This window comes from Lissotriton helveticus, chromosome 5_1 (genome assembly GCF_964261635.1).
Source record: "Lissotriton helveticus chromosome 5_1, aLisHel1.1, whole genome shotgun sequence".
NCBI classification, from domain to species: Eukaryota; Metazoa; Chordata; class Amphibia; order Caudata; family Salamandridae; genus Lissotriton; species Lissotriton helveticus.
The window spans coordinates 2,058,990,790-2,059,134,968 of record NC_136065.1 but is presented as its reverse complement, the minus strand read 5'-3'; the positions used below and the strand labels follow the sequence as shown (position 1 = coordinate 2,059,134,968).

Genomic DNA, 144,179 nt, shown 5'->3' with positions numbered 1-144,179 from the left:
ATCGCAAATTGAGAATGTCTTCCCATTCATTCCTATGGGCCTACTGGCCCATAGGAATGAATGGGGAGGTATTCCTTAATTGCAATTCGCAATTTGCGAATCGCAATTAAGGAATGTTTAGAAATCGCTATTTTTAAGCGATTTCTACATGCATAGGCTTTTGCGATTCCTTAATTGCGATTCCTTAAAAATCGCTATTAAGGAATCGCAAAAGCCAACATTGATGCATGTGCCTGCTGGAATACAGTAATAACACCTACATACGCTAGGATATGCTATGGTTTAGGTTACAGCTAACCGCATGACCTCCCCTATAAGGCCCTAGTACATAATAGGGCAGGGGGATTATAACTACCTTTAAGACCCTAGCATTTAATAGGACATGGCAGTTTAAAGTCCAGCCGCTTTTCAGAACTTGCATATTTGCACCGCTGAAGCCTGAAGTCAGTTTAAAAGCAGCCCTGTGTTGCAGGACTGCTTTTAAAAAGCAAATTGTGCCCAAACATGACTTTGGTATTTGGGGCACTTACTAATTGATAAAAAACAATGTCTGGGCAATTTAGGTACTCCCAGGGTCTCCCCTAGGTATCCCTAGGGTGGGGGGGTCAGATTCTTATGAGGAGGACCCTTATAAAATGAGTTTTATATGCCCTGAATTTAGCGAAATTGCACATTTCACTCCCCAAGTTGTGATAAAGCGCTTCACAAAATCGACTTTTGTGCTAGGAGCACTGTGGAGTGAGGATCTGCAATATTTTTACATATTCATAACCCCTCAAGTCTTCCCCAGGTGTTCCAGGGTTGGGCGTCTGTAGATATAGGCGGGGTACTTATAAAAGATGTTTTTATAAGACCTGTTGTTGGAAAAATGTCCCACGTCTTCTCTAGGTCTCGCCTAGGCAGCGCATTTGGCGATGCAGCGCGTGCAACAGAATTTGTTTTATTGATTTAATTGTCAACTTACCTGCATTCATCCATGTTCCAGTGTTTACCACCCCCCACCCTGCCCCTCCCCTGCCCCACTTCACCACCTGGTTGCAGTCTCACCAGTAGCCGCTACTGGCCCATGGGGAAACATCCTTTACAACGCAACTTTTACCACGCAGTGCCATTACGACGCAACTTTTACAACACAAACCATTACAACGCATTGCGCTGGGGATAGGGAATAGGTTTAATTTACTATCCAACACCTTCCCTACTATCCACAGGGACTGGAGTTGGAATAGTAAATTAAACTATTCACTATCCAGCGCCCCAAAGCACTATGCGTTGTAAAGGCATGCGTTGTAAAAACAGCGTTGTAAAGGCATGCGATCTAAAAGCATGCGTTGTAATGTCATACATCCGGTCCATGGTGAAAAGATTCACGTACCAGGGGCAGTCTCCAGGGCAGAACAAAACGAGGGACTACTAAGTGTATTTACCAATCAAAACAAGTATTCCTAAAGGACAATAAGAGGAACCAAAATCGAAAGATGGGTGTTTTTTGAAGTCCATATCAAGATTCAACATGTCTCTTTGAGAGCCACTACTGCAATGGGCCATATATTTCACTTCAGTGCACTAATTTTTCTTTCGCTCTGTCCTTGCTTCTGCTCCTAGTTTACCTAATCTCCTCTGCCTCAAAGAACATCACCTCGGACCCCTTGCAGCTTGTTTGTATTCAGAATTCTGTTTGTGTATTAGTTTAATGGAAACAACAACCTCAGACTACAACACCCAGCATACATTGGGTTATCTCGGGTACGTCCAGACAGAAAGCAGAGTATGTAATGAATGACCTGGACGGAGGTAATCACACGATCATAAAGACACGCACGTCAAAGTTGTTTTTCTTCTCCAAAGACATGGTGCTTATCTTTGGTATGTATTTAGTTATGCTGGAAATTGACTGTGAATCTTGTTGCGTTAAGCATTCGGCAAATTCCTCATGTTTTCGTTCACACTCCATCTGTCCTCCATGCCTTTCCCCCCATCAACCCCAGCCAGATCGCCCCAATCAGCCAGAGCACCCTCATATACAAACTTGCTTTATGTAATCACTGTAGAGAGTGCATCTTTTCACTCCCCCACATCCAAAACCTGCAGGCACTTCTCCTTTCATTTCCTTTTATCTTAAGCATTTTTATATAGCGCAAATAATGGTATCAAAGCGCTTTAATCAATTAGCTTGGCACTTTCAATTTTCGGCACCAATACTGGGTCAGCACTCTTTCTTAGTTAAAGGAACTGCTTATAATATTAATATGTACACTGCAAAAATGTGTGTACCAAAAATGGAGCAGTGAAGCACTCTGTTTATGACTACCTTGAATTCTCAGAAAAAGCTACTTGAAAAGGGCACAGTAGGTCTTGTCCTTGAGGCATTTTGCTTTTATACGTTAAAACCTTTTTTCTCAAATAAATTAAAAACAAGTGCTGCAAGTCTATATACGTATAACGTATAGGTATACTTATAGCTGCTTCTCTGGTCTCATATGTAATTCCTTATTATAAGTCCTATAGACAATGCTGCTAGTTGCTTCTGTGGTCCTGGCAGTAATTTCTCATTTTAAGTCCTCTACACAGTGCTGCCACCAGCTTCTCTGGTCTCATGGGTAATTCTTCATTCTAAGTCCTCTAGACAGTTCTGCAGCTGTGTCTCTGTTCATACATCTACTACACTCCAAACCAAAACACATAGGTAAAAGACATTGGGGCATATGTAGGAAGGCGTTTGCGAATCCCAAACGGCCTTTTGGTATGTAGGTGCCACTTAGCAAAATAAGGAATCGCAAAAATTGCGATTCCTTATTTTGCTCAAGCATTTAAGGAATCGCAATTTTGCGATTCCTTAAATGCTATGTAGGGGTGCCTTTAAAATTGCGATTTTGGCTTAAGGAATCGCAAAATACCACCTACTTCAAGTAGATGGTATTTTGCGATTTCCTGTCAAAATGCATTTTTAAAAAAAATTCAAACTGCCATGTGCCCTTAGGGCATGTATGTGCGCCGCAAGTACTTACAGGCACATTCCAGGGGTGCAACAGGTGTCCTTTGGACACCCTGGCACCCTTGGAATTGCGATTCTCAAATTGTGATTTTCTCATAGAAAATTGCAATTTGAGAATGTATCCCCATTCATTCTTGGCCCATAGGAATGATTGGGACACTCATTCCTTAATTGCGATTCGCAATTTGCTAATCGCAATTAAGGAATTTTAGAGATTTGCAAAAATATTGCGAATTTTTACCACATTCCATTTTGCAATTCTCAAATAGCGATTCCTTAAAAATCGCTATTTGAGAATCGCAAAATGTGAATTACCTACATATGCCCCATAGTAATTTACAATGCCAAAAGCTCTAACTCTAACTCTGAAAAATGTGAGACCTCTTACATTGAAAATGTTCGCACCCATTGCAAATCCCCTGCCACATATGTTAACATGGCAAGAAGTTATTAACTAATGCTACCTAATAGGAGAATCATACAAATCACACTCAATGACTTCCTAAAACGGTATTGATAAATCCAATAATATGGTATTGTTGAATTTTTCCTAAAGTGTACAGAGTCAGACAAGAAGTTATAAGACTTTCTTGTCTTTAAGCCAAAATTCAGCCTTCCGGTGCCCTGTATTGATTGGTCAGAGTTAAGTGGATTATCCAAGCTCCTTTGATGGGGTGATAAATAACCCCTGGGGTTAAAAATCTATTCTGGGAGGGCAGGGCTCTGCTACATAGGAATGTCAGAGCATGGGAAGGGGTCGTAAACAATATTCTTCAAAGGAAGGAGAGGACAGGCAGGAGAAATCGGTTTCATTTACACCTCTACTCTTTGAACCCAGCCAGAAGGTAGGTTTAAGGAAGGCATGAGCAGATGCAAGGGGGAGAGACTATTGAGATTAAACATCCTAGGGGTGTGTTCATCTCTCAGCTAAATCAGCCATGATGAATTTTAAGAATTAGTTTCGTCTGGGAGACCATTGTGCTACACTTTGGGGGTTTTGCCCTGCACCTCATTGGACAGGAGTGCCCTCTGGTATGACTCCAGAGAACACTGAATAAGCCTACCTAATTAGGCACAGGTGCCACACCATATTTTAATAAGGGTTCAAGCACTCAAGAATAAAATACTTGAAGTGAGTAGTGTTGGCCCTTTTTAATACACTTTTTGATAGTTATGCACATATAAAAGAAAAATACTAACCAGCTCCACTGTAGTCAGGTGTCGCAGCACACCCTATAGGCACTCAGCCTATGGGGTGGGACCCCGATGATGAAGCATGTCACCAACTAGGCTGGTGAGTGAGGGGTCTTCTATAAGGATATGCATTATCCAGTAGCAGGTTGGGGCATATTGTGCTGACTAGAGCACTCAAGCCTAGATTCAGAGAATCATTTCTCTACCTACGAGGGGATACTCCTCTATTGTTTATGTAACACTGAATAAGTATCTGAGAGGGGCAGTGCCTTTCGGATCTGCTGTTTGAAGCTCAAGAAAAAAGAAGTATCCCTGCAGAGAGGTTTGATTTGCACCAACCAGGCCCTGCACTCTGAGGACTGCGCCTACGGCAAATCTAGAACTACAGCCATGTGGAACACCTTGTTTCAAAAGGTCTAAAGTGTGGACTCCCTGCAAGCTACAGGTTAACAGAGCTCATCTGGAACATCACTACCAAGAATCCTCAGCCTGGAGTACTACCAGTGGATTTGTAAGGGTTTTATCCAAGTGGATTTTGGTAACTGAAGTCCCAAACTTTCAAGGACCATTTTGGAGTTTCCAGACCCTTGGATTAAGTTTTGGACACTTTGAGGCCCTTTGAGGAACTTCAGGTAGAAGTTCTAGAAGTTTTGAGAAGTGTAGAGCAACTTTGGAAAAAAGCTCCATAAGTGGACTGACTCGACCTGGCAAGCCAAAACCGCCAACCCTCAACCGCGAGCCGGCCTGCCGCCCAGGTTTGTCCTGCTGAAAAGCTCCAGAGATCCAACTTCCAGAGTTTGACTGGGAGTAAGCTGCAACCCAAGTCGACGAACCCTCACCGAATCCTGCCTGGTGAAGATCATCGGGGGACCCCTGCAAGTAAAACCTCTGTAAAAGTTTCTAAGTCCGAACGTAGAAAATGAGCCAAGGCGCCCACCTTCAACCTTGAGCCAGCCTGGATCCCTGGTTCGTCCCTCTGGAAAGTTCCAGAGGTCTGACTTCCATAAGTTTGACTGTCACACGGCAAGCTGGCGAACCCTCACAGAATCCAGACTGGCCGAGAGCTTCGAGGGACCCCAGGAACAAAAGCTCCAGAAAAGTTTCTCAGTTTGAAGGTAAAAACTTTGACCAAGACCTACCATGAGGGGTAGCTGTGCAGGGCTTCATCGCGGTTGGCCTGAAACTTTGACTTTGTCCCGGTCTAGTGCGACCAGATATCCCAAAAGATGCTATATATAGGTTTCTATCCACCATATAGGTCTAAACCTTTACAAATTCATATCTCCTTTTCCCTACATTGGATTTGTTTTGTTTTGTTGTCACTTTAAAGTTAAAAATATTTCCTATTTTTATAAATTAGTTTTGACATTTTATTGTGTGTTGTGTCTTAAATATTTACTGAATTGGTGTTTTTAAATGCTTTACATACCTGTCTTTGAAGTTAAGCCTGCCTGCTGGCAGCCACGCTACCAGGGGTTGAGCATGGGAATAATTTTCAGAGACCTGTACTGAGCCCTATATTAGAGTGTAGTAGTTGCCTTATTGACAGTGGCAGATAAATATTTACATCGACAAATAACCCACTTTCCAACAGAGGTAGTAAATTGTGTATGCAAACTTGATGAAACAAACTTAGAATTGGAGTGGCGATCAATGAATGGATCCCGAACCATGTTGCAATCACCTCCAAAAATCTAATAATTATCAGTTAGATTATTTAATTTAGATAGCATTTCAGGACAAAAAAAATCTATCTAACTGTGTGGGAGCATATACATTAATGATTGTAATAGGAATTGAGTTGATAATAATTGAAGCAACAATCAACCTACCCACAGAGAATGAATCTTGGAATATAACCTGTATATCTAAGGATTATTACAGAGTATAGCCATTCCATTGTGGTTGCCTGTTGGTGGGGAAGAGAAAATATTGCCGACCCACTGCCTTTTAAGTTCAACAACCTCTGTTTCTACCACATGAGTTTCTTGTAACAGAACAATATCGCCTCTTAACTTTGAGAGGTGTGTTACTATTCTTTGTGTTTTCACAGGAGAGCAGAAGCCCTTAATATTCCATGAAATAACTCTTAACGCCAATTAAAATTTGGGAAACTATCTATAACATATTAGTTATAATAATAATAATGATATATTATTAACAATTTTGAAATAATGGGAGAATTGAAGAAGTAAGCAATGAATAAAAAGTGTAAAGGGAAATTATAATAGAAAATCTGGGTAGTCAGAAGAATAGAGAATAAGAGAAAAAGAGTCATGAAAATAAGAAAAAAGACGAAAAGAGTAGCAGGATGATAACAAATAGGATACAAAAAAAGCACACAAATACGTACCTATATAACAAATAGTTGATGGTGTTCAAACCACATAAGGAGGATGACACATCTGAAACTTGAAGCAGTTGATGGAAGGGAAAGGACCAGACCACATAACAGACTTCAGTGAATTCTTCCGGAAACCTGAACATGTCTAGGAAAAGGAAGGGTAAAATATGTAAATAACAAGTTGGAAAACCTGTAATTAAAACAAACAATTATCAAATTACTCGACCAGCAGGAACTAGAAAAATAACAATTTGAAGTTTCACATAAATACTCTAAGAAAAATATTGAACTAGAAACATTAGAATACAATAGAATTGGAAGCATCCATTGTTACGCCTTTTCAGCTATGAATACATTTCTGGAGTAGAGAGGGGTTCTCATAAGTAGGAGTCTTATTGGTATAAGTTACTTCGAATAAACAAGGGTAAAAAAGACCAACGGCCATATGTAGGTGGGGCAATACCTGTCGGTAACAGTGAAATTCGGTAAATTTCACTGTTACAGACCGGTATTTAGGGAATTGAGATGTAGGAGGCAGGTTTCAAGGATTCGGTAATTTACCGAATCGGTAATTTAAGGAATCTGTAAATTACCGAATTCTTAAAATACCAAATCGGTAAATTACCGAATCCATGAATCCTATGTAGGAGGCACTCAAGTAAGTGCATTTTAGCATTCAGAATTCGTTATTTAACACCAACTATAAGTTGGTGGTAAATACCGAATACCTTGGAAAAGCAATTTTTTGCTTTTTTTCCAGTGCCATGTGGCAGACATACATGCCCTTAGGGCATGTATGTGCGTCACATATGCACACATGCACGATTCAGGGGTGCAACAAGGTGTCAATGTGACACCCTGCCACCCTTGAATATGTTCCCCCTATTACTGAATCGGTATTTACCGAATCAGTAATAGTGAATGGCTTCCTATTCATTTACCGAATTATTACCTACATTTAATTTACCGATTCCTAAATACCGAATCGCTAAAATTCGGTATTTAGGAATCGGTAAAATTAGATTACCTACTTATGGCCCCAAATCTGGCAATTAGCGAGCGGAGAGCTGGATGCATATCCAGAAATTTCTTCCATCTGTCAGCCGTAATTATGGGAAAGTCTTGCACAAACAACAAAGTAGATCCAGACCACAAAATGCAACCCTTAGTTTTGGTTGCCTTGATGACTCTAAGAAGATCTTGATATTCTAGGAAGTAAATGATCAAGGTTTCTGAGAAGTGGATGCAATGCCAGAGGGATGAATGTCCAAGTCTATGCGCACGTTGTATATTTAAAGAAGATGAATCAGGAAGATTTAGGATATGGGGATGAAATTATTTGAAGAATAAAGTAGGGTCCAAACCTTCCACTCCTTCAACCGGACTGTAAATACAAAAATTATTCCTTCCGTTACAGTTCTCTATGTCCTTATCATGCTTTTTTAAAGCAATACTTTGACAATCTGCACTGAATCCTCAAGAATCTCAACCCTCAATTCCATCTGACTTACTCTGTTCTCTACGTGAAACTATTTGTCATCTAATTTCTTAGTGTCTTCCTTATAAGGCTTAAGTGCCCTAATCTCTTCAAGAAGTAGTTCCACTGATATTTTCGTGGTAGAATTGATGGGAGGGAGGATAATTTTTATCTCTTTTGGTGGCAGCAACATTAGACGTTGAAGGAAGTTTAGAAGACATCTTAGCAGTAGATGAGGATGCAGCTCCGGACATGCTAGAGGGAGATGCTGATAAATCATGAATGTTATCCACATTCTCCTCCATATCTAGCACAGAAAAGAAGTTAGAGGTAACAACTTTAGTAGCTAACTTGGCCACTGATGAAGTAGGAGCATACAATTTGAGATTCCTGGTCCTTCCCATACTTGAAGTTGTTGGTATCTATACTAATATAATAAAGAGAGAGCCCAAACCTTTGAGGCGGGTAAACTCCAGAACCACAGCGCCAATCGGAACACCCAATACAGCATTGCAAACGACAGTATCAGCAGATGGACATAGGCTATACAGCAGCCCAAAATATGCATTAGAAGGGGAAAAGAACGTTTTGTGCAAAGTAGTCCGTTGTGGGCGTGTGTGTTGTGCTGTGGGCAAAAGACTGCGGGATTATACCGCTTGCGAGAAGCGTTCTGTGTGGGACTAGCATTCCAATATGAGTGGGTGTGTCCTTCAGCATTGTTGTGGGCGTTGGACGTTGACGCGATGTTGTGCGTCTAAGTGGCGTAGGCTGGAGCGGACAAACACGTTCGGGGATGGAGCGAACACACACGCGTCGGCTGGAGCGGAAAAAAACATTCGCGGCTGGAGCAGACACAGTTCGCATATTGCAGTGGCGTCGACTACAGCGGACAAACGCGGTCGCGGCTGGAGCGTGTTAAGGTACATATTGCAGTGGCGTCTGCTACAGCGGACAAACACGTTCGCGGCTGGAGCATGTTAAGGTTTTGAAAAACAGTATTATTACCTACCCGAACCATTGAAGACATTCTGCTTTCGTGCCTGGACAACGTCGGAACGGACTGCTAGTGTATAAATAAAGTGAACACCACAGTAGCACACTGAACACTGCCAAATTATGATAGACCAACAGTGAATGAACTTGGCAGAGTTAAAGCAGAGAACGTCTGGCAGACTACCAAACCTGCTAATTAAAATTTGTTAGAAATTATATTAGGAAGAAATTTTAGCTGCCATCACAGTTTTCAAATGCAGAGGCCGGGGTGACAACGCAATGAGTAGAGAGAAGCAAAAACGTCACCACTGATGAATAACAGGCAAAAGGAAATGGCAGCTTGAATTCCTGTCAGTACTCCATCTCATTTCATCAATATTACCATGTAAGAACATTGATGAAAAGAATGTATCCGCCCGACATCTTCTCCAGAAAACCAATCCTTTGCATTGCTTTCCTTTTCCAATCTAACTTCTGACCATGAGCAATACAGTTTGATTTTGCTAGATGTGTTGATATGTGAAATGAAATGAAATGAAATGAAAAAGAAACTTATAAAGCGCTCTGTGGCCAAGCGGCTTCCTGGCGCTGAGGAACACATCAGTAACTGCCTAACAGGTGCGGAAGAGTTTTAGCCCGGGAAAGCCTGAAGAAAAAGAAAAGTTTTGAGGGCTTTCCGAAAGTGAGAAAAGATGGGAATGGAGCGGATAGGGAGGGGAAGAGAGTTCCAGATCTGCGGAGCACGCACAGAGAAGCGGGTGCCCCCTGTGCGGGACTTACGGAAGCGGGGAACGTGAAGGAGAGAAAGGGAGGAAGATCGGAGGGAGCGGGGAGGGGCGTGGGAAGAGATCAGAGAGTTGATGAAGAGAGGGGCGGACCGGGCCTGTGCCCGAAAGGCCAGGCAGGCAAGTTTGAACTGGGACCTGAACTGAACGGGAAGCCAGTGAAGGGTTTTTAGGGCGGGAGTGATGTGGGAGAACTTCGGGAGACGAAGTACAAGACGGGCCGCCTGGTTCTGGATGGCCTGGAGACGACGAGTCTCGTAGGCAGGAATGCCTACATACAGGCCATTACCATAATCCAGGCGAGATGTAATAAGGGCAGTGATGATAACTTTAAGGGCATCAACAGAAAAAAAACGGGAAATCTTACGGATGAGGCGGAGGGAAAGAAAGCAAGAGGATACAACAGAACTAATGTGCGCGTGCATCGAGAGATCATTGCTGACCTTGATGCCCAAGGTCCGAACAGAGGGAACCGGGGAAGGTGGAGGACCAAAAGAAAGGGGCCAGTGAACAGAGGACCAAGGATTGGACGGGCCACCATTGAGGACAAGCTCTGTCTTATCAGGGTTGAGCTTCAAATGATTGGAGCTCATCCACTGAGAGATAAAGACAAGAGTCGACCTGAGCTTGGGAAGAGAGTGAGTGGGGTAAGATAGATCGAAAACGAGCTGGAGGTCGTCAGCGTAATTATACACTGAGACCCCCAGCTCAAGAAGCGAGGAGATAAGAGGGCGGATATAGAGGTTAAAGAGAAGGGGGGAAAGAGAGGAGCCTTGGGGTACCCCAAACGTGACCGGGAGGGGAGGGGCAGAGAAGGAGGAGAGGTGGACCGCCTGTGAACGTCCCTGCAAAAAGGATGTGATCCAAGAGAGGGCAACGCCCTGGATGCCCGCTGCGCTGACACGGTCAAGAAGAATAGCATGATCGACCGTGTCAAACGCAGCGGACAGATCCAAAAGGACTAAGGCCTGAGGGCGGTTACCATCGGCCTTGCCCTTTAGTTCGTCCAGGACCGCAAGGACCACGCCCTCAGTGGAGTGGCCCGGTCGAAAGCCGGCCTGGCGAGAGGCCAAGATGTTGTTCTGCTCAATGTAGGAAGAGAGACAAGATGTTACATGACTCTCAAGAATCTTCCCTAAGTAGGGGAGGAGGGAGATCGGCCTAAAATTCGATGGAAGGGAGGGGTCCAGGCCAGCTTTCTTCAGGATGGGAAGCACAATGGCAGACTTAAAGAAAGAGGGGACAGAACCCAGAGCCAGACAGGAGTTAAGAAAGGTTAGGGGGGGGGTAGGACAGCTAGTGAATAGAGTTCTGAGGATACGAGCAGGTCCGCAGTCCGCCGGGGAGCCGGACTTGACCTTAACAAGGAGGTCGAAAAAAAGCGCAGGTGAGATGGGTGTGAAGTGATCAAAAACGGGGGAAGAGAGAGGGGGAAGGTCCGGTAGATCGAGGTGAGGAACAGTCGGGATGTTGGCCTTAATGGTGGTTATCTTGTCAATGAAATAGGTGTTCAACAAGTAGCAGAGGGATTGCGAAGGAGCGGGGGAAAGACCAGCGCGGTCAGATGTAGCAAGGCTACGGACCAGAGAAAAGATCTCACGAGTTTTGTTAGCCGAAAGGGCAACGCGGTCCGAGAAGTATTTGGATTTAGCTGCCAAGATGGCCGATTTGTAATTATTGAGAAGGGCCCTATATTTCAGACGGAGGGTGGGGCAATAGGTGCGACGCCAGCGACGTTCCGACCGTCTAAGCTCGAGCTTCAGGGATCTAAGATCATCGGAGAACCACCTGTGGGCGTCGTGAAGACGGGCCGATCGAATCTTTTTAAGAGGAGCGGCCTGATCACAAGCCAAGGAAAGCCAAGTGTGAATGGCAACCGCCTGATTTTCCACAGAGAGGTCGGTCAGAGCGGGGGCCGATAGAGAGAGAGAGGAGGAGAGATCATTGAGATCAACCTTGTTCCAGCACCGAGCCCAGATGTTCTTGGGCAAAGTAGCTTTCTCGGGCTGACCTAAGGGGATGGAGAAGGAGATCAAAAAATGATCGGACCAACCACAGGGGGAGATAGATGACACCAGGGGATTGCAGCGGAGAGACCAGATCTGGTCAAGAATATGACCATGGGTGTGGGTGGGGGTCGAAACGTGGGATGAGAAGTTGAGACAGCAGAGGGTAGCGGAAAAGTCCTTCGAGAGAGGGTCCTCCTGCGGGTCGCCCGGCCAGAAATTAAAATCCCCCAGCAGGATTAGCGACGAGTTATCTACAGCCAGGGTGGCCAAGAGATCCTGCAAAGAGGACACAAAAGAGGACATGTACTGAGGGGGGCGGTACAGGAGAATCACCGTGAGGGGAACCGGGAGGTTGAGAGAGCGGGCCACCAGAAAATCTACATTGGTGATGCCAGGATGCGATAGAAGCTGGAATTGCAGGGATCGGCGGACTATCATCGCCACGCCACCCCCAGTTCTACCATCTGGGCGGTCGGCACGGAGGGCGTAGTGAGTTGCAGGGAGAATAGCAAGAAGGTCGGGAAGTGAATGGGAGGAAAACCAAGTCTCAGTGAGGAAAAGAAGGTCCGGGGGATCCGTATCCAGTAAGTTGAAGAGGGCGGTTTGATTTTTTACGGCAGAGCGTGTGTTCAAGAGAATAGCAGAGGCATCAAGGGAGCCGGGGGAAACACGAGGAGGGGGGGGGCGGAGAAGAGATTGGAGAGGAAGAAGAAGGCAAGACGACTCCGGGGAGGGGGGGGGGCGTAGATGCCATGCGAGGATAAGTGTAAAGCTACAGATGGGGAAAGAGGGATTGAGGCAGGAAAAGATGAGAGTTGGGCCGAAGAATACGCCAGACGAGGGGCAGAGTCTGTGGCCCCTGGTCCCGGTCGGTCGCGGACGGGCGCAGACGGGCTTGCCTAACGGCGCGCCCGCTGCGCCCGTCCGCTGCGCGAACGGTAGAGGCACATGTTAAGTAGTAAGGGTGGGAGGCGAGATCAGGGGGGCGTGGCCGAGAAGTGGGCGTGGCCGGGAGGGCGCCCGCTGAAGGCGGGAAGCGAGTGGGAGAGCTACCGCTGCAACGTCCAACTCGGCTGCGCGGAAGGGAGGGAACAGGGGCAAGGACCCAGAGCAGGTAAGGAGAGGGTGGGTTTAAAAAGCGCACTCAAGCGCTAAAAAACAAAATAATCAGGGCTGAATTAGATTTGCAACTAAAAGCTCCCGCGGAAGGCAGGGAGTGATCCTGTAGCAAGCCAGCTCGTAATCAGCTGCTAAATAGCGTCCCGGAGGGCGTGGCCGAGAAGTGGGCGTGGCCGGGAGGGCGCCCGCTGAAGGCGGGAAGCGAGTGGGAGAGCTACCGCTGCAGCGTCCAACTCGGCTGCGCGGAAGGGAGGGAACAAGGGCAAGGACCCAGAGCAGGTAAGGAGAGGGTGGGTTTAAAAAGCGCACTCAAGCGCTAAAAAACAAAATAATCAGGGCTGAATTAGATTTGCAACTAAAAGCTCCCGCGGAAGGCAGGGAGTGATCCTGTAGCAAGCCAGCTCGTAATCAGCTGCTAAATAGCGTCCCGGAGGGCGTGGCCGAGAAGTGGGCGTGGCCGGGAGGGCGCCCGCTGAAGGCGGGAAGCGAGTGGGAGAGCTACCGCTGCAGCGTCCAACTCGGCTGCGCGGAAGGGAGGGAACAAGGGCAAGGACCCAGAGCAGGTAAGGAGAGGGTGGGTTTAAAAAGCGCACTCAAGCGCTAAAAAACAAAATAATCAGGGCTGAATTAGATTTGCAACTAAAAGCTCCCGCGGAAGGCAGGGAGTGATCCTGTAGCAAGCCAGCTCGTAATCAGCTGCTAAATAGCGTCCCGGAGGGCGTGGGCGAGAAGTGGGCGTGGCCGGGAGGGCGCCCGCTGAAGGCGGGAAGCGAGTGGGAGAGCTACCGCTGCAGCGTCCAACTCGGCTGCGCGGAAGGGAGGGAACAAGGGCAAGGACCCAGAGCAGGTAAGGAGAGGGTGGGTTTAAAAAGCGCACTCAAGCGCTAAAAAACAAAATAATCAGGGCTGAATTAGATTTGCAACTAAAAGCTCCCGCGGAAGGCAGGGAGTGATCCTGTAGCAAGCCAGCTCGTAATCAGCTGCTAAATAGCGTCCCGGAGGGCGTGGCCGAGAAGTGGGCGTGGCCGGGAGGGCGCCCGCTGAAGGCGGGAAGCGAGTGGGAGAGCTACCGCTGCAGCGTCCAACTCGGCTGCGCGGAAGGGAGGGAACAAGGGCAAGGACCCAGAGCAGGTAAGGAGAGGGTGGGTTTAAAAAGCGCACTCAAGCGCTAAAAAACAAAATAATCAGGGCTGAATTAGATTTGCAACTAAAAGCTCCCGCGGAAGGCAGGGAGTGATCCTGTAGCAAGCCAGCTCGTAATCAGCTGCTAAATAGCGTCCCGGAGGGCGTGGCCGAGAAGTGGGCGTGGCCGGGAGGGCGCCCGCTGAAGGCGGGAAGCGAGTGGGAGAGCTACCGCTGCAGCGTCCAACTCGGCTGCGCGGAAGGGAGGGAACAAGGGCAAGGACCCAGAGCAGGTAAGGAGAGGGTGGGTTTAAAAAGCGCACTCAAGCGCTAAAAAACAAAATAATCAGGGCTGAATTAGATTTGCAACTAAAAGCTCCCGCGGAAGGCAGGGAGTGATCCTGTAAATCAGATATGTAAATCAGATTTAAATTATTGTTGTGGTATTTCACTTAATAAATGTTAAACCTAAACTATAATTCATGCAGATCCTCACCTGTAATATGTTATGCTAAAGTTTCTTCTTTTATAAAACACTGAATCGCCACAAGTGGCTTCCTGGCGCTGGATGGACAGATAGCATGACATTGCCCTAGTCGCTGTAGACCCTGCAAGATATATCTGGCTAGATAACAATCACAAGGTATATAGACATAGAGGGAATAGAGGGAGCTGTCCCCAGTGCCTTTCATTTTGTACAGATGCTAAACAAGGTATCTTAAGAACATTGCATGCAAGATGGCGGAGACAATCACCTTAATGTCTTTGTTCTGGACAAATCGGCCTGCAAGCGTCTGGATCTAGACAGTATCCCGGTGCTCCGCGGGAGCCCAATGCCACCCTCTCAAGGCTCTTGTATTATGCTATCTGTGATAATACCCATCTAACCGCTGCTGACATATTTGGAATTTGTTACAAAATGGAATGGTGAGCAACTGAGACCCTACAGAGATTATCCATTTATGGGAGGGAAGGTGAGAAGAGACCATGGGAAGTCGTTATGGGACCCTGGATTCATAGGGAAATCTTGCTCCCTTTTCAAAATTCTGCAATTAACATGACATAGTTTGGCAATGACTCCGCCCATATTTTTCATTGGCTTGTGTCATTGTCCTCCATAAATGCTGGCTTCTGATTTGTTAATATGCTTGTTAGTCCATCCTTAGTACCACCTTGTCTTCATTTGTAACCTCCCATGAGGACTGGTCCTTTAACCTCTGTTGTTACAGGGTATGTCTTATTTAGTCTGCAAGCACTATTTTCTTTAATCAGTTTCTCTTACTGCAGGCACAACATGCTTTCCTGCAACATTCAGCGCCCAATGCACACTTTCACTTTCAAAGCAGCCCGGGACAATGGCGGCCGCTTCTTTGAAATGAAATATGCCTCACATTTACAAGAGTTTGAGCTATTGGCATTGTAAATTACAATGCCTTTTATTTATCTGTTTTAAAAACAACACATTAGTAAAAGGCATTGTCATTTACAATGCTAATAGGATAAACTGTTGCAAATGCGAGACCTATTGCATTGCAAATGCTTGTTTTCTTCTGCCACCTCTCAGGCTCCACCCTTCCACTTTTTTTGCTTTCTCTCATTTTCCATCCTTCTCGTTCACCCCCCTCTCTCCCATTGCATCTTTTTCCTCCTTCTGCCCTCCTGCGGCTTCATCCTTCCCACTTGCAACTCCCATTGCCCCTTCCCTGCCCGCCGCCCAGGAGCCTCGCCCTCACCCTCTCACTCTCTCCTGCAAGGAAGAGCGGTTTTAGGAAGTTCACTGCACTCTCTCTTGCATATTTCCTCATTTCCACCCTCTGTGCAACATTCCTTGTATCCTCCCTCCACGTTTGGCGCATGGATGCCGTGGGTGATATACAGCGCTATACCAGAAGCCAATATAACCTTTAATCTGACATACAAGTAATAGCACATAACCACCAGTTATTAAATATAGCGTGATCTACCAGGTGTCGGGTCCCTAGGCGCTATGATACAGGCCTTAATGATTACTCGAGCAATGGTACTTTAGCGGTCTTAGAAGGAAGACAGGCTGAGAATCAAACCTGATCCAGTAATGGGGTCACCCCTACAAGGGTTAGGCGCTGATTGGGTTCTCCACAGTGCTTGGCTCGTCATGCGGGCAGGGCAGCATAGGTTGGTTACAGCTGCCCACCCTTGGATCGCCCATAAGATAACCCACTATATTGCATACTTTTGTATGGAATAAACAGCAATATTTTCTCGAAACAAAAGTTGTGTTGTTTATTTATTCCTGCATGCCTACTCTGTTGTGGTATGGGTGGGGTGTTATGCCTATAATGGGACTATGTCCATAATGTATGTGTGCGTGAATCCACTGCCCTGTGGTGCATGGGTACGTGAGCCCACTAGCTGTGGTGCGTGCGTGAGCCCACTACTGTGGAAAATGACAAAAATGTATATGTACATAAGCGGCGTTCATTTGTGTTCACCCTCGCCACTGTTGAAGGTAAAGAAAGTCACGAAACAGTGGCCCCGCCATCTTGTTCCCTTTTAGGCTCCATCACGAACATAGATAGTAGCCATCTTTGTGTCATGACCTCTCTGCCCATTGCCGATAGCCATCATCTCTCTCTCTCTCTCTCGCTCTCTCTCTCTCTCTCTCTCCCCAGCCCCGCAAGCACCCCGCACCCCGACAGCCCCCGGTCTCTCCTGTTTGGGCCATAAACGCACCGCTAAACACGACCTTGTCACCACTCTGGACCCCTGCCCCCTCGCTCTTTCATTCTACTCATAGAACGGGCCCTTTTGGTAACCTCTTCCTCCCTGCCCGATTGCCCGGCCTGATCCCAGGCCATCACCTAGCCCAACAGATGCAGTTTATTGCTTCCTACAGTAGGACCTCGCCTCACATCAGAGGAGCGGTGATTAATCAAGGCTTTCACACCCCTAGACCTGACCGACACCCCCGCATCCCTCCCAGGAACACCCTTCCTCTCTTCTGATGCCCCCCCCCGGCTACACCTGGCCTATCGACCCAGTCCCACATCATAAAACTAGGTCTCGTGGATGTACCCCTCCGGCCCCGCATAGCGAAACATGATCTTATCGCCCGCCCAACCTTAGATCTGACCACCCCCTCCTGCCCTCGTGCCCTGTTGGAATGTCCGGCTGCAGATTACAATCACATGTCACATATGGGAGGGGAAAACAACATCAGAGCGGTCAGTATGGGAATGGGCCTGGAGCTGGGGTCCCAAACATGCCCTTTTTGTACTTCAAAGTGTCTTTATTGCAATAAGGAATGTTTGTACATCATAAACCTGTGTATAAAAGACGGAGCCGGAGAGAAACTTGTTAGAGCACCTCGAGAAGATACCCTGTTGTCTGATTTGACGTGTTCTGTTCCGTCGGAAATAAACTCCTGTTTCCTGCCTTCCAGTCTCCAGCACCTGCCTCTTTATTTGGGTAATCGTGAGTTGGGTGAGAAGCGGCTAACGCCGGGCAAACCTAGAAAAGGGGTAAACGACCTGATCTGCCTGAACCCTTTTTCATCAATTGGCGTCCCAAGCGTGGGGCCCATCAGCGACACGTGGATCCAGTGAGAGAGGTCCCAACGACAGAGTGAACGACTGCAACGATCTGGAAGAGCTCCTGCCCGATAGACCCTTGTCTGGCAGCCGATCATCCGAACTTCACCGGTTCCGAACAGACCTCTCTCGAGTGATCTACGGTCCTGACTGGGAACCATCAGGAGTGCCACAGCAATTACGGAGAATAGAGGACGATCGGGCGCTGGAAACGGAAGACGAGAAACCGTCCATACGGTCCGGGTAAGGTCGTGGAAACACGACAAATTGCGAATTGATTGTTTGATTGTCATTGGAAAATACTAGTATTACGCATTTTGATTGTTTTGTCCTGAGAGATTCTCTGTCTACAAACGGGGAAGGATAGGAGTATTCTCCCTTTGCAGATAGTGAAGGGTGGGTAGCGCAGGATTTTGCCCCCGTTGTAACCTGTCGCGCCTACTTCCCTCTCCATTTGATTGATTGCTATCCAAGCATTTATTGTTTTGGAATTGGTTCTTTTTGGATCATTCTCTATTTGCAAACAAGCACAGGGCCGCCATACTCTGTTTAGTCTTTGCAGATAGTGAAGGGTAGGTAACGCAGGCTTTTGCCCCCGTTGTAATCCGTCGTGCCTATTTTTATCCCCCACTGATTGATTGTTTGACCGGACCTTGATCGTTCGGAATTGGTTCTTGGAAAGGATCTTCTCTGCCTACAAACAGAGAGGAACAGGAAGATCTCTCTCTTTGCAGATAGTGAAGGGTAGGTAGCGCAGGCTTTTGCCCCCGTTGTAACCCGTCGCGCCTATTTTATTCCTCATTTAATTGATTGATTGTTTGTCCGAACTTGACTGTTTGGAATTGGTTCTCTCTTTGGGTATTCCCTATTTGCGAATACTGTAGAATAGAAATATTCTACCTAGTCTCCGCAAAGTAGTGAAGGATAGGTAGTGCTGACTTTTGTCCCCGTTGTAACCCGTCATGCCTATCTCCCCCCCATTGCTCAGTAGTTGGTTCAGCCCGGACCATTTATTATAGGTAGACCATCTGGCTCCACCGGAGGACACCCCTAATAAAAAGGACATATATAAAGAAAATGCGGATTAGCCGCGGTATCGTGCTAGCAAATAAAAGAACATAAGAATCATTAGGAAAAACAAAAGGAATCGAGTAAAGTCAGTAGGCCACTGATGAGATCTCTTTTCAACCTCACTGAAATGGAAGCATTAGGAAAAACCCCTCAGGAAATATGAAACTAGTGAGGAAAGCCGAACTCAACGCCATGATGACTGCGAGACAGCTCGGCTCCACAGACCACCCCGCCCAATTACCGGCAAACCCTAGGCAAATATTAGAAATATACAACACTATAGCAAAGTAACAGGTTAAAACGTTTTTATTTTGATCAAAAATATATTAAACAACTATTTACACGGCAAACGGCTGCAACAACAAACCCACAATGCATTTCGCCGTCTGCTTGACGCCGTTCCTGTCCCTCCTTCCCCAAAGTAGCAATGTCGGGCTACTTTGGGCTACTTTCTAGTAGGGTTTTGGGCGTCAGAAAGTCTACAAAAGCCGTCGGCGGCGGCCTGGGGTGGAGAACCATTACGCGAATAGTCCGGAGGCGACACCACGCGCCAAGGCCTGTCCCCGGGATGAACCAAGGGACCCGTTCCTGGGGCCGTGGCAAAGAACGGCCGGCCGCCGAAGGCATGGGCCCGACCCGGAATGAACTGGTCCTCCCATTCCCTTCTTCTCCCGGCTCCTTGCAGGCCACGGGGGGGGGGATGTCTTGCATATGCCTCCGACCCCCCCCTCTTCTTCATCGCCTGGTCCGGCCATAACAAATGTCAGCGAGACTCCGTGGGGTGCACTGGGAGGGAGAGGCGGCGCGGACGAGCCTCTCCCGCCTCCCCAGGTGGAGGCCCCTCAGCTGCACCCCCAACGCTCCACGCACCCGGCAAAGGGTTCGTCCACTCTTGCGGTGCAGGGACGCTCCACGCACCCGGCAAAGGGTTCGTACACTCTTGCAGTATAGGGACGCTCCACACACCCAGCAGGGTCTCGTCCACTGTGGCGGTGCTACGACGCCTCACCCAACAGGCTGGAGTCCGTCTGTTCATTTGACCCAGTGACTGACGGTAGCTGCAGAACTCCTAAAAATGGTGGTCGACCTTGCAGGAACGAACCTGACGTGCAAGGATGGCCTCCGTTCAGAAACGTTCTCCTCAGCTTTGAATATTCTACGAGAGTTGCGGAGGGCCCTCGACCTCCGCGGGCCCCGACCGCCCCCCGATGGGAAATGACTGCCATGATTGCCCGCAGAACGACCAAGACGAAGCCACGGGACGTCGGCGCCCTCATGCTGGCGCCAGCCTCAGTTTTGAATGACCCAAGATACTGCAGACTACCGATTTGATCAGTTCCGGTGGAACATCAGTATGACCCGGTAGGAAAGATTGTTGCCCCTCCCTTTTCTTTGATTGATGGTTCATGTCACCGGTCCCTTCTGTTGCCCCTTAACGCAACTTCTGGACTGCCGAAAAGAAGTTCTGGTCCAACCACGAGTTGGTAAAAACAGTTTGACTATACTTGAACCCGCCTGACCCCACCCAAAATGGCGCCGGTACAAACGAAACTCACAATTCCCCGTTGTGTTCCGGATGCTCAGACTTGATATCGTGAGATATGTATGCAGTTTTGAAGCACATGGCGGGAGGGGATGAGTATTGCTCGAACATTCTAACAGTGAATTTGATATTAAGTTCTGACGCATCATTGATTACAGTATTATTGAAAGTTCGAATCTTTTTGACACTGATGGTACTTACCCACAATGAATTTTCGATATGATTTTATTGCACTTATCGTACCTTGATGAACTAAAACAACCACCGACTCGGTTATGTTTTCCGCAGATAAATATGCCCTCATGTACAGTTCCAGTCTGCTCCGTGGCTGGCCCACGTGGTTGTAGGCCTGCATTTGTACGTCAACATTTTTTAAATAAAGATTTTGTGACAACAAATACAGTCGTAGCTTTTGGATTGGTAAGTTTTGAATACATAGCCCTTGTTTCCAATCTACATAAAATATAGGCGAAATAAAGCAAGTCGATTACTGAAAGGTTAAAAAGCAAAGTACCTAGGAATATTGAAAATGTGAACGATCCAAGTTGTTGCGTGTGTTTTTTTTACTTTTGTGCAACCTAAGGCAATCGATAAAGGTCCCGATGTACTGTTTTACTTTGTATGCCACATATCTCAGGGAAATTGTTTCAGATGCCCCTAAACCAGACCCGGTACCACTGTAGACCACCCCGACTCCTCGAAGAAGAACGCGAGTTCACCCACTTTACCCTGATTGCCCTTTTGTTTTGACCCCCCCACACAAGATCCGCAATACCACACGTGGGCGATCTATGCAATGTGCAGTCCATAAATGATTATGCCTCCCGCACCACCAGTACCACGGGGCTTAAAACGCCGAAATGGAAGGGACTGCACCCCGCGGAGATAGGTCGAGATACGTAGTAAGTAAAAAGCCTTTTGGGTTTATGCGCGCGAATGTGTCTTTAAACGCCGCCCCCACCCCTTCTTCTTCCCCTTCTTTCTGCAGGTCGCATCAGAACATCGACTAAAGTGTGGAGAAGACCTAAGCAACGCGGATTTGGGTGATATGAATGCATGTGTGTATGACCGAATGTGTGTAACTCGACTGGATATACGTTGCATGCGTTGACCTGATAAGAGAGATGTCTTTGTACGACTTGAGTGATGATTGGATGGCCGATGGAATGGGGAAAAAGGGGGTCTGAACATAGCACCTATACACGATGAACAGACATAGATATAACGCACCCTTACTTAGAAACGACCAACCCTCTAATAATGCAACCAAGAATGACGTGCACCTACGAGTAGATTCTTTCGCCATGAAACTCGAAGTTGCCCATTGTTCCCCCAACTAACACCCTCCGTTGCCTTGGCCTGGATACCCGTCCGCTAAAAATGATTCAAAGATCCCACCGTAAGTACTGGCCCGACCAGGATAGTTCCCGAACAATTGACGAAAGTATAAGTATTTGCAACAGAGACGAACAGCAAAAGACAGCCAGGCGAATTAAATAGGAAACTAAGGATGCGCAGCATGCAGGAGGAAATGTCTTTGGCCAAGTACTGTTCTATGTTTTGTCTTGAATTCTGTATGTAAATGCATGTACCCCCCCCTCGCCTGAATTCATGTGTACGTGGTATATGGATTTACGTTGTCCCTCAGTCTGTGTTTCTATATAATATGACCCCTACTGTTTTGTGTTTTGTGCGCATCAAAATGGCCTATTATTGTACACGTTTCTCTCTCTCGTCCTTTCCCTTCATGTTGTACGTGTACCGAATAGTTCATTTAAAATGTGAACGGCCCCTGCTCCCTCTTCCTCTGTGTGGTAATGTTGTGCCCCGCCGGCACGAGCCTAATTGGTTTTTCGAACACAAAGGTGATCGACAAAATTGCCAGAAACTAAAACAATTGTAATTTGCCATGTTACTACCTCTCCTTTTCTGGAAAAATGACAGAACTCGAATTGGCTATAAGGAAAGGACAGGTAAGACGACTGATGTCCCCCTAATCTGGCCCTTTTTATAGGAGGACTATACGTCAGTGGCCTTCTGCTCTCAGCTCGTTAGAAACACAATCTCCTAAGCCCAGATTGCCCCACCCCTCCGCACCCAAGTACGGATGTCCAAAACGTCCCCGTTCCTCCCGCTTGACCCCAGCTCCGTAAACTCGAGGTATAACTGATGACCCTGCTTAACTGTTGCTCCCCGAGAAAAGAGTGTTTAGCCTCTACCCCTCTCTCATGATGATAAAAGACTGCCAGGGCTAGGGTCAGAAAGCCACATGCGACATGAATGAACGCCAAATAGACCTAGTTCAAAATCAGTAGACACGCCTGTATACATACTCCACAGTGATAACTTCTGACCGTGACCGATGAAACGTACCCCCAGCTACCTAGATCTGGGACGGAATTGAAATGTATAAATGCCTTCTCTTGCCAGTTCGCTAAAACCTGTTTTGTACCCATTCAAGGATACACAGCCACCGGAGGAGAGGGGCTGGACGTGACGCACAGCCTGGCCACAGATCGTGAGGCGCGTGTGACCTCGACCTGTGGTAAATAAATAAATAATACCCTATTTTTGACTAGGCATATATCATAACAGATAGCTCAATAAATAAGAGTCAAGATTCGAGGTAGTAGGAGTTTCTGCAGGTTTATTACAGCATAAGGACAGGAACAGGACAACCTGCATAGGAACAGGGGCCCAGCAGCTGCTGGGGCTGGGTCTGGGATGAGCGCGCTAACTTCTAATAACAATGCATGAACTTATATACATAACGCAAACACATAGCATTACATTGCAGTAGGCGTAGCAGTGGGTGGAGCAGAAGGCGTGACGCGTAGCAGTCGCGAAAGATAAGAGTAAAAGTAGGTGTAACTGGGCGTATACATAGACATGTGGTGCAGACGTAACAGAATATGTCATGAATGGGGCGGAAACATTGGAGGGGGCTACCTAAAGAGCCGGGACCTCTAACCTGGTGGTGCTCGCAAACTGGCAATGACGTATTACTAGGAGAAGCTGGGGGCTATGAACTCTGTGCTAGGAGCAGAGACTAAAGTCTGGAGGGTCGGAGCGACATGTACCTAAACCCTATCTAGTATCTGATGTTTAGGGAACATGTTGATATAAACTAGAAGTCAAGAGGGGAAAGGCTAACTTGATTCTAAGACTGGACCATGCATTAATCTACATGTAGTGCGTGATGAAGAATATTAAATGACCATTAAATACAGTATTTCTCTTAACATGGAGACGTGAAGGCTAGACAATGACGGAAACTATTGATGCAGTTCAGTAGCTTAGGAATGCAAAGAAGGAGGACTGAACTGATAACTGGAACTATAACATACTTTTGGCAGACTCAGAGGCAGAGCCAAGCTGCACCGGGCACTGCGAGGCAGGAAGTAAGTGAAAGGTCGAGGATACAGGTGGGGTCTGTATCGTTCCTCAGCGAGGCTTCAGGAGACAGGAGCTGAATCTGATGTCCAGGCCCTTTTGAGGCCTAGAAACGGGGACTTTATAATGGAATAACGTGCACACTGAGAAACGTGGCAACATTACTTTACATAGGCCTGATATTCGTAGTATTCACGAGGACTGGAAACTGGCATACTAGAGGTGGACACAACTGTAATTGCGTCATTAATCGGACATGGGGAATAACATATGCATATTGGTCATGCACACATAACATATGATGGATGAGGCGTAGGGACACAGAACATGGCAAAATTTACTTTTCCACATTCCCTCCTTGTCACTACGTTTCCATCAGGAAACATCAATATTCATGATACCATCTATCACTTCATATAGTATCATTTGCTCGTCTCGAATTGTCTTGGAACGGGATTTAGAACGGGGCTTGGGACTAGGAATACAAGAGGTAGCACAAATGCCGCAAATCGCAGGGCCACATTGTATACAGAGGCAGCAGCTAAATATGATCGCTACTGCAATACCTAGAAAGGACAGGACTTTCCATCCCCATGCGGAAATTATATTCCAGAACCAACCGGACCATGTCCAGGTGCCTGGATTTTGGTGTAACAGATGGGCAATTTTATGAAGTCTGGTTATAGCTGAATAAACAGACGGCGCGTTATTTGGAATGAAAATGCAACAACTGGATCCGAGGACTCTACAGGCCCCGCCCCTATCGGCCAGTATGACGTCAAGGACAAGACGATTCTGGAGCACAACAATTCTCATAAAGGATTGCTCTTCGGTTAAGTTACCTAGAGCGGAGGCAGTCTCATCTACTACTGCTTCAAGGGTTCTTGTTAACCTACGGATTAGCTTACTATTTACAACTGTACCTAAATAAGGGAACACACCTTTATCTATATCAATGAATTGCTCTGCGGCAGTTTCAGTATAATCGACAATCGGGAGGCTTCTCTTGTGTCTAGTATGTACTAGGAAGGAATTCCTATGGTAGTCAGGTGGGGCTAGAAAAACAGGTGGCAGTAGGAAGGCAATGTAACAGGTTCCCTCCCAATCGAGGGGCAGATGAACATATGCAGTTTGACCACAAACAAAATAAGAATGACGTGAAGCTTTAAAATTAGATTTCCCACTGTCACTATACTGGATAATAGTAGCACAATCACTATGTCCTACGTGTACAGAACCATGACTACGGACACATAATTCGCCTTTGACTGGTAGTACTGAAATAGCAGGTGAGTCTGGAGTAGTATCAGACTGAACATTCAGGACCATAAAATTCGACGAATAATTACCTAAATTATACACTTCATTTTCTAGATCTAAACCTGTTCTGTGGGGGAAACCTTGCTTGTCTGGGAAACATGTACTGTTAAGAAAAGACATATCTGTTGAGGAGGACGTTAACGTGGACCATGCTCCACACGAACCATTATGTGAAAATGGATAAGGAAAGAGTGGCAGAACTCCCTTCGGTGTCTGGAAAGGGGGGAGTCGACCACACACCCAACAATTAGTGGCATTGCTGGTCTGGTGTGAGTAATGTAACATACGGATAAATGAATTGTTACGCATAGCGAGGCGGTATGAATATTCGTGAGGAGGCAGATCACTAAACGTGTGCTCTCCTGTAACATTAGCAGACTTATTTACATGGGGAACTGAAAAATACAGGAAAAATGCATAGCTGATGCAAGAAATCATAATGCTGATGAATAATATGAAACTTAGAAAAACGATACATTGAATTGAGTTTTGACTAACTCTCTCACTATGGGGGTCTTTTTTATACATGTCAGAAACAGTCTAACCGTTTCACCTAGGGGAGGACTTATACAATCAAACTGACTGACTTACTAGACCGTAGCTTTTGCTTATACTCCTGCTGCGGAGTTTTCTCTACCAAGGGAGGGGTTGTGTCAATGTCTTTTGCGGGACAGTCCTTAGGAACAATATTCTGGCAGTCCTTCGAATCCTGGGAAATGTTCTTTAAGGCGGGTTTCAGTCCTTTAAAAAGTTTAACGTGAGAAAGGTGTATCCATCCTTTTCGGCCTTCCAACTTCACGGCTGTACGGGTGGTGAGGAGGACCTGACGGGGCTCTTTCCATCGAGGCTCCAGCGGACTTGATCTGTCAAAGTTTCGGATCATTACCATGGAACCTGGAACGATTTCATGCGGTGCCACCTCGGTATTGTCTGGAAATGCGGCAGCAACCTGTGAACGACATGAGTTGAGGGCAGACATCAAGGAAGCTAGGTAATCTGTCAGCATATTACATGAAACATCAGTAATACTTCGGGGTCTAGGAGTACCCCACATGTTAGGGGGGCGGCCGAATACGACCTCATACGGGGACAGACCTGATCTGGAATGTGCGACCATGCGCATATAAAATAAAGCGACTGGCAGAGCTACTAGCCAGTCCACACCCTTATCTTTACATACTTTGGCGATTCGAATTTTCAGAGTCTGATTATGTCTCTCGACTAGACCGGCTGCTTCAGGATGGCGTACACAATGGAACTTCCACTGGTACCCTAACAACAGGGAAACGTGCTTCATGAGTTCAGATGAGAATGGCTGACCGTTATCAGAATATACGACTCTAGGGAGTCCATATCTGGGGAAGAATTCACGAACCAACTGCTTGGCAGTGGTCGCGGCTGTGTAATCTGGGACTGGATATGCTTCTGTCCACCTGGACAAAGCGCATACAACTACAAGGACATACTTGAAACCTCGACATCGCTCCATCTGAATATAATCCATCTGGAGGACTTCAAAAGGGTGGTCAGGAGGCTGGAAACCACCTTGTCCCACCGGGACACTTTTACCTGGGTTAAACTGACAACATATCATACAGGTACGGACTTTCTGCTTGGCTGCAGCTCGTAAATGCTTGTTGAACCAAATGTTCTGGATACTGTCTAACATAGCTTTTTCTCCTAAATGTGCTGGACTATGTGCGGTATTAACAATGACTTGAACCATAGAGTCGGGGAGAAACCATGTGGCTCTACCCTTCGTTAACCATCCTTGATCTGTCTGGACCCCTCCTTGTTCGGACCATTTCTTGATTTCATCGGGAGTAGCATGTAACTGGATATCTATGACATCTTGTGTAGGGTCCTTAACTGTCATACATGTAATCGGATCTGGAGTATGTGTCTGTGTCGGATTAGCTTGAATGTCTGGAGTCTGAGCTGTAAGCTTGGCTGTGCGATCTGCTAGATCATTACCTTGGGAAATAATGTCAGTAACTTTCGTATGTGCTTTGCACTTCATAATAGCGATAGATGTCGGTAAATGTATTGCATCTAACAGAGCTTGGATAAGGAAACCATGCTGAATCTTTGTTCCATGAGAAGTCATGAAACCTCTCTCTTGCCAGAGCACTCCGAAGTCGTGTACAACTCCAAATGCGTAACGTGAATCTGTGTAAACATTGACTTTCAGATTCTTGGCGTGTATACAGGCTTGTGTCAGAGCAACTAGCTCTGCTGCTTGAGCGGACAGGGTATCAATGCGGTGTGTTTCAATAACTTCAGTGTCAGTAGTCACTGCATACGCGGCGACTAGTTCTCCTGTACTAGTTCTCATACATGAACCATCCACATAAAGTGTCAGGTCAGGATCTGGTAACGGAATGTCTGTCAGGTCTTGTCTTGGCTTTGTCGTAATGTTAACTACTTCCACGCAGTCATGTGTGTCAGGATTTGAATTAACTGATGGTAACAGTGTAGCAGGATTCAGGACGTTGCAGCGTCTAATATCTATGTGTGGCTGGAACAGTGTCAATTCATAACCTGTTAAACGTGCAATTGTCAAGTGCTGAGTTTGTGTTCGGTTTAAAAGAACTTCCACGGAATGTGGGACTTGTACTGTCAGGGAGTGTCCTAAAACTATGGAATCACTTTGTCTGATAGCTAGTGCTGTGGCTGCAACTGACTTGAGGCACGCAGGCAACGCCTGGGCGACTGGATCTAATGTGCTCGAAAAATAAGCACAGGGCTTGTATTGACCTGCTTGATCTTGTGTGAGAACAGATAATGCTGTACCTTCACGTTCTGTGACGAAAAGTGTAAAAGGCTTACTGTAGTTCGGTGTAGCTAGAACTGGAGCTTGGCATAAAGCTGTCTTTAACTCATTGAAACTAAGTGTATGTTCAGATGTCCAAGGGAGGACAGTCGATACGGCTGCCTCCTGTGTCGTTAACTGTATCAGTGGCTTGGCTAAAAATGCATACTGGGGAATCCATTGTCTACAATAAGAAGTAAGGCCGATAAAGGCACGTACCTCCTTCTGGGTTCTGGGCTGGGGAAGACTCGCTATTAACTGGATACGGTCTGGTGTCAACTGCCTACCCCTCTTGGACAGCAAGTGTCCTAAGTAGACCACTTGCTGGACACAGAATTGAAGCTTCGAAGGGGACACCTTGTGCCCCATCTCGGCTAGAAAATACAAAACTGTAAGGGATGCTCGCTCGCAATCACGTTCAGAACGGGCTGTGATCAGTAGATTATCGACATACTGGAGCAGGGCAGTGTCAGTTGGCATGTGAATATTATCTAGTTGTCTCTTAAGTGCTTGACTGTAAATACTAGGGCTTTCTGTGAAACCTTGAGGAGCGCGTGTGAACATATAGCTCCTTCCATTTAAACAGAATCCAAAAAGAAACTGGCTGTCTGGATGAATGGGAACACTAAAAAATGCGTTCTTGAGGTCTATGACAGTGAAGAACATGGCTTCGGGATCAATGGCAGTTAACAGGGAGGAAATATCTGGGACAACTGGGTACTGAGGAATAATACATTTGTTAAGTTCTCGTAAATCAATCACTAATCGATATACTGGAGGTGCATTTGGATCAGTACGTTTCATGACTGGAATGATCGGAGAGTTACATACATTGGAGTCAGTTTCTACAACTACTCCTTGTGCCATGAGCTCGTCAATAATTCTGGACAAGGCTGCTACAGCCTCGGGTGGCAATCTGTACTGTCTGATTCGTGGTAACACTACACCTGGCTTGAGAGTCACACGATGGGGTGTGATTTGCATGTAACCTACATCAGTTGGACCTTGCGCCCATAAATGCTGCGGAACATTAGACAGTCTTGAATCAAAATCTCGTAATACATAGTGACCCTTAAAGTCACGTAGGAACAATCGTATTCCCTCTGGGGAACAACATATAACGGCACCTAACTCTTTCAGTGTCTTAATGCCTAACAGATTTTCTGGACATGACTTAGTAAGTAACAGATCAGTAGTGCGGGACAATGGACCTACTTCTAGAGTGACTGGCTTTGAAATCTCGTTTACGATAGGCTTTCCGGAAAATCCAAGGGAAACATTTCTTGAGCCTGAGAGCGGAGCCCCTGGAACTTCGGCGTGACTAATTGTGGTCCTACTTGCCCCTGTATCAATCAGAAACTTTCTGTCTTTCCCTAATACTTGACTGTGAACATAGGGACCTTCTTGATCTACAGGTATCTCGATGAGAGGCAAGCCTACCTCCCTCTCTAGGCTGTTTCATGAATATGGCTGGTACTCTGGATACTCAGACTGTGCATACTGGTACATCTGTGATGTGACATGCTGTGTTGCAGCGATAGGCTGCGGTACTGTAACTGTCTGTGGTGCATTCTGTGACTGAGGAGTCTGTGAAACTTGTTCTTGTCTAGGCGGACGTGGTCTTTCTTTAGTCTTACCAGTAGCTATGTTGTGTTTCAGAACTGCACACTCATTTATAAAATGACCTGGCTGTTTACAATAATTGCAGTTCCCTTTAACGGGAGCTGCAGGATGGCTGGCTTGATTCGGACCCCTCTTCTGACTGTCTTGAGGAACAGATTGTGCAACTAACACTTTCATTTTCGTATCTTTCATACGTTTTCTCTCGTGTTCTTGCTCTTCCCTGATTCTATTCTGGTGATACTGGAGCATCTGGAGCATCTGGGACGGAGTATTAGCTTGCCAGGTGCTTTCGACTTTCAAAACTCGATTTTTAATTTGTGGGCTTGAATTCTCGACTAATTTAGTAACAAAAAGGTGAGGGTATGACTCACTACTTGTCTTGAGACCACTGTTGATACTAAAGCATTTTTCAAACCTAGAATAAAAATCACTAATATCTTCATCTTGTTTCTGTTTACAGGCTGAGATTGCATCCCAGTCTTCTTTTCTCGTTGTCAATAATCTAGGTAAAACTTGTATCAATAATTCTGGTAATTCTTTACATTTATCTCCAAGACCGGTACCTGGTACTCGTGCCTTATCTTCTGCTTCTAGAGCTGTCCAATCGATCTTTTTCTCTCCCACCTCCCATTCTTTTTCCTTTAGCTTTTCATACACCCCTGCGGGCAACAGGACTTTTAACATTTTAATGATATCTGGGTAAGTGTATTCTCCCATACGGAGCATGTCTTTTAATTCTCGATGGAACCCTGCTGGATCTTTGTCATGACAGGGAATTAATTTCTTCATCTCGAGAAGTTCCATCTTTGTAATCGGAGTGTATACAAACACTCGCTGCATTTCGCCACCCGTTCCTCTGACTGGGTGGACTTCTCGTAACGGATTCTGTCTGTCTATGTAGAATGATTTACTTTCTGGGGGTGAGACATGAACAAAATGCGGATTCAAGAACGTTCTATATTTGTGACGTTGTTCTAGAATGACACTAATTAAATCGGTACTTAGACCTCTCCATTTATACTGGAGTAACTCGTTCAGGACATCATGTAACGGACCTGGATCAGAATGTTGACCCTCATACAGAGTAATGAGGTGCTGGATCATATACATACCCACCAGTCGCTGCTCGGCTGGGGGCAATTTCAGAAACATTTGTGCCACTATTTCGTCTGGAAAAGTGGTAGAATCAGTAATCCATCGGACTGCTGATCGGGCTATTTCTTGTTCATGCATGGTACTTAACTCACTATAACCGATTCGTGATTTCAGAATGTGATCGGTAGCTTGAAATACTTGTTCTAGAGAACCTTGTTCTGGTGCTGAATGATGGAAAATAGACTTGTGTTCTAGACGTAAATGGCGATCTGGAAATCTGGGTTTTCCTACGTACGCTATTCTGGCGGTATTCTCGTCGTCTTCCTCTTCAGGATCGGAGATACTTTCTTTCTCGCTTACTTGTGCTGCTTTACGCTGTTCGTGTATCTTTATTATTTCTTTACGGATTTTCTTGTACATACTTTCCATGGCACCGACGGTCTTGTGCTTACCCTCGGCTATATTATCACTCCACCTTGTCAGGATTCTCATTTCGGCAGAATCTTTAGACGGGTAATCTTGTTCTCTTATTAGACAATTAATCAGAAACTTTAATATCATGAGCTGGATCTCGGCTTTCCTTTGAGACATGGCTTCGTGAATACTTTCTGGATCATCCCCTGTACGGATGAAACGATATATTCTGTCTAGATCTTCTTTCATATTCGGTAAGGTGACTAGATACTCGGCCACCTTTCTTACGCGGAACGAATATAAAACCATATTATCCTCGCCTGGGACTGGATCATAGACACATTCGGCAAGGGATTTTCTTATTTCTGCTACAGTCTGATGTCTAGGCGTACGCTGTGACGCTTGTGCATGTAATTCGGCTAACGTTAAACGCTTGTGTGGCGGCGGGGTTTGAGGAGGACCTCCTCCTGCGGCCCCTAAACTAGAATCATCGACGGACATTCTTCGTGGCGGAGCGGGAAGTTGAAATGCTGGCTGGACCGGGGGTACCGTAGCAGGTACTCCGGTGTCTGGAAGAGCGGGAAGTGCCTGATTTACAGGGACTGGCGGAGCGCGAACAGGATTTGCATATTCTGGGACTGTGTCGTCCAAATAGGACGAAATAAAAATATCAGCTGCGGTCTGTTTGTGACGTAGCTTGGTCGGAACTAATGGTGGCGGGAAATTACTGGATGCCTCTGGGGTCGCTTTTGGCGAGCCCTCGGCAAGAAGAGGATACATACCCTTAATAAGGGCATGCCTCTGTCTGTCTGACTGTTCGGCTTTGACTTGTTCACCTATCTCGATTAATTCTCTTTCTTGGGCTCGTTCTTGGGATTCTCTACTTAACTCTGACTTTCTGACTTCCTTTTCGGTTCTTCTATGCGCTTCTTTACGCCATAACTCGATGGCATCTTTCTGTGACTGTCTGGCTTTCTTTTTCCATAATGCTTCTTCTACTCGCATGATACATTCGGCATCCCATGTACCCGATACAGGCCATCTATACTTTTCTTCTAACTGTTTGGTATACTCTACCCATAAATCTAGATACAATATGGCACTTATGCCATGTTTCTGATACATAAAATGACCTGGACTGTCCCTCGGCGGAACAGGAACTGCTTCTTCTAATAAACCCTTTCTAGTTTTTAACTGACGTAACTTGGAAAAGAGCGGCATTGTAAACTTGAATCGGAACACAATACAATACACAAAGAACAATAACAATTGGGAAAACAATTCAGGCATACCACGACATTGAAAATACATTAAACAATATCATAACATAACAGTTCGAACAGAATATTACCTGGAATACTGAGAACAGAAATACAAGAATTTTCTCGAGAACGGAACAGACTAGAGTTACTGGATGCACTGCTGTAACAGTACGGAACATACCGGTCCCATAAAGGAACGCATCAAGACCCGTATCCACCTAGGTGAACACTTCGTTTGTGAGTCTGGGTACCACCAACCCACGGACCAGGAGTCAATTTAGATTGGTCCTGTCTAGATACTACCCCAGCAATGGTACTCACCGGGCAGCACGGAACGGAAGGCCTCGGGCTGGACTGGACTGATGACGACGACGGACGACGAACTTCGGACTTCAGTTACGGGTGGGCCTCCGGATACCTCGGACCTTGGACTCTTGGCTTGGGCTCTGGTCGGGACTCGCCGCGTTCCTCCACCGTCTCGTTTGGATGCTGGACCGCCTCCTCCGTCTCCTCCGTGGGCCTGAGGGATACTTGAAGCAGAAATATCTGCACTTGGCCAGTATGGTTCCGTCACGACTGCAGAGGGTCAGGGGGTCGGCGTGGCTTCACCGACGCGTGGGGAAAGGGCAAGTCCCTATTCGGGCGCCATTATGTGGTAAATAAATAAATAATACCCTATTTTTGACTAGGCATATATCATAACAGATAGCTCAATAAATAAGAGTCAAGATTCGAGGTAGTAGGAGTTTCTGCAGGTTTATTACAGCATAAGGACAGGAACAGGACAACCTGCATAGGAACAGGGGCCCAGCAGCTGCTGGGGCTGGGTCTGGGATGAGCGCGCTAACTTCTAATAACAATGCATGAACTTATATACATAACGCAAACACATAGCATTACATTGCAGTAGGCGTAGCAGTGGGTGGAGCAGAAGGCGTGACGCGTAGCAGTCGCGAAAGATAAGAGTAAAAGTAGGTGTAACTGGGCGTATACATAGACATGTGGTGCAGACGTAACAGAATATGTCATGAATGGGGCGGAAACATTGGAGGGGGCTACCTAAAGAGCCGGGACCTCTAACCTGGTGGTGCGCGCAAACTGGCAATGACGTATTACTAGGAGAAGCTGGGGGCTATGAACTCTGTGCTAGGAGCAGAGACTAAAGTCTGGAGGGTCGGAGCGACATGTACCTAAACCCTATCTAGTATCTGATGTTTAGGGAACATGTTGATATAAACTAGAAGTCAAGAGGGGAAAGGCTAACTTGATTCTAAGACTGGACCATGCATTATTCTACATGTAGTGCGTGATGAAGAATATTAAATGACCATTAAATACAGTATTTCTCTTAACATGGAGACGTGAAGGCTAGACAATGACGGAAACTATTGATGCAGTTCAGTAGCTTAGGAATGCAAAGAAGGAGGACTGAACTGATAACTGGAACTATAACATACTTTTGGCAGACTCAGAGGCAGAGCCAAGCTGCACCGGGCACTGCGAGGCAGGAAGTAAGTGAAAGGTCGAGGATACAGGTGGGGGCTGTATCGTTCCTCAGCGAGGCTTCAGGAGACAGGAGCTGAATCTGATGTCCAGGCCCTTTTGAGGCCTAGAAACGGGGACTTTATAATGGAATAACGTGCACACTGAGAAACGTGGCAACATTACTTTACATAGGCCTGATATTCGTAGTATTCACGAGGACTGGAAACTGGCATACTAGAGGTGGACACAACTGTAATTGCGTCATTAATCGGACATGGGGAATAACATATGCATATTGGTCATGCACACATAACATATGATGGATGAGGCGTAGGGACACAGAACATGGCAAAATTTACTTTTCCACAGACCTAAGATGGAGCCGCAGAGCAACGGGACGCGGGACGATGCACCACTCTCAAATGCAGAAAACGAAGGAATGGAAGGCTGCCTTGAAGCCCTCTGCTTGTTGACCCACGCGTGCCAGAAGTCCCCGCCCCTTTGAGCCCGATTGATGGACCTGCCTGCGCATCACCCTTTTGCTCCCCTGGTCCGTCACAAAGATCCGGTCCCACTCCGCCCTCTCCTCCCCCGAGTATCCGACAAAACCCCTTCTATCCTTTCCACGTGGATTTTGACTCCGAGACAGAAATGCAGGTGCCCAGCATAAGGCACCCTTAAGAGAGATTAGCTAGGAAACAGGACTGTGGCCTAACGGCAAAGGACAGATCACACCCTGCGACGTGTAAAGAAGGACCCGAGCTGGACCTATAGCTCCACCGCCGGTGCTCAACAGCGCCAACGGAAGAAAACGAACTACCAGAACCTACCAGTGATGACTCGCTACTAAAAAGACACTGTGGCGAAGACCCCCCCCCCTTTTTCGGAACTTTCTACACCCCTTGACTAATTGCTTGTATTGGACTAAATTCCTCCCTCAATCACTTTTGCCTGTAAAATGTTTCATCGGTCACTTTTAAGTACGACAAATGTAAATTTATATGTATTCCACCTCGTATGTTGCATCAACTACACACGGTTATATGTAAGTCTACCAATATTGACAAACGCTATTTCATTGACTACACACGACTATATGTAAGATAAACACGGAAATGATCTATCTTATGTAAAAAGCGGCGACTGTGGAAAATGACAAAAATGTATATGTACATAAGCGGCGTTCATTTGTGTTCACCCTCGCCACTGTTGAAGGTAAAGAAAGTCACGAAACAGTGGCCCCGCCATCTTGTTCCCTTTTAGGCTCCATCACGAACATAGATAGTAGCCAACTTTGTGTCATGACCTCTCTGCCCATTGCCGATAGCCATCATCTCTCTCTCTCTCTCGCTCTCTCTCTCTCTCTCTCCAGCCCCGCAAGCACCCCGCGCCCCAACAGCCCCCGGTCTCTCCTGTTCGGGCCATAAACGCACCGCTAAACACGACCTTGTCACCACTCTGGACCCCTGCCCCCTCGCTCTTTCATTCTACTCATAGAACGGGCCCTTTTGGTAACCTCTTCCTCCCTGCCCGATTGCCCGGCCTGATCCCAGGCCATCACCTAGCCCAACAGATGCAGTTTATTGCTTCCTACAGTAGGACCTCGCCTCACATCAGAGGAGCGGTGATTAATCAAGGCTTTCACACCCCTAGACCTGACCGACACCCCCGCATCCCTCCCAGGAACACCCTTCCTCTCTTCTGATGCCCCCCCCCCCGGCTACACCTAGCCTCTCGACCCAGTCCCACATCATAAAACTAGGTCTCGTGGATGTACCCCTCCGGCCCCGCATAGCGAAACATGATCTTATCGCCTGCCCAACCTTAGATCTGACCACCCCCCTCCTGCCCTCGTGCCCTGTTGGAATGTCCGGCTGCAGATTACAATCACATGTCACATTTGGGAGGGGAAAACAACATCAGAGCGGTCAGTATGGGAATGGGCCTGGAGCTGGGGTCCCAAACATGCCCTTTTTTGTACTTCAAAGTGTCTTTATTGCAATAAGGAATGTTTGTACATCATAAACCTGTGTATAAAAGACGGAGCCGGAGAGAAACTTGTTAGAGCACCTCGAGAAGATACCCTGTTGTCTGATTTGACGTGTTCTGTTCCGTCGGAAATAAACTCCTGTTTCCTGCCTTCCAGTCTCCAGCGCCTGCCTCTTTATTTGGGTAATCGTGAGTTGGGTGAGAAGCGGCTAACGCCGGGCAAACCTAGAAAAGGGGTAAACGACCTGATCTGCCTGAACCCTTTTTCATCACTGCGTTGTGGTACGTGCCTGAGGCGACTGTGAGCTGCGGTGCCACCTTACCTTACACTTTTCCTATATGGGGAGTTAGGTCCTGGGACATGCAGTTGGATGGACCATTGTTAAATATTTTTTACACAAAAATACCATCTGCACATTTCTTTTGTGTCTCAAATTTGAGCACTACAAACCAATATCCATTAAGTTTGTAAGGTACACTTTATTCATACCAATTTTATTTCATTAGTTTTCATTATTTAGTTTTCTTTAAATCTGAGAAAAGCACTGTACATATTTACACACTAGTATACAAATCAACATATATATTCAACAATTCGACAATACATAGAGAAAATTTCATCAACAGACATCAATTTCTAAGATGTGTTCTATAATCACACCTAGTAACAAAGCTACGTCACGTTACACTAGATATTTCATCCATTACAAACTAATGTAGGAGAAAAGTGAGATAGTATTCAAAGCATAATCATTCTGGAAGACCACACATTAATTAGTTAGTCTACTAGACTTCCAAGTCAATTGCTTGTAAATGTGCACATTACACATTAATTAGTTAGTCTACTAGACTTCCAAGTCAATTGCTTGTAAATACCCTGTAAATACCCTACCTTACACAGCACGACATACCGCACACAGCCTCCTCCGTGCTGCCCACCCAGGCCCCACGCCCCACGGGCTGTGGGACACCGAGCAGGCAGGAAGCCGCCGAGGCCCTTTGAAACCGAGGCGGTGTGGCGAGGCGGGGGCGGGGGGGTCTGATCTGGGTACATGAGAATTTCCCTCCTGCACCTAAAAGCGAGGTGCAGCGCAGTGACTGGCACTGCCCAGGGACAGAGTTCAGGACACCAGCGCAGATGAGTGCCACGAAGACAGAGAGGCGCTGCGGCGCCAGCCTGGCCCTGGTGGCCTGCGCCGTGCTGGGCACCCTGGCACTCTCGGTGCCCGCCACAGCCTTTCTCATGCATTACTTCGGCCAGGAGGGCGAGCAGGGCAATGCCACGGAGCAGGTGAGTGGGGCAGATAGGCCCGGGGGTAGAAACTAGTGGGTCAGGAGAGAGGAGCGCCTGTACCGCTCCTGCTCAATAGGCACAAGATCACACAGTACATGCAAGGGTCAGAGATGTCGAGAAGTGCCTATGGAAGTAGGGAGCGCAAGGTGAGGGGAGCGTCGCGTACTTTCCTACTCACAGCGCACAAGATCACTCAGTGCGCAGTACCTTGGGGCATCAGCGGTTCAACTGAAGCAGTGAACGCAGGTAGATCTCTGCCCCCTCCCCCTGTTCTCCAGTTATGCACCTGCAGCCCTCGGGCTTATTTGCTAACTGGGTGCTGGGACGTACGGCACTATCCAGAGAGCGCTGGTGCAACCTGCATGCCAGCCAAAGGCGCTATATTTTTATTATAGCGCCCTTACCAACTAATTGTGTCAGCGAGCTGTGAAAGAACAAAAATGTAACTGGTAGAACAGAGCACTTTTCATACCGCTCAGTCTGTGAGCTACATCTCCTCTAGGCGCTAGAGTTTACCGCGGAAGAGAGTAGAGTGCTCTGGGATACGGCGACTCCATCTCACGTGCCCAGACTCAGGCAAGTGAACAAGAAAGAGCTCTGTGCCTTGTGACGTTTGGTTTGCTGCGCTAAGGCGCGATGCATGTATATATTCCATCCGCTCTGCTAAGCATGTAGATCGTCATGGCACGGGCGTAACACAGGCCCCCCGCAGCCCCCGCGTTGCGGGGGGGCCCTCGTGCTCCAGGGGCCCCGGACCCCTCACAAGTGCAGGAGCAAGCATTAGCAAGCCTCCTGGTTCCAGAATTAAATGGTGCGCTCAGCGCATGGCCTGCTCCTTAATTAAACAGTGCGTGCAAGCCCCCGGGTTGCGTTGTGGCTGGTGCGTGCTCCAGGCAGGGGCCCCCTCACTCAGCCAGCAAGCCTCTGACTTCATTAATTCAGTGGTGCGCACGTCCGCCAGGCCCCGGGCGGGCCTCCGAGACAGTGAGACTCTTTAATAATTATTGTACGGGTTGTGCAAATGTCTCCGCCTTCCTAGTCCCCACCTGGCTAGCCTTGTCCTTGCCCTCTTCTGCTTCCTGCCACCGAAGGAGCTGCATGCTGGGCCTCTCAGGTGAGTCGAGGCAGGAGTGGTGCGAGGGTTTGTGAAATAAAAGCTCCGCTTGTAGCATTTTGCGTTAAATCTTCATTTGTCTTGAAAAGCAAGTGAAATCCGGAGCTACACAGAATGGGTCACGTGGTTGGTCTGTTTTCACAAGGTTCCCTATTTAGGGCTCATTAAACCCTGTCCATACCTTGTCATATTGAGAGTCTCAGTCTGTGAAAGTCAAAACCAAAGTTGTCTATTACTACACTGAAAAAATAAAGTAATTGACCTTGTGCCACGCGGAGATTTGCTTTTTGTTTATTTTGTGCCTTTATTTCGTACACTAACGCTGTTAAATATTAATGTGTGGTGGGCTTGGTAATGAACTCTTGGCCACACTCCGGATGCAGGCTGAGTGTGTTAGGAGTGCACATGTGATAAAAATATCGAAGAGCGACACTTGCTAGAGTTACAAGACTTTTTTTACAGTCATAATAAAGCTGCATTTTCGGCTCTTTTTGCTATCAATAAGACCGTAAGACTCCTTTTCGCATGTTCCTCCACTGACAATGGCAAGGACAACATAATATAACATAATGTAACAATGATACATTGCCAGATTTCATCAGAAGCAAACCAAGTTTGTGGGCAAGATGTGTGTCTGCCTACATTATGATTGCCCAGCCCTGCCCCTATGGTGTAATGGACCCTAATGTAAGAAAGGGACATGGGCCTGCGCACCATTTGGGTGGTAATATTAAGCCATAAAGGCAGCAGAGAGGCCTGCCTGTCTGCACCCTGTGGCCTGGTACCATTGTAGTAGCTCAGGCGAACCATGTCTATGTTCAGTGCCACCCAGTATTCATTTGATGGAGCGGGGTGATTTTGTGGAGCAGGAACTACTGGAAATATTCACTTCCATCGTTCAATGACTTGTAGGTAGAAGGTGAGTCCTTAGCATGTAGTGCCTTGATGTTTAAATTTCTCGTGAGTTGTCTGCAACACAAGATTGGCAATGCCAGAAGGTCTGATCTGCCAGGTCAGTGTTGAGTAGTTTCTATGGTCTGGTTTGACAGCACAGCTGTCGCCAGGCAATTGTGAGTATCACTAGAAAGGGGCGTAGGCTATTCCCACATCTTGGGAGTGAGGAGTACATTATTTGATTGAGCAGAAGTTGTATGCTTCCACAAAAAAGTGCTTGCCCTCCACGCAGCTATGATCATTATGTTCATTTATCCAGTTGCCTTAGCTTGAACTTTTACGGGCACACATGTGACATTGTAATGCTATTAAAATGTATTTGATAACTAGATAATGTATGTAGTTTTTCTCTGGCAGCAGCACAGATGTGAGGAGGGAAGTCATTAACCTACACAGGTTTTTAGATCTGGTTTCACTGTGCAACTGTCACTTGATGTTTTAACCTACTCCGATATTATTCCACGTTTTTTTATTCCGCACAATTATATCACTATTCCAGTAGCGTAATAAAGGCCCCCGCAGTGCAGTACCATGGCTGTGAACTTCCGAGTAAGTGCAGAAGTGGGGCTCTCCATGCACTTTCCAGGGGGAGGCCTTAAGTTTCGTTCTGCTACTGGCTCTGTACTGTGTACACATCGTGAGTTTTTACCATATTTCTTGTTTTAGGCATCATGAAAACAAACGTCGTTTTTAATTTCAGGAGACTGCATGTCCTATGTTTACAAATTAACGATCAGCCCCAGACAGCTCAGTGGAGGAACACACACAAAGCATGGTTTACCAGTGTGTGGAGCTTATGTTCAGGTTTCTACCTTGTGACCTGTTGTGTTAATTTGAAGTGGGCGTCTTCACATCAATGTAATATTTAAGTGTTAACATAGCCTGCACTAGTTTAATTCTCTCTTGTGTAATATTTGTTAGTCATTGCTTCATCTGCCTCTTGTGATGGAAGAAAGAGCCCTTTAGGACACCCTATTTCCTGCAAATTTCACAGCGATCTTTGCTGTGGGTGTTCAACCAGCTGAGTTATCCTACTAACATGGGTTTGAATATTTTTCTCACGGGCTGTATAAGGGACCTTCTTCTTACATCTTGGTGTGGTGGTGGGCATAAAATAAGGTCTTCAGTAAATGGACCACGAAATCCGAAAAGGCAAGCACTGGCATTATCGGCTAAATAGATGACACAAGAGGAAACAAAATGAAAACAAAACTGATAGGAGCCCTTCTACAGGGGAGGATTGCGGTGCTAATATGTACAGATGCACATTTATTTAAAAAGTTCTTTCACGGGGATAGTCATATTTCTGGGACCTAGACCCAATGGGCAGTGTAGCACTTGAGACAGAACACAGGATTCTGGACATCACATGTTTGTTACAGATGCAGGGCGGACATTCACAATGCTTGAACACCAGAGCCTAAAGCCTCTGCACTACAGCACTGTACAACTGTCTGTGTCATCAGCAGAGTAACCCTACAGTTCTAACAATTGTGAAGAACGGTTGCAGGAGATGTGTGAAAGGGTTGATGAGCAATTGACCTGTTTTGTCTGGATATTTGGCTTGCCCTTTCCCCTCGTGACAAGTCACGCGCCCAATGCACCACCAGTAAAGGCGTGGAGCACTTCAAAACAGTGGGGTATCAATAACACCCACAGCCCCCTCGGTGCGGGGGGCCCTGGGATCCTGGATGCCCCCTCTGACACTGTACAGGTCGCCCTGAGAGTTCCTGACTGGGCCCGAATCGTGGGGGGCCCTTCCATACACTTTGCAGGGGGGCCCCCTCAAGTTTCGTTACGCCACTGCGTCATGGTATGTCATGTTTACACTACATCTGTTTTTTTGCAGGCTGAATACGATCTACTTGAACTGGCAGTTTCTACTTCAGATGGGATATGTTATGTTGTTACATATTTTTACCTAGTGCTGTACATGCTGGTTCTGCTGCTTCTTGGCGCTATTCTGTGGAGGCGCTTTATCTCTGTTCACAGGTGCCGACCCACAGAGGCATATAAGAGTAGGTACTGGAGAACTCCTGAAGTACTGTTCACCTACTCCACATGCATTCGTGATCTGGACTCAATCGTCCCAAATTGGTTTAAAATTGGAATATTCTTGATATATTCACTAAGAACCTGCACAAATAGAAAGGACTGTGCCCTCTCTGCACTTATACTAATAGGGAGTTGGAAGTTTTGGCTCTGATTTACAAAGAGGTGTAAGAGTACGTAAAATAACACTGCTGCAGTACTACTCCCTGTACTCATGAATGCTCCCACGTGTTCTCTTGGGCACTTTTTCGTGTCTTCAATGCAGCCTTACATTTATTCTCCATGCGACGCTGTCGTTTGGCTGTTATTTGAGGGAAGGGTGGTGAATTATCTGCATGGGGGTCTCCACCGGTGTCTATGGGTGGGTGGTATTTGAGTGTCCATGCCGCTTGGTCTATGGGTGGATGGTGGGTCCTTGATTGTCAGCACCGCTACACCTATGGGTGCGCAGTAAATGAAGAGCGCGACTGTCTCAGAGGACTGTGGGTGGGAGTTTCTTTGCCGCGCTGGGTCTATGGGTGAGTGCTGGATTGAATGACTGTCCATGTCACTGGATCTATGCCTGAGGATAAATTGTGTGAGTGTCGTCCACGCGATAGGACTGTGGGTGTATGGTGAGTCCATGAGTATGAGCACCGCTGGACTTGTGAGTGGGTGGTAGATTGAGAACCGTCTACACTAGGGGTGGGTGGAATGTTTTGTTCCACCTGCGGAATTGGTGGAATTTTTTGGTCACTCCGAGTAATTCTATAATGCGGAATGCTGGCCAAATTCCGCCATATGTGGCATGGCAGAATTTTTTTCACGCGAGGCTCCAGAAAATGCAAGCTGGTGAACACAAGTTAGAATTGAAGTTCCCTGGTGCGGTTGTTCTAACGAGGACGGTCGCGTGCGGTTGTGAGTGGTTGCGCTCAGAGGGCTGTAGTTCGAGTAGATTTGCTGCCACTCAAGGAGATTTTCTACTCGAGACGTAGCTAAATCAACTCAAATGGCCACCCCCTCGTGTACAAAGCATGGTGCCATTCATGTTGATTTTCAGCCCTGCTCGCGCTATCATCGCTAAATCGCAGCGTGAGCTGCATATTTTCTGCCCATTGGCTGAACTTTGTGGAATCTCGCTGAGGTTTTATGTAATTTCGCAGAATTCCGTGGAGTTAAAATCCACGAGTTCTGCCCACCCCTGGTCTGCGCTGCTGGTGTGTGGATGGGTGGTGGGTCTATGTGTGTTGGGCCACTGGTCTGGTTCGATGTCTGGGTGGTAGAATGAGTGTCCGCTCTGCTGGATCTATGTGTGGGTGGTAGATTGAATGAGTGTCTGTGCTGTAAGGCCCACAGGGGGGTGGTAGATCGAAAGAGCTCCGCATCGCTAAGGGAAATGTTTGGGTAGCAGTCTCAGAGTGCCCTTTTTTCCTCCAGGCATTTCCCCGGTGGGCTGGTGTCTTTGGGGGGCGTGTTTAAGGGCAGGGTGCCATTGCTGTTTCTTCTGCCAGTCTCTCTAGCTTTCCCAGGAAATCACAGTAGGCAGGTGGGACTGGGAGGTGTCGGGGGCGTCAGGTGAGAGAGGGTAAATAAAGAAAGAGAGGAGAAACAGAGAAAGAAAGAGAAATGAGAGAGCGAAGAGGTGTGGAGCAAGGCTGGGTTGAATATTTTTAGCAGAGCTGTTTTTGGTTACCAGTCCAGCCCTTTTAGGCGGTATGGGTGCGCGCATGCGTCTTTGGTGTTAGCATCAATTGATGGCACCCTGTGGCCCAGCGAGATGATCCCCTCAGATTGGCTTCTGTCGTCTTGACTTTCCAGGCCTCCTTCGACACTGGCTCCTGTCCCAGAGTGTTCCCCTAGACACGTCGTCCTACCCAGCACTCTCTCTGTCCCAATATGTGCTGTCACAGCCTCCTCTTCCACATTCTCTCTGTCCCAGTTTTTGAGCTGGGATGCCACTGCCCTAGAGACAGTGATGTCCCAGCCCTCCTCTTCTGTTCTTCACTTTGTGTAGAGGTGTGTCCTGTCCTCCTGTGCCCCTGTTCCTGCCTGTGCCCCCCTAGGGCAAGGCACCCTAGTCTGTCCCACTTTCTTCATCGTCTCAGCTCCACTACACAAGGTCTTCATGTATTCAGGCTCTGAGTGTTCGGTTTAGTTTCAGAAATGTGTAACCTTGGTCCAGAAATGGAGCATTTTTGTCCGGATGTATGCCGTTACAACGCATACTTTTACCACGCATACCATTACAACTCGGTTTTTACATCGCATACCATTACAACGCATAGCGCTTAGAGGTGCTGGATAGTGGTAAGTATAATTTTCTATTCCAACTCCAGTCCCCGTGGACACTAGGGAAGGTGTTGGATAGAAAATTAAACGTATTCCCTATCCTAGAGCGCCCCCCAGCACAATGCGTTGTAATGGTATGCGTGGTAATGCCTGCGTTGTAATGGTAGTGGTTGTAAAAATTTAATTGTAAACGTTACATACCTTTTTGTCCTGATGTCATTGGTCTCATCACTAAACCTCAGTGTGGGGAGGTGAGTTTTGTTGTGTGTGTATGCTTCAATTACTTACCGGTAATTGCATTACTCCGAGTACGCCACGCCTCAGACACACCCACATTCTAAATGTAGAAAAGCCCCTCCCACCCTCAGCAACTTCTGTTTTAGTTGGCACAAGCCCCCACCAAATATGTTTGGCCTGCTCATAACCGTGCAGGAGGGAGGGGTTGATTGAGTATGATGAACACATACTCAGTGTAATGCAAATACCTGGTAAGTGATTGAAACATTACCTCCTCGTATGTTTTCCCCCACACCTAATTACTTAATGAGGAACAGCAGAATTAACACAGACCAGGACGACTGACTGTGATGCAGCGCTCAGTTTATTTTATTTTGGAATCAAACCCTCCCCTAATACTTCATAGAAATGAGCACTTTTGCCCCCCAAACCTTCTCCAGGTCAATTTCCTGCATCACTCTAATTCTGCACAAAAGTAGAGGGCACAGCCCATGTTGCAGCCCTAGAGTGTTCCACCAAAAATACTGCCTGTGCTTCCGCAAGGGAAGCAGGCATGGCTCCGGTGGGTCTGCCCTCCACCCCAGTCCGACCCTGTCTTGTTCAGTAGGGGTGTCAAAGCCTCTCCTTACAATAAACTCTCCAAAGCAATGTCCAAACAGGGCCAATAGGAAGGATGAAACCATAAATCAAAAGCTGTAGCCTCAACTAAGGCCTTATTATGACTTTGGCGGTCTCGGAGCAGGACCACCATGCAGCTGACCCGCTCTGAGACCACCAAAGCCATAATAAACTGCCCGCCAGAGTGTGACTTTTGAAGTCTGTGGTGGGCAGTTCTTTGGCAGACCACGGCGGTACCTTTGAAAAAGACAGCACAACAGTAGCTTCAAAGGCAGTTCCTGCAGGGCATGTACTGTCAAGTCCATACTATTCAGGAACTGGGGTGCATTCAGACAGGGGAGCTCAACACGTTCACCCTGCATGCACTCCATAGTGCAGAGGCACAAGGGGGTCCTAGAGGGCTACCTTTGTTTTCTCACTGCCACACTTTCCATGGCTGTCACATCGCCATGAAAAGTGCAGCGGTGAGGAAACTCGTCAAATGCTTGTCAGGGCTGCAGCGGCCCAACAAGCATATTGCAGCCTCAAGACCTCTGCAACACCACCAGGGATCTCTGATCCCTGGCAGGTGCGGCAGTGCTAATGCTCTCCGACTGCTCACGTTGTACCGGGGTGCTCGTACTGCCGGTCCGGCGGTGCCCGCACCGCCACCGTGACTACCGCGGTCCAATGGCTCGTAGTAGTCATAATAAAGCCCCACGTCTCGAACTCCTGGGTGTGTGCAAGCCACAACTAAAACAGGACAGGGTGAGGGTGGGAGGGGCTTTTCTACATTTTTAATCTGGAGATGTCTGTGAGGTCGCTGGATCTATGTCTCATTATGTAATTAAGGATGGGGGAAATGTACAAGGAGGTAATGTGTGTGTGTGTGTCCAGGGTCCCAAATGCACAAATGTGTCTCTTCCTGTCTCATTGTACATCTGTGTGTCAGAGTGGAATGTATTTTAAGGTTCTCCCCTTACCAGCGTAATATTCCTTGACCCGACAGACCAAGGTGACAAGTACTGGTCGGTCCGAGCTTCTGTTTCCACCACACACATCGTCCTACAATGCTCACTTATGGCCAGAACCAAAGGACTGATAGGTACTGTTGGGTGCTGTGCGTGTCGGGGACCAGATTCACTAACCCCCTCATTGCCGTACACTCACAGAAACGTGCTGACCACCTTCATTTGAAGAGCCACAGAAGACTCAGTTGTTAATCTTACTTCTGGAAGATTTGAATAAAAATCATTTTTGTCTAGCCTTATGTTTATGTTTTTGTAAAGCGCACAGCTGCCCACGGGTTTCCCAGCGTTGATTGAGAGTGTTGACAACAGGGATGATTGGCTCAGCGGCTAGTGGGGGAACAGCCATGCCTTGAGCTTTTTTTTTATAAAGCTGAGCTCCTCTTCCAGCAGTCTCAGCCCCAGGCCCATAGCATTCCAGAGGTTCAGGACCAGATATGAAAATTATCTGGCTCCCCATCTTGATCTCTTAAATTTTGACGTTCTTATGAGGCGTTCTTGTGTTGATCTTATAGTCAGAACATAAGGGGAGATAAGACCTCTAATTTTCAGAGGTGCCTGCCGTTCATTCCTTAATGTGCCAGGCAAAGTGATTTAAACTTGATCCTTGCATCAATAGGCAGCCATTGAAGCAGTTTCAGGAACGCCTTCACTGATTCACGTCTTGGGATTTTGGGAAGTAGCCTGGCCGTCTATTTGTAGTGAATTACCATAATCCAGATGGGACATCACCAGGGATTGAATCACAATTCTTCTTAGGTATTCCGCGATAATCTCTCAAATCTTCCGGATCATTCGGAGTAAGTCAACACAACGATCAAGCTTTTTTGCTTGATCGTCCATCGTTAGCAGTTTACCCATCCGCATATCCAAATTCTTTGTGGGGGAGTTGGGCACAGGAGGATTTCCCATGCCGCCCGGCCAGATAATCACAGGCCTGGTACACGGGTTGTTCCCCAGAATCCTCAGCTCTATCTTGTCGCTGTTTAATTTCAAACAGCAGCTGGCCATCGATTTCCATAGGCTATTTTAATTATATTTTGATCTCTTGTGCTCCTAGGGACATAGCGCTATAGCCGTCGCTTATCCTCTCTTCATTAGAGTAGAGAAGGTTTAAGCCACTGGATAATCCGAAGAGTTCCCAGTCAGACTAGGAGCTCTCGCGAATCCCCCATGCATACCTAATAACAGCATTGATGATGAAGCATGCCATCTGGTGGGTGAGGTTCCGCATCCATTAATATGGTAATATTTGTTCTCCCTATAGCCTCCTTCATAGGCAAAAGAAGTTCCAAGACCGATGAGTAATGTTTAGGTGTGGTCTAGACACAGTTTTAGCAGTCTCTCCAACTTCATGATTTCAAAAAATATCATAAAAGTATGCAAATATACCCATATGAAGATTTTAAGCCAACCCTCTTCATATATTGATTTCTTCTAGTGTCGTTCACATTTTGCTTCAGCTCACTTGAGCAGGCAGCATGTGTCAGTGGGTCAGCCCACTTCATCTATTGGCTATCTTACCTGTGACTGACAACATTTTGCCTGATCGCATATGAACAGCTTCTTGAAAAGGAATGGAATGCTATCAGTGCATTTTTTGTTTTGCTGTTTGTTCTGCATATTGCTTTTGTTTGAATTTTTTTTAAACAATAACACTATTGTACAGTTGCCATGGCCAGACCTATTGGCTTTTTCCGATGCTTGTTTATAATAGCAATAAAAGTGCTTTCAGTCTACTATTCTTGTTTTTTAGTGATTCATATTATGGAGGCTGTGTAGTAGTCCATATTTACTTCCACTTCTCCTTTGTTAGTAGAACCAACTCTGTTTTTGGCGAACTTAAAGAGGACTGGGCGAGCAGTGAAAATGCTCTATATATAAGTGCATGAACAAGAATGAAAAAATCAAGTCAACATTCACACGAGATGTAATGACTGGGTGGAACACAGAGACAGAAACACCTTGTGCCACAGTACAGTTGAGGTAGCACAACAGGGCCCCAAGTACATGCTAGAGCGGTCTTGTGGAGTTCCCATTTATTGGCCTATCTGTAGCTTGCGGACTTCCTGCATTTCCTACTCCTCCACATGTGTGGTTTTTCTCTCTCAAGCTTGAGTTGGTTGCTGGAAACTCATTAGCCTTGCTTTACCTTTTCTTTCAAGTACTTTGCAACCATGTAGTACAGTAACTCTTGAGTATTTTGTATGTGAGTGCATACCTTGCTTAGCTGTTTCGCGTGTGTAATTTGAAACTGTGTTGCACTGGTAGCTTGTGATTATTTTTAATGCCATCGGTTATCATGTTTAGTTTTTTTTGTGTAGGTTTTGTACGAAATATGTGTTTTCATGTGGAAAAAATTATGCAGCGTTGCACACCCACTTCAGATGTTTTAGTGCAAAATCACAATATTTGCCACTATCGTAAATTCTGAAATAGACATCTCAGGAGACTTAGTATCATGGCTGGAATTGGAGAGGATCACCTCTCATCCCTAGCGCGTATCAGCCTGAAACCTTGATCCAGCATCATTTATCATCAGCACATGTTACAATCAACCTTGAGATCTTGAGGCCACCTGGAGGAATGGGCTGGAGCCATCATCCCAGCCTTCCTCAGGAACAGTGACAGAACCACCACATTATCACTGCTACAGGCTCCACCACAAACGTCTACAGTGGAAGCTCCACACATCTCTTCCACTGTGGCTACTCTCCATCCATATACGGCCACAGGCAGACGTGACCACTCGGAATCATCTGCAATTGCCTATGTGTGGTGATGATAAGTAGAACAACTGAAAGCATCAGAAAGAAAAACTGTGCACAAAAGCATGTCTTCTGGATGAAGGAGAATTCGACAAGCCGGTGACAGGACCTACAAGAGATGCAACCAGGCCCTTCCAATGAGCATCTAAAATAAACACCTTCTAGAGGAAGAAGAGGCAGCAGAAGCAATCAGACCCTTCAAACAACCATCTGATCTACACACCTTCTGGGTAAGGAGAGTTACTCAAACCTTGTGATGAGGCCCACAAGAGATGCAGTCAGACCATTTGAATGAACATCTGAACTGAACAGCTGGAAGAAGGAGACCTTCTCAAAACTAGTAACAGAGCCTATAAGAGACACAACAACACCCTTCAAATGGCCATCTCAACTAATCCTCTGGATGAAGAAGACTTACCCAAGACTGATGACAGAGACTACAAGAGATGCAATCAGACCCTTTGAATGATCATCTGTACTAAACACTTTCTGGATGAAGGGGGGTTACCAAAGCCAGGTGATGGGGCCTACTAGAGATGCAATGAGACCTTTCAGACGAACATCTGAGCTACCTTCTGGATAAAGGAAAGACAAGAGGGGCAATGAGATCTGACCATCTGAGCTAACTTCTGGATGAAGGAGAGATAAGAGGGGGAATGAGACCTTTCGGATGACCATCTGAGCTACCTTCTGGATGAAGGAGAGCCAAGAGGGGCAATTGGAACTTTCATACAACCATCTGAGCTACCTTCTGGATAAAGGAAAGACAAGAGGGGCAATGAGATCTGACCATCTGAGCTAACTTCTGGATGAAGGAGAGCCAAGAGGGGCAATGGGACCTTTCATACAACCATCTGAGCGACCTTCTGGATGAAGGAGAGCCAAGAGGGGCAATTGGAACTTTCATACAACCATCTGAGCTACCTTCTGGATGAAGGAGAGCCAAGAGGGGCAATGGGACCTTTCATACAACCATCTGAGCTACCTTCTGGATGAAGGAGAGACAAGAGGTGCAAGGCGACCTTTCAGACGACCATCTGTGCTAATCTTCTGGATGAAGGAGAGACAAGAGGGGCAATGAGACCTTTTGGACGACCATGTGCGCTACCTTCTGGATGAAGGAGAGCCAAGAGGGGCAATGGGACTTTCATACAACCATCTGAGCGACCTTCTGGATGAAGGAGAGACAAGAGGTGCAAGGAGACCTTTCAGATGAGCATCTGAGCTAAACATCTTCTGTACGAAGGAGCATTGCTCAAGCCTGTTGTTGGGGCCTACAAGAGTTGGAATCAGACTCTTCCAATGGCCATCTGAGCTGAATTGGAGTAATGTAAAAACTATCAGCAATTACTTCAATTCCGAACCGCTCCTTTAGTCATCAGACATTAGTGGTTGTAAAGCGCACCACATACAAGCATTGCACTATTCGGTCTGCACTACTGTAGTATGGTCTACACCGCAGTACTGAAGAAGGACTTAGAGGAACCGCTCCAGATCAGATCCAGAACAAAGCACTGCACTTCTTCCTGACTAAAACATAAAGGAAAACACAAAGAGATGATTGACAGAGCATTGAAACTTATCAAACACTCACCCCCAGTCCCAGATCTGGGTGGAATCCATCATCGTTCTTTAGCTCACTGCGTCACCCCAGTTCAGACATGGCTATATGCAAATCAGCCGTGACCCTGTGCCTCATGGGAACAGTCCAGCCTGAACTGCCAAGCCATGTCTTCCCTGGACTGGAAACAAACATCCTGGGACCAGTTTCGGGGTAACGCCCATCATCAACCAGGCTAGCTTGAATCCAGTGAAAACGTGAGCAAGGGACCCACATCTGGGCATACCCTGCCAACTTAGGGCGAACAAAGCAAACACAAAGAGATGATGGACAGAGCGTTGAAACTTTTGAAACACTCAACCCCAGTCACAGATCTGGGTTGAATCCATCATCATTCTTTAGCTCAGTTCGCCATCCCAGTTTAGACATGGCTATATGCAAATCAGTCTTGACCCTGTGCCTCATGGGAATTCTCCAGGCCGAACTGCCAAACCCTGAGTGGGACTGGTATGCCCTTACGTGGCTCCCCTGCTCTCCATGCCACTGGATTCAAGCTATCCTGGTGATCAGGGGTGAAACCCCAAGACCAGCCCTAGCATGCTTATTTCCAGTCCAGGGAGGACCTGGCCTGGCAGTTTGGGCTGAACTGTTCCCATTCGGCGCAGGGTCAAGACTGATTTGCACATGGCTGGGTTCAAACTGGAATGGCATGGTGAGCAAAAAACGATGGTTTAGGCCCAGATCTCATTACTGGGGTAAATGTATGACATTTTTCTGCATTCTGTCCATCAATTGTTCTTTTTACATTTGTCACCCTGAGTGGGACGGGTAAGCCCAGATATGGGTCTCGTACTTTCCATGCCACTGTAGTCAAGCTATCCTGGCTGATGAGGGGATGAAACCCTGAAACCGGTCCTAGGATGCTTGTTTCCTATCCAGTGAGGACCTGGCCTGGCAGTTAGGGCTGGACTGTCCCATTGGGTGCAGGGTCAAGACTGATTTGCATATAGCTGGGTTCAAACTGGAATGGCATGATGAGCAAAAAAACAATGGATTTAGGCACGGAGCTCTGTACTGGGGTGAATGGATTACATTGTTCTGCATTTTGTCCATCAAATGTTCTTTTTGCATTTGTCACCCCGAGTGGAACAGGGATGAAAGCCCGACACCAGTCCTAGGATGCTTGTTTCCAGTCCAGGGAGGACCTGGCCTGGCAGTTCGGGCTGCACTGTTCCCATTGGGCGCAGGGTCAAGACTGATTTGCATATGGCTGGGTTCAAACTGGATTGGCATGGTGAGCAACAACCGATGGATTTAGGCCCAGATCTCTGTCCTGGGGTGAATGTATGACATTTTCCTGCATTCTGTCCATCAATTGTTCTTTTTTCAACATAAAGGCACCACATCTCACCAAGTCCAACAGCGCTCTAGTAGTGGATCAAAGCACTACATTTAAGGCGCTATGTTCAGTGCATGAGGCCAATGGAAGCTATAGATCAGGGAATTTCGAAGGTGGCAGCTGAAAGGGGTAACAGTATTGGGCGATCTCTATAACTCTCAAGGTATACTAGATTTTCTTACTTTAAAACACTTATTTGGATTATCCGAAACTCATAGGTTTAAATATATACAAATTTATGATTTTTTAATGCATAAAAACAGAATTAATACTGTGTTGAGCGGGGGCATCTGGGACTACCTAAATTCTAAGAAAGAAAAATCTATCATTAGCTCGACATATAAATTTTTTATAAGCTTAAAACCTGACGATAACGATGTACTTGCTAACAAATGGAATTTAAAACTTGGAACAAATCTTACAGGTAAACAAATAAGTCTATCTTACACTAATATTCATAATTACGTACGATCATCAAGCTTACGACTACAACAATATAGAACCATTTATATGCTATATTACACACCAGAAAAGTTTTCAAAATGGTCTTTAAATAATACCTTGGGAGAAAAAACTAAATGCCCGAAATGTGCTGAATATGGGGCAGACCTTGTACATATGCTGTTTTCATGTCCAATGCTTAGGAAATTCTGGGAAGAAGTGGAAAAAACTTTAGTTGCAAAAAACATTCTTAGCTCCCCAATAACGGCTCCTATGGTAATACTTGGCCCACACTTGACTAACCAATCGCATCATATACTGTTATCAATACTAATTTCATGTGCTAAATTAATCTTAGCCAGGGCATGGATTAGCCCCAACACACCTAATGCTACGGAGTGGTGGTACCTGGTCAACGAAATAACAATTATGGAGTGTACCTTAGCAGGTATTCGCTCGCTATATAAATTTGAGAAATTATGGGGGGACTTAGAATGAATTGATTGTTTCAAAGGCTACTTTTAATTGCTTAGATGATCACGCTGTAATAGTCTAGCATCTTTATTAATTTTAGCTAATTGAATGCTGACTTATATATGTTTGTTTATGTATATGATTTATTTGATGAAATGAAATTATTCTGAATGTATTATTGTCCCGTACCAGGTGAAAATAAAATAAAACTTATAAAAAAAAAAAAAAAAGGAAGCTATAGATCAACATATATATATATGGAAACTGGTCATTAAAGCTTCATTCAGTGCTAATCAAGACCAAAATCAGGAGGGAGAGACATGGAGGTAAGACATTGAGAGTGCCGTGTACACAGCTTCAGTTACTCTAGACTTGGGTACCTTCACAGACTAGTGTCCGTCAAGTGTTCAAGATCACCCCCCTCTCCACAAACCCAGGAAGCAGTCAAACTGGGGCGCAGTGAATGTTGCAACATTTCCTCTGCTGACAATGTTATATAATGAGGAACAAGAGACCTGAGCTCGAATTATATAATTTATAAGTCGAACACATTGTGTGATCTTGGACAAATCATAGTAAATGCCTGTACCTTAGTTCTCTTAACTGTAGAAAATGAAGAGTGCCTAAACCACAATTCTGCTCCTAGCAGTATGCGCTGTACTAGCAATATCAATGGTCCTCAAGAAATAAAGGGCCATATTATCAAGAAAGGGCGATACATTATCGCCGCTTTTATCGGCAGGAAACTGCCGAACAAGCGGCGATAATGGGCTTGATTATATGCCCTTGTAAATTCCCATAGAAGCCCAGGTTAACACCAGAACCTGGGCTTCTATGGGAATTCACAAGGGCATATTATCAAGCCCATTATCGCCGCTTTATCGGCAGTTTCATCCCGTTAAAAGCGGCGATAATGTATCGCCCTTTCTTGATAATATGGCCCAAAGTTCCCCATCGCTGGAGAGGAGCCAGGAGCCCGGATGCTCATTTCTGTCGTGGACCAGCAGCCGTGCAAATGGAGGACGCTTTCTGCACCTAGATGCTCACTTGACTGTGTCCCCACGCGCCACTGCATCCTACTCATCTGCATCTATACACAGAGAGCAGTGCCAGTGCTGTCAAGGAAGTCTCCAAACCACAAACCTCATTAGTGTACGCCCTAGCCCCCTCCACACCTGCACATCCGGAGGGTTTGCACGAACTAGGTGCAAGGGCTCTGCGTCCGGCAGACATATTGTAACAACTTCATATTTTGTTCAAAATCTTCAGATCTGATAATACTTTCAAATTCAACAAAAGTGCAGCAGTGCAAGCTTCACCCTCACACACAGCACAGGAGCAACAGTGCAAACGCACGCTTCCCTCACACAGACAACAGGCACAGCAACAGTGCACAGAGACAACAGGGTCACGACCAGTGCCCGGTGCACGCAGATGCACGAGCCACCCAGCACCCCAAAATTCACGACTCTTACAACCACCCTCCTCAAGCAAGATCTGCAGCAGAAAGGAGGCCTATCTAACCCTGGATGACTCTCTGGGGGTTGTAATTAATGTATTATTTAATGCAGAGACCTTTTAATTTTGGTAGGAAAACATGTTATTGAACATGCAACAAGTGAATAACTGAGTCCATTCAATGCACGTTTCTGGCACATTCTTCTTCTCTGCAAAGGTGTCATAAAGTAGTGATAATCAACAATATGCACAATGCATCATTCATAATTGTACAATATGCGCATGACGGTTTAGTTTATAAATGTTCAACAAGTGACTGCGAGAACAGTCAGGTGTCCAACGGTTATTGTTTAGTCTGGGGGTTAATCCGGGGACGTCATAAGCATTATGACCGTCCCCTTTCAGATTCTACTATTTCCATCATTTTTCTTTCCTAATTCTTCTATTTTCATCACTGGTCTATTCACACTCTTTGATCTCTTTTTATACAAAGTGTGAAGTTTTTCAGACATTCACCAAAATGTTAGTATCTTGTCCACTTAGTGCCTAGACTGGCTAGCATTGTGTCCACTTAGTGCCTAGACTGGCTAGCATCGTGTCCACTTAGTGCCTAGACTGGCTAGTATCATGGCCACTTAGTGCCTTGACTGGCTAGTATCATGGCCACTTAGTGCCTAAACTGGCTAGTATCATGGCCACTTGGTGCCTAGACTGGCTAGCATCATGGCCACTTAGTGCCTAAACTGGCTAGTATCATGGCCACTCAGTGCCTAGACTGGCTAGCATCATGGCCACTTAGTGCCTAAACTGGCTAGTATCATGGCCACTTGGTGCCTAGACAGGCTAGCATCATGGCCACTTAGTGCCTAGACTGGCTAGTATCATGGCCACTTAGTGCCTAGACTGGCTAGCATCATGGCCACTTAGTGCCTAGACTGGCTAGTATTATGGCCACTTGGTGCCTAGACTGGCTAGCATCATGGCCACTTAGTGCCTAAACTGGCTAGTATCATGGCCACTTAGTGCCTAGACTGGCTAGTATCATGGCCACTTAGTGCCTAGACTGGCTAGTATCATAGCCACTTGGTGCCTAGACTGGCTAGCATTATGGCCACTTAGTGCCTAGACTGGCTAGCATCATGGCCACTTAGTGCCTAGACTGGCTAGCATCATGGCCACTTAGTGCCTAGACTGGCTAGCATCATGGCCACTTAGTGCCTAAACTGGCTAGTATCATGGCCACTTGGTGCCTAGACTGGCTAGCATCATGGACACTTAGTGCCTAAACTGGCTAGTATCATGGCCACTTAGTGCCTAGACTGGCTAGTATCATAGCCACTTGGTGCCTAGACTGGCTAGCATCATGGCCACTTAGTGCCTAGACTGGCTAGCATCATGGCCACTTAGTGCCTAGACTGGCTAGCATCATGGCCACTTAGTGCCTAAACCGGCTAGTATCATGGCCACTCAGTGCCTAGACTGGCTAGCATCATGTCCACTTAGTGCCTAGACTGGCTAGCATCATGGCCACTTAGTGCCTAAACTGGCTAGTATCATGGCCACTTAGGGCCAGATGTAGGTAGCCAAATACCGGTCGGTAACGGCCGAATTCGGCCGTTACCGACCGGTATTTGGCTTTTGAGATGTAGGGGGCAGGAAACAGGCCATTTCGGTAATTTTACCGATTCGGTAAATATACCGGTCGGTAAATTTACCGACCGGTATTTTTACAGAATCGGTAAAATTGAGATGTAGGTGGGACTCTTCTGAGTCCCACAAGCCCTACAAATTCGGTATTTTACCATCAAATTCAATTTGATGGTAAAATACCGATTCAGGTGTGCATGCACATGTGTGCATGCACACCTGTGCCATATGACAGGCAGACCTGCCCTTAGGGCAGGTATGCCTGCCACATGGCCCCCGAACCTTTTTTGGGGGTGCTAGAGGGTGTCAAAGTGACACCCCCTGCACCCTTGTCAAAATCGGTATTTACCGATTCAGTAAATACCGACCAGTAATGCCCCATTCATTCCTATGGGCTTCAAAGCCCATAGGAATGAATGGGGCATTACCGGTCGGTATTTACCGAATCGGTAAATACCGACTTTTAAAGATTCGGTAAATCCACATCTGGATTTACCTACATCTCGGTACTTCTATTTTACCGATTCATAAATACCGAATCGGTAAAATTCGGTATTTATGAGTCGGTAAAATAGAATTACCTACATCTGGCCCTTAGTGCCTAGACTGGCTAGCATTATGGCCACTTAGTGCCTAGACTGGCTAGCATCATGTCCACTTAGTGCCTAAACTGGCTAGTATCATGTCCACTTAGTGCCTAGACTGGCTAGTATCATGGCCACTTAGTGCCTTGACTGACTAGTATCATGGCCACTTAGTGCCTAAACTGGCTAGTATCATGGCCACTTGGTGCCTAGACTGGCTAGCATCATGGCCACTTAGTGCCTAAACTGGCTAGTATCATGACCACTCAGTGCCTAGACTGGCTAGCATCATGGCCACTTAGTGCCTAAACTGGCTAGTATCATGGCCACTTGGTGCCTAGACAGGCTAGCATCATGGCCACTTAGTGCCTAGACTGGCTAGTATTATGGCCACTTGGTGCCTAGACTGGCTAGTATCATGGCCACTTAGTGCCTAGACTGGCTAGCATCATGGCCACTTAGTGCCTAGACTGGCTAGTATTATGGCCACTTGGTGCCTAGACTGGCTAGCATCATGGCCACTTAGTGCCTAAACTGGCTAGTATCATGGCCACTTAGTGCCTAGACTGGCTAGTATCATGGCCACTTAGTGCCTAGATTGGCTAGTATCATAGCCACTTGGTGCCTAGACTGGCTAGCATCATGGCCACTTAGTGCCTAGACTGGCTAGCATCATGGACACTTAGTGCCTAGACTGGCTAGCATCATGGCCCCTTAGTGCCTAAACTGGCTAGTATCATGGCCACTTAGTGCCTAGACTGGCTGTTATCATGGCCCCTTAGTGCCTTGACTGGCTAGTATCATGGCCACTCAGTGCCTAGACTGGCTAGCATCATGGCCACTTAGTGCCCAGACTGGCTAGCATAATGGCCACTTAGTGCCTAGACTGGCTAGCAATTCAATTCAATTCAAAAGTGCTTTATTCGAGTATTACTCATAAAAGCAAACAAACAAACACATAATAAAAATACAATTAAATTACAGTTTCGAATATGACTTAAGCACAAGCATTTTTAAAAAACAATTAAAAAGAATTCATTTCATCCAATATATATAGACCAAAAGTGCAAGGTTCGAATAATAAAAACAGATTAAAACAGATAAGACACCTGTCATGGGGAACAGAGAGTAGATAATCTAGCAATCTCTGTTCAACTAAGCAGAGAGTAGTTACCCTACTAGCAATCTCTGCCTAATTACCCACGACCACCCCAGAAACTTTGCGGTCGCTATAGTAATCCAATTTAAGGAGGTAGTTTTTATTATGCGTAAGGCTACCATACTGCTTTTAGTACCCAGATTTCTAGACATAGGAGCCAACCAAACACGTCTAGGAACAGAATATGCATAACAAGAAAAAAAAAAATGACCCAACGTTTCCTTTCCTTCCCCACACACTGGGCATAAAGCTGGGCATCCCTCTCTCCATTTTGCAGTTAGATTACATAGAGGTAGAGAGCCAGCCCTCATTTGAAAAAACAGTTTCCTATCCATGGGTTTCGTTATTAAATCCCAATAGTTTTCGTACATGGGAAAGAGCTTTGCTTCAAGAAAAATAACCGTCATAGACCCATGGTTGTTGCTAAGAAGACTCCTGTTTTCTACCTGTTCCCAGAAAAGATTTTTTATAAATTTCTTAGAAGGGAAGGACGACCCAGTTGGGTCGGACCACAGTTCAGCTAACCCTAGTTCGCTTAATGCTGCTTTTAAAGATCTGAACCATCTAATTTTGTGAAATCGGTCTGCTTTGATGACATCAGCAAACCCAGCTGCATATTGTGACAACTCAGGGGTGGTCCAGATTCTACGCCAATATAATATTGGACGTAGTTTGCACATTACCGATATTTCTCTCCTACCGAGATCATATCTTAGAGGCAAAAGGGGACTGCTCTGTGGGGTACCTGTTAGTTTACGAAGGAAATTATTTTCTGAGACCTGTAGGTCCAGAAGATTTTCTTGTCCCCACATCTCAGCCCCGTACAAGGCTGACCCTATGGCCTTAGCCTCATATATGATCAAAGGAGGTTTGATTGGTTTTGTCAGAGATTTAAAATGCTCCTTAATGATGGTACCAGCCAGTTGTTTATGTCTTAAAACTGCGATGTTTATATGTTGGTTCCATCTGTTGTCATTTGAAATATGGATACCCAGGTAGGTAAAAGAGTTTACTACTTCGAGGCAACGCCCACTCATGGTTATTTTAGATTTAAAATTTCTACATGGATTAAAAGCCATGAGTTTTGTTTTATCGGCGTTGACCTCCAGGCCATGGTCGATACAAAATTTATCAAAAATTACCAAAGCCTTTTGGAGACCGCTAGGGGATTTTGATAAAATTAGGGTGTCGTCTGCAAACATTAAAATAGGAACTTTTGCACCTGCAAGGGAAGGAGCATCCACTGACTGGGATTGCATACGGGCAACGACTCCGTTAATAAAAAGAGTGAAAAGTGTTGGTGCCATTGAGCAACCCTGTCGAACTCCTCTGGCGACTAAAAAATCAATAGTGTCGTTGCCGTAGCCACCCCATTGGATTTTAGCATAAGTGCCCTCATGGAGTCTCATAATCAAGGTTAAAATAGTCTTTGGGACCCCTAAAGCTGCGAGGACCTCCCACAATTTTGCCCTTGGCACCAGGTCGAATGCAGCCCGCAGGTCAACAAACGCTGCATACAGGCTGCAACCTCCCAGAACCACGGTCCTCCATTGTATCAATTGAAAACGGAAGACCTGGTCCACAGTGCTGGTCGCCCTGCGGAACCCAGCCTGGAAAGGGGATAAAACATTCTGCTCCTCAGCCCAATCTAACAAGTTGTTAATAATTACACGCCCAACAACTTTTTGAACCGTGTCAATTAAGCTAATTGGGCGGTAATTGCAAGGTTGGGCACGGTCTCCCTTTTTATATACTGGGATAATAACAGCACCACGCCATGATACCGGGATTTCTGCTCCCTTGGCAATATGATTCAATAAAAGGCAGATGTATTTACTCCACCTGTCGGTGTCATTTAGAAAGACATCCGCAGGGACTCCGTCTATACCCGGAGCTCTGCCAGGGTGAACTGATTTCAGGGCAGACAGTACTTCACTCTGCACAAAGATATCATCGTCTGCATACAGGTAATTTAGACTTAAACTGTTAAAAAGTTGGTCCCTGGAGGAGTACTGCTCACTGAAAAATTTAACCCACGCATCATGGGAGACGTTGTTATTGGGAGTTTCTGGAGGCCTATCATGACCCCATTTGACAATGTGCCAAAAGAGTCTAGAATGTTTACGGTCGCTTGCACCCTTTAGCTTCTGCCAGTGATCTTCGTCCCAGTCTCTTTTAGCCCTTACAATACAATTTTTTTAGTGCTTCCTAGCTGAACGAATCCCATCCAAATTTTTACTTTTAATTGCAGCTCCTAAGTTTAGTCTTGCCGTCCTACAGGCTGGGTTATACCATTTTGCTGATTTGTATGGGCAGACCCTCTTATTCGCAGGTTTCAAAAAGAAGCCCTTGACTTCCGTAAAGAGAGTAGTATGTGCATTTATAATATCCTCATTGCCCTGGGAACACCCGTCTACATTCTCCAATGCCATGATGGCCTTGTCAGCCGCTGCACTTATTTTTACAAGGGTCTGTTGATCTGCCTTGACACCTGCCCACCTTAACCTACGCATATTGTTGGATGGAAGGATCGTTGGGGGCACAAGTTCATCTGGGAGGTTGAGGGTAATTTCGTTAGATGTCCACCATTTGTGTGAAACACTTAAAGGATCGTGATCGCTTTCTGGCCTGGCTATTACTACCATGTCATTGAGAGATGACCATAATGACATACTACAAATGACATAGTCAATACGACTTTTGTTACGCCCATTATTAAAAGTCGTAGCAGGAACACGGTCTGATTTAGTTCGACCGTTCAGGGCTCGAAGCCCGTGCTCCAGACACATTGCGTTCAAACCTAATATGTCAGATGTCCAACGAGTTATTGGCGGAGATTCTAGTATGGGGATATTCCAGAGCTTATCTTCCTCTGCTCCAAGAGGAGAGTCGCCAGTGATGAGGGGTTCGAATGTGCGATTTAAATCGCCTGCAACTAGAATGTTTTTACCTGCAGAGTGAGTCTCAAGAAAATTAAAAAGACTCAAGAGAACCTCTGATTTGCCTTTACTACCACCTCTAGCGTAGATATTATAAATATCTATGGTGATGGATAAATCACTGGTCAATCTAATAAGCTGAATGTCTTTATGGTCAAGCTCCACACATTTTACTATTGTTTTTAAAGTCTGCCTGATCCATATAGTAAGACCCCCCATTGGCCGACCTTTAGGGCCCTTAGTGGCAGGAACATAAAAATTTATATACCCCAGGGCGAAGATAGGTTCACATGCCCAAGTCTCTTGAAAGATACATAGATCATATTTGTTAATGAATCCAAACCAGTCAGCACAATCCATCCTCGAACATAGTCCAGCCACGTTCCAGGACAGAAGCTTCCCTGAGTTAGATGTCATAAGAGAGCAAGGGTTTATAGTAGTCTCGTGACTCTTGCTACCACCAGAGTTCTGCACACTATTGTTTTCATTGGGGGGGGCTACTAAATCCACACCGGAATTCCCCCGAGTACAATCTTTAACAACATTACCAACCCTATCAATGATACCTCCATCACAATCAGACAAAATCAAACAATTACTGCTAGGTGGTTGTCAATCGCAAGCATTTAAATTTGATAATGCAGAGAAGCGGTTTTCCAACCCCAATCCCCAATCCACTGAAGCAACATCCTTCCTCCCCCTCTTTGTCACAATGTTCCATTTGGTTCTTAAAATACTAGGATTTGGCCCGCTTCCCTTTCTTGGGTAAAAGAAGTCCAAAGTCAATGGGACAATTGAGGTTGATCTCCGTTGTGGTGGGAAAATGTTGGGCAAGATGTTAGGTAAAACCCCTGGGTCGGAAAAATGTAGAACAACACACTCCCCCTTAAACTTTTTCGCTCTGTCCCCAATCCACTGTACCCTTCTCGCTTTAACAAGCTCTTCTGAAAGTTGTTGCTTACCCCAGGGGGAAATAACCATATTATTGGTCAACCACGATAAGGATTTATTAATTAAGGAAGATGTTGTTTCCCTCTCATCCTGGGCCAATGGTGGAACGTTGGCAAGAACAAGTACTAGTGGAGAGGCTTCGACTACAAGCTCGAAAGAACCTTTTACCACAGCTTGGTCATCAGTATCGAGAACTGGGATAAATACGTTAGAAGCGTCACCAGCCGGAACACTCCTGGGTGCCAGTTGAGGATTTGGGACAGAAGTAGAGATTAATCCACTGCTATCAGTTGTATCTGGTTTACTTAGGATGGCCTCAATCTTAGTAGAAACATTTTCTGGGATTTTATCTATCTCACCCACAGTATCTTTTAATAGACCTTCTAGTCGGCTAACCTCAGATGTTAACTTATCTATTTTGCTGACGAGAGGTTTAACCGTACCTTTGATTTTATTATCAATCAGAGCCAGCAGTCTGTTGAATTGGGCATTAGAAAGTGTAAGAGAAGCCTCGTTGGTCAAATCAAGCTCCTCTTCCTCAGAGTGTTTCCTAGGGGGGTTTGCTACTCTGTTCTTAGCTGACCTTAAGCCCTCCCGTTTCCCTGCAACTACAGTGGGAGCTGAAGGGGAAATCAAGAGTTCGCTACTATTAGTTATCTCTACCAGTGCCTCATTGATACTGCGGTCTACAATTCCAGCTACAATACCACTAGGCTGAATAATACTGGTATCAGGAGCAGGAGCAGGCATTTCGCCATTAGAGCAGGTGTTAATCTGAAGACCAAAAGGATCATCTAGATCAATATCAGTGAGAGAGGATTGGGTAGTTAGATCTATTCCAAGGGAGGATCTCCTATCACTATTGATTCTTTCAACAACCTGTACAAGATAATTCTCAATAGAGTTGCTAGGAGTAACTATCTTTTTAGCCGGCATGATTATATATGCGCACAACTTCTACCATATACACGTGTAAGAATCAACAGATTTGCTAGATGAAATAACACAGCGTTTACAAACACCATCAATAAAGGGACCTGGCCCAACCCAACCTTGTCCAACCTCGGACGGCCTCAGACGGCCCGCCCTTTGTCCGGGCTTCGTCCGGGCGTCCCGCGCGCGTCCTCGCGGGACGAGGGACCTGCCAACGCTTTATGCGCCGCCTGGCGCGCTGTTCCTCGTCGTAGGCGCCTCCCCCTGGAGGCTGCTGGGAGATGTAGTTGACCGGCGGAGCCAAGCCCGGCCGGTCGTCAGGAAGTGCGGTTTGGCGGAGCAAAGCCCGGCCGCTGTGCCAGCAAGTTCAGGCAGGTAGAGATCCTCGCAATTCGGGCAGCAGAAATGGATGTCAGACAAGGGACTCGGCCCCTGCCAACGCTTTATGCGCCGCCTGGCGCGCTGTTCCTCGTCGTAGGCGCCTCCCCCTGGAGGCTGCTGGGAGATGTAGTTGACCGGCGGAGCCAAGCCCGGCCGGTCGTCAGGAAGTGCGGTTTGGCGGAGCAAAGCCCGGCCGCTGTGCCAGCAAGTTCAGGCAGGTAGAGATCCTCGCAATTCGGGCAGCAGAAATGGATGTCAGACAAGGGACTCGGCCCCTGCCAACGCTTTATGCGCCACCTGGCGCGCTGTTCCTCGTCGTAGGCGCCTCCCCCTGGAGGCTGCTGGGAGATGTAGTTGACCGGCGGAGCCAAGCCCGGCCGGTCGTCAGGAAGTGCGGTTTGGCGGAGCAAAGCCCGGCCGCTGTGCCAGCAAGTTCAGGCAGGTAGAGATCCTCGCAATTCGGGCAGCAGAAATGGATGTCAGACTGGCTAGCATCATGGCCACTTAGTGCCTAAACTGGCTAGTATCATGGCCACTTAGTGCCTAGACTGACTAGTATCATGGCCACTTAGTGCCTTGACTGGCTAGTATCATGGCCACTTAGTGCCTAGACTGGCTAGTATCATGGCCACTTAGTGCCTAGACTGGCTAGTATCATAGCCACTTGGTGCCTAGACTGGCTAGCATCATGGCGACTTAGTGCCTAAACTGACTAGTATCATGGCCACTTAGTGCCTAGACTGGCTAGTATCATGGCCACTTAGTGCCTTGACTGGCTAGTATCATGGCCACTTAGTGCCTAGACTGGCTAGTATCATGGCCACTTAGTGCCTTGACTGGCTAGTATCATGGCCACTTAGTGCCTAGACTGGCTAGTATCTTGTCCACTTCCTGTACATGCTGACAGGATATTGTTTTTAGGTGTGACTGCATATGATGAACATGTGAATCGAGCTGACGCATTTGTCTTATTCGTGCTTAGGTTTCTCCTGGCCCCATCATTGCTTTTCAAACTTTAATATGTCATCCACAATCACATACTCTAAAATCCCAGGCATCCATCCTTAGGTAGGAGAGGACTTTGCCCTAGGACCATCAAGCCAAAGGTCGCACATGGTGTGTAGGATCAGCCAGCCTCAGTCAGCGGGGAAGCCGGGGGCAGTTCAGAAAAGTGGCCTTTAGCTGTGTTCCATTTCCTGGCAAAGCTGTGATGGAGCATAGCTGAATTGCTATTTTCTTAATAAAAAGAGGTATGACGTGTGATCCATTTTAAGACACTAGAACAGGCTTGCTATTTATGATTTAAGCTAAACATTTGCACAGTGCCTAGAAATAGCTTTAGCGTGTTAACATGTTAAGAACTTGCTAAACACATGACAAATGTTCTTGTTGTTTTTGCTGACCATGACATGCATTACTACATTCCTATTTGCATTCTGTGTGTTTATTTTTCATATTTTATGTACTTGACTAGGATTTTAAAATACAGATTTTAAAGTGCCTCTTCCGTTCCTTAGTGCTATTTTGAGTGTGCTATTATTCATTTACAAAACAGGATTTGGTGTGTCACTATGTGAACTAATCTTGTGGGACTGATCATTTCCAGAAAAGACCTTGTGCATAGCACTGCGGGTGGTGTATGGGTTGCAGTTCAATTGGATTTCTAATTCGTATTGGTGCATTGACTGAACCTTGGCATCAGGGACTAAAAGTTCTACCCCAGCAGCCCAAGGGGGTGGGCGAGGAATGGTGCCGAGAGAATCCATCACAGGTATAGGTGGATGAAGAGTGAAGGGTTAACTCATTGGAGGTAGTGTGGGGCGAGTCTAGGTAATGTACAGCACATTCGTTAGACAACACTTTCAATAATATCAGGTTATATATTGAATATATGCACAGGTGTGAGCAATAATCAGAAAGTCGGAAGTACATGAAACGCAATACACAAGTGTAGCAGAGGTAAAAGTAAATCTGGTAATCTCACAAGGAGAATGAGACTCCTAAATCGAAACTGGTAATCAGGCAAAGTATATGGGGATAGCACTGAACACCAGGACCCCTGACTGCAAACTGATTATATGTTCATAGAGAGCTACTGTGGGCAAAGCGAAAATGTTACGAAACTCAGGATGCTCGGAGAGAAACACTGAACCAACACAATGCAGTACAAAAACACTGAACCCACACAATGCAGTACAAAAACACGGAACCCACACAATGCAGTACAGAAACACTGAACCCACACAATGCAGTACAGAAATACTGAACCCACACATTGCAGTACAAAAACACTGAACCCACACAATGCAGTACAAAAACACTGAACCCACACAATGCAGTACAAAAACACTGAACCCACACAATCCAGTACAGAAACACTGAACCCACACAATGCAGTACAAAAACACTGAACCCACACAATGCAGTACAAAAACACTGAACCCACACAATGCAGTACAAAAACACTGAACCCACACAATGCAGTACAGAATCACTGAACCCACACAATGCAGTACAAAAACACTGAACCCATACAATGCAGTACAGAAACACTGAACCCACACAATGCAGTACAAAAACACAGAACCCACACAATGCAGTACAAAAACACTGAACCCACACAATGCAGTACAGAAACACTGAACCCACACAATGCAGTACAAAAACACAGAACCCACACAATGCAGTACAAAAACACTGAACCCACACAATGCAGCACAAAAACACTGAACCCACACAATGCAGCACAAAAACACTGAACCCACACAATGCAGTACAGAAACACTGAACCCACACAATGCAGTACAAAAACACTGAACCCACACAATGCACACAATGCAGTACAAAAACACAGAAACAACACAATGCAGTACAAAACACTGAACCCACACAATGCAGTACAAAAACACTGAACCCACACAATGCAGTACAAAAACACTGAACCCACACAATGCAGTACAAAAACACTGAACCCACACAATGCAGTACAGAAACACTGAACCCACACAATGCAGTACAGAAACACTGAACCCACACAATGCAGTACAAAAACACAGAACCAACACAATGCAGTACAAAACACTGAACCCACACAATGCAGTACAAAAACACTGAACCCACACAATGCAGTACAAAACACTGAACCCACACAATGCAGTACAGAAACACTGAACCCACACAATGCAGTACAAAAACACTGAACCCACACAATGCAGTACAGAAACACTGAACCCACACAATGCAGTACAAAAACACTGAACCCACACAATGCACACAATGCAGTACAAAAACACAAAACCAACACAATGCAGTACAAAAACACTGAACCCACACAATGCAGTACAAAACACTGAACCCACACAATGCAGTGCAAAAACACTGAACCCACACAATGCAGTACAAAAACACTGAACCCACACAATGCAGTACAAAAACACTGAACCCACACAATGCAGTACAAAAACACAATGCAGTACAAAAACACAGAACCCACACAATGCAGTACAAAAACACTGAACCCACACAATGCAGTACAGAAACACAGAACCAACACAATGCAGTACAAAAACACTGAACCCACACAATGCAGTACAGAAACACAGAACCAACACAATGCAGTACAAAAACACTGAACCCACACAATGCAGTACAGAAACACAGAACCAACACAATGCAGTACAAAAACACTGAACCCACACATTGCAGTACAAAAACACTGAACCCACACAATGCAGTACAAAAACACTGAACCCACACAATGCAGTACAAAAACACTGAACCCACACAATGCAGTACAGAAACACTGAACCCACACAATGCAGTACAGAAACACTGAACCCACACAATGTGGTACAGAAACACTGAACCCACACAATGCAGTACAGAAACACAGAACCAACACAATGCAGTACAAAAACACTGAACCCACACAATGCAGTACAGAAACACAGAACCAACACAATGCAGTACAAAAACACTGAACCCACACAATGCAGTACAGAAACACAGAACCAACACAATGCAGTACAGAAACACTGAACCCACACAATGCAGTACAGAAACACAGAACCAACACAATGCAGTACAAAAACACTGAACCCACACAATGCAGTACAGAAACACTGAACCCACACAATGCAGTACAGAAACACTGAACCCACACAATGCAGTACAGAAACACAGAACCAACACAATGCAGTACAAAAACACTGAACCCACACAATGCAGTACAAAAACACTGAACCCACACAATGCAGTACAAAAACACTGAACCCACACAATGCAGTACAGAAACACTGAACCCACACAATGCAGTACAAAAACACTGAACCCACACAATGCACACAATGCAGTACAAAAACACAGAACCAACACAATGCAGTACAAAAACACTGAACCCACACAATGCAGTACAAAACACTGAACCCACACAATGCAGTACAAAAAACACTGAACCCACACAATGCAGTACAAAAACACTGAACCCACACAATGCAGTACAGAAACACTGAACCCACACAATGCAGTACAGAAACACTGAACCCACACAATGCAGTACAGAAACACTGAACCCACACAATGCAGTACAGAAACACTGAACCCACAGAATGCAGTACAAAAACACTGAACCCACACAATGCAGTACAGAAACACAGAACCAACACAATGCAGTACAAAAACACTGAACCCACACAATGCAGTACAGAAACACAGAACCAACTCAATGCATTACAAAAACACTGAACCCACACAATGCAGTACAAAAACACTGAACCCACACAATGCAGTACAGAAACACAGAACCAACACAATGCAGTACAAAAACACTGAACCCACACAATGCAGTACAGAAACACAGAACCAACTCAATGCATTACAAAAACACTGAACCCACACAATGCAGTACAAAAAAACTGAACCCACACAATGCAGTACAAAACACTGAACCCACACAATGCAGTACAAAAACACTGAACCAACACAACGCAGTACAGAAACACAGACCAACACAATGCAGTACAGAAACACTGAACCCACACAATGCAGTACAAAAACACTGAACCCACACAATGCAGTACAAAAACACAGAGCCCACACAATGCAGTACAAAAACACAGAACCAACACAATGCAGTACAAAAACATAGAACCCACAAAATGCAGTACAGAAACACTGAACCCACACAATGCAGTACAGAAACACTGAACCCACACAATGCAGTACAGAAACACTGAACCCACACAATGCAGTACAGAAACACTGAACCCACACAATGCAGTACAGAAACACTGAACCCACACAATGCAGTACAGAAACACAGAACCAACACAATGCAGTACAAAAACACTGAACCCACACAATGCAGTACAGAAACACAGAACCAACTCAATGCATTACAAAAACACTGAACCCACACAATGCAGTACAAAAAAACTGAACCCACACAATGCAGTACAAAACACTGAACCCACACAATGCAGTACAAAAACACTGAACCAACACAACGCAGTACAGAAACACAGACCAACACAATGCAGTACAGAAACACTGAACCCACACAATGCAGTACAAAAACACTGAACCCACACAATGCAGTACAAAAACACAGAGCCCACACAATGCAGTACAAAAACACAGAACCAACACAATGCAGTACAAAAACATAGAACCCACAAAATGCAGTACAGAAACACTGAACCCACACAATGCAGTACAGAAACACTGAACCCAAACACACAATGCAGTACAAGAACACTGAACCCACACAATGCAGTACAGAAACACAGAACCCACACAATGCAGTACAAAAACTCAGAGCCCACACAATGCAGTACAAAAACACAGAGCCCACACAATGCAGTACAAAAACACAGAGCCCACACAATGCAGTACAAAAACACAGAGCCCACACAATGCAGTACAAAAACACAGAGCCCACACAATGCAGTACAAAAACACAGAGCCCACACAATGCAGTACAAAAACACAGAGCCCACACAATGCAGTACAAAAACACAGAGCCCACACAATGCAGTACAAAACACAGAACCAACACAATGCAGTACAAAAACATGGAACCCACAAAATGCAGTACAAAAACACAGAAACAACACAATACGGTACAAAACTCACTACTGTAATTGTTCTGATTCAAAGCAACACTTGATAATGTAAAAATGATCACAATCATCTAACAACATGGTTACTTATTATGGATTCAGTAACAGTTAAAGTTGAACAACATTATAGTGGTTTGAGAACGATTAAACAACATAAAGGACACACACACACACAAGCAGTTGGATAGCCCACCTCCATTTCTGGCGTGGGGTTGGAGGGACTCAGCAGATGTTGAAGCCTTTATTGGGACAGCCGGCTTTGATCCCGTGGTGAAGGATAGAGCGGGATTCAAGCCCTCTTCAGCATCTCAATGATTCTAGGGGCTGGAAGGTCCAGCTGCAGAGCAGGTCGGCAGAGCTTCACAGGACCTCCAGACATGATTGGGGATGCATGCTGGATCCACACGCGGGATGCAACAAAGCAACAGAGTCCATGCAGGTACAGAGATGGTCAACGAGCTGCACCGCACCAACCCCCTGCAGCCATGGCCAGGGCCTCCCACACTTCAAAGAGTCAGCCAATCTGGCCACGACGGATCGTTCCTCCTCAGGAAGACTTCTAGCAAAGCTCTATTCCAAACATCCTTCTCAAAGGAAGATTTGGGGCATAAAGTTGTCTTCTCTTAGAAACATGCGTCCTCCCTCTTGCAAAGTCCACTCTTACTTTAAAGTAAATCGCTGCAATCAGCTCTGAGTAGCCTTAAAGGCAGGTGCGCTGGTAGAGTATGCAAGGCATTTACCATACGCAGTCATAATAATGTTCACCGTTGGTTACCCCAAGACTGTACTTATGGTCAGGAAAATGTAGTTAGTTCAAAAGAAGCATAAAAGTGAGACCAGCATCACCAGACTTCAAGAATTAATTCACATGGGTGTCCAGGAGGCAGCTCCCCTGGCTGGATGTATGTACCCCATAAACAATAATGAGACTGCCCCGTGGCCATTCCCTAATGGTACCCCGTTGTCTTGATGCTACATTACTAATTTAGCATATCCCAGAACAGATCCTAAAAATCTGCAGCCCACCTTACCAAGTTAGGTAACATAACTCATAATACTGATATTGAACGCAACTGAATACTATAACATTGTGTATAACACGCCCATAAACTGAAATATAGCATGTGCCCTATAAGTAGAACAACAAGAAGTATTCAATTCAGTGGGACAGCATTTTCAGCATAGTTATGGATTTGCAACACAGTCTATCATCTGATATATAATTTGCCATTTAAACAAAAAACTATTACTAGCTCAAACTGTTCAAAAGTTACTACAAACATGGGGCTAATTGTTGCCGTGCAGTGGGAAGGTCCTTGCAAAAGTTAATTGGTCACCTTTCAGTTGCTTTTTGCTGTATTTGGGTGCTAACCTGGTTCTAATGATGTAAAACCTTCAGCATGTGTGTTAACGTGTGTAAATGACAAACAAATGAATAAATACTTCAAAATGTGCAGCATTAGGCTGCATAATGTCTCACTTCTCTTCTTATAAGGGGTCTATACTTGTTACCTCTTTAGGTATTCAGGGGGTGTTTAAAGCTCTGTGCTCTGTTGTTAGGGCCACAAGTGCTTAGAAGATTAAAATAAATCATTACATGTTTCACTGGTCCCAGTAAGGCGTTTGTCTTTTCTTCCCTTCTGCAGGTGGAGGCGGCTTCCCTGGATGGCACGGCTGAGGCATTTCGACATGGTAAGATACAGCTCTGCCAAGTAACACGCATCACGTGTTAGAGTACCGCTTTTTAGGTCAAACCCCTGCATTACCGCAAAGGAAAGAAATTGTCACGTAAATCAGCTGATCAGAAAAGATGAGCTTGGTAGCTAGGACACAAGTCCTAAAAAAAGAAGTGGGTGGTACTAGCCAAGTTAAACAGCATGCAAGTGACATCATGGCACGTGACATCATAGCTTGTGACATCATGGAGTGCTACATCGGACGTTGCATTATAGGAAGTGGCATCACAACTATGACCTCACAGAAAGTGACATCAAAAGAAGTGACATTAGATCTGAAGACCTCACACATGTTTTTAGCAGGTCTATCATGAGTACACTTGAGCACTTTACAATATTTAATAAATTAGATTTTGCGTAGGAGTTGTGCCAAAAAAGTGACCCAACCCGGGTGCAAAATTTGAGGCTCAACTTAAACATTGTTTAAAATCCGGCCACAAAGAAATTGGCAACAAGGAAAAACATGAGGCTAATAAGGGCCATATTTACTATGAAGTGACGGAGTGTGGCGTGAGCCTTCCTGGCTTAACGCCGCACTGTGCCTATTCTGAAACACAGGGCTGCATCATATTTAAAACAATATGGTGGAGCCCTGCATTTTCCCCTGCGCTGGCGCTAAATTTAGCAGCCTAGCACCAATGCAGACACCCTTGCACCATAGTGCAAGGGTGTCTGCGTTGAGTAGAAGATTGTTTATGTGCAGTAGGGTCTCCCGTTAGATGATGTTTTGTAATTTCTAAGTGTGCTGCTTAATGCAGCACACAGAATTGTAAAGCATCATTTTTTAAATGATTGTTTATGTGCAGGAAGGCACACCTTCCTGCACATAAACAATCCATGGCATTTTGTAAAAACAAGGACAAATTAAATATTTCTCCTCGTTTCGCCAGGTTGAGACCAGGTTTTCTATGGTCTTAATTTAAGAGCTGGCTCCTATTTGAGCTTCCCTTGTAAATAGGGGGCAGCAGCAAAATCAATGTGTCTTGCGGTCGAACTCCCACTGCATCACCCATTGGCCACCCCTTTCACACTAAACACAGCGTGAAAGGGGGCCTTATTCACAAGTCAGCGTTAAGCCATGTTAAGTGGCTTAACGCTGCCTTGTAAATAAGGCAAAGCCCCTATCGCCACCACAATGTCCTGAAAAGTGATGTTGTGGTGGCGACAGGGGCTTGTAATTTACGCCCCTAAATCTGTTCTGCTTTATTAGTTGCAAAGTCTGCATTCTAAAATATCTTATGGAGTTAAGGCACCTGCTGCAGAGATCTTCATGTGCCCAGTAAATCTCAGGGAATAATAATAATGGTGAGATAATTCTGACGGTTAATGCCCTTGTTGGAGAGATCTGTGTTTTGTCTAGTCCCAGTTTTGAATCAAAGTAACATAGAAGGTTAATATGTCTTCCTCAAAGAACATCATGTACTGTGCAGATAACAGATTTTTATTTTATGGCGATGTAGAAAGGTGGTTAGTGCTTTTAACCCAGAGACCCTTCTGTTAATTACAGTTCATAAATTGTAATCCTTCTAATATAGCACAGCGAGCCTTAAAGGACATGTGACTCCTACGTCTTATAACTCTCACTGTCTTGTGTAACACACCCTATACATTGATTTATACACTTATATGATTTTTTGTCAATGAATAATGTGTATGTGTGATGTAAAGCATTTTGACACACTGCATTGGGATGATTAGCATTCTAAAAGGAGTAAAACAAAATAATGGTATTTAAATTGTTATGTGTGTAAATACTGGGACAGGCCAACACATTGACATTATTTCTTACAGTGCATTCATATTTCATATACACAATGACTGGACAAAGTCAAAACCATGCCTATTTTAAGTACTTGTGAATTAATAAGCTGTGTGCCTTTGCTTCCCAGCCATTGCATATAGGTGTGAGGTTCTAGATAGTTCCCAGCCAGGATACTCGATCAAAAGAAGGCCTGATGACCACTTAACTTCGGCCTTTGTTTTGGGCTCAGATGGAATTTAAAACAACAAAGCCTTGTCGCCTGCACCTTGCTGCTCCGAATGAAAGCAGACAACATTCAGGCACTGCTGAATGTGTCTCGGTGTCCGAATATTGCACTAGGGAGAATTCAACATATTTCACTGGGGCCCAACTTCTTGGCAGGAGAGAGAGCGTCCACCCTATGAGAAGAGTGGATACACACTGTCTACCCACGTGTACCCTCAACTTGTGCCCAGGATATCTCGATGCCCTGCAGTTATTTCAAGTTTTCTCAGGGATAGTAAGTGCTATAGAAATACGTTCTACTGTGTTCCTTCTAGAACACAGAAAAGGACACCTGCCGCACTACAGCCAATCAAGTGTTTGATAAGTTATGATATGAAATTGTACAACCCCGATTGGACTGTGGCATTTTCTAGCCCCTCCCATGCTGATCTGATGTCCGTGTGTGCGTCTATACACCTTCACACTATTAACCACCCCTGGCCCAGCCTGTGGCGTGTTATAGAAAGTGAGTGCAGAAAAGAAATTTACGTTGACCCGCTTTGTCCTTGTCATTTCTTCTGCAAATGAGACAGAGGGGCATATATAGATCTCCACGGATGGAATAATCTGTCACAAACGAGACAGATATCCGGACCTCGTTGTTATGATCTCCATAGGATATAATGGGATTTATATTTCAGCGGGTGCGTTATCCGTCATGTTTGTGATGGAGTATTCCCCTCTGCCAAGATCTGAATCAGGCCCAGAGTCAGGCACACTCTCGGCCCGCCCAGGTGACATGGCATGGCTCTGTTGTGAATGGAGCTGCAGCCCATCAGAGGTGAGCATGCTCGGGTGATCCGGCCGCTGCACTGGTACTTTCTAGCACTTGGGCGGGTATAGAAGCCTAGCTGCCGGCCAACAAGGCCCACGTGATGCAAAGCAGAGTGCAGGCTGCTGGTAACAGAAATCATGAGAGTATGCATGTGTTGGATTTTCTTTATTCAAACTGAGCAAACACAAACGTGGTTGCATGCATCTGTGACAAAATGCATCCAGTCAGAAAATCTTGATTGCAAAGTTTAATGAACCATTTTTTGGGGGATGCTGAGACGCGCATGATGCACTTCGAGCAAATTCTGAATTTTTAGGCAATGGACCATATTAAAAAATAAAACTACTTGTGCCCGAATGCAATATGGCATCGGCTTTAAAAGCAACTACCGGCTGAAGATCTGACACATAATGAAGAGGAAACGATTGCTTGTTTCAGCTACGCATGACAGCAGCTCATCAACCTCCTGTCTCATCATGACATGATGGTAATGCTAAGGTATCAGTCAACAGATTCAACTTCTGATGATAAAAGTGGACATTGACCGGTGCTACAATCTGAACGTAAAACTAACTTCAAAGCAGCAGTGCAGTGTATTGACGTGTGTAGGTCGAAATGTGGGTTTTTTTCTTCAAAAAAGAAAATTGAGTAAATTGCCACATATGCATATTTAAACCCCCTTTGTTTGTTGTCAGGGAATGTCATTCACTGAGAATCCTTATTTATAGTGAAGTGTGTGTACGATCATCAGATGGCTTTTGTGACACAGTGGGGCACATATACAAAGAAATGACGCAGCACGGCGCGGCAAGCAATTAAGCAGCGCCGCGCAATAAAAAAATGCACTGTATTGACAAGATTACGGCACACCCCTGTGTTTTCCCTTGCTCCAGTTCTAAAAAAAGCTACCTAGCGCTAGTGCAGACACCTTTCACCCTGGTGCAAGGGTGCCGGCGCTGCAGGGATGAATTTTTATGTGCATGAAGGGGTCCCTTTCTGCATACAAACAACCATTAAAGGCTATTTGCTCAGCACACATAGTAAAAGAAAAACATTAGCAGAAATAAAAATATTTCTCCTTGTTCGCCATTTTAATGCCAGCTTTTTTAATGGCATTCGATGTTGTGCTTCCTCAGATTTACAATTCAATTCAAAAGTGCTTTATTTCGAGTATTACTCATAAAAGCAGACAAACATACATATATTAAAAAAACAATTAAATTTACATCGTCAAATTAGACTTAAGCACACAGTTAGTATTTAAAAACACAGTACATGATTAAAATTATCAAAAGCAGGTTTAGTATAAAAAAGTGCCAGAATGATAATCACGAATAAACAATTTGTGAGAATATATCATAAAGTTTCAAACCGATGATACGTTAAGAATTAAATATATTACAATGAAAGATAAAATAGATACAAGTCTAGCAGTCACTGACCAATTAGTCAAATTTTCCAGAGAATAGACTATAGCCTAGCAGTCTCTGGATTTATGGTGAATTATTACAGAGAATAGACATGTATCTAGCAATTCCTGTGAACGACACAATAGATTGTTATCCTCTAATCATTCTCTGTTTTATAATCCAAGCCCACCCCAGGTACTTTGCAGTAGCAATTATAATCCAGTTAGCAGATGTAGTTCTTAAAATCCGCAATGCAACCATGCTGTTTTTGTACCTAGATTCCTGCACATGGGTGCCAACCAAACTCGCCTAGGAGCAGAATACATTGAACAAGAGAACAAAAAATGACCAAGAGTCTCGTTACCTACCCCGCAGACAGGACAGATTAATGCACCCCCTGCTTTCCATTTAGATGTTAGATTAGATAGAGGTAGAGAGCCTACCCTCAGTTGGAAAAGCAGTTTCCTGTCCATGGGCTTTAATATGTAATCCCAATACATTTCATAAATTGGGTACAACTTGGTCTCTAAGTAGCTAGTGGTCATAGACCCACTATTTAAACTAAGCATACTCTTATTAACAACATGTTCCCAGTAAATGCTTTTTATGGTGGACTTGGAAGGGAATGAGGCCCCAGCTGGATCAGCCCATAAAGCATTAAGTCCTAAATCGAACAAGGCAATCTTCAGTGATTTAAACCATTTGATTTTGTTGTAGCAGTCACTTGTGACAACATCTTTAAACCCATTCGCATAGTGAGAGAGCTCTGGCGTGGTCCAAAGCCCACGCCAGTATAAAATCGGGCGTAGTTTGGCCTTATCAGAGATCGCTCTCCTACCTAATTCATATCTTAGGGGCAATTGCGGGCTGCTCTGAGGGACGCCTATCAAATTCCTATAAAATTTATTTTCTGAGGTTTGGAGCTCCTGAAGGTTTTCGTGCCCCCATAACTACGCACCATACAAGGCAGACCCTATTGCTTTTGCCTCATAGATTATCAGTGGTGGTTTGATGGGCTTAGTGAGCGATTTCCTTTGCTCCTTGATAATTGTGCCAGCTAGTTGCTTGTGCCTTAATATAGCAATATTAAGGTGTGACTGCCACCTATTATCGTTAGAAATATGGATCCCTAGGTAGGTGAAGGATTTTACAACCTCCAAGGTGCGACCACTCAACGAAATTTTAGGTTTAAAATTCCTGTGGGGATTGAAGGCCATGAGTTTTGTCTTGGACCCGTTTACCTCCAATCCGTGGGCTACTCAGAAATCATCAAATATTCCCAATGCTTTTTGCAACCCAGCTGGTGTTTTTGATAAAATTAAGGTATCATCGGCGAACATTAAAATTGGAACTTTTTCACCTACAAGAAAGGGAGCATCCACTGCCTGAGATTGCATAGAAGAAACCACACCATTAATAAAAAGGGTGAACAAAGTAGGCGCCATTGAACAACCCTGCCTAACCCCACGCTCAACAGGGAATTCAGCGGTGTCATTGCCATACCCGCCCCAGCGAATTTTAGCATAATTGCCCTCATGCAAACGCATGATTAAGGACAACAATTCCCCGGGGACCCCAAGAGTCACAAGAACTTCCCACAGTTTTGACCTCGGTACCAGGTCGAAGGCAGCCCGCAGGTCAACAAATGCTGCATACAGGCTGCCTCCACCTAGCACCACGGTCCTCCACTGAATCAGCTGAAAACGGAAGACTTGGTCCACAGTGCTGGTTGCCCTGCGAAAGCCGGCCTGAAAGGGGGATAAGATGTTATTATCCTCAACCCAATCGAGCAGCCTATTAATGATCACTCGCCCCACTATTTTTTGAACAGTGTCGATCAAGCTAATTGGGCGGTAATTACTAGGCAGAGCACGGTCACCTTTCTTGTATATCGGGATGATAACAGCACCCCTCCATGTTACAGGAATATCTGCACCTCTGGCAATATGATTAATTAACAGATGAATGTATTTAGACCACCTTGCAGTATTGTTTAAAAAAACGTCTGCTGGTACACCGTCAATGCCAGGGGCACGACCATGATGGACAGTTTTGAGTGCCATCGATATTTCGTGCTGCGTGAAGGTGTCAGCTTCTGTCATGGAAAAGGGTTGACATACGCTATCTGTAGACAAGTCACTTGAAGCATATTGTTCGCTAAAAATTTTTACCCAGGCATCCTGGGGGACGTTGTTTGTGGTGGCGTCTTCTATCCTGTCATGACCCCATTTGACTATGTGCCAGAATAACCTGGAATGATTTTGGTCACTGGCACTCTGTAACAAATTCCAGTGGGCTTCGTCCCAATCTTTTTTTGCTTTAGTTATGGAAGATTTATATTGTTTCCTAGCTGTCCTGATGGCCTCCTTGTTTTTATTCTTAATCGCGGCACATAAGCGGGCCCTGGCCCCCTTGCAATCTTGGTTATACCATTTGGCTGGCCTATGATTCCCAGGCTTTTTATTATTAGCCGGTTTTAAGAAATGGCATTTTATTTCTTTGAAAAGGTCATTGTGGACCTGAGTAACCATATTTTGGGTAGGAGATAGCCCAACCTCACCCTCAAGGGCCACTATGGCCTTATCAGTTGCCTTATTTATTTTTTCTAAAACCAGCGGGTCAGTTCTAACACTGGTCCACCTCAGCCTGCGCATATCATTTGTGGGTATAGTCAATGGCGGAAGAGGTTCAGCACAGGTACTTGAAACGACATCAGACATCCACCAATTATGAAGAACGCATAAAGGGTTATGATCGCTCTCTAACCTTTCCAAAACAACCATGTCAATGACCTTTGGCCATAGAGACATACTACATATAACGTAGTCAATACGGCTCTTTTTTCTTCCATTGTTAAATGTCATAGCTGGTACTCTGTCAGACGTTGTCCGACCGTTCAAGGCCCTTAACCCATGTTCAAGACACATAGCGTTTAGGCCAAGAATATCCTCAGTCCAGCGAGTTATTGGAACTGTATTGAGAGCGGGAATATCCCATAGCGTGTCTTCCTCCATGCCCAATTGTACATCACCAATATCTAGAGGTTCAAAAGTGCGATTTAGGTCGCCAGCTATTAGTATGTTATTCCCTGATGAGTGAGTTTCTAATAGTCTGTACAAAGACAAAAGGACCTCAGATTTTCTTACATTTCCCCCTCTGGCATATATGTTATAAATATCTATGGAGGTAGATGGGTTACCCTTTAATCGAATGAGCTGAATATCTTTTTGGTAAAGCTCAATATTTCTCACATCAATCATAAGAGCCTGGCGCACCCATATAGTGAGTCCCCCCATCGGTCGCCCTTTTGGACCCTTGGTGGCTGGGAGGTGAAAATTCAAGTAACCGAGTGCGAATACAGGATCAACAGCCGAGGTTTCTTGAAAAATGCAGACATCGTACTGGCTGACAAAACCAAACCATTCACCACAATCCATTTTGGAACAAAGCCCCGCAATGTTCCAAGACAATAAATTCCCGGTGGCATTTGCCATTGTAGAACAAGTGCAATGAGCTGACCCTGTTGGCATTAAATCAACATTACCAGTTTCAATAGTATTCACAATAGCTACACCAGCTCTAGGTACAATAGTATCTGTCACATTTTGTAATAGTGTAGGACAACTCGACACCACTGTAGGGCTTGCAGCAGTGGGAACTTGCAACAAGGTGGTAGAAGTGGATGGTAGTCAATCACAAGCGTCTAGGTTGGAAAGTGCAGCAAATCTATTTTCCACTCCTAGACCCCACTCTGCAAGATCAGAGTTCTTGCTGCCCCTCTTGGTTACAACGTTCCATTTTGTTCTAAGAGTGCTGCAATTAGGACCTCTACCTTTCCTGGGATAGAAGAAATCTAAAGTCAATGGGACAATAGGGGTAAATCTTTTCTGAGGCGGGTGGAGATTGGGCAAAATATTTGGCAGGACCTCGGGGTCAGAGAAGTTAAGTACAACACAGTCCCCCTTAAATTTTTTTGCCCTGTTCCCAATCCACTCGACCCTTCTTGCATTCACCAGTTCTTCCGCCAATTGCTCCTTGCCCCAGGGTGTTATGGCCATGTTGTTAGTTAGCCATGATAACGATTTATTTAGTAATGATGCAGTTGACTCGGCATCACCGGGGGCTAATTTAGGTACATTTGCAAGAACAAGAACTAATGGTGAGGCTTCCACGACGAGCTCTGATGATCCTTTCAAGGTGTTTGGTTCCCCGTGAGGTAAGGCAGATGGTGCGTCTCCGGGAGGCCTATCAAATAAATTTGCCATTAAAGGCGACGGGGGATTTTGTGCAACAACAGGAGTCGGTCCATTGGAGTGGTTAGATTGAATTTCACTCATCAAAGGCTGGACACATGTTGTAATGACTTCTGGTAGTTTTCTCACTTCCCCCAGAGTTTTTCCCAATAGACCTTCCAGTTTGCTTACCTCAGCAGTTAGTTTATCGATTTTACTAATCAGGGGTTTTACCATCCCTTTGATTTTTGTATCCATCAGACAGCAAAGTTTTTGTAATAGATCATCGGAAAGGGTCACGTAGGTTTCCCCAGTCAGATCCTCCTCCTCATCATCGATAGATTTCCTTGGTGGCGACGCAGCTTTATTTTTGGATGACCTTAAGCCTCCTTGCTTTTGAATGGCTTTCCTTTTGCCCCCGGAAACCCTAGGTGCGGGGATGGGGGGAGCGGTAGAAATGGTAGACTCGCTATTTGCGGAAAGCACAGTCGGTGCGTCAGTGTCACTATTTTCTTCAATATTAGCTACAATGCCACTGGGCTGAATGCAATTTGAGTCCTGGAGGGAGGCGTGTGCCCCGCCCAGGAGGCTGTTATTTAGCAAGGCGAATGAATCCTCATTCTCAATATCTATCAATGGTGATTGTGAAGGTGATTCTAATCCCAGTGAAGTCCTTCTGTCGGTATTGATTTTTGTCACAACTTGAACAAGATAGTTCTCCATTGTATTGGAAACTGTGGGTAACTTTTTTACAGGCATTTGGCAGCAGAAATGCACTTGGGGCCAAGTTATGTAATACACACAAATAATGAGGTTTATAATTACCTGGAGCTTGGTAGGCCTAGTATGCCTTGTGCGATGAAGAGGGATAGTAACGAAAGGCAAAGTCCCTGGCCCAACCCAACCGTGGCCAACCTCGGACGGCCTCAGACGGCCCGCCCTTTGTCCGGGCGTCCCGCAAAGCGGGTGTCTGCGGCGCTTTTGTGCGCCTCCTGGCGCCCTCGCGTCGTTGGAAAGCGCGCCGCCGCGTAGGCTGCCGGGAGTTGAAGTCCCGGAGCGGCGGCGCATGTGGTCTGTCTGCAAAAGACTCTCGGCAGTGGCGGCTTGTCTCCAGGTGCCCTCGCGACCCCAAAGGAAAGCTCCTGGCTGTGGCGGCGTTGCGGCGTCAAGCAGGTAGGTTTGCAGTGTCTCCCCCGCTCCGCCGGTGTCTGCGGCGCTTTTGTGCGCCTCCTGGCGCCCTCGCGTCGTTGGAAAGCGCGCCGCCGCGTAGGCTGCCGGGAGTTGAAGTCCCGGAGCGGCGGCGCGTGTGGTCTGTCTGCAAAAGACTCTCGGCGGTGGCGGCTTGTCACCAGGTGCCCTCGCGACCCCAAAGGAAAGCTCCTGGCTGTGGCGGCGTTGCGGCGTCAAGCAGGTAGGTTTGCAGTGTCTCCCCCGCTCCGCCGGTGTCTGCGGCGCTTTTGTGCGCCTCCTGGCGCCCTCGCGTCGTTGGAAAGCGCGCCGCCGCGTAGGCTGCCGGGAGTTGAAGTCCTGGAGCGGCGGCGCGTGTGGTCTGTCTGCAAAAGACTCTCGGCGGTGGCGGCTTGTCTCCAGGTGCCCTCGCGACCCCAAAGGAAAGCTCCTGGCTGTGGCGGCGTTGCGGCGTCAAGCAGGTAGGTTTGCAGTGTCTCCCCTTCGAGAAAATTCTGAATTTTTAGGCAATGGACCATATTAAAAAATAAAACTACTTGTGCCCGAATGCAATATGGCATCGGCTTTAAAAGCAACTACCGGCTGAAGATCTGACACATAATGAAGAGGAAACGATTGCTTGTTTCAGCTACGCATGACAGCAGCTCATCAACCTCCTGTCTCATCATGACATGATGGTAATGCTAAGGTATCAGTCAACAGATTCAACTTCTGATGATAAAAGTGGACATTGACCGGTGCTACAATCTGAACGTAAAACTAACTTCAAAGCAGCAGTGCAGTGTATTGACGTGTGTAGGTCGAAATGTGGGTTTTTTTCTTCAAAAAAGAAAATTGAGTAAATTGCCACATATGCATATTTAAACCCCCTTTGTTTGTTGTCAGGGAATGTCATTCACTGAGAATCCTTATTTATAGTGAAGTGTGTGTACGATCATCGGATGGCTTTTGTGACACAGTGGGGCACATATACAAAGAAATGACGCAGCACGGCTCTGCAAGCAATTAAGCAGCGCCGCACAATAAAAAAATGCACTGTATTGACAAGATTACGGCACACCCCTGTGTTTTCCCTTGCTCCAGTTCTAAAAAAAGCTACCTAGCGCTAGTGCAGACACCTTTCACCCTGGTGCAAGGGTGCCGGCGCTGCAGGGATGAATTTTTATGTGCATGAAGGGGTCCCTTTCTGCATACAAACAACCATTAAAGGCTATTTGCTCAGCACACATAGTAAAAGAAAAACATTAGCAGAAATAAAAATATTTCTCCTTGTTCGCCATTTTAATGCCAGCTTTTTTAATGGCATTCGATGTTGTGCTTCCTCAGATTTACAGAGCCTTGTAAATCTGGGGCAGCGTAAAAAAGCAATGGGTGTTGCAATGGAACGCCCACAGCAACACCCTTTGCATTCCCCTTTCACTCAAAGTGATGTGTGAAAAGGAGCCGCATTTACAAGGCCATGAAAAGCCATGCAGGGTGGCTTTGCGTGGCCTTGTAAATATGGGTCAGCACACTGCGCCACTGGAGCATCAAAAAAGTGATGCTCCAGTGGCGCTAGGGGCTTGTAAATATGCCCCAGTGTTTTGTTATAATTTATAGCGCTTTACATTTGGACTTTCTCCATTGGCAGACTGGCTATTGGCCATATCAGGCTATTGTTGGTTCGTCTGGCTGTATTACATGCTATAGGTCCACTCGACTGGTGGTTGAAAACAGCTCCAGCTGCACGTGGTTACATTTACTGATAGTTAGAATCAATCAGCATAAACAGGTTTTTGTGCTGCAGCTCTAAACCAGCTGGGGTACTCATGGGTGGAGGTTTGAGCATGGGGCATTATTCTCTGATACCCACCTGAATTATTGTAACCTTTACTGAGCAGTGCCGCTGTAATTGGAGAAATCCATTTCTCTGTTGGTTTTCTTCTGTGATTAACCTGCTCAAAAGGTATTAGGTTTGTGTTTGGGATATAAAAGTGAATCAATATGGCAAGTATTGAGGCCATAACACGTTGCTAAGCAATACCTAATTAGTGTGCATACATTTCCAATATTTTATGAGTTTATTTGGTCGATTCAAGTACATTTATGAGGTTGCATTTCTCATGAAGAAGCTGCAACTCCAAAATACTTAGATTCTATTCTCTCTTCAATAAAAGAATGTGCCATTATGTAAAAGACAATTTAACAGAATACCGATGGCACATAATGCAAAACCTTGATTTGATTTAACCAGAAAACATTGATAGTAAATAAATCAAACTGAAAGTCAACAAGATAATTTAAGCTTTTAAAGTGTCCAATAGCACATATATGATATCAGTACAATTTGCTTCAATGATATCCAATCTACATCAGAGTGGAGAAGAACATGAGAAGCCTTGAGCATGGATGCCACTAGATGAAAGAGAAAAACATCTGCTTTAATGATGCCAAGGCTGCACTCCCAACATTCAGCAAAGCAGATCTCAAGCCAATATCTTTAACTGGACATTAAACCTAGGATAACTTCCAGCCAAAGAGGAGCTAAGAACATGGCCAAGGGTTTCAACCTGTACCAATCCATCAGGAGTAATTCACAAGACTTCCAGCAGTAGCACGTCAGAAATATTGTTATGTAACCTATAGTGATGGCCATAAAACTGACCAACATGATAGAACCCAGGCATGAAGGGTCTGCCTGGATCTCTGAGAATGTGAAAAAGTGAAACCTTCTTGAAAGCCCCCCACTGTGTCCAGGAAATCAAATTTAAATCATTCAACGCTGCCTGTAATAGATCCTGAGGTAAATATATGTGATACATGCAGAGACTTGCACCCCAGCACACTTCAAATCCCTCAATAAACTTTCAAGTAAGAAAAACATGGTTGCTGGTTTGTGGATGCTCAATGTCTTATTCTATGGAACTCTCTGATCCTGAGTTTGAGGGTAGAAGGCAGAAAAGTGCTGCATGAAATGCCTGAAAATCATCTGCTCAGACTATGCTTAATTTCAGGCCATGACAATAAAAAAGCAACACCGGTGGATTGGTGAAAAACGGTTAAGCAATTAATCCGCTTGATCCATTTGATCTTAACTATCCATCTTGAATTCCTACAAGAACACTTCTGGACATCCCAACACTCAAAAGAGGCAGGAAGGGGACTCCTGTTCTTTGTCAAACTCCTAAATAAATGAATAAATAATAACACATTATCTTAAGTAGCAAGGTAAAGAGTGAATATCTCAGGAATTTATGCTATTTGGATCTATGCTCATTAATAATCCATAGCCATTGCTTTTATGGAAATGGCATGGAAAAAAACAGAAAATCAACAATGGCTATATGCCATATAAATTTGAAGTCCGCCATAACCAAGGTCTTATATCGCTTGGTACATTAACAATATTCATAATGATGGGCACATTTTAACAGGGTGTGCTCTGTTGTATAGAAGGAGACCTTTTTTTAACAATGATAATATTGTTTGTTTGGATAGGAAAAGGACTTTGAAGATGCTGTATGATCTTGTGATGAAAGTTTAGTCCCCTAAATTCATCAATACTATCCTAATTCTCACGACGGAAACAAATGGAATTCAACAATTTATGTTTATATGAATTAGCACAGAGCGAAGTACATGCAAGAAATGCAAGCAGTGTTGCAGATTATTTTATAAGGTATTGCAAAAATGCCACAGTACAGCTCATATCATCATAATTCCAAATTATATTAAAATTCTCTTCATCTCTATTATTGGAACAAAGCCTCCCAGCCCTCTCAAAATTTTTATTTCAAGAGGCTGCAATTCCCACTGGGGGTCAATTTGGAAATCACAATGCAGCAGCCTCTCTGCATATACATGCATAGCAAAGCTCTGTAAATAGTTATTTTAGTTTAATCGGTCATAAATATATCCTTATCTGATTAAATAGGTTATGACCATCATATCCTCACAAATAATTTCTAGTCTCAGTGTACACTCAAGTAACATTTATAATCATGGATGAATCTATGAGAAATATCCGATTGTAGTGTGAAAATATGGGGAAACGAAGACATGATCATGGCTAAGAACAACATTATAATAACAAAAAATGTCTATGGGTCAAAAAAGCTCAACTATACAATCTGTCCAAGACACAACTAATAATAAAACTTAATAGAAATGAAGGAAAAAAATATATATGTGCACCTCTATGAACTAAAGGCACAGCATGATGTAACTAGGGTGTAAAAAGTACCCATCAGTTCCCGCTCGGTACCGCCCTTGTCATCATCTGGGTTCTCCTTATACCTAGGAGAAAAAGCTACCAACCACCTGATGTTACTGTGGCTGTCACCCATCCATTGAGAATCGTCTATACTGATAGGGAGTACCAAAATAAATGTGTGTGGGGGTAACTGGTTTGCAGTGAATAAGTGCGTGTAAGTGAACAAGTGAGGTATATAAAATTGGAGAGAAGAGAGTAGAAAGGAAATTTAATGGTATCTCTCAAATCTTCCAAGTCTTAAAAACAGTGTGAATTATAAGCAGGTTGACAAAATATCTGCTTCTAAACGTAGACGGTCGACATGTTTCAGCATGTGTGGACACTATTTTTCCACTGCTTTCTTCAGGACCATACATTCGCTACTGCAAAATCGTGAAAGTACTAAAAATAAACCATATCACCTGATTAGGTAATGTGAAATATCCTCCAAACAACTGAATTTTCAGATCAGAATTGTTGTGCCAAAGACATGCCGCAAGGAGAAAAAAGGTCAGACAGAACAAAAATGTAAATCGCAAATCGTACATATTGTTATCATGTGATTGTCATTAGAAAGTATGAGCAAAGACCCATTACTTTCGGGAGAAAAGATCTGCTTACCTATTTGGTAGAAGGATAATGCATCACCCCACCTGGCAGCAGCTCAGGTAAGTGGAGCACCACTCTAGTAAAAACAATAAGGATAACAAGTCAGGGCATTCTTAGGTGGTATGTACTGCTCTAATAGTAGGTAAGTTGTGTATGATGTCATAGAGCTAATACAACTTAGTCAAAGATGGTATGAGCTTTTATAGGAATTGCTTTCAGTTCCATAGTCAGCCCGATAGAACCAAGTTCCGTCATTAACCAGGGAGCAAGCCTTCCAACATGGTATTAACACTAAACACACATATAGATGAATTTAGTTAAAAACAAGAAAAGAGAAAAAATTAAGCTAGTCTAAGTTTTCATATTAAGCTTCTGATTGTAACTTGAATTAATATAATGTATGGTATCGAACTTTTCTCTGCTGCTCTTAAAGCAATACTACTCCTTGCAGATTACAGTCAAAACGACTCTCTTCTATATTTGAACAAAATTCCACGGACACTACCCTCTGATGTTTTCTAATTCTATTAATACAATCTCCTGTCCCAGTTAAAGTTTTCAAGAAGGTCATTTGAATCTAACTTTCCAGAACTTTGTCATGGGTGTTATACATATATCTATAACAGGTTCTTCTGAATTGGATTCAAACGTTTAAACAAAACTGACTTTTGCTCCTAGTCTTCATTTCTGATAAAATCAGAATGATGCTATTCTAAAAGCATATAATACAGGTTTCTGATCCCAGAACACCTCTGTATTATTATCTCTTTCAATCCCAGTCTAAACTCCTAATAATAGATCGTAATTTATGTTTCTTCAATACTCTTTCTCTATTATTGTGTACATTTCTGTAATAAGTTTATGATCCCATATATATCTTTATATCATCATCACTTCTAATATAAGTATAAACAAATGCAAAACTCCTTCCGGATCCTTGACTAAATTCCTGTAATGCAATTTTCTAATCCTAGTCTAAAATCATAGAATGCCCTTGTATTATTCTAATTAACAACAAGGGGTGGTGATGGACAGAGTCTCTGAATTAAGCAGAAAACTCTCACCCAGTCAAGAGATCAGGGCTAGATCCAACACCGTTTTTTAGCTCACTGCATCATCCCAGTTTCAGAACTTGGCTGTATGCAAATTAGTCTGTTCCTGTCCCAGTGCATGATGGGAACAGGGCAAACCAAACTACAAAGCCAATTCTTACACTGGAAAGGAAACAAGCTACCGGGGACCGGTTTCTGGCATTTCAGCCTCTTCGGCCCGGCTTGCTTGAATCCTGATGGTGCAGTGAGCAAGGGACTCATGTCTGAGCATACCCTTCCACGCTTAGGGTGGACAAAATAATTAACAACAAGGGGTGGTGATGGACAGAGTCTCTGAATTAAGCAGAAAACTCTCACCCAGTCAAGAGATCAGGGCTAGATCCAACACCGTTTATTATTCTAATCACAACAGCTTTACTTCCTCTCAAATCCTAGCATAGCTACTGGTACAGTCTTCTAATGCAATGACAGTTCTTGCAATGCAATCACCCATTACAGACTTTTTTTCTATAAAACTACCTTTCGATTAAGCTTTAGACATCTATAATGCAATATATACGCTTCTTCTCACCTTATTCCTGCTGTTTTTTGGTAGCCATTCTTTCCATAACATATTTTCACCCTAACCAGAGCTATGTGTCCATTGTTTCCAGGTAAGAGCAACTCGAGAGAAAGACATCAGCATGGGGATGTGATCAAACCAGTTGTTCATCTAATGGGTAAGTAGAAGGGAGACACATGAACCGGGTGCTCAACCAGGAATCTCATAGGGTGGCAAAACAAAAAGTCAATTTGACTTGAAAAGCCACACATAACAATGAACATAAACATAAAGCTGCAGACACACACCATGATTTTGGGTGAATGTCAACACGGGATTAGCTTTAGTTTGTCTGTCACTGCATTTAACAAGGTAGCTAAGATCCACCTACTGTTGTCTTCTGACTTGTGTCATAATTAGGTGAAAATCACACACAATCTTGTACTCAAAGCAGAGGGACAGGGAGTGTGAGGGAGGGATTTGTGTAAAGTGTGATCTTAGTGCTGCAGTTACAAAAGCCAACTCAGGGCCTAGAGATTGTGTTTATGAAGCATGTGGTCCCCGGGCGAAGGGTTCATGCACCAGGAGTGATGTCAGCAATAGTGCCAGAGACCTGTGGTTTCCTGTCTGAGTGATGTGATGGTGCACAAAAGCAGAATGTATGAGGTTCCTTCTCCTCCTTGGATAGCAATGAGGAGTAGGTTACATGCCCCAGCAACAGCAGAGGATATTGGTGTTGTAAAAGTACAAAGAGCAAGAGATTTATACCTCTGAGGCTGGTTTTAACTAGTTATAACATAGATGTTTAAAAAGTATATGACAAACATTGTACTGGAGGCATTGAACAACCTGAACACTGACCGTGAAAACAACTGATAATAAAGCATAAGTTACTCACTGTAGTAGAGCACAAAGCTGGTGGTCCAAAGTTTTCTCTCCACCAGACTCATGGGCTTACCATGGTTACTCAGGAGGTACTGAGACATAGCTTGCACAGCGAAGCACTTGGTAAGTGAACACAACGACTTCACAGCCCTCCTCCCCATTTCCACCCCTCATTCCTTGTCTCTCTGTTTGCACCTAGGTGCATGGACAGGGAGGGAGATGGTCTACCAATATAAGAGTCACTATAGTGAGATGGTACAGTGAGTACCTGCAAGTTCAGGGAGGGTCTACCAATATAAAAGTCACTATAGCGAGACGGTACAGCGAGTACCTGAGAGTTCAGGGAGGGGGAGGGTCTACCAATATTAAAGTCACTATAGTGAGACGGTACAGCGAGTACCTGCAAGTTCAGGGAGGGGGAGGGTCTACCAATATAAAAGTCACTATAGCGACACGGTACAGCGAGTACCTACAAGTTCAGGGAGGGGGAGGGTCTACCAATATAAAAGTCACTATAGTGAGACGGTACAGCGAGTACCTGCAAGTTCAGGGAGGGTGATCGTCTACCAATATAAAAGTCACTATAGTGAGTCGGTAGAGTGAGCACCTGCAAGTTCATATCACAGGCATCTCGCACACATCTCCTCCTTCATAGTTTAGATTACTACACAGAGGACAGGCAAGCCTAGTAACTGCAGCAGTACGGACAAACAGAGCACGAGCGTTCGTTTGCAGGGTAATCCATACAGATGGTATATAATGCAACCCTTGTGGCTGACCTGCAGGTGACATCCAAGTGGAACTCAAACTGAAATAAATTATGTTTCATAAAGAGTATTGTCTCCATTTGGGGGCGGGGAATTAAAAATTCCAGAGAAAATATGCTTTACTGCAGCATTTCCCATGGAAAACTTTGTGAATATGAGTTTCCATTGCAGACTCCAGTAGCTGCCAGGCCTGATATGAAAGACTCTCCATGAATCCTTGACCACTCCAGTTGTGGAACAAATCAAAGCATGTCTTTGATGTTCTTTGCCAAGGCCAAGTGATGACCTTAGCACTTTCTCTTGTTTTGGAGTCCCTGTATCAGTCTGTGAGACAGACAGACTATCTTCAGAAGTTCCATCTAGCTACAAGACAGCCTCTCAGGTACAAGGTGAGCAAGGGATCGAGAGCAGAGTGTAGTCACCTACTAAGGTCGTCTCTGCCAGTGCCGGTGACAGGCGACTGCTACAACATAGATGAAGTTGTGGATCCAAAACCGGTACAGATACAAAGGGTTCCTAAGGACCATGGAGCATGTGGGGGACTGTGTAGTCACTTTAGGGATCAGCAGGAAGGATGTAGAGTCATAGAGGGTCATTCGTTCGTATTCAGGACCAACATGTCAGCCCAAATGTACTAACATTTGGTGCAAGGCAACTTGTTGAGCAGCACTGTGTCAAATGGAGAGAGCATGAATGAGCAATATTTACTAAGATATGGCACATTCCTGCTCTCTGTCTGCGCTGATGCACAGAGTGCTGCCTAGCCTCAACGCAGGCATCCTTACATCATGGTGCAAGTGTGCTTGAGGTATGGGCAGTATTGTTTTTGTGCAGGAAGGGAGCTCCTTTCAGCACAAAAACAGTCCTCAGAGGCTTGTTCCTTTTTTCAAGAACAAGGAAATATCGAGGAGTATTTAACATATTTCTCCTCATTACGCCTCTGTTGGGATGGCTTACCATTTTTACGCATTCCCACATTTACTACCCTTAGTAAATCTGTAAATGCAGTAAACCCCATGTGTAGATGCGTGGGACCACCCACACTCCACCCATGGAATGCCTTCCCAATGCAGAGTAACGCAAGGCAGCGACTTGCACTGCCTTGTGTTGCTTTAGATTTATTAAGTGTTGGAAATCAGGAGCTGTTTGTGGTGTCCTCCCACATTTTGCCCCATTTGAGTCCCCTAAATGCTGGTTTTGGACTCTGAGAGTGCCCTGGGCTCTGCCAGGCAGGCCAGGGCTAGTGCTATGGTTAAACCCACTTAGAAATACAATGAAAACACCTACATTGGAGTGCATAGCTGCCAAGGTTTGAGACTGCTTTTGTGTAACATATCCATATATTCAGTCTTCTTATGTGTGACATACGAATGCCTTATGTGTGGCACTTTTAGTGATGCATAATAGAGAACCAAGACCCTAAAAGAGAACCACAGTTATACCTAGGTAGTAAGATAGATTCCACAAAAAAACCACGTTGTGGTATAAAAACTGCCTTGTGGAAAGAGCATTGTGATGGAAGCATCCACAGTGTGGAATAAACGTCCTCTGTGCATGCAAAAGAAGTCCAGCTTCCTCTCATTCAGAAAGGCCATAAAGACCTGGTTATTCAAATCCAGCTTATTCTTCGGGCACCTTTTTTGACACTAGCAGCTGAAACAAAACTGCACTTAGACGCCTGAGGGCAATAATGCGCTATACAAATAAAATTAACATAACATAACATTAAAACTGCCCAGTGCTCCCAATGTGCTTCATGGAGGGTTAGGGCAGCACGAATCACGCACAGCCTAATGCACCATATCTTGTGGTGTCGCTAGTGAACTGGAGAGCTCAGAGCTTTCTCCACATGCACAGAGTTCAGCTGGGGCTGGATTCGGAGAAGCGCTAGGCGGGCTTTCCACGAATGAAACCACGCAACATCCTCCTGTGAGGAGCCGGAAGTGGACAGAAGTTACTGTGTTATCTTAATATCATCTGTGGGCTTATCACGCTTGCCTCCAGTTTCATAATTATTCAGCTCAATTAAGTTTATTTTAGCAATTTTTGAACGGTTAAGGCAGAGACGTTTTTAGGCATGGGCAATAAAAAAAACAATCTTTGTGAAGCCCATTTGGCCCCACAAGAAGGACCAAGGATCAGTAATTGAAGTTTTGTTCTATTTCCAATTAATAGGCAATCCAATATATATGCATTTCAGGAGAATATTGAAAAGATACAATATTACAGCTGACAAGCTGAAATATCTCAATCAGTTCAGTCTCAATAGGAGAAATGTATCACAGCCAAAGCAATACAGAAACTGAGAATTAGAAATAGGTGTTCCTTAAAGAAACTCCGATTCTTTCTATCTCCTAAACATGAATAAATTCTAAAGTCATCTAATCAAGATTCTGAGTTTGGAATAAGAATGGTTAATAGAATAGGGTCTGAAGGAAATTTCAGAAGTACAAGAAGGTGTCAGCCTAATGTTGACTCCAGTGAAAGCCTTACATAACAGGAATAAGTGTTTAGCATGAAGCTTCACACTTGCAAGAATAAAGGAAGCAGAGAGGTCTGTACCTCTCATGGGGCCAGATGTAGGAGGCCATTTACCGACCGGTAAATGGGTATTTGGGATGTAGGGGCATCATTTTACAGATTCGGTAAATTTACCGAATCGGTAAATTTACCGATTCTGTAAAATACAGAATCGGTATTTTTACCGATTCGGTAACGGCCAGATGTAGGTGGGACTCTTCAGAGTCCCTAAAGCCTTACAGATTCGGTATTTTACCACCCAGTCCAATTGGGTGGTAAAATACCGAATCCAGGTGTGCATGCACATGTGTGCATGCACACCTAGCCATGTGACAGACAGACATGCCCTTAGGGCATGTCTGTGTGCCACATGGCACACATGCCCGTCTTTGGGGTGCAAGAGGGTGTCAAAGTGACACCCCCTGCACCCTTGCTGAAATCGGTATTTACCGAATCGGTAAATACCGATTCGGTATTGCCCATTGATTCCTATGGGCTTCAAGGCCCATAGGAATCAATGGGCATTACCGAATCGGTATTTACAGAATCGGTAAATACCGAATCTTAACGATTCGGTATTTACCGATTCTGAAACACCCTCTATTTTACCACTTCTTAAATACCGAATCGGTAAAATTCGGTATTTAAGAAGTGGTAAAATAGAATTATCTACATCTAGCCCAAAGTCTATGGGAATCTACTCTCTTCTAACAGTGTGAACACTATTGTATCTCTTTCCATCCCACCAGGAACCAATTATTTCTCTTCTTGTGTTGTGCATTTGCAGCCTTACCATGTGTTCCCATTCCACAGAACTTGGACAGTTATTGCAACCTTGAGCATTCTTCGTTCCTGACACGCGATTAATAGGAGGCTTCATCCGCTCATTAGGGGCCAGATGTAGGTAAATCTATTTTACCGACTCATAAATACCGAATTTTACCGATTCAGTATTTATGAATCGGTAAAATAGAAGGAGGGAGATGTAGGTAAATCCAGATGTGCATTTACCGAATCGGTATTATTCGGTATTTACCGAATCGGTAAATACCGAATATCACAAGGGTGCAGGGGGTGTCACTTTGACACCCTCTAGCACCCCAAAACAGGGTTGGGTGCCATGTGGCAGGCATACATGCCCTAAGGGCAGGTCTGCCTGTCATATGGCACAGGTGTGCATGCACACATGTGCATGCACACCGGTTATCGGTATTTTACCATCAAATTGAATTTGATGGTAAAATACCGATTCGGTAAGGCTTGTGGGACTCTGAAGAGTCCCACCTACATCTCAAATTTACCGAATCGGTAAAAATACCGATTCGGTATTTTACAGAATCGGTAAATGTACCGATCGGTAAATTTACCGATTCTGTATAAATATGCCCCCTACATCTCAAAATCCATTTACCGGTCGGTAGCGGCCGAATTTGTCCGTTACCGGCCGGTAAAAGCCTACCTACATCTGGCCCTAGGTCTTTTACGTTTCTTGCTAAGATTTCTCTTGTCAAACCTTACTATTTAGAAATTAATACAAACAAAATACTCCTTTCTCTAGGTAATGAGACCTTGAGAACATGCCTGCAAAAGAAAGAACATGCTAACCAAGCAAAGTAAATTTAAAAATCGCAAGGCTTTTAGTCAGGCTAATTTTAACTAAACATTTAGAGGCTTATTTACAAGCCCCTTACACCACCGGTGCATCTCTTTTAATATGGGTAAAAGTAACGTACAGGCGGAGCAAGGAGCTTGTAAATAATGTGTAATAATGTGCATTTTATATACATGGTTATACTTGTGAACATGTAACTCACGAACAAATGCAAAACGTGAGTAATAGCATACATGATTACACTTTCAAATGTGTAAATCAGAATATATGTAACTGTGACCTAAAGTATAAATTCAACTTGAATACAGAATACATCTTCATGGTGAACTGAACATTAGCGCACATGTTTATAAAACTCTAGGTTCTACAGTAAATACATTTAATTAATGCGTTTATATGTTCACACACGTTAATCTTATTAAGGCACACAGTAGTTATAATGTCAAAATATAAATGCAAATTGCACAATGATGACATGTAAGGGATGGAGTCTAAGGCATGGTTCGCCTCAAGATTAGTGAACACAAACCCTTTCCCACTCTGGAAATGTTCACAGATTTTCACCACTCATGTATAGGAGCGAATACGTTTCTAGAGTTTAAAGGGGAAAATAATACGCCAAGCATTGTGGGCTAGGAGGAAAAGTTTCTCCAGTCAGAATAAAGTATTTCCTATTGTAAAAAAAGTAGTGAGAAGCCAGTTTGATTGCCCTCAATATAGATTATAAAAGTTAGTCACACGACTTTCCTAAAAGTGCGCCTGGAAAATACAACTGTTACAGTTTACCAGTGGATTCCTGGAAGGGGTTGTAAATATTCAAATTCCATAAATCCCACTTGTGTGTAGAATGATTTGTGACTTTTTCTTGTCATTTAGGCAGATGATGTTTTCACTTGTGCACTGTTGAAAGAATTCCAACCTTCACAGAAATCACTAGTTGGATAATGAATTGCTTGATAGTACCAAAGTATATAGAATTTAATCAATCAATCAATCATGCCATTTGTATAGCGCACTACTCACCCGGGAGGGTCTCAAGGCGCTTGGGGGGAGGGGTATGCTACTGCTCGAACAGCCAGGTCTTGAGTTGTTTCCTGAAGGCGAGATGGTCCTGGGTCAGCCGAAGGTGGATGGGGAGGGAGTTCCAAGTCTTGGCAGCCAGGTAAGAGAAGGATCTTCCTCCGGCGGTGGCTCTTCGGATGCGTGGTACGGCTGCGAGGGCGAGGCTGGTGGACCGTAGCTGGCGGGTGGGCGTGTAGAAGGTCAGGCGGTCGTTGAGGTACTTGGGGCCCAGGTCGTGGAGAGACTTGTCTGCGTGGGTGAGGAGCCGGAACGTGATCCTCTTGTCGACGGGGAGCCAGTGCAGGTTCCTCAGGTGGCTGGAGATGTGGCTGCGTCGGGGGACATCCAGGATGAGTCGGGCGGAGGCGTTCTGGATGCGCTGGAGTCTTTTCTGTAGCTTGGCTGTGGTTCCGGCGTAGAGGGCGTTTCCGTAGTCCAGTCGGCTTGTGACGAGTGCCTGGGTGACAGTCTTCCTGGTCTCGGTCGGGATCCAGCGGAAGATCTTGCGAAGCATACGCAGGGTGTTGAAGCACGATGAGGAGACGGCGTTGACTTGTCTGGTCATCGAGAGGGAGGGGTCCAGGATGAAGCCCAGGTTGCGTGCGTGGTCGGTTGGCTTGGGTGCGGTGCCCAGGGCTGGGGGCCACCAGGAGTCGTCCCAGGCGGAGGGTGAAGATCCCAGGATGAGGACTTCCGTCTTGTCTGAGTTCAGTTTCAGGCGGCTGTCCTTCATCCACTCGGCGACGTCTTTCATCCCTTCGTGTAGGCAGGTTCTGGCGGTGTCGGGGTCTCTGGTGAGGGAGACGATCAGCTGGGTGTCGTCGGCATAAGAGATGATGTTGAGGTTGTGCTGACATGCGATGGCTGCGAGAGGTTTCATGTAGATGTTGAAGAGGGTGGGGCTGAGTGAAGATCCTTGCGGGACGCCGCAGATGACTTCGGTGGCCTCGGAGCGAAACGGGGGGAGGCGGACTCTTTGTGTTCTTCCGGCGAGGAACGAGATGATCCACTCCAGTGCCTTCTCTTGGATACCGATGTTGCTGAGGCGCTGGACTAGGGTGCGGTGGCAGACCGTGTCGAACGCAGCGGAGAGGTCCAGGAGGATGAGGGCCACTGTTTCCCCCTTGTCGAGCAGGGTCCGGATGTTGTCGGTGGATGCGATGAGGGCGGTCTCGGTGCTGTGGTTGGCTCTGAAGCCAGACTGCGAGGGGTCGAGGGATCCGTTCGTCTCGAGGAAGGCGGTCAGCTGTCTGTTGACGATCTTCTCGATGACTTTAGCAGGAAAAGGGAGGAGCGAGATGGGGCGGAAGTTTTTGAGATCGGTGGGGTCCGCTGTAGGTTTCTTCAGGAGGGCGCTGATCTCGGCGTGCTTCCAGCTCTCCGGGAAGGTGGCGGTGTTGAAGGAGGCGTTGATGATGTTACGGAGTTGGGGTGCGATGGTGGAGTCGGCCTTGTTGAAGACGTGGTGTGGCAGGGGTCGGTCGGTGATCCGGAGTGGATGGTGTTCATCGTGCGGGCTGTGTCTTCGGTGGCCACCGTGGTCCAGGTGCGAAGGGTGGCAGTGGGGGGCGTTGGTTCGACGGTTGGGTGCGTGGGTGGGGCGCCGAAGCTGTTGTGGATGTCGGCGATCTTGCGGTGGAAGAACTAGGCGAGGGAGGTCTTGTGACGGAGTGATGTCGTTGGTGTCGTTGGTGCCGGTGCTGGGGTTGGAGAACTCCTTGACGATAGTGAAGAGCTCTTTGCTGTCGTGGGCGTTGTTGTCCAGTCGTTCCTTCAGGGATTTCTTCTTGGTGGTGCGGATGAGCTGGTGGTGCTTGCGGGTAGCGTGTTTGAGGGCGGTCATGTTGTCGGTGGTCCGGTCGAGGAGCCAGGCTTTCTCGAGGGTGCGGCAGGTCTTCTTGGAGTCCTTGAGGTCGTTGGTGAACCAGGATGCCTTCTTGCTTCTGGGTCTGCTGGGAGGGTTCTTTAGTGGCGCGAGGTCGTCGGCGCAGGCGGTCAGCCACTGTGTGAAGTTGCGGGCTGCTTCGTTGGGGTCCGTTGTGTTGGCGGGTGGGCTCTGGCTGAGAGAGGTGGTGAGCTGGTCTGCGGTGATCTTGCTCCAATTCCTGTGAGGTACCTGTTGCGGGTGGTGGTGGGTCGTGGATCTTTTGAAGCTGAAGTGGAAGCAGCTGTGGTCGGTCCAGTGGAGTCCGGTGGCGTGGCTGAAGGTGATGTACTTGCTGGAAGAGAAGACGGGATCAAGCGTGTGGCCGGCGTAGTGGGTGGGGGTGTTGACCAGTTGCTTGAGTCCGAGGTTGGCGAGGTTTTCCAGCAGGGCGGTGGTGTTGCGGTCTTGTTGTTCTCCAGGTGGAAGTTGAGGTCCCCGAGGAGGATGTAGTCAGTGGAGGGGAGGGCGTGCGAGCTGATGAAGTCTGTGATGTCTTCGCTGAATTGTGTGCGTGGTCCCGGGGGTCTGTAGACAAGGGTGCCTCTGAGGGTCGTCTTAGGGTCGGTGTGAATCTGGAAGTGGAGATGTTCGGCTGCGGCGAAGGAGTCGTTGGCGTCGGTCGTGATGCGAATGGTGTTCCTGTGGACGATGGCGATGCCACCTCCGGTCTGGTTGATGCGGTCCCTCCTGATGATCTTGTACCCGTCCGGGATGGCGATGGCGATGTCGGGTGCAGAGGAGGCGTTCATCCAGGTTTCCGTGAGGAAGGCGACGTCCGGTGATGTAGCGTCGAGGAGGTTCCAGAGTTCCACGGCGTGTCTGTGGACGGAGCGGGTGTTGATCAGGATGCACTTGAGGTGGTTACTGCTGGTGTTTGTCTTGGCGGGTGCGGGGCAGGTTCGTAGGCAGGTGAACTTGCAGGTGCAGCAGGTGAAGGGTCCGTGGGTGCGTCTCGGTGTGGCTCGGCAGCAGGCGTGGGTCTGGCCGGCTGTGGAAAAGTAAATTTTGCCATGTTGTATGTGCCTACGTGTTCCCCATCTTATGTTATATGTGCATGATCGATATGCATATATTCCCCTCTGATCGATTAAAGACGCAATTACAGTTGTGTCCATCTCTAGTATGTCAGTTTCCAGCCCTTGCCACATTTTACAATGTACACGTTAATTCATTGAATTGTCCCCGTTTCTAGGCCTCAGAAAGGCCCGGACTCAGATTCAGCTCCTGTCTCCTGAACTCTCTCCGAGGAGCGATACAGCCCCCACCTGTATCCCTGACCCTTCGCTTACTTCATGCCTCGCAGTGCCCGGCCCGGCCTGGCTCTGCCTCCCAGTCTGCCAAGAGAATGTTATGCTTCTAGTTATCAGTCCAGCCCTCCTTCTCTGCATTCCTAAGCTACTGCATCGCATCAATAGTTTCCGTCATGGTCTAGCCTTTATGTCTCCATGTAAGAGAAATACTGTATTAATATTCATAGAATATTCCTCGCACACGCAACACATGTAGAATTATGCACGCATCAGTCTTAGCGTCTAGTAGCCTTTGCCCTGATAACTTTTGGATTCTATCAACATGTACTCCAAACACCAGATACTAGATATGCCTTAGGTACATGTCGCTCTGACACTCCAGACTTTAGTCTCCTCTTCTAGCGCAGAAGTCATAGCCCCCAGTTCCCTGGTAACACGTCATTGCCCGTTTGCGCGCACCACTAGGTTAGAGGTCCCAGCTGCTCAGGTAGCCCCCTCCATGTTTCCGCCCCGTTTATGGCATTTCTGTTACGTTTACATCACATGTCTATGTATACGCCTTGTACACGCCTTCTTGTTACATCATTTTGCCCTTATCTTTCGCGACTGCTACGAGTCACGCGTACTGCTACGCCTACTGTATTGAATGCTATTGTAAATGAAATGTATATATATCATGTACTGTTAATATGATACAGCGTCCCTGCTCATGCCATTCCTGCCCCCGGCAGCTGCCATCTGACTATTCCCATGCAGGCTGTCCTGTTCCTGTCCTTTATGCCTTATTAAAGCCTGTAGACTCAAGATACCTCGAATCCTGACTCTTATTTATTGAGCTATCTGTTTATATGAGTATCCTGAAAAATAGAACCGGTAATTAATTATTTATTTACCACACGGCATTGAGTGCGTTGAGAGTGGCGGCGTCGTAGGTCAGTCGGGTCGTCTTGCCTTGGCGGGGAGGGCCAGGGGTCCTGGCGCCGGGCGCGGGCCAGGCGCTGACGGGCGCAGACGGGCTTACCTTTGGCGCACCTTCGGCGCTCAATCGGCGCTCCCGCTGCGCGCGTCTGCTGCGCGGGCGCTCTGGGGGCGTCATAAGGAAGGAGCCGGGAGGGAGCAGCAGCTGGGTGGCGGGAGCGGGGCGGCGCATGGAATCACAGGAGGGCGGGGCCGCAGGGAGGCAGCGGCGGGAAATTCCAAGAAGCAGTGGGCAGCGGGAAATTCCCAGGAGCAGCGGGAAATTCCCAGGAGCAGCGGGCAGCAAGCGAAGGAATCTGCAGGCAGGAGGCGGCAAAGGCAGGCAGAAGCCGCAGCAGTGAGTGGGGCGACCAAGCCCTGTGGAGGGCTGAGCGGTTTACCATCTACTCAGCTTCCTTTTATCAAATTATATTGTGGGCACTGAAATATAACACTGGCTATGAAAATGCCTGAGAGGAGCAACAAAGTAAAAACACGTTTTTGTTGAAAATGCAACACATGGATAAAAACTCAGAGCACATTAAAGCAGCAATGCAAAAACAAGTCAAATTGTCAACATACAGTGTAAATGTATTTTTTCTCCTCCATCCACACATGAGCAGAGCTGCAAAGTAGGCCATGACGTGTCTAACGCCTGTAACCACTTTTTTCTGTTAGGGGACTTAAGTTTGGGATTGTAGTTTTGCTTTTAGCAGTTTAAATATAGGTTTACAATTCAAAGCATGACAAATGCTGCTAGCCAAACACCATAGAGTGGATGAGGGTTGCATACAAGACATGGGGTATCTTTCATATGGTATACATCTGTGCATGTATATGAGTTGTGCTTGTCTGTATGTGTCAGTGTGTATTATCAGCACACCTTAGTGCATTTACTGATTTAAATATGGGATCAACCCTTAATTAAAACTGTGAAATGTGGGAGTGTGCTGAAGCCAGGAGAGTGGCATAGGGTTGGCTGTTGTTGCCTTTTGGTCCAACATGCCAATGCATATTGTTCAATTTCTTTACATTTAATTTAGAACATTCAGCCCTCAATAGGGGTAATGTTATGATGTATTTCCCATGACACATGCTATATCAGTAGTTAACAGCCCTCTCCCTCATTATAGGCCCTGGACCATGACTTTGGCCTGTGTGCCAGGATAGGGTCTATTCCAACCAGTATAACCCACGTCAACTCATGATAATGGTATAACACCCAGACCGTCACAAAACACTCAACCACATTACTGACTGCCCTTCTATGTCTTCCAAAATTTCAGAATGTGAGTAATTTATCCATAAGATGATCAGATGACTGAGCACACGGTGCTCCCCTGCTGTGCTTTAGTTTAACACCCTAGTGCATTGTGGTAGACGCCGTCCTGGTTTATTTGGGTTCCAATTAAACAAATTCACCTACAAACTATGATTAGTAAGAGGATGGTCCAGGACTTGAGTGTTGCATCCTTAATGACAAGGGGTCATCTGGTGACCTTACTTATCCAGTCTGGGTATTTTTCTTTGCATTCTGGTACTTGTGGTCCTACTTTTACAAGGGGAGCATTTCCATAAACTCGAAATCGGGACTGGCAGTGATGTCCATGATTGACATGGGGTAGGTTAACACATCTGTAACATCACCCTGTGCCCACCTTCTGCAAATGAATGTGCCCCCCTACTTCGCATCATCATGTGCACCCTTTTGCAAATCACCTGTGCCGTGGAAGAGCCCCCCACAGTAACTCCATATTTAATCACCATAAAGTTTGTGATGGAAACACTGAAAAATTAATGTACTGAACAGCATTTTTCCTTTGTTCCTTTTCCCACAGGGTTGGACCCAAGCAACCTAAACCACAGGAAGACTTTGGTGTGGAAACAGGTCTTCTCAAACCATGAAGCACAGGACAACAGCTTCTCCTTGGTGATCCCGCGTGCAGGCTTCTACTACGTTTACTTCCAGGTGGGATTCAGAAACAGCAGCTGCCACAGCAGTGGAAGCTCATTGACTCTATACAGCGAGCTCTATACGTACCACAGGTCCTACAAGGAGGACATCCGACTGCTGCAGGCGATGGAGACTGTATGCAGCCATGGAAACCACGCAACTATCTGGTACACCTCCATCAACCAGGGGGCCTTGGTACAGCTTTTAAAGAATCATCGCTTGTCCGTCAAAGTCAGTCATCCTGATCTGGTGGACTACCGTGAAGGGTATACCTTCTTCGGGGCCGTGGTGGTGCCATGATGTGGATAACAGATACAGAAACCCACATGTTGTATTGAGGACTATGAGCCAAAAATGTATTTTGTGGGCCACCTGTGAGATTTACATTTTAGCAGCTACTGTGGAAAATCAGACACCAGGCTAAAATATCTTAAGTGTTGCTTCATAGCAAGTCAGTGCCATGCTTAAAGTTGCTGCTTGATGTTGGGGTTCAGGGTGGTCAACCGTAAGGAAATGAGGGGTCTCCTACATCATGATATGCAGTATTATTATCCCCACCCACCATCCGGAGGTCTTCTAGCTCATTCCAGAACTCTTTAAACCCTCCTATGCTCATGACGAGGTCAGCTCGTCATGAGCCACAATGCTCGTGTGCCCATGACGAGCTGAGCTCGTAATGGCCGTTAGAACGCTCACACGCGGGGCTAATTCCCCTGCTGTGCTGAGCGTTCTAAGGAAACGGGTGTGGCCGTGACGAGCTCAGCTCGTCATAAGCACACGAGCAACGTGGCTCATGACGAGCTGACCTCGTCATGAGCACCGGGGCGCTGTACGCTCCCCCCGCCCCCAGCACAGCAGGGCAATCAGCCCCGCGGCCAAGGGGTTAAAGCTCTTCAGAGGCTCTCTTCTCGGCCTCACACACCAGGTGCATCTCTGCACTGGCATTCAGCATTACTCCAACACCTTGAAAAGGTCCCCCAGTGCTACATGCTCACTCCTGGCTCACCCATAAATATCACCAGAGGACGTCTTCATACACCCTGTAGAGGTACTAACTGCTCACTTCTATAGACCCACACACACAGGGGGTCTCCAGACCCTTCATAGCACCCAATAAAGCTCCTCATAGTCCTTCTCCGAAAGCCTCAGTCTTCCAGTTTGCATCAATAAACTGTGAAAAAGTGGTACAATCACAACTGATACTGCTCAATGTACTTTAACTCCTCCTCGCCACAAAGATTTTATAGGCTTAGCATCCAACCCCTTGTACTGTCAAGGAATGCCTATGATAACCCGCTTCTTTGTGGAATACTGAACATACATCTAGCTAGACCCAAATCTTCCCTCCATGCAGCTGCCAGGCTGGCTACGGGCAGTAGAATGTTCAACCATCTAAGGACCTGATGTGCAAAGGTGAACTTAGACCTGAAGTTTAACTTTAGAACTGAAGTCTAAGTTTACACCTAAAGTCTAACTTTAAACCTGAATTCTAAGGGCCCGGTTCACAAAGGTAAACTTAGACTGAGGTCTAAGTTTAATACTTTTTTTGTATTCACAAAGGTAAGTTCTTAGTAACTTTATTCCGAGTAATTATACTAGCAGTAACTTTACTAGAAGTAAAGGGCCAGATGTACGACCCTTACATTTGTCAACCCGCAAAGTGCATCGCTTTGCGACTCGCAAAATGCAATTTACAACAGAGTCTCAGACACTGTTAGCGATTCCTAATGTGGTCGCAAGTTGCCTGCCTCATTAATATTCATGAGGCAGGTGCTATTTGCGACCCCATTAGGAATGGCTAGCACCCACAGGGATGGTGGCCTGCTGGGGTCAGCGGACCACCATGTCTGAGACTGCATTTTTAATAAAACAGTTCTTTTTTTTAATGGAGCCTGTTTTCCTTAAAGGAAAATGGGATGCATTTAAGAAATAAAAATGAAACGTTTCTGTTTCATTATTTTAAGAGTAAGCAGTGATCCCTGGAACCACTACCTGATCTTAAAAAATATTTTCGGAAAACACTCACAACCTTTGCAAGTGTCTTACCACCTACTTGAAGCCGGTGGTAAACTGTGAGTGTTTTGCGACTGCAAATACAGTCGCAAAACAATCGTATATTGAAGTGCGAGTCACTATTAGGAAGGGATGCCCTTGGCAAGCCCCTTCCTAATAGCGAGTCGCTAACCCTATTTTGCCAGTCAGTATTAGCTTACCGACTCGCAAAATTAGGTTTATACATGGGGCAGACCAATTTTGCAGGCACCAACGGGCCAATTTCCCATTGGCGTCCGCAAAAAAACGGTTGTACATCTGGTCCAAAGTTACTAGTAGTATCTTACCTTTGTGAATACCAAAACGTTGTAAACTTAGACTTGAGTATTAAATTTAGACTTAAATCAAAGTTTACTACTTTTTGGTAATCACAAACGTAAGTTACTACTAGTAACTACTACTGATTTTACTAGTAACTTAACTACTAGTAAGTTTACTAGAAATGAAGTGACTAATATTAACTTACCTTTGAGAATACAAAAAAGTTGTAAACTTAGACTTAAGTCTAAACTTAACTTTGTGAATCAGGTGCTAGCTAATTGGCTGTACTACTGATAACTGGTTTGATACATCAGGACCAATTTGGGGTATACGCCACAGAAATTGACTAGATTGAACTTAAGATGACTCTAACAAGTTTGCATGTTACAAAGGCCAATTAAGCCATTGCCCTACTGTCGCTTGATATTAATATAGCTTTTGGCTTGGTAGAATAGGACTTCATGTGTTGGGTGCTATAAAGATGGGCTTTAGACCTCATTTCATGTCATAGGCCAGACTACTGTACAACAATGGATTGATGGCCAAAGTACGAGTTATTGGTGCACAGTTCAAGATATTTCCTATCGGCAGTGGATAAAGTCAGGGTTGCCCCTTATAGCCCATGCTGTTCACGCTAAAGATAGAACCCTTGGTGGAGTGGATAAGATGGAGCTCAGATATGGGAATGTGACCAGGACTGGGATGAAAGAGCATCTGGCCTATTGATTTACCGTCCCCCTGGTAGCGATGTGGCTTTCAGGGAGGCCCTCCCGGATGCTATCAGCACGCTAGCAGCAGACTGTTCCAATTTTTCTATTCTTGGTGATCTAAACCTTCATTATGATAACTTGTCCTTGCCTGCGGTAAGTAGCTCGGTAGCCGATCTTGAGGCTCTACAGCTAGCTCAACTGGTGTTACACCCCACCCATGTGGCCGGTCATACTCTAGACCCATTTTTCACAAATTTGGCAGAGGCTCTTATTTCCATTCCAACTCCTCTGGCCTGGACTGACCATTATTTGGTGCGTATCCAGTGTCCACTATGCGAGCCTCCTCGTAAGACCATGGCCCGAACTATTCCCAGACGGTGCTGGAATAAATTAAAACTTGATGATTTTTTCCATCTTTTGACTACCAACCCGCTGGGTCCAGTCGAAAACGTGGATGTGGGCTATGACCGCTTTTGTGAATGGGTTACTAGGGCTCTTGACTCCCTTATTCCGCTAGTTCTGCGTAAGTGTGGGTCAAGGGACCCGAGCCCTTGGAACGATGACTCCCTGCGTACGATTAAAAGTACGTGTAGGCGTGCAGAGCGGCTCTGGTGCAAAACTTATGACAGCAATAAAAAAGTTTTGTACTTGGCCCCCGTAAAATTATATCATCGTGCTGTCTGCAGAACTCGTGCGGCTTTTTACGCCCACCAATTTCGTACTTCCACCAATCCCTCAAAAACTATCTTTAAGGCCTTGAAAGATCTAATAGCTAAAAAGGTAGTAGCGAATAATCAGGGCTCCATCGCATATTGTGAAACCTTGGCAGCTTTCTTTTTGGAAAAGGTCCAGGCTATTTACAGAGCCTTTCCTACGGTCGCACCCTCTGTGTGTAGACCTTCTAAGCTTCCTGTTCTGGATGTTTTACACTCTTTTCCCAGTTTAACATCGGAAAGCTTTGAGAAACTGGCTCAGCAGGTCAAGTCCGGCTCTCCGGCTGACCCTTTACGGCCAGATCTGTTCAGAGATCTTACATCTCATGGCCTTTCGCCGGTTTGCTCTTTGATTAATAGCTCATTAGCATCCGGTCTTGTACCTGCTAAGTGGAAACAGGCGGTAGTTATGCCCATTTTAAAGAAACCATCTTTGGATGCCGGTAAACCCGAGAACTACCGCCCAATTTCACTTCTTCCGTGGCCTGCCAAAGTTGCGGAGGTGCATGTTAACTCTGCCCTCTCGGACCACCTTTTACGGGCGAACATCCTAGACAGTACACAGAATGGTTTTCGGGCGGGGCACAGCACGGAGACGGCCCTTCTTTATATGGTGGAACATCTGCGCTCCGTGCTTCATGCGGGTCAAACGGCGGCGCTGGTGCTAATAGATCTGAGCGCCGCCTTTGACACCGTCTCCCACCCGATCCTTCTGCAACGTCTGGAGGGTGCTGGCCTCACCGGCCCTGCTCTCCAGTGGTTCCGTTCTTTCCTTGCCAACCGTTCGTTTTGCGTGGCCATTCCGCCCCATCAGTCCAAATTCCATCCTCTGGATCTTGGGGATCCGCAGGGCTCCTCGCTGAGTCCCACGTTATTCAATCTTTACGTGAGACCGCTGGCTGAGGTTGTCAAGCACTGGGGTATGACCATGGTGTCATATGCTGACGATACTCAGCTAGCGGTCACGATCAGCGGGGATGCGGAGGTGGAGGCCCCTAGATTTCAGAATGGTCTCCGGGCGGTCGCCAGCTGGATGACTTCCAACTGTCTCCAGCTGAACGCAAATAAAATGGAAATTATGATCTTTGGCAAGCATACGGAACTCTGGGGCGACAGGTGGTGGCCCTCGGATTTGGGTCCTACGCCTACTCCGGTCACTGAATTAAAAAACCTTGGGGTGTGGCTTGACCCAACTCTCACCTTTGTCTGCCATACAAAGCGTACGGCGGCTTGCTGCTTTGGCATCTTACGTGGACTTCGTCCCGTATTAAAATTCATTGATGCTACCACCAGGCAGCTTGTGGTGCAGGCAACGGTGACCTCTCGGCTCGATTATGCTAGCTCCCTTCTGGTGGGGCTCAACCGAGCCGAAATCACTCGTTTGCAACGAGTGCAGAATGCAGCGGCCAGAGCAGTTGTGGGCTTACCTAGATTCTGTCCCACTACCAACACCCTGCGTGCCCTGCATTGGTTACCGATTGCGCAAAGGATCCAATTTAAGGTTCTTTGTGTAGCCTATAAGATCTTGAAGGGCTCCCCTGCTTTGATCCTTTCTAAACTCTTGTCCCGCTATGTCCCGGTCCGTGCCTTAAGATCTTCGGACCTAGAACTAGCTGTTGTTCCCCGGCGGTCGCTCTTTTCAAGTTTGCGCCGCTGTTCTCTGGAATTCTCTTCCTTTGGAAATTCGTGCCCTCGGGGATTTGTTCTCTTTCCGACGAGCTGTCAAAACTTTTTTGTTCCCTTAGATCTTTTATGTTTGGTCCAGTTGTGTTGTGTTGCTACCTTGTCGGGCGCCAGGACGCTCCTTTGCTGGAGCATCTGTGCGCGTAATAAATATTGTTAACATAACATACCATAACATAACATAATATGCTGACGATGTACTATTGTATATAAAGGGCCCGGGCAACTACTTGGGTGACTGAAATGTATATTTGAGATCTATGAGAAACTGGGAAAAGTCATTGTTATTCCCAACGGAATACTGGACCCGAACGAGAAGGTGACCCATTCCCTTTAAGATCGAATGTGAACCCTTTAAATACTCCTCAGAGACAGCACAGAGTCACTCTTGTGGAACCGAGGGATGGACATCTAACTCTCCCTGTCTTTGCTGGGGAGAGCAGCCTAGTTCAAAATAGTAACTCTTGTGAAATTCCTATATGTGCTACATAATACACCAATCACTCTACTTGGTTTAAAATAAAATAGATGACATGACCAGATCATTAATTTCGATGGTCAGCTCCCATAGACTAGCACTCAGAACCCTACAAAGATCCACAGACAAGGGAGAAATAGCTCTCCAAAAAAGAAAGAAATAACATGAGGCATCCCTACTACAATTAATCAACTGATGGGCGTTCATAGCCCTTGAAGATCTGGTCTTTGGGGTTGACGAACACATACTAGACAGCAAGGGATATTTGCATGTACTGTATGGAGGCCGCCTTGAATAAGACATGCCACTGAGCTACTCCATTGTGGTTACGACACGGTAAAAACTCAACAGAGAAATGGGCTGGAGCAAAGTACTAAGGCCCCCATTACAAGGTGGGTGGTTAATTCTGTCCCATGCATTAACCACTGTTTATGTATGAGATAGAATTGCAAATTTGATTTTATTTAATGCGTCAGATAATTATCGGGTGTATTAAATAACTCAACATTTCTTTCATTTCTGCAGGTCAAGTCTGCTGAAATTTAACAGGGGTAATGTGTACTGTATGTACTGTACCTTGCTGATTTTGGTGTGTTAAACACTAAAATCTGCATATTATTCTCAATATCTCATAGCAGGTGCTATATTTATCTCCATCCTTTGGGGTGTCTGGGATGAGACTGGCATGGCCCCCCATCTCTTACATACAAACTAAACATAAATTTAGCAAAACACACACATTTAGGTACCCACAGCTCAGACATGCATTGATTGCATGCATAGAACCAGACATGGAAACAATGGAAGACTCATTGCTAGAAAGGGACTGCTCAATACAGCCATGCAGAAGAAAGCGGTATCCCAGACATACGCTACACTCATGGTTAACACGCCTAGAGAACTGATGGGTAAACGACGCAGTAACACTTGATGACGACATGTGGGTGGGTGCACTTAGCCCAGGGGAGTATTTGATAAAGTCAACATTCAGGCTAGTCCATCTTAAAATACTGCAGAGAATATACTATACCAAGGGACAACTACACAGATACAGGTACCAAGAGATGATCCATGCCTTAGGGGCTTCTGGGAAAGGACAAACCATGAAATACTGCGTGGAACTGTACCCACATAGAGAAATTCTGTCAGAAAGTGGGACAGGGGTCTGGGAAGCCATCGGCAAAACAACTGAGCTAACTGCTCCAGCAGTGATCATGGGGACCTGGGAAGTCATGCTATGACCGGATATCAAAACCAATTTGTGAACCAGGGCCTTGTGGGGTTCAGAAGAGACATCGTAGAATAACGGGGAAGCCCAGTGGTCCAGACATTCGTAAGCTAAAACAGCATGAACTAGTGCCTGGCAGCTGAAAGAGTGGTATCTGAAGGTCGCAACTGCCCCAACAAGTGTGCATAGAGCTGTGTGGATGGACGCTGGGCAACAGTGCTTAATTTGAGCCAGTGGTTTCCAGTGCTCAGCACCGGCACTTAATCATCAACACCAGCGCTTTTCCAGAGCACCAGTTAAGGACACATCCATTTATGACAGGCACTGGTAGATTAAGTGATTTGATCAGAATCACAGGATGTTGTTGAGCCGACGCCGAGACTCGAACCTGGTTCCCCAGCTCCTAAGTTGGCAGCTCTGACCATTATGCAACATCCTCTCCCCACTTTCATGGTTAGTACTTGGTTCAGTTTTTGGCGGTACTAACAGGAGAAATTGACTTTTGGTAGCTGACTCCTGACGTGAGCTCCTGCACTTATGTTTTTTACAAATTAACCACTGTGGGTAGCAGAGGATGTCGGAAACACAAGAGCAGTTGGGGCAAAATACACAAGGCACAGGTTGTACCACAAATGACAGGGGAGAAGGAGCTGGTGAAAATGTATCTACATTGAACTGATTCCCTTACTGAATCAACATGGTTCCCGAGTCTAATGGATAACTGATGACCTTGTTTATGACTCAAGCTCATATATTCTCATAATTGCTACACACACATATCTGGTGTTTTAAAAATATGTTAATTGTTAAGTCATTTGCCACATTAGTGGTCATGTTACATTTACAGACCCAATACATTGTTTCTTCTTTGAAAACGAAAAGGTATGTGCTTTCTAATGTAAAGGTTTTCTAACAAATACTTTTCAATAAACTGTCCATGTCTACACAAGTTTAGCAAATGTATTACTTTGCTCGAATTTCATTCAAAAAAGCTCTGTGAAATGGTACTCACTGAAGTGTACTGAGCTACGAAAAGACAAGCTCTGCATCCTTAGACCTAAGCTCCATCACTCCAGACACCCTGTACTTTCCCTCAGTGGACTTCTATCTCATTGTCTTACATCAAAGCCCCCCAAAACTTCACATGGCCTGTGACCCCATCAATGACTGTCTTTTTCACCCACTTAAGTATGGGTACCCTAAGAGGGCTTCTTCACTGCTGCAGATCTTCTTGAGGTTTTCTTGGGGCACCCCAATCCATGCAGTTCTTAGGGGTCTCAATCCTGCGCTTCTCATAAGCTGTCTCTCTCATGCGCACAGTAACCAACTTGTACCTGACACGATGTGGTCATTCTTCGAGTCCGCCTCTCTGCCGCTGAGGCCCACCAAAGATTGAGACCATCCTCACTGACACAATCCCTGAGCGTCATTATTGATGTCCTGTCTCATCTTTATCCCATCACCATCTCCTGAGTGCTTTTACAGACTCACCCATGACATTGAAGACAACCACCAACACCACGCCCTGCGGACCAATGTTTGCCTTCAAGATACTCCACGTTACATCACATCATGTGTGTGTCTACTTAAAAATATCCACTTATCCCTTTAGGCCTAGTGCCTCTGTCTCCACAGAGCTTTCTCCCTCACTCCTCTAATGGTACACCGCCTCAAAGTTCACTGCCCTCAATCCACGCGCTTAACATGTCTACAGAGCGGATCTCCCTCTCTCTGTGCATCCCCCTAAAGATCACCACCTCCACTGCCCTCCCTGTATATCTCTCCTCCAAGCTCAACATCGGGGTCCATATAATCTGTGTCTCCATGGAGCTGATCATTTTAACTCTACGCCCTGTACATCTACTCAGAGTGTAACCCATCACTACTATAGAGCCTATCATCCCCATCACTCTTCCAGAGCCTGCTCATTCCCATCACTCCCCTAGTACCTGTCCATCTCCCCAGAGATCATCCCATCACTCTTTCAGAGCCTTTTCATCTCCATCACTCTTCCAGAGCCTGCTCATTCCCATCACTCCCCTAGTACCTGTCCATCTCCATCACTCCTCTATAGCCTGTACATCTCCATTACTCCTCTAGAGCCTGCTCATCTCCATTACTCCTCTAGAGCCTGCTCATCTCTATCACTCCTCTAGAGCCTGCTCATTCCCATCACTCCTCTATAGCCTGTACATCTCCCCAGTAATCATCCCATCACTCCTCTAGAGCCTGTATATCTCATAAAAGATCAAACATGTCACTCCTCTAAAGTCTGTACATCTCCATCAGTCCTCTTGAGGCTGCACATCTCCTCAGAAGTCATCCCCATCATTCCTCTAGAGCCTGCTCATCTTCTCATAGATCACCCGCAGCACTCCTCTAAAGCCTGTTTATCTTCATCACTTCTCTAGAGCCTGCTCATCTCCATCACTTCTCTAGAGCCTGAACATCACCCTAGAGCTCAACTCCATCACTCCTCTAGTCTGCACCTCTCAGAGGTCAATCCCATCCTTCCTGTAAAGTCAGTTCAACTCCATCACTCCTCTAGAGCCTACCAAGCTCCATCACCCCTCTAGAGTGTGCACATCTCCTCAGAGATCATCCCCATCACCCCTGTAGTACATGTTCATCTCCATCACTCCTCTAGAACCTGATCATCCCATCACTCTTCCAGAGACTGTTAATCTCCATTACTCTTCTAGAGCCTTCTCATCTCTATTGCTCCTCTAGAGCCAGCTCATCTCCATCTCTCATCTAGAGCCTGATCATCTCCATCGCTCCTCTTGAGCCCACTCATCTCCTCAGAGATAATCTCCATCACTCATTTAGACTCTGTACATCTCCTTAGAATGCCTCGCTATCATGTCTCCAGAAGTCAAATTTAGGGTGGGGGTACACATTGGGCCACAGATAAAACTGGTGGGGTAACTTACAAAGCTTTCTCTCTCTTTATCTATATATATATATATATATATATATATATATATATATATATATATATATATATATATATTACCTACTGGCGATAGCCAGTAGGTATATATAATTAGGATTGTTTTCCATAGGGAAATCGCAACATTCTATTGATAATAACTTTGGCGCCGGTTGAGGAATCTTCCTTAAATTTTCCTTAACTTTGCCTCGCGGCGCTCCGGTCTTTCCCTGAAAGTTTGGGGGGGATTCGTCAAGCGGGGCCGAGATAAAAGGGGGGTCCCAAAACGTGTTTTCCCCATGTTAATTTCCATAGGGCGGTTGGACTCACATTTAGCCCGAACGGCTGAATGGTTCTCCACCAAACTTGGCAAAATTGTAGGGACTGGTAGCCCGATGTGCCTTTGCTATGTCTCAAGATATGTGCTCCAGTGTTTTTTACGAAAATTAACTTTGAAAAAATATATATTGGGCTACATTGGGCTATATATATGTTAGAGCCCAAATGTAGCCCAATGTAGCCCAGTGTAGCCCAATGTAGCCCAAAGATGGCCACCAGAGACAAAAAAAAACAAATGTAGCCCAAATATCAGCCAGATGTAGCCCAACTATAGCCCAATGACAGAATGTCCCAGAGTGTTCTAAAGAACAACTAGAGCGCTAACAGTCTTACTTATGACAAAAGTATGGCACACCTGAAGTCATCTTGATTGGAATAAAGTGTTAACACTTAAAATATTTAATTTGCAAAGGAACAAAATGAGGGGGTTCATTTTGCCATAGAAATTATGATTAGTGCTGAAGAAAGAAAAATTAGGGCACATTTTGAGTGACTTCTCAAATCCTCTTATATTTCATTAAAAAAATTCTGATATGCAGTCTCCCAAGATGGCCACCAGAGACAAAAGAGCCTGTGCTTAAAAACTCTGTTAGCAAAACAGGCATTTGAGATTTAAAAAACGTTTTAATATATAAAAACGTTATCCGCTAATAGAATTAGCATTTAAAAAACGATGCGAATTCAATGAAAAAACCATAGGTTTCAGGCCTTATATAGTTAGGAATTAGCATTTAAAAAACCTTGCGAATTCACTGAAAAAACCATAGGTTTCAGGCCTTATATAGTTAGGAAATAGCATTTAAAAAACCTTTGAAATTCACTGAAAAAACCATAGGTTTCAGGCCTTATATAGTTAGGAATTAGCATTTAAAAAAACCTTGCAAATTCACTGAAAAAACCATAGGTTTCAGGCCTTATATAGATAGGAATTAGCATTTAAAAAACTTTTGAAATTCACTGAAAAAACCATAGGTTTCAGGCCTTATATGGTTAGGAATTAGCATTTAAAAAACCTTGCAAATTCACTGAAAAAACCATAGGTTTCAGGCCTTATATAGTTAGGAATTAGCATTTAAAAAACCTTTGAAATTCACTGAAAAAACCATAGGTTTCAGGAGTTATATAGTTAGGAATTACCTTTTAAAAAACCTTTGATATTCACTCCAAAAACTATAAGTTTTAGTGGTGTTATAGTTAGCTGGACATTTTACTCATACAAAACCATTGAAATTGCTCCTATATAGTTAGTTGTACTAACTATATTTCGCCCACACGCAATCCACTGCTGATGATGTCACATATTAGATCATTCATGACATGGTCAGTGACATCACTGATGACATCTCAAATGACATCACTGATGACATCACTGATGACATCATCCACGTGACAAACACATACACCTTTTCATACACTATTACAATTTTTCATCACTCTTTGTAAAATACAGAGTATCATATCTAAATCCATTGTCACAGCAATACAAGTATCTAAAAATCCACTCAGTGATTCATAGATGTATACACACATCTAATCACTTACCTATGGATTCACTCATACATGCTGTCAATGAACGATAGAACACTATCAAAAATACTTATACATCTATATCGACATTAAACAACAGCACGCATCCTATTCACATATGAAGTCACCCTACTCACTTATGCAAACAATGGATCATACTTACATATTTACTTAGCAAAACACTTATACAAACACCACTTCTTCTATTCATTTAGATAGTAAGTCATACTTAGTGAATTATAAAATCATTATTACAAGTATACAGTTATCCATACAGTCACTCACACAATCATTGTGTCTTATGTATACTTATTTATATACAACAACTGACACATACACTGCCTTTTATTTTTCTAGTTTGTTGGACCTGTACCATTGAGAAATATATTTGCCCATCACCACACCCATAAAGATATTCACTCACCCAAACAACTGTTAGAACATGTAGTTTTAACTTCATATATCTACTGAATCAACTATTCACACATCTTTGGACAGTCACACCCCCCCCCACCGAACCACACACACCTTCACACTCCCATACAAATACTCAGTTAACTAATCAATAACTAATATAGACTTTCACATAGCTAGTAACCAACTGTAGAATCAGTTTACACAACAACTGACAAAGTGATACAGATATTCACACAGTTTAGTCACTATCCACTATATTTAGTGAGACATTATAAATTGGTCAAGTAAACAGTCAATTACACTGTTACTAAATCCTCCATTCAAATATTTATTTATATATATCCACTTATTCTTCAATGCAAATTGCTATATATATAATGCATATTTAAATAACGAAGCAAACCACATTCACAGGATGATGTCATCAGTGATGTCATCAGTGATGTCATTTGAGATGTCATCAGTGATGTCACTGACCATGTCATGAATGATCTAATATGTGACATCATCAGCAGTGGATTGCGGGTGCGCGAAATATAGTTAGTACAACTAACTATATAGGAGCAATTTCAATGGTTTTGTATGAGTAAAATGTCCAGCTAACTATAACACCACTAAAACTTATAGTTTTTTGAGTGAATTTCAAAGGTTTTTTAAAAGCTAATTCCTAACTATATAACTCCTGAAACCTATGTTTTTTTTAGTGAATATAAATATACACTCACACACATGCGCACCTGGCAAGTTATATATATATCCAACTATCAAGTTTGCGGCATGCTGTCATGCTGCCAAATCGATGGTGGTACAGTGCCACTGCAAGAGCTAAACATATCCCAAAAACCTCCCCAAAGTGGTGTTTTTTGCATATATTTTGAATTGTCCCTCCACACTGCTTACAAGTCTTTAATCTTGCTTCATAAAATAGTGCATCATTTATGTTGATTGTTTTTAAGTATAAAAAGAAGAACTAACATGGTGCACCTCAGATTGAAAAAGGCAGTGCCGATTCCCTTTCTCATAAAGGAGTTTGGGGATATGTATATACACACACACATATATATACACATGGATGGATGGATGGATGGGTTTTTATATAGCGCAATATCACCGCCAGGTCTCAAAGCACTTTGCATTGGGAACCCGTCCTGGTTTTTCCCTGCGAGATAGCCCCTACTGGGTATCCTCAAGGTGAAAGCCAGGCATCCTGCCGCGGGGGCATTGGAGTAGGAGATTAAGTAAGCTATTGCCCAGAGTTGCAGAGTGTGAACCTGTGATTCGAGTAGGCACCGAAGCGAGAATTACCGAGTCCGTGGACATTTTGGGCTCAAGACCCTGCCGCGTCGGGAATTGAACCCTGGTCCCGGGTCTGATCTCAGCGTCCGGATATATAAATATAAGGTAGTTATAGTTAGGACCTAGTTTCCATAGGAATTTTTTTGGGGGGTTTGCTTATAACTTTGGTGATGTTTGATGAATCTTCACAAAGTTTTCCAAACAAAAGGGACCTCCTGTTTCTAGCTGTGCAAGGTAGGTTTTTGGGGTGATCCATCAAGTGCGGCAGATAAAAAAGTCTCCCACACTTGTTTGTATTTGAGCACCTGGGTGGGTCAGGTCAAGAGGGCATATTAAGATATATATTATGGGGAGGAGGGTGCATGCAGCCCCCCTACCTGTGGCCGCTGTGGGCCCCAGGGATCACCATCTCCCCGGAGCCAGGCCAATAAGTAAATATGAGAGGGGGCCATGGCCCCCCTCTGTAGGCCTTTTATGGTCCTGGTGTCTGCCACCTCTCCAGGGCCAGGCTGATCGAAGATAAAGGGGTGACCGTTCAGCCCCCATGTCGTGCCATTTATGGCTCAGGGGGCCACCACCTCCCCAGGGTGTGGCCATATTTTGAAATGGGAGTGGGACTTTACTGTCCTCCTCCTAGGGCATTTCAGCTTTGGGGACCACCACCTCTGTGGAACAGGCTCTAGAATTACAAATTCTGGAGCCGTTATTGGCCCTGTGGACCACTACCCCACAGAGCCAGCTCCCTATGTCCCGGGGTGCAACATTCCGGGTCATAGCCTTTTACTCTCGCTTGGCGGGAGATTTGACAGCTCCCGCCAAGCGGGAGCAAACAGTAAGTCCACTCCCAGCGGGCGGGAGCAGGAAAACTGCTCGCGCTCACTGGGAACTGACTTTTCATCTGTTTTCCTGCCCACCGTCAAGCGGGCAGGCACGCAGGGAGAAGAATGTTTGGCTGCTCCCTGCCTGCGGGAGCAATGTTGGCTCCTGCTGGAGGTGGGGAGCCGGCAGGGACCGCTTTGATTTTGAGGTTCTCTTTGCGGTCCCCAACACTGCACACTAGGTGGCCTGGGTGCAGCCAGGGCACCCAGCATCAAGTAGCCTGGTGCACAGGGATGGGTTCACGTGGCCGAAATTGGCCCGGGAAGGGTTGTCAAAAATGATGTTATAAAACATTCCATGAGTGACGTAATATGTCAGGTCATAACAGCGCATGATGGGGGTGAATTTCTGTGGGGTGCCATAAATAAAACGAATTACGTTGAGTGCACTGCATCCCCCCAAATGCGATGTAGTGCTCGCAACAAAATTTGTTTTATTTATTTAAATGTTTACTTACCTGTAAAACTCCGTAATCCATACATTACTACCCCCCACCCTGCCCCTCCCCCTCCCCACGTCACCGCCCTGCAGGTAATCCCACTGCCGGCCGCGGCTGATCCCATGCCCTGCACATCTCCTCATACTGTACCCTACTCTCCACGCCCTGTACTTTACTCTGCTGACAGAGCCCCTTGCCCCTCAGAGGCGTGCCTCACTCTGTGGCCATCAGGGCATCATCACTTATTTATCCGGTTATCTCGATGTTTACATTTTACCCCGCGCTGCCTGCGCCCTCGCTGCCTGCTCTTTCTGTACATCCTGCACTGCAAAGCGTGCATTAGCAGGAAATGTATCAGTTCAACCCAATGTCAACAACAGGCAGGTAATGTAAAACCACTCAGCATCCTTCCAGGAAGAGTCTGCTGACAGATGAGCTTTTAAATCCACGGTGAGCCTCCCTCTGCCGTTCTCATATTTTACTGGGCCCTCCACCCGCAGAAGAGAGCGGGCCTACAGAGTAATATGGGGCATGGCAAACAGGCCAGTCTCAATGAAAGGCAGTTAAGACTGGGCATTATCAGTTTTGTAGCGTGAATCTTTCTGGATTCACAAGCTGTGCATTGTTCTATCATCCATGTGAATCCAGAAAACTCTAAAAGCTGCAAAACTACTCCTGCAGGTAAGAAATCAGTTTGTGACATGTCAGGACATGACTGGAATGTGCCAGACTGGGGCAGCCCCATCAGCCTGAAGAGGAAGTGGGTTTTCCAAAATGTCTACCAGTGTCTTTAGAGGTCAGTCCTGCTGGGCACTTTGTTCACAGCAAAAGCCTTACCCTGCCTGGATAAGTCCTATGTGTACTTGTGTAAGTGAATCTGCAAACCTGTCTGTGGCAAGCATGCATCAGCTGTGTAAACCTTCAGCTTTATAGTTCTTCCTGAATGAATTGCCTTTTGTATAGTGTGAACAGCTGCTTCCAAGCAAGTTGACCAGTAGGCAACTCAAAGTGATCCAACGTTTCTACGAAAAGGAGTCTTGAGCCTCTTTTTGATCAGCACTTGTGATTTTACCATTCTTAAAATCAGTTGGGCTCCCAGTCCACATCTTAGCTGCTAGTAACCTGATGGAGCTGCCCTTCCTCTTAGACCTATAGACTCTAGGTACATGAAGTAGTCCCTGATAGGACAAGCATCAATTGATAGTAACAAAACCTACCCCTACGGTAAATAGGTCCCTTTTTCTGAACCACTCAAAAGCTGATCAACAGGGCCTTAAACGTAATCTGGTCAATTACTGGCAGCCAATGTAGATGCTACAAACTCGTGTAAATAGATTGCTTCCTTGGACAGCTGAGTATCAGCCGTGCAGCCATATTTTGAACCAGCTGTAATTAATGTATCAAATAATCTGGGGCCCTAATATAAAGTGAGTTGGCATACTCTAAACCTAGAAATTACTAGAACTATCCCAATTACCTTCTGAGTCTGCGCTTGTAAAAATGTTAGAACCTTTTTAGTGATTCCAGTATGCCAAAACAAAACAGGCCGCTTTGACTGCCAAATTTGTGGCCAAAACAAGAAGTATAGGTCGAGCTTTACTCCTAAGTTTCTTACCACGGTGGATCAGACCGAGGGTGCTCCAATATGAATTGGCCACCATTAATATAGGTCAAATGGAACACAGTTGCCGAAGAGAGTTCAGCATCATGCAACTCAGTTTAATCTAAGTTGCCAAATAAGAGGGACATCCCTGGAGTCAGCTGCCAGAGAACTATCAACCTGCTAAAAAGAAAGCATTCATTGAATGTCATCCACATAGGACACTATATTGAAACTGCAATGCTCAACCACCTTGGTCAAGGGTGCCATGTCAATATTAACCCCTTAACTGCTGGGCCTTTATCCCTCCCACTCTCCCCACCCCGTCAGTGCTGAGCCCTTTTTTGGCTGTTTGGGGTTATTCGCGCTTAGGGGACCGAGAAAATAGGCAAAATATAGCAATATTTATTTTGAGAAAAATAGGAAAAAAGTGCTCGGGATAAAAGTGTCTATTTTTTCCCTAAATTGACATCAACAAACAGTTTGCTGTCACCATCTTCCCAGCTTTCAGGTACATGTGGAGCTGACTCAAAAATTAAATTTTGTACACAGATTTAGCATTTTTCAAAGAAGTATCCAATTTTTCTTACTTTTGGTGCTCTCAACCTACCTCCATGGACGTTAATTAGTGGTCGCCCCGGGTCGCACGACCCCTAAACCACTTGTTGCAATCCCTCCTTCCTTGCATGCGACCTAGGGCTGTTGTTCTATATTGTAAATCAATTGCATCAGATAAATAGATCTAAATGCACTCACTCAGGTCTCCAAGCCTTTTCTTTCATTTATTTATCAGGTTCAATAATGCGCTCACTGCCAGTTCCAAGGGTTGTTTATGCCAATGGCAATATATATCAAATATTCACAGCTCAAGGCAAACCTCTTAACTTACAAGATAATGAGGTACTTAAGCCGGACAATTTGCAGTAATTTTCCTTTTGGAAACTTGATGCTGTCCAGAACTCAGAAGCTCCCAATAACGCAGCGCATTGAGATTTGCGGATGTAAGAATCCTGGCGAGAACCGGAAGTGATAGTAATGTCTTTCTTGGCACCGAGGGTGCTGACGGGAGGTCAGAAGTCATTGGCAATGGACAAAAGACTCACTGAAGTGATAGAACTCACTGTCTCAGCTTGAGTTAGACATAAGGTGTTCATCTTTCAAAGTGAGGTGTACGTGGGTGAGGTGAAAACTGCAGTTTATGGAAGAAAACAATCAATATACAGGGGCGGCTCCTCCGTAATGGCAGAGGAGAGTCGCCCCACTGGTCAGAATCGGATGTATGACATTACAACGCATGCTTATACCACGCATGCCTTTATATTGCAGTTTTTACAACGCATGCTGTTACAACGCATAGCGTTAAGGGGTGCTGGATAGTGAACAGTTTAATTTACAAATTTGCAAATTTCCAGCAACCAGCATCAAAGTCCAGCCTGACGCGTTTCGTAGCCTTACTTCATCAGAGGCTTGGGCTTGTACTCGGAGGCAAGCATTTTTATCAGGCAGCAACATACTTCCCGCCTCAGTGGGCGTTGCCAGTCAGATGGCCTTGTGGTCTTGGTAGTCACCTGTCTAGACCAAGGCTGGACTTTGATGCTGGTTGCTGGAAATTTGCATCCATTTCACTGCTGCTCCCAACAGGAATAAAAAGCCGTGATTTCACCTTGCTTGTGGGCTCCTTCCTTTGCAGGCAAACTTCGTGTTTATATATATATAGATATAGATATATATATATATATATATATATATATATATATATATATATATATATATATATATATATATATATTACCTACTGGCGGTCGCCAGTAGGTATATATAGTTAGGATTTTTTCCCTATGGGATTTTTGAAAATTCTATGTCTAATAACTTTGGCGTTTGTGGACGGAATTGGCTGAAATTTTCAGGAAAATGGAACATTTCGTTTCTGAGCAGCTCCTGAAAATTTGGGGGGGGTTTGTCAAGGGGGGGCCGAGAAAAAAGGGGGGTCCCAAAACGTGTTTTTCCAATGTTAATATCCATAGGGCGGTTGGCCTCACTTTTAGCCCGAACGGCTGAATGGATTTGCACGAAACTTGGCAAAATTGTAGGGACTGTTAGCCCGATGTGCCTTTGCTAGGTCTCAATATATGTGCTCCAGTGGATTTTGAGAAATTAACGTTCAAAAAAAGATATATATCTGTAAGCGCGCTCTGGGCAGCGCTCCGGTTCGCGTACTTTACGCGTAACGGAACTTCGCGAAGCGAAGCTGATTGGCTCTCCGGTGTCTGTCAACATTCTAAACAGTCCGGAGCGGCCGCCATCTTGTCTCTCGGTAGGATCGAGAGACAAGAGGAGGCCAAAACAAAGGGGGAAATGACCATAAGGGGGCATAGTAGATCCTCCCTGACCCCCTAGGTTTGATGTGGAGGCTTTAAAAGGGCCCCGCAGGGCAAAAAAAAAAAAAGAATGTTTTTTTTTTTTGCGTGGGGAGCGCCCGGTTCGCGAACCGGGAAGCGTTCTGGGGAGCGTACTATAAGGAAAAAAGAATGATAGACTTTTCAAATACTGTATGTTAATTGATTGTTGGTTTTGTTGATTATTTTTTAATTTCTTTATTTTTTAAGCAATTATTTATTATTGTGATTGTGTTTCAAAATGTAATAACATTTCTAACATTTCCCTGTCTGAAATGTCGTCATTTTCATTGAACATAGTTTGTAATCCCTGAGGGTGTAAAATGTCCTCATTTTGAAGGAGGTTATCTACTGCTTGCACACATTGCAGTAGTTCTTGGTCCCAAGTTTCATCCATAAATTCTATATAATTTGGGTCAATTAATTCTTGGCTGCTCTCTTGCAGGACAATTTGAAATGAAACTTTCTGTTCGCCTTCCATGTTGCCTGAAATTTGGATAAAAAAAATATATATTAGTAGAGATAGGGCACTGTTGGGATTAATTTTAGATAGGCAGTTTTTATCAGTGAATTTATCTTTGGGCAGTGTATAGTATCAGAGTGGAAGTAGGAATATAAAAAAGTGTATGTGATTTAACGTAAGTAATTTCATAATTATACAAGAGAAACCTAACTCCATCCATAACTATAACAGAGAAGTCTATCTAAATCTATAACTACTACAGAGGGATAGTATATAACTATCAGAAAAAGTTTACCATATTAACTTTTGGTGCACAATATACTTCAGTTTTAAAAATAACAACTTACCTTTACAAAGAAGTTGAAGTGATTAGTGAAAATCCAATTGAAATGTACACCAGGAAGTAGTAGTCAAAATGGCTGTGTTTCCTTCTCTTCCTTTATATATATTCAGGTATATAACCAATCAAATGTCAGGTAATAAAAGTAGAAAATGAAAGTAACATTTTCATTGGTTGTCAATTCCAACACTTCAGATGTGCTTTGAGAAGTAATTTACCTCACGGTATTTAGAGAGGTCTACAGGCTAAATGGCTAAATGGAATTTCAATCAAATTTGTGAAAATGATAGGGATTGGTATGTAGTATGAGCTAATCTATATTTGGTGAGAGTGTCTCCAGTCGTTTTTCTGTAAATTACTTTCCCACCTTTTTTGATGGTGCGCTTCCCGGGGAGCGCCCCGGTACGCGAACTGGCGAGCGCCCCGGTACGCGAACCTGAAGCGTTACGGGAGTCCACCATTTTGTGTTTCGGTCGACTTAAGATACAAGATGGAGGGCAAATAATGTTCAGAATGGGTAGAAGGGGGCACGGTAGACTTATCTTGACCCCCTAGGTTTTCTGAGGGTGGCTGAGGAGGCTTATATGTGCGAAAAAAAAAAAAAAAATTTAAAATTTCGCGAGGTTAGCTTCCGGTTCGCGTACCGGGTAGCGCCCCGGGGAGCGTACTTTGTTGAAAATTAGTGAAAAAAATTAGAGAAAAATAATAATTGTGAGTGATCAGATGTAGGGTAGCTCTGAGAAGAGCTTTTGGGTTTATGGTACATTTAGGTACTTATAAGTAGGTACCAATGCACAGTCTTAAATTCAGAATGAAAATTCTGTTGCCCTCATCTGAGAAGTGAACTCCATCTCCTCTGTAGATATCTTGCATGTAGTAACGCAAGTTATTGTTGTACATGGAGCCCATTCCATGGTCTCTCATGTAAGCTCAAACAGATTTGTTTACATGCTTCCTCGACTTCTCAATTTGTGGACAAAATTGGTTTGACCACCTCCATTTCTGTCTTTGGCATATATTTGAATATACCAAGGCAGTTTGAGGAAAAAGTGCCATCAATTGCTCAAAGGTGTCCTTTAAAAGCATTTCCAGACCTACCCCAGTCAAAGTGCCCAAATCATTACCTCCACAGTGCACAATTAACAGGTCAGGTTTTGGCAAATGCATAAAGGTTTTCACCAATGGTATCAATTGGTGACATTTTAATCCTCTGTGGCCAAACCACTTAATTTCCACATCTTGTAAATTGAGGTTAGGTAAATTTCTGTTCTCAGCATACCTCTGAGCTCAATAGATGTAACTATGTCCAACAATCCAGACAGAAAACATGGTGAGAGGAGGTTCTGCTGCAGTCAGATGAAGTGTGGCAATGAAATGGCACTTGAAAAAATAAGAGTTTAAAATGAAAAAAACTGTGGAGTTTCTGTGTTGATGAAGCAGTAACAGTGATTGGTGGATTTTGATTGCTGAAAACAGAAAGTTAGGGTGCATGGATGAGTTCTTTGAAAGATGTATTTTGAGTGGTCAATAAAATATCATTAAATGAAAGAATGCACTGGATATGCAGGTGCACTGAGAGTTCAGAGTTCAATTGAAACATTGTTGTGTGAACTTGCAAACACCAGAGGTCTTCCAAGAGGTGGTTGCTATGCAAAAAAGGCAGAGAGGGCATAGGGGGGAAGGGTTTTGATTTGAAAAAAGTGAGGGAAGAGTTTTGATTGGGTGACATGAGAGATATGTGTGAAGAATTACAGCATTTCTGTGCTTTTGATAGCTGCAGACTCTGGAGTGCATACCTTTTGCTCTGCTGAAGACAAATTGGTGTGTTTCTGAGACTGTTTTGAAACTCATAAAGTATTTGCTAAGGTGAGAAAAGATTTCTTTAATTTAGATAGAGAATAGTGTGCTTTAAGGAGAAAATTATGAAGAAAGTTGTGTTTTTCAAATGTTGCTTTGTCTCAAGTGTTTTACAAATAGATTTTGTTTCTTTGAGAAATTGTAATTGGAGAAAATGTGAAGTATTAGTACTGACAGGGTTTTTTTGTGCATAGGAGCTGTGGAGTGTTTTCAATTTATGACTTGAAAATCGTTTTTGAGGAAAAGGAATGGTTTTAAAATTTATGACAAGGACATAATGGTGTATGCTTCTTTATAAGGCAATTGAATGTCTCTGATGTTATTTTTCCCATTTTAATGTAAGACCTTTCCCTGTGGAGCAAATTGCTTGTAAATATGCTCCCACCTGTGCATGGCAAATTTAGATTTTGAATGTTTGCGTTACATAGCCATGTTAAAAGTGACCCAAACATGCTGCAAAGGCAATCAAAAAACGCTTTCATGTGTCTTAAGGACATTTTAAGTCATTTCCCCATGTGGAGTGTTTTCAAATTATGACTTGAAAATCGTTTTTGGGGAAAAGGAATGGTTTTAAAATTTATGACAAGGACATAATGGTGTATGCTTCTTTATAAGGCATTTCAGTGTCTCTGATGTTATTTTTCTCATATTAAATTAAAAGACCTTTCCCCGTGGAGCAAATTCCTTGTAAATATGCTCCCACCTGTGCATGGTAAATTTAGATTTTGACTGTTTGAGTTACATAGCCATGTTAAAAGTGACCCAAAAAAATTGCAAAGGCTTTAAAAAAACACTTTCATGTGTCTTAAGGACATTTTAAGTCATTTCCCCGTGGGCAGTGTTTTCAAATTATGACTTGAAAATCGTTTTTGAGGTAAAGGAATGTTTTTAAAATTTATGTGCGCCATATGCCCCCAAATTTCTTTTTCAGGGGTGCAGCAGGGTGTTCTTGAGACACCCCTGCACCCTTGGAAAAATTCCTAATTTGCGATGAGCTAATTGCTAATCGCAAATTGCACCTTCATTCCTATGGGCCTCCTGGCCCATGGAAATGAATGGGTAATTTGCAATTAGCAATTTGCTCATCGCAAATTAGGAATGGTAAAGAATCGCTATTTATTCCTTAAAATTCGCTATTTAGGAAATGCAAAATAGTTTGATGATTCATATGGCGGTTCATCTCTAACAAGATAAGAAGCTTAGGGATAGATTTATGATGACTGGCGCAATGAAGTGGACATCACTTACTTCATTGGTAGGCCTTTACATGTATTATCTCCTCTGTATTCTTCATCAAGCGTAACTTTGATCTGCAATCCTGAGTAGGCCTCACCTTAAACAAACCTCTGGATAGGCCACACCTTATCGTCATCCTGAATTAATCATTTAAAATGCTAGGGACAGATTTATGATAGGTGTATGCCTCTTTTGCGCCACTGTGCGTCACTTTTGTGATGCAGCGGCGGTGCAAAAGATTTGCTATGAGGCGACAAAATTACAAATTGATGCATTTAGGCAGATGTGTCATGCTGTAAAAAAAACGTGCCACATGAAACCGATGCAGCAGTGATGCAAAAGATGCACCATGTTGCAAGACAGGCCTCACTTGGGGCCATATGTATCAAGCTAATTAGCATTCGCAAAGGCCGAAATTCTGCGAATTTCGGCCTTTGCAAATGCTAATTAGACAAATGGTATGTATCAAACAAGTTTGATGCAAAATAAGGAATAGCAAAATTTGCTATTCCTTATTTTGCGATTGCACTTAAGGATTTGCAAATTTTGCGATTCCTTAAATGCAATGTATCAAACAAAAAATATGCAAAAAATGCCATTAAGGATTTGCAAATTACCACCAACTTCTAGTTGGTGGTAATTTGCGAATTCTTTTCAAAAAGCTTTTTTTCCAAAAAACAAAAGGTGCCATATGACGCCCATACATGCCCTTAGGGCATGTATGTGCGCCATATGCCCCCAAATTTCTTTTTCAGGGGTGCAGCAGGGTGTTCTTGAGACACCCCTGCACCCTTGGAAAAATTCCTAATTTGCGATGAGCTAATTGCTAATCGCAAATTACACCTTCATTTCTATGGGCCTCCTGGCCCATGGAAATGAATGGGTAATTTTCAATTAGCAATTTGCTCATCGCAAATTAGGAATGGTAAAGAATCGCTATTTATTCCTTAAAATTCGCTATTTAGGAAATGCAAAATAGTTTGATGATACATATGGCGGTTCATCTCTAACAAGATAAGAAGCTTAGGGATAGATTTATGATGACTGGCGCAATGAGGTGGACATCACTTACTTCATTGGTAGGCCTTTACATGTATTATCTCCTCTGTATTCTTCAACAAGCGTAACTTTGATCTGCAACCCTGAGTAGGCCTCACCTTAAACAAACCTCTGGATAGGCCACACCTTATCGTCATCCTGAATTAATCATTTAAAATGCTAGGGACAGATTTATGATAGGTGTATGCCTCTTTTGCGCCACTGTGCGTCACTTTTGTGATGCAGCGGCGGTGCAAAAGATTTGCTATGAGGCGACAAAATTACAAATTGATGCATTTAGGCAGATGTGTCATGCTGTAAAAAAAACGTGCCACATGAAACCGATGCAGCAGTGATGCAAAAGATGCACCATGTTGCAAGACAGGCCTCACTTGGGGCCATATGTATCAAGCTAATTAGCATTCGCAAAGGCCGAAATTCTGCGAATTTCGGCCTTTGCAAATGCTAATTAGACAAATGGTATGTATCAAACAAGTTTGATGCAAAATAAGGAATAGCAAAATTTGCTATTCCTTATTTTGCGATTGCACTTAAGGATTTGCAAATTTTGCGATTCCTTAAATGCAATGTATCAAACAAAAAATATGCAAAAAATGCCATTAAGGATTTGCAAATTACCACCAACTTCTAGTTGGTGGTAATTTGCGAATTCTTTTCAAAAAGCTTTTTTTCCAAAAAACAAAAGGTGCCATATGACGCCCATACATGCCCTTAGGGCATGTATGTGCGCCATATGCCCCCAAATTTCTTTTTCAGGGGTGCAGCAGGGTGTTCTTGAGACACCCCTGCACCCTTGGAAAAATTCCTAATTTGCGATGAGCTAATTGCTAATCGCAAATTGCACCTTCATTCCTATGGGCCTCCTGGCCCATGGAAATGAATGGGTAATTTGCAATTAGCAATTTGCTCATCGCAAATTAGGAATGGTAAAGAATCGCTATTTATTCCTTAAAATTCGCTATTTAGGAAATGCAAAATAGTTTGATGATACATATGGCGGTTCATCTCTAACAAGATAAGAAGCTTAGGGATAGATTTATGATGACTGGCGCATCACCAGGGATGTGCCAGTCATCCTGCGCGCTGTTCCGCCACCCATGGTGTGCTGCATTTACAATGCGGCGCACCATGGGGCAAAAACGGCACAGATGCGTGACGCATCTGTGCCGTAAAGGTGGCGCATTGCTGGAGTTGTATCGCAAGTGCGATGCAGCTCCAGCAAGGCTCAGGGGTGCCCTATCTCCACAATGCTGCGTCAAGACCTATGCCTGCTTCAAGCAGGCGCAGGGTTTTGACGCAGCTTTGTCCTATCTGATTGTAAATGCGGCACACCATGGGTGGCAGAGCAGCGGTGCACGTTAACTGGTGCATCCCTGGGGATGTGCCAGTTAACATAAATCTGCCCCTTTATATTTAAGTATGTGCAGGGGACACAGAGTCGGTGAGGCTTATCCAAGGTTAAGAAGAGATGAGTCCTGTTCACTGATAAATTGGACATAGGCTTCACCTCCTCAGCATCGCTGGACATGGCTAAATAATAGCTGCAAAATGTTACTCTTGTTAAACAATTTTACTATTATAATCTCTGAGATTTGTCTCTTACTCTGCAACATCTCATTGTTGTTATCTTTCTTTAAAGATAAAGACAACATCAACATGAGCGACAATCAGCAATCAGTTGATTTCGACCTCATCATTGAACTCGTAATTGAAACATCAGTGGATGTTGATCCCTTGGATGATTTAAATCCTGAGGATGAAGAAGAACGTGATGAGGATGCAGATTTGTCAGAATTGTATGACATAGGATGGGAAGCTGACGTGCTTGAGCCTATGGAACTATAAACATTTATTTTAAAAATTTATAATAAATAAAAAGTAAAAATGTAAACCGTTTAATTTAAAAATAAAGACACCTTCAAAAACAGGTTATGTGTAGTGTCTTCAATAAAATATTAAAATATGCTTATAAAATTAGATCTGATTCACATATAAAACAGCACAGGTAAAATGAATATAAATTCCATTTCTTTTCTGCTATTTCTGTATTCTAAATTTGCCAAGCACTAAAAAATCTTCTATGTAAAAATGTCAAGTAGTGTTTTAAGTTTTTGATTACTGTTATTGATTTACTGTTGGGTAATAGTGGTTAATAAAATTTTTTATTATATTTTACCACAGATTCAACTGCAGATCATTTCAAGATTTCAGCATGCCAACCAAAGAAAGACTGAGAAAGGCTGCAAAACGTCAAAGACAGCAGGTCAATGAAAAAAAGCAGCAGTCCTCTAACAAAAAGATTTGTCAAGTCACCAAGAAAGCACCGGGTAAGAGTACAAAAACATTCATAAGAAATATCTGTAGTAAAAAAAATATTACTACAGAAAATGTTTCAGTCCAGAAAAAGAGAAGCAATTCAAACGGAAAGGAAAGGCCAATGAAAAATGTTACTGCTAGAGCAAGAGATAACTCTGTGCATGATAGTAGAAGGAAACAACAGTTTAGGGACATTCGTAAACGAATGTTCCGCAACAGGATAATTGGCAATTTGTTAAAAAATATTAAGAAAGGTCAACAGAAAGTGGTTTTTTATAAGAGAAAAAAAATAGTTGAGAAAGTTGTTGATCAGGCATTTGAAATTAAACGTAAGTTATTTATTTTGATAATCAATAGAATTAGGAGGCTAAACAAGGCAATTTATGATTTCAAAAGAAATAGTAGATGGAAGAGAATAGTTAATCGTAGTAATTTTTGTGAAGTTTTTTCTGGAGAATGGATGCATAGTTCAAGCTGTGAGGCATTTTTTAATGAGGAGAGTTATTTCCAGGATAATGATTTGGTGCATGCAGTTGACACCAGTGGTCGAGCTTATGAAGTGAAAGATGGTTGTCCAGTTGAAAAAGAAAAACTTGTGACAACAGAGATAGAAGAGGTGTTAGGTAATGAGGTTTTAGGAAGACGTCCTAAGGGTCCTGTGTACACCTGGAAGTGTAGTAGTATTTGCAGTGTGCGACAGGATTCCATCAATTTGCTTTGTGATTTTGTACGGTCATTTAATAAGAAAAGTTTGAAGCAGAAAATGAAGTTGTTGCAAGAATTAGATCCTTGCAGAGAGAGAGAAGTGACAGGTTTGCATGGTCATTCACTGGCTTGTCTTTCCAGGAGAGTATGCCAGAGTGTTTTTCATCATTTCAGGATGCTAGCAGTGCATCATAATAAAGTGAGGAAATTAGTTAGAATGTTGTATTATGCTAAGAGTCCAGCAGTTATGCTTAAACAATTATGCGCTGCTCTTTTGCATGGTTCTGAAATAGATGTGAAGAATATGTGTGAAGAAATTGAGTTTTGTTACTTTGGAAGTAAAGAGGAGAATGTTGAAATTGACCAAAAAGAAGCGGGTAATGTGGAAGATAGTGTACAGGTTTCCAGTACAGATAATTTCCAGAGGGAAATTGCGACGTTTGAGGTGAAATCAAGTGAGTGGCCAAATTTCACTTGTGTGTGTTGTCGACGCACTTATTATAAGAATCAGACTAAGTTAGTGGATTTATATGCAAAAAGTAAAAGGGAAAATAATAGTGAATGGAAGGATTTCACAACATACTTGATGGTAGAAAATTGTTTTGATTTGGGATTGGATCAACGTGTGTGTACTTATTGTTGTAACAAATTAAATCAAAACCAGATGCCTGCTAGAGCAGTTCATAATAATCTGGAATTGGTTGAGATTCCTTCTGAATTGAAGGATTTAAATACTTATGAATCTATTTTGATTCAAAGTATCCATCCCTTTCAGGCTATTGTAAGAATGGAGCCAAAGACAGGGAAATTGCCTCCATCAGATTTACAGAGAGGATTAAAGGGAAGAGTTGTTTATTTGCCTCTAGATTTGAAGAAAAACATTAACACAATTGGAGTAGAAAAAGTGGAAGAGGAACCTCTGGTTATCTTAGTTAATAGGGTTCCGACAAAGAATAAGAAAATATGGCAAGATTTAGTGGATGTTAGGAAAGTTAAAAAGGCAACATTGTATTTGAAAAAAAATAATAAATACTATAAGAATGTATATGTTGCAGAAGAGGAAGTAAGTGAGGAAGAGGATAGCGATTTGTGTGCTGGTCAAATTGAGAAAGTAGAACCCTGTACTAGTGAAGAAATATATGAACATTATAGTGTTCATCCTTTGCATTCCAAGGAAGTCATGGGGAATGCTATTGAGTTGTTTCGAATGAAACAAGCCAAAGGGAGTCCCATTAGTGTTTGGGAGGAAAGTTTGGAAGCTCGGTGTTTCCCACAGCTTTTTCCAACAGGTCAGGGAGGAAGATATGATGAGCGACCTCATCAAATTCCTGCTTCTGAATACCGGACTTTGCGATTGTATGCAGGAGATGCTAGGTTTCGACAATGCATTCCCTATTTGTTTCATCTCCTGTTTGAAAGCGATCTGTCTGGACTGTCATATGCAGTGAACCACATCTTGAAAAGTGGTATACACATGCAAAACATCTCGGCAAGTGACTTTATGGATAAAGTCAATGTCCAAGACAGTATTTTGGATTCTCACCTGATTAATCTCATGGCGTGTCAGCGTGGTACTAATGAGTACTGGTACCGTCGTCATGGTGATTTAAAATGTATGCTGAGGAACTTAGGAACTCCCACATGGTTCCTCACTCTGAGCTGTGCCGAGTATGGCTGGGAAGACTTACTTGAATTTCTACGAGAGGCAAATGGAAACATCGAAAACATCGAATTCAAGACACCCGGAGAACTGTGCTCTTTGGATCCAGTCAATGTATGCAGGTACTTCAATCATAGATTTGAAGCTATGATGTCTTTCATCATGAATAAGAAGAATCCACCTCTTGGAGAGGTGTTGGATTTCTTCTGGAGAAAGGAGTACCAAGCAAGAGGTGCACCTCATATACATATGTTGCTGTGGATCAAGGATGCACCTAAATTTGGAACAGATCCAGAAGACTCAGTGATGAGTTTCATACAACAGTATTCTACGTGTGCTGTTCCAAACGCAAAGGAGAAGAAAAGCCTAAGAGAAAAAGTTCTACGTTTCCAAAGCCATCGATGTGGAAAGTACTGTCGTCGTAAATTCCGAAACAAGGACAAGTTCTACACCAAATGTCGTTTCGGCTTTCCACGACCGGTGATTTCTAAAGGAAGAGTAAACAGTTTGATGTCTTTGCTGCGACATAATGTGATGAAGAAATCACCTAAAAACACATACAATTTGAAGAGGAACGAAGAGTCTAAGTACATCAACGACTACAACCCGGTGATTTTGTCCATGTGGAATGCTAACATGGATATACAGTTTGTGGCTGATAACTGTATGGCTGTGGCTCGGTATGTGACATCTTACATCACCAAAAAAGAGAAGACAGAATTGAAGGATATGTGGGAGGACATTTCCCATGAAAAGAGCCTCAGCAAGAAGTTGTACAGTTTCAGTCTGAAGATGTTGTCGCATCGAGAAATCGGAGCTTATGAATGTTCTGACCGGTTGTCTTCAGCAAGTCTCTATGCCAAGTCCAGGAGTATCGTTTGGGCGAGTCTTGGTCTTGCTGCAACGCGTAATCGAGTTCTGAAACCTGTGCGGGAAATTGAGTATTTGGCGGAAAAGGAGCCAAACAGTACCGACATTTTGAAGACCAACATGTTGGATACATATTATCCAAATCGAAGCAGTCACCTCGAGAATGTTTGTCTGTATGAGGTTCTTCAAAATTACATATTCAAGAGGAACATCAAAGAAGATACTGAGAAAGGAGTGTATGCTGTAATAGGAAGTGAGGGATGTCTGGTCAAGCAAAGAAAATGCCACTTGGTAAACCATCGAAAATTGAGTGGCGAATCTCCTGAAAAAAAGGAGTTTTTCTATTTAGCACTTTTGCAACTTTTCAAGCCTTGGCGTGCAGAAGAGGAACTGCTTGGAGATTTCCTCTGTTACGAAGACTCTTTCAATGCTGCCAAGGAGACCATAGAATGTCCTGCTTTTCCCAAATATGTAGAAATGTTGAATGCGGAAATTGAGCAGGAAGCAACGATTGCAGCCGAGATTGCCAGAGACAGTTCTCAGGACAGTCAGAGTTCTGCTTCATTGAGTCAGGATCCACTAGGAGGACCTGTTATCGAAAATGAAGCTGCCACTGCTATGAATGAAGTGGAAAGAGCCATGGCACATGCTCAGGAGGATGCGGTTAACTTAGAAGAGTTGGAAAGACAACTCAACGTTGAGCAGAGGAAAATATATGACGAAGTTACCATGCAAATTGATCATGGATTAAGTCATGACAAGAAAGAGTGCTCATGTACGTCGTTGAAGCCTGTCCGACTGTACGTGAGTGGAGAAGCGGGAACTGGAAAAAGTTTCCTTATTAAAGCAATTTCATGTTATTTGCAGGAAAGGACAGAGTCATCGCTGTCTTGTGTTGTCACCGCTCCAACTGGACTGGCAGCACATAACATTAAAGGGATTACTTTACATCGTTTACTGATGCTGCCAGTGGAGCATGACAACAAATTACAATATCACAAGCTATCTGGAGATGCTTGTTGTGAAGTTTCAAGAATCTTGAGGAAAATGAAACTTCTTATCATTGACGAAGTAAGCATGGTTTCCAATGTCATGCTTGCCTTTGTGCATTTGAGAATGCAAGTTCTCAAAACAGAGTATGATGTGTTATTTGGTGGCAAACACATCATTGTTTTCGGAGATCTTCTGCAGCTGACACCAGTGAAAGGGCAACCTGTGTTCAAAATGCTCACGCATGAAGATACCAGGAAGTGCCTAGGGAGCATTGGCAACGTCAATATATGGTTAAACTTCAATTATGCTGAACTGCATGAAAATATGCGTCAGGCGAAGGATGAAGTTTACAAGACTATTCTACAAGATGTTAGAATTGGAAAAGTGACCGAGCATGGGAAAGAAGCTTTACATGCACGATTACTGTCAAATTTATATCCAGAACAAGATGTTGTGCCTGAGAATATTTTTCAGAAAATTACTGAGAAGAAATCTGGAATATGTTTGATGCCAACTCTTGCAGAATGTGCCAAATTCAACAACAAAATGTTGTATTTAGAAAAGCAAGAGATTGTGAAACTGGAAGCTATTGACAGAGTAGAGCATATGGGATCAACAATTATTTTGTCTGAGAATTTGAAAACAAAATTGGATTCATTAGAGAAGACTATATCTAAAACTGCAGGTTTTGAAAAGACTCTGAATGTGTGCTTAAATTGCCGTATCATTTTAAGAAGGAATTTACATGTTGAAAGAGGTCTGGTAAATGGATCAATGGGTAATGTTGTTGATTTTGTAAAATACAGAAATAGAGATGGAATTGAATTTTTAAAAATTAAATTTGATGGCATTGAGGAAGTACAGCTAATTGGTCGTTGTTCTGCTAGATTTTTGCTTGTAAAAGACTTATATGTTCGCCGTAAGCAGTTTCCTGTTTGCTTGGCATATGCGGTGACAATCCATAAATCGCAAGGTTTAAGTGTAGACAGTGCATTGGTGAATATTGGCAGTTCTGTGTTCAAGGAGGGTATGGCATATGTGGCATTGTCACGAGTTAGAACTTTATTGGGATTGTACTTGATTGAGTGTGATGTCACAAACATTTGTGCGGATCTAGATTGTGTTAAGGAATACAATAGGTTAAGAAGAGAGTATGCGCCACATTTGCCTCAATATCCTTTGTTTGAGAAACGTGTGGTAGGCCGGAAACGAAGAAATGTGACCAATACTGGGGAGGTTGTAGCAAAAAGACGAAAAGTCGATGAACCTGAAATTATAAGCAGAAACAAAAAGGATTCTGTTGAAGATGTTGTTGGTTTTCAATTTGAAAACAGTTCTGGTGTCAACTGCTATGCTAATGTAGTGGTTAATGTTTTGTTTTCTCTAGAAAATGTAAAAGAAGAGATTGTGGTCAATTCTGATCAAAGATTTTGCAGTTTGTTAAATTCTGTGTTAGAGAAATGTAGCACTGATAGAACAAAAATAGAAAGTGTGTCTGAAATTCGAAATCTGTTAGACAGATGTTCAGGCCAAACACAATTCTCTCAAAATATTCAGCAAGATTGTCAGGAGTTTTTAATGTATATGCTTGATGTATTGCATGCTGAAGGTGTAGATGTAGATCACCTGTTTGGGCTTTCTTATCAATGGCAGCATGACTGCGAGAACTGTAGGGTATCAAGTACTACTAGTGTAGACTCAGAAAGATTTATATATTTAACTTTGCCAGACAGTAAATCAGTCTCTTTTAATAAACTAGTAAAAGCAGCTGATCATAACATGGAGTGTAGCCAATGTAAATCTGAAATGATGTCCACATTATTTATACGAACATATGGCCAGTATGTTATTTTAATGTTCCAACGATGTAGGCCTGATGGAACAAAATTGACAACTTTAATTAAAAATGTTGTGGCTTCACAGTTGTCAATATCAGGAAGGACTTTTGTAACTGCAGCAATTATATATCATGACGGTCCTTCAATAACATCAGGACATTACACAGCTTATTTAAAGTCTAGAAATGGCTGGTCATTCTGCAATGATTCTGTTTTAATTTTCAAAAAAAAATTGCCGTATGACCTTAAAAACTCTTACCTGGTGTTTTTAAAACCAAAATTTTAGGGAAAGAATCTCGGGATGTGCTCTGAGGAATTTCAAGAAGTTCTAATGGCTCCTACACGATTTGGCCTTGAGGATAAGTGTAGTACAGAGACATAACTTCTTACCATAACACTGGACGTCATGGAGAAATAACTGCACTTTGAATGAATTCAGAAAAACTGTTTCTTTTTATAAGCAAATTGAAGCAGCCAATCAAAACATGGAGTAGAGGGAATGTAAGTCTGCAATGCTGTCTACTGTTTTACATTGCTTTGTGATTAAAAGTGATGTAGAGAATTAAATAATTGTAGTAGTCATAGAGATAGTGTAACAAAAAATGGCAAACCCTATGCACACACTTGACGAGTAGAAAGCGGATACAATGTCCTAATGTAAGAATTTCAAAATGCAGAGAAACAACAGTGATATGCAACTTAAAAATATAAGTAATTCAATGTCAATAAAGAAGTCTTGGTCTCCTTGTTTATTCCAACACAGCATGTGAACAACCAGGCTGGTTGTTCACATGCTGTGTTGGAATAAACAAGGAGACCAAGACTTCTTTATTGACATTGAATTACTTATATTTTTAAGTTGCATATCACTGTTGTTTCTCTGCATTTTGAAATTCTTACATTAGGACATTGTATCCGCTTTCTACTCGTCAAGTGTGTGCATAGGGTTTGCCATTTTGTGTTATTGTGGATGAGTGAGCTTGCTCGCTTCTCCTTGGGTGGTTATATGGTTATCCACTCACCCAGTTGCACCACACTACATTGGTTCTATAGTGCTTCTACCCTGGCTGAGCGCCCGCTCTCTGACAACCTAAAAACCATCCTTTCCTTAAATAGAGATAGTGTAAGTCTGCTTCATAGTAAGCAGTATCAGTGTCATAGGAAATGTAGAACATGACTGAGCAAGAAGGGGAAGATATTACTAGTCCAGGATTGTGAAAATGATCTTCAACATTTTAATTGTGAAAGTTGCGGAAATACAACATGACGGGATTGGCTTACAAGAATTCTAAGAGTTATAAATGGCTCAGACATGATTTGGCCTTGTGGAAACGTGTGGTAGAGAGCAAGAAGTCATTTATTGTATGTAACATGTTTTTCAAAACGATGGAGGTTTTCTTTCAGAAAGTGGCGGTCTGAAAGTAATAACAGCACAACAGAGTGTAAGCTGTTCATAGGACATCCTTCGACGTCATGGAAAGTAAGTTAACTTTAAGGAGTTCTGAATTCTGATTTGTTATGTTGTATGGGTTTTTTAAACACAATCATTTTGATTGTGTTTGTTTTTTCCCCGCTGTTATATGATGAATACCTTCAAGTCACTGTTTTTAGTGAAATTTGATACATTCTGAGAACAGCAAAAATAAACCATTTAACGTGTATAATTAATTCTGTACTGTTTGCATTTATGATGTACATTTAGAACTGTGTAGGAGGCATGGAGAAGGAGAGGCTTCTGTAAGTGTCAAAGTTGTTGCATACAGTGCTTATATTCTACGTAGTCTTTCATATGATAGACTACATTTCCACAATGAGATACCTAAGCAAAGGAAACACAGGTGATATGATTGTGGAATGAGCAAAAAAAAATTGCACGTTTTTCAATTATATTACCTGTGTTTCCTAACATTACACATCACATTGTGTAGATGAGGTTTAGGCCTGTTCCTGGAGACAGAGGAGGTCTGACATTTGTTCAAGAGTGCAGTGGACATGACTCACTTCGTTGGTAGGCCTCCACATGATTTATCTCCTCTGTATTCTTCAACAAACCTAAATTCCATCTGCAACCCTGAGTAGGACTTACCTGAAACAAATCTGTGCATAGGTTACACCTTATTGGCATCTTGAAACAATCATTTAAAATGTTAGGGTCAGATTTATGGTGGCCGTGCGCCTCTTTTGCTCCATTGTGGGTCACTTTTGTGTAAAAGATGCACCATGTTGCAAGATAGGTTTCAGTTCATCTCCAGCAAGATACCATCAGTTTAAAATGTATATAATTAGCACTGTGTAGGGGGCATGCAGAAGCTGAAGCTTTTGTAAGTGTCAAAGTTGTTGCATGCAGTGCTGCAGTTCTGGGTACTGTTTAATATGCTGCACTACATCTGCACTATGAGATACCTAAGCCTAGGCAACACAGATGATGTGATTGTGAAATGAGGAAAAGAAACTCCACATTTTTCAATTACATCACCTGTGTTTCCTAAGTTTACGAATGACATTGTGCAGATGAAGTTTAGGTCTGTCCAAGGACACAGAAGAGGTCTGGCCTTTGTTCAAGAGTGAAGTGGACATGACTTACTTCATTGGTAGGCCTTCACATGTATTATGTCCTCTGTTCTCTTCAACAACTCGAAATTTCATTTGGAACCCTGAGTAGGCCTCACCTCAAACAAACCTCTGGATAGGACACATCTTATTGGCATCCTGAAACAATCATTTAAAATGTTAGTGTCTTGCGACACTTTTGTGAGACAACAGCAGTGCAAAAGATGCACCATGTTTTAAGATAGGCCTCACTTCATCTGCATCAAGATACTGTTAGTTTAAAATGTATATCTTTAGGACTGTGTAGGGGGCCTGGAGAAGGAGAAGCTTCTGTAAGTGTCAAAGTTGTTGAAAAACTGTTTGTCCTTCAATCTTTTCCCTTGTATTTTCTAATTTTTAAATACATGTTTTAATATTTTTCAAATGTTTGTTCTCTCTTTCACAGATTGAAAGTATAAAAACAAAAAGTGAGTAAGTTAACGACAATTATAAGGTAAATGTTTTGTACTCTTTTCGTTACATTTCTATCAGATTCACCTACTAGTAGGTCGACAGCTTCATTTCTTTAACCCTCAGTTTCCTGCCTTTGCTACTTCCCTCATTCTTTTCTCTATTACCTACTTACTCTACTCCTTCCACTCCTTTTCTCAGTCCCTCTCTTCTCATAGTTCCTCACTCTTGTTCACTCACTCCGTCTCTATTACTCTTAGTGTCTTTGACTGATCACTCTTTCACTACTTGTTCATTATGCTTCTTCTGTGTAGTTGAAGCACACTAAGGGGCATATTATGAACACAGCCAATAAAATTATTGCTGTTTTTATTGGCAGAAAACTGTTGCAAAAGTGGTTTTAGCGGCAGTTTTCCGCCGCAAAAGCGGCTTTAGCGACACATTTCTGCCGATAAAAGCTGCAAAACTTTTATTGCCTATGTTGATGATATGACTCTATGTTATTTACATTTCTTTGCTGTTTCAATTAATCTTTTTCTGTTATTTTTTCTTTTCTGTTTTCTGTTTTTTCTCTCTGTTATTCCACATGTTTTAATCTGATTTTGAACATTCACTCACATTCTCCAAGAAACTCTTCTTTGTTATTGTTCTACTCTCTTTTTTTTCTTTCACTTCCTTATCTATTTTGTTTTTCACAATTATACCCTCTTCCATCTTTTCTTCTGTAAATAGATCTATTAAACAGTATCTCTGGTTTACTCCCTATAGCTGTTTTTCTTTTAACATTACTCTCTGTTTACTTCCCTTATACTTACTCTTCTTTTTAAAAAAAAAAAAAAAATGTTGGGTTCGCTCCCGGTTCGCGAACCGGGAAGCGAACGGGGAAGCGAACTAAAAGAAATAGAGCTTGCCAGAGTGCTAAACATTCTAGCAATTTTTTTTTGAAAGTGAAGGTAGTTCTGAAAAGAACTTTTTTTTTTATGTTTTTGTTGTTTTATATTTTTTTTTATTTTTTGAACATTTTTTTGTTTTTTTGTATTTTTTGAACAGTTTTATGTTTTTTTTGTTTTTGATGGAGGGAAAACAACAAAAAACAGGCATTGAAAAGGGCTCAACAGGAGCAAAAAAAAATTTACTGTCTGGGGCGGTTAGGGCAATTGTGATTTACATAAGCTAAGTTGATTAACGTAATGCTCATGTTACCACATGATAGCAATGCACCGCAATACATACAAGTAAATTTCATATGAGCAAAGTTCTCCTGTATGTTTGGCACGGTTTCCCGTGCCTCTGCTCCTGTCAACGATATCAGTGATGTTGACCTGGCCACAGGAGTTGTTGTTGGGTTATCTTGCATGTCACGTATCTCCGCCTGGCTGTAGTTCAATGGATGCCACCTGTTCATGTGACGATGCATTGTATAGTTACCGTAGCTATACTTTTTATCAGTGCCTCTAGATAACCGGTCTTTACAAATGAGGCAGGTGACATACCTAGCATTTACTTTCTTCTGCCCTCGAGGGATTTTAAAAAACTGCCAAATGAAACTGGCTTTCCGATGGGAAACCCGGGGCACCTCTTGTAAGAACTGTGGTCCTTCTGTCTCCTCTTCCTCTAGTTCATCCTCTTCCTCCTCTGTGTTGCTGATGAACTGGGGAGGTGGTCCTCTCTTCCCATGAGGAGGTGGAGGTGGTGGTGGGGGTGCACCAGCTGAAGCAACTAATGAAGCCATTGTTCAACTATCCAAAAAGGTCTTCCTCTCACAAAGATGAAAGTCAGAGTGAGGAAAGAAGGAGGGGTTTTCATCATTTGGGAAAAACAATAGTTCTAAACCAATGAAAAGTGTTATTTTTAGGTCACCTGACCTAGCCTTACATCATTATGAAACCAAAAGTGAAATGAACCAATGAAAAGTTTTATTAACAAGTCACATGACCTCATACGCTTAAGTTACGCGCTGCGGAACGCGCCCCGGATCGCTTCCGGGTCGCTGCGCTTCGCGCCTCGGTTCGCGCTCCGGAGCGCTTCCGGGTGCGCTAACGCGGCGCGTCATAAGACGCATTACGCGACAACGTGATACGTCGCGCTTCCGCGACGCGTCACGATGTTGATTTCTAACGCGGCAGTTGTGCTAACGGAACGTTTACCGGTTCGCGGACTGGGTCGCGGCATCAAGATGAGCTAACGGGAAGCTTCCCGGTTCGCGAACCGGGAGCGAACAAAAAAAAAGTATAAAAAAAAAAAATTTATTAATAAACATATAAAATATATTTTTGGATTTAAAGAAGAATACATTTTACAGCTACAGATATTAGCTTTTAAAAAACCAATGAAATTCACTGAAAAAACCATAGGTTATAGACCATATATAGTTAGGAATTAGCATTTACAAAACCTTGAAAATTCACTGAAAAAACCATAGGTTATAGACCATATATAGTTAGGAATTAGCATTTAAAAAACCTTATTTTACTCACACAAAACCATTGAAATTCCATATATAGTTAGTTGTACTAACTATATATCGCGCACCCGCAATCCACTGCTGATGATGTCACATATTACATCATTCATGACATGGTCAGTGACATCACTGATGACATCACTGATGACATCTCAAATGACATCACTGATGACATCACTGATGACATCTCAAATGACATCACTGATGACATCACTGATGACTACATCCAGTGACTGTATAATTCTGTAAAGTTAAAATATGTCTTACATATTGAAGAATGAGTGGATGTATAAGTGTCTTGATGAAGGATTTAGTAGGGGCATGACTGACTGTATGAGTGACTGATTAAATGTGATCAAGGGCTTGTGAGCTCGAAACGCGTCATCTGCCGTAGCTGAAGCTGGATGTAATGGTTTAAATAAAAACATCTTGCCTGGATGAAGTGGTCCGTTTCTCCTTCTTCGCCGCTGCAGTGGAAGTAGCAGGAGTTGCACTTTGTGGATATATATATATATATATATATATATATATATATATATATATATATATATATATATATATATATATATATATATATATATATATATATATATATTACCTACTGGCGGTCGCCAGTAGGTATATATAGTTAGGATTTTTTCTCTATGGGTTTTTTGAAAATTCTATGTCTAATAACTTTGGCGTTTGTGGACGGAATTGGCTGAAATTTTCAGGAAAATGGCACATTTTGTTTCTGAGCAGCCCTTGAAAATTTGGGGGGGGTTCGTCAAGGGGGGGCCGAGAAAAAAGGGGGGTCCCAAAACGTGTTTTTAACATTGAGTTTTCCATAGGGCGGTTGGCCTCACTTTTAGCCCGAACGGCTGAATGGATTTGCACGAAACTTGGCAAAATTGTAGGGACTGGTAGCCCGATGTGCCTTTTGTAGGTCTCAATATATGTGCTCCAGTGGATTTTGAGAAATTAACGTTTAAAAAAAGATATATATCTGTAACAGCGGACCTGGCAGCGTCCCAGGACGCGTACTTTACGCGCAACGGAGCTTTGTGAAGCGAAGCTGATTGGTTCTCCGGCGTCTGTCAACATTCCAAACAGTCCGTAGCGGCCGCCATCTTGTCTCTCGGTAGGATCGAGAGACAAGAGGAGGCCAAAGCGAAGGGGCAAAAAGGGGGCATAGTACATTGTCGCTCACCCCCTAGGTTTGATGTGGAGGTTTTAAAAGGGCCCCGCGGGGCAAAAAAAAATAAAAATAATAATAATCGAACAGCTGAATGGATTTGCACGAAACTTGGCAAAATTGTAGGGACTGGTAGCCCGATGTGCCTTTGCTAGATCTCAATATATGTGCTCCAGTGGATTTTGAGAAATTAACGTTCAAAAAAAGATATATATCTGTAACAGCGCACCGCTTCGCGTACTTTTCGCGTTACGGAGCTTTGCGAAGCGAAGCTGATTGGCTCTCCGGTGTCTGTAAACATTCCAAACAGTCCGTAGCGGCCGCCATCTTGTCTCTCGGTAGGATCGAACAGCTGAATGGATTTGCACGAAACTTGGCAAAATTGTAGGGACTGGTAGCCCGATGTGCCTTTGCTAGGTCTCAATATATGTGCTTCAGTGCATTTTGAGAAATTAACGTTCAGAAACAAGATATATATCTGTAACAGCGCTCCGCTTCGCGGAGATAAAATAGCGACCATCTTGGGCCCCACTTTGCATGTGAGTGATATTTATCACTAATGACATGCAAAGTGGGCATGCCAAGATGTTAGCGACTGGAAACAGTCGCTAACATCGCTATCTCCTATTATCAACTTTTGGAAATATTCGAGATAAGCGCGAATATCTCCAAAAGCTACCACCTGCCCTGAGCAGTTCTTAGCCATGTTATCCAATGGGAGGTGGATAACATGGCTAAGAGCATTAGCTCGGTAATGCATGAATATCGCTGAGTTTTCAGCGATATTAATGCATTGCGGTCGTTTTTTATCGTATTTCCGATAAACCTTGATAATAGCAAGGTTTATCTGCGATAATTTCTGACGGTAAAAAAATCGTTGCTAAGCATCGTTAGGGATAAATATCGCTTAACTTTGGTAATATGCCCCAACGTCTGTTAACGTTCGATTCGAAGGAAATCAGGAAGTGTTGAAAAACATTGTCTGCGCCATCTTGTCTTTTTTCAAATGCCACACTTTTGTCGTGCACGGCAGCCATTTTAGATGCCTTGACCAGACCCACTCTGTGCACGCTGTCGATCCTTAGCATGGCTCCCCACCCTCGCAAGCATCTCCCCCAGGCAGTGGTCACCCCCGCTCTCTGTCTTATGCATGGGTAATAAACCTCCCCCCATCTGCGCTGCTCTTCCCTGAGAATCACACCCTGTGCCCGCCCGACACCTCCCTTTCGCCCTATTCACTACCGCACCCTCTGACACTCCTTTTCCTCTGTGTCCGATTGTCCAGGCTGGTCCTAGGGTATCAGCTAGCCCTGCAGATGTAGTTTATGGCCACAGCTGAAAAGAATCACCGCTCTTCAAAGGAGTTATAGTAGATCAAGGCCCACACTCGATGAGATCCGTCACAGCAGAAGCGTTGCTATTATCTGAAAACCATCCTGTATTGTGATTGGGGAGGGGACCGAGCCTGAAGCGGAAGATTCCAGGGATGACTCTTTGTACATCAAAGTTTTTACAATTATGTGTCACATTAAAAATATATAGCACTCCGACAAAGTAGTAAGATTATAAAACTTTAATAATTTATAAATATATACAAGAAAACAAAAATAGTAATAACATATAAACATTTTTAGGGAAAAACAACGAAGTAGCGGTCGGCTGTGCGAATAGTCCCAACGCAGCACAACGTCCAGATTTCCGGCGTGGGGCGTCGCGGGGGGTGGGTCATCAGTAGCAAACTGTTGTGCGAATAGTTCCAAGGCAGCAGAACGCGCTGAAATCTAGATGACACTAAAGTGATGTCTAGTAAGTTGCCACCCAGCAAATAACGGCATGGGGCGTCGCGGGGGGTGGGTCATCAGTAGCAAACTGTTGCGCGAATAGTTCCAAGGCAGCAGAACGATGGCACCAAGGTGATGTCCAGTAAGTTGCCGCACTGGTTTTGGTATCCTACAATGCTGCTCCGAATAACGGCGCGGGGCGCCCCGGGGGAGGCGGCGTGAACGGGCCTCTCCAGGTGGAGTGTCATCTGTTGTAGTGGGGCGCCCCTTTACCGTTTCAGTTGCCATTCCGTCCGTTTTTGGTCCACTGTGTCAAAAGCCGCAATTCAGCTGAGTTGCGCCCACTCTTGCGGTGCAGCGATAGGCGGCTGTCACAGGACTCTCAAAATGGCGGCAGGCTGTTTCCTTTTTGGGCCTGGTCCACTGAAATGGCCCTGGGACACCTTGGAAATCGGACGCTTGTCTGCTAGGTCTTGGACCCCATTCTCGAAAGCGTCCCCTCCGCCTTGAGAATTCATCAAAAGTTTTGGGGGCTCCGACTCCTGCAGGCTTCTGGTGGGGAGCGGCTGCCATGATTGCTCGCGGAATGACCACGACTGAGCTACGAGATGGTGGTGCTCTCATGCTGACGCCAGCTTCAGTCTGAAACATCCAGAAACAAGGTGGGGCTTTCATCGTTTGGGAAAAAAAAAAGTTTTCATCCAATGAAAAGTGTTGTTTTTAGGTCACATGATCAAGCCTTCCATCATTAGGAAACCAAAAGTAAAATGAACCAATGAAAAGTTTTATAAACAAGTCACATGACCTGTTATGCGGCATAGGGTGTAAAATGCGGAGAAAATACGTTGGCACGTGAGGCGGCGTCAGTAGCGGACCGATGTGCGAATAGGCCGAAGGCAACACAACGCGCCAAGATCCGGATGGCACCGAGGTGGTGTCCAGCAAGTTGCAGCACTGGTGTGGCCATCCTACAATGCTGAAAGTCGGCGTGGGGCGCCCCGTTGGCACGTGAGGCGGCGTCAGTAGCGGACCGATGTGCGAATAGGCCGAAGGCAACACAACGCGCCAAGATCCGGATGGCACCGAGGTGGTGTCCAGCAAGTTGCAGCACTGGTGTGGCCATCCTACAATGCTGAAAGTCGGCGTGGGGCGCCCCGTTGGCACGTGAGGCGGCGTCAGTAGCGGACCGATGTGCGAATAGGCCGAAGGCAACACAATGCGCCAAGATCCGGATGGCACCGAGGTGGTGTCCAGCAAGTTGCAGCACTGGTGTGGCCATCCTACAATGCTGAAAGTCGGCGTGGGGCGCCCCGTTGGCCTGTGAGTTTGCGTCAGTAGCGGACCGATGTGCGAATAGGCCGAAGGCAGCACAACGCGCCAAGATCCGGATGGCACCGAGGTGGTGTCTAGTAAGTTGCCGCACTGGTGTGGCCATCCAACAATGCTGAAAGTCGGCGTGGGGCGCCCCGTTGGCCTGTGAGTTTGCGTCAGTAGCGGACCGATGTGCGAATAGGCCGAAGGCAGCACAACGCGCCAAGATCCGGATGGCACCGAGGTGGTGTCTAGTAAGTTGCCGCACTGGTGTGGCCATCCAACAATGCTGAAAGTCGGCGTGGGGCGCCCCGTTGGCCTGTGAGTTTGCGTCAGTAGCGGACCGATGTGCGAATAGGCCGAAGGCAGCACAACGCGCCAAGATCCGGATGGCACCGAGGTGGTGTCTAGTAAGTTGCCGCACTGGTGTGGCCATCCTACAATGCTGAAAGTCGGCGTGGGGCGCCCCGTTGGACTGTGAGATGGCGTCAGTAGCGGACCGATGTGTGAATGGGGCCGAAGGCAGCGCAACAATATTTTCGGAATAGAAGACACCACTAGGCGCTGAGATTCCAAGATCCGGATGGCACCGAGGTGGTGTGTAGCAAGTTGCCGCACTGGTGTGGCCATCCTACAATGCTGAAAGTCGGCGTGGGGCGCCCCGTTGGCCTGTGAGTTTGCGTCAGTAGCGGACCGATGTGCGAATAGGCCGAAGGCAGCACAACGCGCCAAGATCCGGATGGCACCGAGGTGGTGTCTAGTAAGTTGTCGCACTTCTGTGGCCATCCTACAATGTTGAAAGTCGGCGTGGGGCGCCCCGTTGGCCTGTGAGATGGCGTCAGTAGCGGACCGATGTGCGAATGGGGCCAAAGGCAGCGCAACAATATTTTCTGATTTGAAGACACCACAAGGCGCTGAGATGCCAAGATCCGGATGGCACCGAGGTGGTGTCTAGCAAGTTGTGGCACTGGTGTGGCCATCGTACAATGGTAAAAGTCGGCGTGGGGCGCCCTGTTGGCCTGTGAGATGGTGTCAGTAGCGGACTGATGTGTGAATGGGGCCAAAGGCAGCGCAACAATATTTTCTACAATATTTTCGGAGTAGAAGACACCACAAGGCGCTGAGATGCCAAGATCCGGATGGCACCGAGGTGATGTCTAAGTTGCGGACCGATGTGCGAATGGGGCCAAAGGTAGCGTAACAAGATTTTCTGTATGGAAGATACCACTAGGCGTTGAGATGCCAAGATTCGGATGGCACCGAGGTGATGTCTAGCAAGTTGTGCCACTGGTGTGGCCATCGTACAATGGTAAAAGTCGGCGTGGGGCGCCCTATTGGCCTGTGAGATGGTGTCAGTAGCGGACTGATGTGCGAATGGGGCCAAAGGCAGCGCAACAATATTTTCTGACTGACATCACAAGGCGCTGAGATGCCAAGATCCGGATGGCACCGAGGTGATGTCTAAGTTGCGGACTGATGTGCGAATGGGGCCAAAGGCAGCGTAACAATATTTTCTGTATGGAAGATACCACTAGGCGTTGAGATGCCAAGATTCGGATGGCACCGAGGTGATGTCTAGCAAGTTGGTGTGGTCATCCTACAATGCTGAAACTCGGCGTGGGTCACCCCATTAGCCTGTGAGATGGCGTCAGTAGCGGACCGATGTGCGAATAGGCCGAAGGCAGCACAACGCGCCAAGATCCGGATGTGGTTTCATAGTTGAGAGGCACTTCATCTGCAGTGGGGCGCCGAGATCCGGATGGCACCGAGGTGATGTCTAGCAAGTTGCTGTACTGGTGTGGTCATCCTACAATGGTGAAATGTAGTGGGGCGCCCATTTACCGTTTCAGTTGCCATTCAGCTGAGTTTCGGCTGCTCTTGATGCTACAGCGACAGGCGGCTGCAAGAGGACTCTCAAAATGGCGGCCTGTTCTTTGGATTTGGGCCTGGTCCACTAAAATGGCCCTGGGACACCTTAGAACTTGGACGCTCGATTTTTTTTTCCTTTCCTGTACATGCAAAAAAAGGTAAATGCCCGGTACGTTACACGCTTCATCTGCCACGATGAACTCTCCAGAGGAACCGAAAAAAAATATAGTTGTGGTAACTATACCATGCATCGTCATATGGAGAGGTGGCACCAATTAATTATAGTGCTGCATAAAAGAGAGATTTGGAGGAGAACCCCTGACCTGCTAGTACATTCATCAAAGAAGTGGCACTGAGAGCTTCAGAGGCAAGAGAAACGGTCCCAAATATTTAGAAGAACTTTGGAAAGATTAAAATAACATGTTTAGATTGTGGTAAATTAATTTCATGTGGACAGATGAGTGTTACTCTAATAAATACAGCATATGAACATCATCATAGTCGATGGTTGGTAGAGACATTTTGACTATATCCTGGACCTGCCCGTCCTCGCCCAAAATGGCGCCGGAATAAATGGGACTCGTAACTCCTTGTTGTGTACTGGTTGCAGAACCTTGAAATCACGAGATACGTATGCAGTTTTGAAGCACATGGCGGGCGGGGACGAGAATTGATTGAATATTTCGACATCCCTATTGATATTAAGTTCTGATGTGTTATTGATTACTGTACTGTTGAAAGTTCGAATTAACGTCACCCATGGTACTTGCCCGCAAATGTATATCTAGATAATTTTATTGTAACTGGCCCTGTCGTATTTTAATTATAAAATGTACGTCCACCGATTCCGTAACTGTTAGACACCTTAGTTCTTGCAACCTAATGGCCCGCCCGTTACGTTCCTCTACAGTGTAAATGTCTATTCATCATATACGATTACAGTTTGCTCCGTGGCAGGCCCACGTGGTTATAGGCTCGTATTTGTATAATGAAATTTTCACAATAAAGGTTTTTAAAAGAAAACATGGTAGTAGTATATACATTGGTAAAGTTTTTAATAATAGTCACTGTTTTAGAATCATTAAAAGGCAAGTGAAATAAAGCAGACCAATTACATGAAGGGTAAAAGGTATAATACGAAGGAACACAGTAAAGATAAATGGTCAAGGGCTGTTGTGTTTTCTATTCCTGCAACATAAAGTGATCGATAAGAATCTCATATTCAGGCGTATCGGCGACTAAGACAGAAGGTCGACCCTCTTTTGCTCAACGGCTCCGTCATGGGACGAAGAAACGCTCTTTTTCTCGAAAAAAGAATATATTTTACTTGCAGGACAGTTGTAAAATTTCCGGGAAAGTACATTAGCCTGGAACATTATAACATATATTTAAGAAAAAATAATGTTCGGAAGTAATTAAAAGCGTAATTTTTAGGTGATATGACCAAGGCTTTCATCATTAGAATAAGAAAAGTAAAATGAACCAATGAAAAGTTTTATTAACAAGTCACATGACTTGTTATGCTTACGTTACGCGCTGCGCGCCCCGGATGACTTCCGGATGCGCTAACGCGGCGCGTCATATGACG

General features: G+C 44.6%; 1 protein-coding gene across 1 annotated transcript; it reads left to right on the top strand.

Annotated features, from left to right (window-relative positions):
* The first annotated feature begins 36,716 nt into the window (after window positions 1-36,716).
* On the top strand, window positions 36,717-100,282 carry LTB (lymphotoxin beta). The gene is made up of 4 exons (XM_078641500.1): window positions 36,717-36,905; window positions 69,619-69,664; window positions 85,884-85,949; window positions 98,590-100,282. The coding sequence occupies exons 1-4, from the start codon at window positions 36,753-36,755 to the stop codon at window positions 99,003-99,005; spliced, it is 681 nt and encodes a 226-aa protein (XP_078497626.1). The 5' UTR covers window positions 36,717-36,752; the 3' UTR covers window positions 99,006-100,282.
* Window positions 100,283-144,179: the final 43,897 nt, after the last annotated feature.

What these genes read in the sequence shown, in the direction of transcription:
- LTB (XM_078641500.1), top strand. Translation starts at nt 36,753, where the DNA reads ATGAGTGCCACGAAGACAGAGAGGCGCTGCGGCGCCAGCCTGGCCCTG. An exon ending in AGGGCAATGCCACGGAGCAG is followed by an intron (nt 36,906 to 69,618) that starts GTGAGTGGGGCA and finishes TCCCTTCTGCAG; the next exon opens with GTGGAGGCGGCTTCCCTGGA. An exon ending in GGCTGAGGCATTTCGACATG is followed by an intron (nt 69,665 to 85,883) that starts GTAAGATACAGC and finishes CATTGTTTCCAG; the next exon opens with GTAAGAGCAACTCGAGAGAA.